At 44.5% G+C, this 144,179-nt stretch overlaps 4 protein-coding genes and 1 pseudogene across 4 annotated transcripts; 2 read left to right on the top strand and 3 right to left on the bottom strand.

Moving 5' to 3' along the window:
• Positions 1-59,437: 59,437 nt before the first annotated feature.
• Positions 59,438-61,869, top strand: LOC124703360. The gene is made up of 9 exons (XM_047235574.1): positions 59,438-59,718; positions 59,804-59,902; positions 60,090-60,249; positions 60,338-60,517; positions 60,614-60,748; positions 61,031-61,113; positions 61,210-61,303; positions 61,401-61,508; positions 61,598-61,869. The coding sequence occupies exons 1-8, from the start codon at positions 59,438-59,440 to the stop codon at positions 61,482-61,484; spliced, it is 1,116 nt and encodes a 371-aa protein (XP_047091530.1). The 3' UTR covers positions 61,485-61,508; positions 61,598-61,869.
• A 1,121-nt stretch (positions 61,870-62,990) lies between these two features.
• On the bottom strand, positions 62,991-68,983 carry LOC124696434. Its single transcript, XM_047229167.1, has 3 exons — positions 68,611-68,983; positions 66,074-67,856; positions 62,991-63,957 (listed from the first exon to the last, which is right to left on the bottom strand). The coding sequence occupies exons 1-3, from the start codon at positions 68,981-68,983 to the stop codon at positions 63,069-63,071; spliced, it is 3,045 nt and encodes a 1,014-aa protein (XP_047085123.1). The 3' UTR covers positions 62,991-63,068.
• Positions 68,984-69,354: 371 nt separating this feature from the next.
• LOC124699387 (protein FAM135B-like) lies at positions 69,355-74,496 on the top strand. Its single transcript, XM_047231700.1, has 14 exons — positions 69,355-69,422; positions 69,777-69,862; positions 70,969-71,123; positions 71,200-71,264; positions 71,384-71,570; positions 71,847-72,110; positions 72,205-72,338; positions 72,612-72,801; positions 72,883-72,942; positions 73,025-73,273; positions 73,356-73,614; positions 73,686-73,891; positions 74,048-74,098; positions 74,206-74,496. The coding sequence occupies exons 1-14, from the start codon at positions 69,355-69,357 to the stop codon at positions 74,494-74,496; spliced, it is 2,265 nt and encodes a 754-aa protein (XP_047087656.1).
• Positions 74,497-75,429: 933 nt separating this feature from the next.
• Positions 75,430-102,546, bottom strand: LOC124696433. The gene is made up of 2 exons (XM_047229166.1): positions 102,463-102,546; positions 75,430-76,098 (listed from the first exon to the last, which is right to left on the bottom strand). The coding sequence occupies exons 1-2, from the start codon at positions 102,544-102,546 to the stop codon at positions 75,430-75,432; spliced, it is 753 nt and encodes a 250-aa protein (XP_047085122.1).
• A 5,449-nt stretch (positions 102,547-107,995) lies between these two features.
• LOC124699386 lies at positions 107,996-110,799 on the bottom strand (annotated as a pseudogene).
• Positions 110,800-144,179: the final 33,380 nt, after the last annotated feature.

Raw genomic sequence — 144,179 nt, 5'->3', positions numbered from 1 at the left:
ACTCCGTAGTAACATTCTTGATTCTTTCTGTGGCCAAACGTATTTTCTATGTGCGATGTTGCATGCATGTCTCGAGAATCCTACAGGCTCCTTGTCTGGAGTATAAAACTGCGATTTTGATGCGATCGTGGAGGACTGCCACACTGACCGCTGCATATGGAGCTCACGTTGTTCTGTGCTGTATTTGGTTGACTTCCTCCTTAATGTTCATTTTCGTCATATATCATAGAAATGGTTGTGCCAACCTGACGGTGCGTGGCATCCCTCAAAAAAAAAAAAACCTGATGGTGCGTGCAAGTAAATGGTTGCGCAAACAAACGTTACAAACCTAATGTTACATGAGAAACGTTGGAAATTAGCATCTCAAATCATGATCTTAAAATACACAGCGAAATAAGATACTAGCTGATTGATCGTTGCCCAGTCACGAAAGAAAACATATGCATCAAATATATATAGAGACAAATTATCCCAACCGAGAACAAGTCATGCTTAGCTCGTGCAAGTACGTACTAGCTGATTCATCTAGGTGCATCAACAACCAAACTAGCACATAGACGCGTACCAATCCATTTTACATAAATAAACCTCTCAAATTGAGAAAAAATCATGGGCTAAAGTCACCCCAGATCTTCTTCTATTATTATTAAATGTGAATACAATGTTTCCTTCTCTGGAGAGTACTAGAGGATCCCATACATCAAGATACATGTGGATCTTGGATGCCAACACAAAATCTAGGGCACAAGAGTTGGGGATTGGAGCAATCTCATAAAAGATGGTGAAACCACACCTTGAGATAGACAAGGTAGTACATCTAGTCTTCACAACCTTGTGGACAGCCAGGGGCGAAGCTGGAGCTCAACTTACCCTGATGGACAACTTATTGTAGCCGAAATTCTCGGGTAACTTGCCCATGCTCCACTGAGATGTCATGAACTTCCAAGAAATTACCTTTATTGTGTGAGTTCTCCGACTCGTCATGGCCTCGAAAAGGCAACCCTTACTTGAGCAACAATCTAGAAATGTGTGAATTGAGGCATTTTAGTTGAGAAAAATAAACCTTCTTAGCAACATCACTTTGAATGTTAATAGCAACATCAATGTGCTAGTCTATTTTTAGCAAATCAACACATTTTTCAATTACATGACAATGGATACTATTGACATCACCAACATGATCATTTAGCATCACCGATTGTTCCAGCCATCCCAACCATTTACAACAAATGCCTCGTACCCAGCTTCCTTCTTATTGCCACGGTCCTTAAACAAGAAACAACAAATACAATAGGTTTTGTCCTTCAATTCATTGTATTCAAGCCAATTTTCATCTTCATCAAAACAATTAGGACCGAACCTTCTCCCTTCTTCCCTAAACATTGGGTATGGAAAAGCACTTTCTCTTGGATGCAAGTACCATTAACCAAGTACTTGCTTCTCGACATTTCTTTCAAATTAGGATGATAATGTTCTATCAACTTCGTTTTGCTAGGATCATACCGAATATCCTCTTACCAGTTTATATCTCCCAGAACATCTTGTTACGATGGTTTTCTTTGATAAGATACATGTCCATAATGTACCTATTTGATAACAAATACTTCAGAATTCATCTAAGACAAATATATGTACAACGTAATAACGCTAGACATAATTATCATTAGATATCATCTACTAGCAGCATTTCGCAACAAAATATATGAGAAATTATGGATTTACTAGCGGGAGAAATTAAATTTGAAGATTTATGAATTGTCGATTGCTGATGTAATTTTCGATTCACGGATAAGGCAGGAGATAGGACGAATGAACTGCTATACCTAATTTTTACTAACACCATCCACATCTAGCACCTTGCCCATTGCGAGAGCTGGCCTACTTTGGCATGTATTGTCACTCTACGTGATAACACACTGTACATCCTACATCTCAATGGAATTTGATGTATGCTATTTATTCAGACGTCTTCGATTGGAAGATCCCTGTTACAAGAACAAGATATAGTGTGTTACTTTGTTGTCTCGAGAACCATGTATAGTTTGGTTCAAAGATTATTTTGTGATGCCATCGCATTTTATTAATGCCTATTATGCTACATGCATGAATTTAAATTTTCCCAATTCCACCTTTAGTATGACATATTATGGTGTTTCACCTATTTCTTGGTAACTAAATATCTTCATGGAGTTAAAATTTTGCCACTTGGACAAAATCCAATAGTTGCCACATCCAATATAGTGTAACTAAGAACCACTATACTGTGACATGATTCAGACCTAAGTCATATTTCTTCCTTTACTTCATTTGCTACCGGCATGAATAAATTCACTTTACTCTACACCATACATGCCCTCTTTGGTTTTGTTGATTTCGTTAATTTGGTTTTTCTTCTACCGTCAATGCCCATTGTATCAAATGAATGGGTCGATGCATTCCTATGGCTCCAATTCGATAAGAACTCAAACACCAGCTACCTTGTTTTAATACACATCCACATAAATTAACCTAGGGATTTTGTTGTGATTTCCTATATTCTATGCAATGCCATTTTCTAAATAAGATATGGATACTATAAGTATGGTTTTGTGTAGTCAAAGGTTATCAGTATACTAAGTGTACATAATAAAAATATGAAAAGTGTGATTTATATTGGAGAAAAGGAATAATGTGAACAAAACATCACAAATCATAGTTAAACATTGTTTTATGGATAAATGTTTAAATATTATACACGCCAGTTTGCATGTATTGTTTAAGCTGACTTATTGTATGAAAAACTAGATCATGATGGCTGTTTGACACGAGAAATAATAAAAGGTGGACTAAATATTATCTCTCTACGCGCCAGGGGAAAACGAATGTGCGGGCGTGCCAGTGTACATAAGTACACAAATAAAATATAGGGAAACATGTATTTTTATTAATCTCTCAATGGAGAAACGAAATTACAAGATCCCTTTACATATGCGCTCCGTGGCCTGCTAGCGCGGCCGATATGACTTGGGCGATTGTGTGTTCTGGTTCACGGGGCCTCGGAAGGCTCCCGATTAATTACGTCCGCGAGTCAACGCCGCGGACCACCTCCGATTAAGCTGCTGCAATGGTCGTCGTCTTCAAGTCTCGTCTTCTCCATGCACTTGGCGTAGACGATGATGACGTGATGGTGAAGTGGAAAGCGGGACGGTACGTCCGTCGCCCTGGCGATGCTTAGCCATACTCTGCGGCTTGTCGATGTCCGATGATGAAGATGTCTGGCCTCGTCAGCTCAGACGGATGGGCGGCCTTCGCCTCGTCGGTGCCAGGCCTGGTGGTGTCCGCCTTGTCGGTGTCGGACTTGATGTCTTGCCTTCGCCTCGTCGGTGCCCGGCAAGAAATGGTTTGATTCATCGAAGAAAAGACATGTCGGTGGAGCGGCGTCGCCTCGTCGGTGCTAGGCCGATGTTGGGGAAGAGGGTTGATGTAGGAGCCGAAGTAGACTTGGACGATGCCGCATGATGGTGTGGTGGTGCGGCTTGACGACGATGATGTATGAACTTGGCGATGTAGATCTTATGATGCCGGAGGGTGTGCATGGGTCCATGGAGGCTTGATGTGTCGTGGTCATGTGACTCGACTAGAGTAGTCGGTTGACGTAGACGAATAGCATCATGCCGATGTAGTTGGCATTCTCGCTGGAAGAAGTCGACGAAGAGTATGCCGATTTGTTGATGCAGTTATAGGCTGATGCTGGTTGATGAGCCGCATAATGATGTCTCGTCACTGCATGGATGTGTATGCTACGAGAACCCAGCTGCGGGCGCGACGAAGCTGGCTCCAGGACGTCCTTGGCGATCGAGGCAATCCATTCATACCTGATATACCAAAACACATGTAGTTAAATAATCAATTTGTATTTACGTACCTTGGTTGGATGAATCAAAGCACCGTCGGCTGGTACTCCTTCAAACGTGTTGGGCATTTCTAGCTAAGTGGAATGCCTTGCTTCTCTTCCTTTAGCGCTCAACGTGTGTAAGGTAAGGTGCCGACCAACATGGAATGTCACATGGTGGTCAGCTGCCCTCGGCGCTGGTCCGGTTTCATGTTGACGGCGTGGCTCCGGCATCGTGCTGGTGATGCTCGCGTAGCTCCTGGCGCGGTGTGTCGCTGCCGTTGGCGTCGGCGCTGTATCGGCCGACAATATAATGACGACACGGAGCCTTTGAGTGGCCGTCTCGACGGCAACCCTGACGAGGCTGCATGCTCCGATCTCGAATTGGTAGTGCCGGCGAGGTCGTAGTAGACGTGCTTGGCGATGAACATGTTCACCGGCAGGGTGCTAAGCGCATAGATCTTGGTCTTCTTGTGCTTAGCGGGAGGCAGCGTACGTACACACACGCATGGGGTACGTGTGCATGGCCCTTGGAGCACACCGGAATATGTTGAGCGGTGTACGCCGACGGGCTACATATATGCAGCTCCGGCGGGGCCGTTCTATCCTTGTCGAAGGCGCGTGCTCTGTGTCACGACTCGATGGCGCGCATCCTCATCGATGGAGGCGATCTTGTCGCCACAAACTCTGGTGGCGTGGAGGAGCAGGGCCTCCACGGCCATGGTCCGCGTCGGCGGCGGGATGGTTTGCTTCGTCAGCGTCGCGGGGAGCTCCATCGACTGCCCTTCCCACTTGGCGTGCATCATGGCGTGGCGTCGAGCAGCAGCCGGACACGCCGTATCGCCGACATCCTCAATCGCCGACGTCCTCAATCGCTGACGTCCTTGTTCGCCGGTAATCGGCAAACTCCGTACGTCTTCATGTTGCGGGACGCGTCCGCTGCTCCGGCTCTGGCCGCGGCAGCCGCTGCCTTCATTTCTTTTCCTGGTGGATTGCGCCTTGTACGTACCTGCGGCTCAGCACAGCTAAAATGGTTATTAGGAAAGAGAAAATGTATCTCATTCAGGTGGCGCGGCCTCCATTTCTGCGGCCGCCGGCATCACCAGTGCGCGCCGATGGGCTGCATATAAGAAGCTCCAGCTGCGACATCCTCGTCGACAGAGTCGATCTTGTTCGCCGCGGACTGTGGTGGCGTGAAGGAGCAGGGCGTCCACGGCCATGGTTGACGTGATGGCTTGCCTTGTCAGTGTTGTTGACGGCTACCCTTGACGCTTGATGTGCATCATGGCGCGGCGTCGTGTCGCTGCCGGACACGCCGTGTTGCGGACGTCTCTGGCTGTTGCTGCGTCCCTTTTATAGACGAGCGCCCAGGCCGAACCGAATGGGGCGCACTGCGCGCGCGGGCGTCGTTCTCAAGTTGTTGTGCCGTTGCTCCATTTGCGGCTCGGCTGAGAGCATCCTTATCAGCTAACTGGGTGCCGATCGTTGCGGAGACGCGGATGCGATTGACTCGAACCTGGCGCAAGGACGTGCTGCACCGGGCGATCAAAACCCGTCCGTTTCTTCAGCCTAGCCAGGATACATAAGCTGTACCCGTTCATGTACATGTACGTGCATACCTGACCCATGCGAAGCCCTGCATGCATAGAGAGCTAGCAAGGGATTGATCGATGTGAATGTATAGCCAACACATTTAAATAAGAGAGCAGCATAAGCAGCCATAGGTAGTTTGTACGGCCGCACCCTGTCATGTGTATTTATACGTGTATTGCATACCCAAAATACCACGTCATTTTCATTTGCTAGGTACAAAATCACGTCGAACAAATGCCCCCTCACCAAGTTGAGTTCGAGCGCGAAGCAGATCAAACTCGACTTGGTGAGAAAACAATATTAAGTGGCGCATTTTCTTTGCAGCCTCCCGATCTTTGCTGTTTGTTTAGAGAATATCTCACTTTTTTTTTTACCCTGGGGACCTCAACCGGTGCCTTACATAGGCAACCTTCCAGCTAGCAGGTTTGTTAATTCCTTGGGCGAATCCAGATCAAGCGTGAAACTCCCTGGATCTTTATCTCAATCTTGTTCAGATTTTATTTCCAACGAGGTCTATATATACAGACAGCCCGCCAACAGCTTCTCTACACCAGCCCCTGCCGAAGTCATACCACCACGGAACAGCTGAGACGCCATATCACGTACAGCCGCCTCCGCGATCCGTTGACAGGAGGTATATGAACTTCATGTTTCCTTTCTACACTGCATAAACCGTCGCCAGGATGCATAGGGAAATACAGGTTGATTGGCAGCATAGATCGATCTGTTTCTTCTCATAGCTTGAGTAGTACTAGCAGCAAGCTTGCATGCATGCCTGCAATATTCATGAATTCGTAGTAGCAATTTTACATGTCTGCATACTAACTTGTATTTTCTTGTATAGATCAGCAACGGAGCCATGAAGCGTGACGGTGGTGACGCTACCAAGAAGTCAGGCTCCGAAGACAGGAGCAAAGCCAAGATCGTGATGCGTCTTCCACCAGCCAAGCCAAGGCCCGACGTGCTATCGGTTGATCGGCATGTCCGACGCAACGATCGCGACGACCGGCGTGGCCACGGGTCGTCTAGGGATTCATCGCCGGTTTCATCGAGGAGGACGAAGTCCAGGACGGTGACTTATATTCCATCACCAACGCCATCACCACCTCCACCGCCGAGACGCACCAGGCAGTTCGAGCGGCGCCGTACACCAGCTGCCGCAGTTGCTCCGTCCAAGGCGGTAGAAGCAAAGGGAAGCCACCATGATAATGTGGCCGAGATCGATGCACCACTCGCCATCCCTATGGTATGATTAGTGTATATTTTTTAAAGTGTTGCATGTACGCCTTTTATAACATTTGCATGTCTCTCTGCAGGACAACCTGGATGAGATCTCCCATCTCATAGCGAAGGAAGGGACACAGGTGATCGACCGGGCTCTTGACTTGGTTCACCGTCAAGACATTGACAACGAAATGAACAAGCCGGCCATAGTCCTTGCTTTGCCCACTGCGGGTGATAAGGGAGCCATCGCTACTTCCTCCACCGCTCAAGAGAAAAAGCGCCAAGCTTCATCTGTAGCTGGAAAGGAGGATGCTGGAGGGAGTCAGAAGAAACCCCGCTCACCTTCGAAAGGTTATCGCCATTTATTATTTTGTGAAACACACTTATAATATTTTTTTTATAGAAGGGAGCATTGTGTTAACGCATCATATTCCCGCAGATGAGGCGGTGGAAGACGAGGATGCCGCCCAGCATCTCGCTGAGCGGGCTAAAGAAGTGCATGCTAATGCAGAAAAGTACTTCCAGGGGATGGTCATTTATGGGCCAAAGTTCCCGGTCGAGGTGATCCCTCCTGTTGCTGACGACAAGCCAGGCGAGAAGCCAAAACTCCATCTTCCCATGACGGACTTCATCTCGGAGCGAAACGCTGGGATTGTGCGCATGGACTTGAAAGCCATCCAGCGCCAGCTGAGGAAGAAACCCTTCAACAAAGCTAACGTCATCAACGCGATCTGGCTGGCCACGACTTCGTGGGAGAGGGAGTATGGAGCGTTGTACCCCGATGATTTGTGTAAGCTAGACTCGGTGCTGAAATCTTTGGCCCATCGCTTAGAAGGCACGATCAATCCAGAGGATTACGACGAACATGATGTGGCCCTTGCAGAAAAGGAGGCCCGTCCGCTCCTGAAAAAGCTGGAGGCTGCCTACTCTGATGTGCTCGGCCAGCTTGAGGCTATCAAAGGTGATCGCCTAACACTGGAGAAGCAGCGCGCCGACGTAGAAGCCATGCAGGTGCGTCTTCAAGAGGAGACAGAGAAGTACATGAAGTTGGCCGACAAGGCCAAGGAGCGTGAGGCTGCAGCTCGCCTCGATGGAGAGAAAGTCGGCATGGCACTTGAAGCTTATGATCATGCAGTCAAGCGTTCGACTGAAAGAGTTGAGGCGCTGAGGAAACGCAGGGAAGAGACGGCAGCCTTCTTGATCTGCTGTGGTGTTTGACATTATTTTGTACTTCCTGCTACTCATTTCAGCGTCAAAGGCGAGAAACGGCCGATAAATACGATTCAATCTGAACACGGTCGACAAGATTAGAAATCGCCCGCCCAGCGATACCATCAATATAAATACATGGCCTTCTTTTAATCCTTCACGCTGCATGCTTGAGCACCAAGTGCAAAAGATTAAGAGAAGCAGGCGTGCATATGCTGCACTGCCGGCCATAGAGGGCATTTCTATACATGCGCCTATTCATTTTTATCCATTTGCTCAGAAGCATTTTTATATGAAGATAAGAATGCCACACGTCCAGTTGATTAAGGCTGTGGGCGCAACATCGCAAGCCAAAACATCGCGAGGAAATTTTAGGGTCGTGCCGCGGGTGATCTACCGGCTGACCGACGCGGGCTCCGTAGCCGCAGCAACGTGGTCACGGCCGCAGGCCTCCATGCGCAGCCGCATAAACATCTTGTACAGAACAACATCAATAGGTACGTCGATAGTGTGAATTTTCCTTGAGAAGAGATCGTTATAGTCTAGTGCAGGTAAGTTCATCCGCACTTGCATTGGGCGTGAGGAGGCTTGTTGTGACCATGAAACAGTCACGGTGCCAGGCAATAAGACAACCTCACATTGCCTTCATTCGACGGCGAAATACCATGCCATGTCTTGAAGAATTTTTATCAATCTAGTCGCGACCGCTTAGCAGTTGCAGTGCCAGCCGACTAGGTCGAAGGGTTTCACAGATTCACGCTGGCCGCACTGGCGCGCTACACTGCTCCCATAAACTTGGTAAAGACGCACGGACAAAGCGGTAGAAGCCCTCCGCCTTGTCGTGGTCCTATGCAAATAAGAAGCGTCGGAAAGCCATCGACCACTCACATTTAAGTGAACAGTAGTATGCCGGGGGAGCCATCGGCTATGTTGATGACCGAGGGGCGGTGTTGCCCCTGGCGTTATTGTAATTGTAGACTAGACGCTGGGGCGCCATCAGCGTCATAGAAACACAGGTGTTGCCAGCCCATGTGCTCATGATATCATTGATGTAGATTACAAAGGTGCCGTGAAGTCGTCGGAGATGTCACGGCGCATGGGTATTGCTGCCCCAGTGCCGATACGTAGATTGGTGTTGATGATCGAGCGCCGAGAAGTCGTCGGCGATGTCATGGCGTATGGGCGTTACTGCCCCAGTGTCGTGATGTAGGTCGATGTAGAAGATCAAGCGCCGACAAGTCGTTGGCGATGTCATGGTGCGTGGGCGTTATTGCCCCCAGCGCCATGATGTAGGTCGATGCAGAAGGTCTGGCGCCAAGAAGAAGACGGTGATGTCATGACGCATGGGCGTTACTGCCCCAGTACCATGACGTAGGTCGATGTAGAAGATGGAGCGCCGAGAAGCCGTCGGCGATGTCACGGCGCATGGAAGTTGCTGCCCAGCACCATGACGTAGGTCGACGTAGAAGATCGAGCGCCGAGAAGTCGTCGGCGATGCCACGGCGCATGGAAGTTACTGCCCCAGCACCATGACGTAGGTCGACGTAGAAGATCGAGCGCCGAGAAGTCGTCGACGATGCCACGGCGCATGGAAGTTGCTGCCCCAGCACCATGACATAGGTTGATGTAGATATACGGGTGACAGGGTGCCATCGGGCCACCTTCTGAGCATGGATGCCGCCTGCCCTAGCCGCCAATGTTTATTCGCTGTTGGCGTAAGCCACTAGACGCCGTGAGGTCATGGGCGGTATCATGGACACACTGATATGATGGTCCAGTAGCCATCTTCTTAGCGCAGGTTCAACGTGTGCGCCATGATGATTATAGCTGCACCAAGTGTGAATGCAAAGAATATGCAAGGAAGTATATTTTGTAACATGTTTTTTTTTAAAAAAAAAATTCTTTAAACCATGAAGCATAGTGGTGTAATCGGAAAAGGCTACCAAAGGACTCGTCATCGGGAAACGGACCATGACCGTCGCAACTCAATACTGAGTTTCCTTTAGAGAGAGAGAGTGTGTGTGTGGGGACAACATGCTTCATGGATGCTTCCGAGAGGCAGCAGAAGATCATATTCTAGCCCATCATCGTACCGAGTGGAACCCCACAAATCAAACATGCCCCCGGACCGAGCCTCAAGAACACAAAGACTTAGGTGAGGTCAATTGGGGCAAATGGTTTTAGGACAAATGGCCGAAAATAATCCATGCCTTGGCTGAGGGGTGGTGAATGACTGCTCCCGCCTTCTTTCAAGTGGTTCCCTTACCGCCCATGATTGCTTGACTTGCTTCTTTGAACTCTTGGAGATATTTACTCTTGTGAGAATTACTTCGCACGAGCTATTTGTACAGCCGTGAACTTTATAAGATCACTTGAACTTTTGGAGATTTTCTTTGTTCTTCTCATGATTGCTTGAACTTCTTCGGGAATATTCTTCCATTTTGGACAGGGACCCACCTTCAGAACTTGGAAAACAGTCATTCACCTTGGTGGACTAAGAAAACCCTCTGGCACTTTATCTGGAGCTTATGGTGGCACGCCCCGGGGTTGCCAAGGGGCTACGCACCGAACCTCAACTTGTGTTGGGCCGGGCAGCATTTTCTTGATCTTTTCCTATAGTCTTCCCCGGGACGCGAGCCTCCGTGAACCTGAGAAACGCCAGGAAGAATGATGAGCATGGAGTCTCAGTGTCAGAAGTGCCCAAATATTCTTCTTCACCGCCTCCAGAAGCATGCAATTGACATGTGTCGTGCATTACGAATGTGAGAGAAGCTCCACTGCAGCACGGCATGTTCTGACGTCCTCTGACAAGTCCCAAGATAGCCAATTCTTCAAGCAGTAGTTTATATTTGTAGGAAAAACCATTATTTATACTTAGTAATTGCCTCAGATCATGGAAAAAGGTGGAATAATGTGATGCATGTGGTGCAAAACCAAAGTGCAACATGTGAAGGCTAAAGATTCCATAGCTCTTCCGGTAGAACCTGCGCTTGGTGAAGATATCCGCTCAGCACATCGCCCTCGCATCCGAGCCCAATAGGTCGGAGAAGACGGGCCAGAGCCCAGCAGGTCAGAGAAGACGGGCCATTCGCTTCTTCATCAAAGGAGTATGCCACCCTTCCATCAATTAGAGCCGTCGTCTTCATGGGGCGACCTAGGATAGGTTCAGTATCCGGTGTACGAGGCTTCTAGTCAAGATTGGTTTTTGCCATAAAAGGTGGACGATGACATGGTCCACCAAAGAAAGTCTTGGGGCGAGTAAAACACCTTAGACCCCTTATATAAAACACGGCGCCTTATTAACTGACCGTCGTAATTTGGACAGAACCCATGTATCAAGGCATATTGGAGATGCACCCATGGATTCCTGCTAGAAAAAGTGATCACAGCTTGATCTTGCGAGGGAGTTATCTGGGCCATCTTGCAAGATAGGGCACCGGCTAGAATATCCCAAGATAATATAACATCAGGCACCATCTTGTATTATGGAGAAGATCATGAAGACGAATTCGACGACCATTTGCGCAGCAAAGATGGGAGGAGAACCAGGTCCCACCGGGCGTGCCATTTTGTTTGACACGAGAAATAATAAAAGGTGGACTAAATATTATCTCTCTACGCGCCAGGGGAAAACGAATGTGCGGGCGTGCCAGTGTACATAAGTACACAAATAAAATATAGGGAAACATGTATTTTTATTAATCTCTCAATGGAGAAACGAAATTACAAGATCCCTTTACATATGCGCTCCGTGGCCTGCTAGCGCGGCCGATATGACTTGGGCGATTGTGTGTTCTGGTTCACGGGGCCTCGGAAGGCTCCCGATTAATTACGTCCGCGAGTCAACGCCGCGGACCACCTCCGATTAAGCTGCTGCAATGGTCGTCGTCTTCAAGTCTCGTCTTCTCCATGCACTTGGCGTAGACGATGATGACGTGATGGTGAAGTGGAAAGCGGGACGGTACGTCCGTCGCCCTGGCGATGCTTAGCCATACTCTGCGGCTTGTCGATGTCCGATGATGAAGATGTCTGGCCTCGTCAGCTCAGACGGATGGGCGGCCTTCGCCTCGTCGGTGCCAGGCCTGGTGGTGTCCGCCTTGTCGGTGTCGGACTTGATGTCTTGCCTTCGCCTCGTCGGTGCCCGGCAAGAAATGGTTTGATTCATCGAAGAAAAGACATGTCGGTGGAGCGGCGTCGCCTCGTCGGTGCTAGGCCGATGTTGGGGAAGAGGGTTGATGTAGGAGCCGAAGTAGACTTGGACGATGCCGCATGATGGTGTGGTGGTGCGGCTTGACGACGATGATGTATGAACTTGGCGATGTAGATCTTATGATGCCGGAGGGTGTGCATGGGTCCATGGAGGCTTGATGTGTCGTGGTCATGTGACTCGACTAGAGTAGTCGGTTGACGTAGACGAATAGCATCATGCCGATGTAGTTGGCATTCTCGCTGGAAGAAGTCGACGAAGAGTATGCCGATTTGTTGATGCAGTTATAGGCTGATGCTGGTTGATGAGCCGCATAATGATGTCTCGTCACTGCATGGATGTGTATGCTACGAGAACCCAGCTGCGGGCGCGACGAAGCTGGCTCCAGGACGTCCTTGGCGATCGAGGCAATCCATTCATACCTGATATACCAAAACACATGTAGTTAAATAATCAATTTGTATTTACGTACCTTGGTTGGATGAATCAAAGCACCGTCGGCTGGTACTCCTTCAAACGTGTTGGGCATTTCTAGCTAAGTGGAATGCCTTGCTTCTCTTCCTTTAGCGCTCAACGTGTGTAAGGTAAGGTGCCGACCAACATGGAATGTCACATGGTGGTCAGCTGCCCTCGGCGCTGGTCCGGTTTCATGTTGACGGCGTGGCTCCGGCATCGTGCTGGTGATGCTCGCGTAGCTCCTGGCGCGGTGTGTCGCTGCCGTTGGCGTCGGCGCTGTATCGGCCGACAATATAATGACGACACGGAGCCTTTGAGTGGCCGTCTCGACGGCAACCCTGACGAGGCTGCATGCTCCGATCTCGAATTGGTAGTGCCGGCGAGGTCGTAGTAGACGTGCTTGGCGATGAACATGTTCACCGGCAGGGTGCTAAGCGCATAGATCTTGGTCTTCTTGTGCTTAGCGGGAGGCAGCGTACGTACACACACGCATGGGGTACGCGTGCATGGCCCTTGGAGCACACCGGAATATGTTGAGCGGTGTACGCCGATGGGCTACATATATGCAGCTCCGGCGGGGCCGTTCTATCCTTGTCGAAGGCGCGTGCTCTGTGTCACGACTCGATGGCGCGCATCCTCATCGATGGAGGCGATCTTGTCGCCACAAACTCTGGTGGCGTGGAGGAGCAGGGCCTCCATGGCCATGGTCCGCGTCGGCGGCGGGATGGTTTGCTTCGTCAGCGTCGCGGGGAGCTCCATCGACTGCCCTTCCCACTTGGCGTGCATCATGGCGTGGCGTCGAGCAGCAGCCGGACACGCCGTATCGCCGACATCCTCAATCGCCGACGTCCTCAATCGCTGACGTCCTTGTTCGCCGGTAATCGGCAAACTCCGTACGTCTTCATGTTGCGGGACGCGTCCGCTGCTCCGGCTCTGGCCGCGGCAGCCGCTGCCTTCATTTCTTTTCCTGGTGGATTGCGCCTTGTACGTACCTGCGGCTCAGCACAGCTAAAATGGTTATTAGGAAAGAGAAAATGTATCTCATTCAGGTGGCGCGGCCTCCATTTCTGCGGCCGCCGGCATCACCAGTGCGCGCCGATGGGCTGCATATAAGAAGCTCCAGCTGCGACATCCTCGTCGACAGAGTCGATCTTGTTCGCCGCGGACTGTGGTGGCGTGAAGGAGCAGGGCGTCCACGGCCATGGTTGACGTGATGGCTTGCCTTGTCAGTGTTGTTGACGGCTACCCTTGACGCTTGATGTGCATCATGGCGCGGCGTCGTGTCGCTGCCGGACACGCCGTGTTGCGGACGTCTCTGGCTGTTGCTGCGTCCCTTTTATAGACGAGCGCCCAGGCCGAACCGAATGGGGCGCACTGCGCGCGCGGGCGTCGTTCTCAAGTTGTTGTGCCGTTGCTCCATTTGCGGCTCGGCTGAGAGCATCCTTATCAGCTAACTGGGTGCCGATCGTTGCGGAGACGCGGATGCGATTGACTCGAACCTGGCGCAAGGACGTGCTGCACCGGGCGATCAAAACCCGTCCGTTTCTTCAGCCTAGCCAGGATACATAAGCTGTACCTGTTCATGTACATGTACGTGCATACCTGACCCATGCGAAGCCCTGCATGCATAGAGAGCTAGCAAGGGATTGATCGATGTGAATGTATAGCCAACACATTTAAATAAGAGAGCAGCATAAGCAGCCATAGGTAGTTTGTACGGCCGCACCCTGTCATGTGTATTTATACGTGTATTGCATACCCAAAATACCACGTCATTTTCATTTGCTAGGTACAAAATCACGTCGAACAATGGCGCGCGTTGCCGCGCCCGTGTATTTTTACAATGTAAATAAATAAATTGATATTCAACATAGTAAAGTCTAAGATGATTAAGAATCTCGTATGAACCCCATCTTCCAAAGTAGCTAGTTCGGATATTGCTTTAGCTATGCGGAATCTCGTCGGATCTCGATCGAACAAATTGACCACATAATGAACGTTTGGCATAAACAAGAGGATAGTGATGTAGAAATTCTTGCATCCAGGGAACAATTTTAAGACTGAGGAGTACGCAATACTTTCTAAGTGATTTGATCAGATGGCATGATTTACAATGTTACTAAAAAAAACTTCTTGAACAACATCCTGTGGTGGGTATAGTATATAATTCTGCAACTAGAGTTTGGGAAAAAGTAGCAATATATTTTCTTAACAAATGGATTGTTCTATTCAAGACACTTCCCAAAACATAAAAATTCCAATTCAAGGTCGTTGACAAGAAATAAAATACTAACTACTTTGACTCCAGATGCAACTGATTGGCATAAGGAAAAAAATAACTTCTACTGGAATAGTTTAAGAACACTAAACTAAACTTGTTTGAACCACTTCTCTGAACATTCAAACCCCGAACTTTGGAAAAATTGGAAGCGCCAGTCCTGACACATGTGGGCATCTGCAGTTAGATTATTTCTCCTCAAGTTGAACTCAAACCAAGAGGAAGGAAGAGAAGTGAATTGTACCTGAATAATAATGTTTGATAGGTGGTGAAGTCTCTTTTGTTTTCGCCTTGATCAGTTAGGATCTGAACCCTAGCTGACATCTCTGTTACTCTGGCTTTTGCGTGACAGGAGAACAAGAACAACGTCGATGCTCTAGACGGTGATAGGAGCTATTCATGTAAGTTAAAATAGATATATAGCGACCTTGTAAGAAACATGAAATTTGAGAAAAGGTATATCTAGCAACCTGGCATTAATCTTTGCAGTACTGACATCTGACACTATCATTTTTTGATGCCACATGGAACTGTGAAACTCACTGCAAACTTTGTACCCCCACAACCTACATGCTACAAAGGATAATTAGTTGAATCATGATCAATTATACAAGATCTGAGATCTGGATAGCATTAACACTATCTAATAGTATGATAATATCCCAGTAGGCTATTTCATTTTGAACTCTCCAAGCATGAATGCAGTATTACTGAAAGTCATTATGTTTGGGTTAGCTCTTAAAACTTTCAGCCAGAGCTAATCTCTTCAAAACTGTTAGAAAACACCATATATATTTACATTACCAGAAAGTTACGTTGGCATGAGTTAAGTAAGGGGCAGGGTCACAACAGAACTATGACATGTTAACTAATAACATGACGACTGCTACACAAAATATGTATAAATCTCCGTTTCTTCAACCAGAATTACCATATTTGAACTGCAAATTTTATCTGTTTTCAATACAACAATAATTTAACAGACTACTGCCAAGGCGGAAGTAAATAGCTTACCGCCGGTGCACCAAACTGGTACCCTAGCGGTAACATCATATATCGCCGGAGCAGCTCTGTGGTACGCTGGCGGTATTCTTTTCCAGAAAACAAGAAAGGGCTTGTAAAAGAACCCTGAGAAGAAAAGGAAAACGCAATTGAGCCTTCTAGGTCTTTCTCCACCGATGTAAATCTAGATGGAGACCTCGACGGCTATGAGGTCGCTGCCCCTGCAGCACGCCACGGCCTCCTCCTCCTAGTGGTGTTGACAAGAAGCTCCAGAACAGGGTTGTTGAAACGGCGGTGGGCTCGAGTGATAGGAGAGGGTTTGAACCTCTGCAAGGGCATAGAGAGGCAGAGTAACATCAAGACGGTTGCAAACCGCAATGTCCAAATCATGTGCCCACACTCTTGGGTGGGAGCAGGGATGAGCAGAAACGGTGGCGCCATGGGGGTGAGAGAGAACATGAGGGAACACCACATCACTCAAATTCACCCAAGAATCTAAGCCAAATAACAGATGTTGCACAAAGCATACAACCTTTATAGGTCGCCCCAAGTCCCCAACAAGTGATGGAAATATGAAGAAAAACTTGAAAGGAAATAAGGAACGGAGAGATTAATTGAAAGATGAAGTAGGGAACATCCATTGGAGAAACCCTAGCCTCTCGGTCGCTCCCGCGAGCGACGCGAGGGCTCCCCCGGCGGCGCCCCTCCTCGAACCCCCTCCTCTCCTCCCCCTCCCCTCGCCGCCGCCAGAGGGCATCGCCGGGCAAAGCCCGCGCGGCGCCGGCGCCGGCGGGGCTCTCTACCTCCTCGCGCGGCGGCCGGGGCGCGGGACCGGGCGGCTGGTGAGGGCGGCGCGCTGGGCGGCGGGCGCGGCGGCGTGGAGCTTCGGCCTCGGCGTGGTGACGACGCGACCTCGGCGCGCTCGTGGCGGCGGCGGCTCCCTGGAGCGGCTCCGGCGGCGGGCGGCGCGGGCTCTACCCTGACGGACATAGGAAGAAGGTGGCGGCGCGTGTGGCGTCCGACGCGGCGAGCAGCTCGGCCAGCGGCGGCGGCGCCCGTCCGGCCCGGTTCGGTGGAGCCTGGCAAGGTGGTGTTGGTGCCAGATCTGGCCGCATCGAGTTCGGGCCGGGGCAGGGGCCCCGGGAACCTCTCGAGCCCATCCTCGCCCCAGATCTGCGGGCGCCAGGGCCATGGGGGCTGCTGGTTGCCATTCTGGAAGGGGCTTCCCCCCGGCGGTGCAAGGGTGCGGTGGCCGGCCGGCTCCTTGGTCGGCGCCCGGTGTCCTCACTGCAAAGTTACCGTCTTTCTTTTTTTTGACGTGAAAGTTACCGTCTTTCCTCAGTGCGGCAGTGTGCAGAGTTGGGAGCCGGGCCGGCGGCCCTGGAAGGTGGGAACCTTGTGGGTGCTGGAATTTGGGGCATTTGGCCTTTGGCCCATGGCCCATTATCAAATTCTGAAACTCACATGGCCCATTCCAATAATCAGTGGCAGCACTAGTGGGAGCTAAAGTTTAGTCCCACATTGCTAGTTGGGAGAGAGTTGGAGTGGTATATAAGGTGGGCTGTTCTAGTCCTAGTAAGTGAGTGAGAAGAGAGAGAGCCCTCGCGCACTCCTCCTCCTCCGCCGCCCGCCTCGCCTCGTCACGACACGTCACGACGCGCCGCGGGTTGCGGGAATCTCACCGAGCTTATCTTTTTGCTGTTTGGGAAATTAATTGTGTAATCAATTTCGAGTCATTAACGGACGCGTTACTCAGCCGTTTTGCCTTCCGGTTTTCTGGATCGTGGTTGTGCCGACTCGGACGTGACTCCAACCCTAGTCTGTACCAGACGCATACGCTACTACCTGTTTCCAGTTCATTGCGCCGCCGCCTTCATCTTCCTCATCCCGTCCGTCGGCGTGCACCGACTGCCGGGACAGTAGGCCTCCGGAACCCTGCCTCTCGTGAACCTGTACGGGTGAGGGGCAATCAGGTTTTTGGGGAGCGCTCCGGCGCGACTACTGGCATCACGACGTCGTCATCGGACGACGAGTTCCTCCACACCGACAACTTCTTCCCGGACCTCAGCGACTTCTTCGGCAACCTCAACATGGGCGACAACGACGCTGCTGCAAAGTATGTGATCTTGTCGTCTCTCTTTCAGTTTCTGTTAGAGTTTCTTCTTCTAGTTTTTGTGGTAGATGCGATCAGTTTATCTTGTTTAGATGTGACCTGTTCATCTACCTTACTAGTCAGCATGATTAGTTTATTTGTTATTTTCGTAGTCATGATTTATCATTTATTTGTACGGATTACTTCATATGGATATTTGCTTATATTTCCAACAATCCAAAAACCTGATTATAGGCAAATCAATTCAAGCAGCGTTGCTGCCGCTACTCGACCTCCCCTCTTTGATGGTATGCATTACAAGAGGTGGCGCACAAAGGCAGTCCTATGGTTTACAAACCTAGGCTGTTTTAGCGCCACAAATGCTAGACCTGAGGGGCCTCTTTCTGCAGAGGAGCAGGAAAAGTTTGAGAAGGTCGATGCCATGTTTAAGGCGGCCTTGTTTAGCATTCTTGGGGACAACATTGTTGACCCGTACATGGCTTTCGACCATGGTAAAGATGCGTGGGATGCGCTCGAGGCCAAATTTGGGGTCTCGGACGCTGGCACTGAACTGTATGTCATGGAGCAATACTATGACTACAGGATGACTGATGAGCGCTCCGTCGTTGAGCAGGCTCATGAGATTCAGTCACTTGCGAAAGAACTCAAGCAGTTTAAGTGTACCTTACCGGACAAATTTGTGGCCGGTGGCATTATTGCCAAGCTTCCTCCTTCATGGAGGAACTTTGCTACTTCTCTGAAACATAAGAGACAAGAGTTTTCCGTTTCGGATCTCATTGGCTCGCTTCATGTGGAAGAGAAGGCGAGAGCAAAGGACACACGCGGTCGTAGTTTTGAGGGAGGTTCTAGTGCCAATGTGGTACAGAAAAAAAACTTCCAATCTCACAAGTCTAAGAATAAGAATAATGGAAAAGGCAAGTTTGACGAGAAGAACAAAGCCTCTAACTCAACCAACTTCAAGAGGAAGGCTCCTTATAAGAAGAAAGGGAATTGCCATGTTTGTGGCGCTCCTGGACATTGGGCTCCTGATTGCCCAGAACGCCATGATCGGCGTGGGAACAGTGGCAAGTCCGCAAATGTTGTCATTGGCGTTGATACTGAGATGAAGGACGTTGGGTACGGTATTTCTCCTACTGTCCTTTCGGCATGTAATTCTCCCGATTGGTGGATAGACATCGGAGCCAATACACATGTATGTTCTGATGTCTCTATGTTTTCTTCTTATCAGGTCGCAAGGACTTGCTCCGTGCTGATGGGAAACGGCTCACGTGCTTCTGTTCGTGGTGTTGGTACGGTGGATCTGAAGTTTACTTCAGGAAAGACCATCCAGCTGAAGAATGTGCAGCACGTTGATGTCTACTGGAGCTTCTATTCTTGTAGACAGTGTTGGGCCTCCAAGAGCAGAGGTTTGTAGAACAGCAGCAAGTTTCCCTTAAGTGGATCACCCAAGGTTTATCGATCTCAGGGAGGAAGAGGTCAAAGATATCCCTCTCATGCAACCCTGCATACACAAAGCAAGAAGTCTCTTGTGTCCCCAACACACCTAATAGGTGCACTAGTTCGGCGAAGAGATAGTGAAATACAGGTGGTATGAATAAATGCGAGCAGTAGCAACGGCACCAGAAAAGTGCTTTGCTGTCCAGGACTGGTGTGTGGTTGATGGTGGTAATATTGCAGGAAGTATAGATGCAGTAAAACAGTAAACAAACAGCGATAGCAGTATTTAGGAACAAGGCCTAGGGATCATACTTTCACTAGTGGACACTCTCAACATTGATCACATAACAGAATAAATAGATAGATGCTAGACTCTACACCCTCTTGTTGGATGATGAACACCACTAACTGTGTAGGATTACACGAACCCTCAATGCCGGAGTTAACAAGCTCCACAATATTCAATGTTCATATTTAAATAACCTTACGAATGCATAACGGATCAACATAACCAAACCAAGTACTAACATAGCATGCACACTGTCACCTTCACACTACGAAAGGAGGAATAGATCACATCAATACTATCATAGCAATAGTTAACTTCATAATCTACAAGAGATCACAATCATAGCCTACGCCAAGTACTACACGATGCACACACTGTCACCATTACACCGTGCGGGAGGAATAAACTACTTTAATAACATCACTAGAGTAGCACACAGATATATTGTGATACAAAACACATTGCAATCATAAAGAGATGTAAATAAGCACTTCACTATGCCATTCATAACAATGAATAAGTATTCTGTAGAAATATAGCCTAAGAGACCCACACGGTGCACACACTCGTCACCTTTACACACGTGGGACAAGGAGTCTCCGGAGATCACATAAGTAAAACCCACTTGACTAGCATAATGACATCTAGATTACAAGCATCATCATATGAATCTCAATCATGTAAGGCAGCTCATGAGATTATTGTATTGAAGTACATAGGAGAGAGATGAACCACATAGCTACCGGTACAGCCCTCGAGCCTCGATGGAGAACTACTCCCTCCTCATGGGAGACAAGCAGCTGTTGATGAAGATGGCGGTGGTGTCGATGGAGGAGCCTTCCGGGGCACTTCCCCGTCCCGGCGGCGTGCCGGAACAGAGACTCCTGTCCCCCAGATTTTGGCTTCGCGATGGCGGCGGCTCTGGAAGGTTTTCTCTGGTTTCGTCGAACGTGATAGAGTTTTCGCGACGGAGACCTTAAGTATGCGGAAGGGCAGCCTCGGAGGGTCGACGAGGCGACGACACACTAGGGGGGCGCGGCCAAGGCCTGGGCCGCGCCACCCTGTCGTCCGGGGTCCACAGTGGCCCTCCTCTCGGCGCTCTCGGGTGTTCCGGAAGCTTCGTGGAAAAATAGGATGCCGGGCGTTGATTTCGTCCAATTCGAGAATATTTCCTTACTAGGATTTCTGAAACCAAAAACAGCAGAAAACAACGAACTAGCCCTTCGGCATCTCGTCAATAGGTTAGTTCCGGAAAACGCATAAATATGACATAAAGTATGCATAAAACATGTAGATATCATCAATAATGTGGCATGGAACATAAGAAATTATCGATACGTCGGAGACGTATCAGCATCCCCAAGCTTAGTTCTCGCTCGTCCCGAGCAGGTAAACGATAACAAAGATAATTTCTGAAGTGACATGCCATCATAACCTTGATCATACTATTGTAAGCATATGTAATGAATGCAGCGATCAAAACAATGGTAATGACATGAGTAAACAAATGAATCATAAAGCAAAGACTTTTCATGAATAGTACTTTCAAGACAAGCATCAATAAGTCTTGCATAAGAGTTAGCTCATAAAGCAATAAATTCATAGTAAAGGTATTGAAGCAACACAAAGGAAGATATAAGTTTCAGCGGTTGCTTTCAACTTCAACATGTATATCTCATGGATAATTGTCAATGTAAAGTAATATAACAAGTGCAATATGCAAGTATGTATGAATCAATGCACAGTTCACACAAGTGTTTGCTTCTTGAGGTGGAGAGAGATAGGTGAACTAACTTAACATAAAAGGTAAAAGAATGGCCCTTCGCAGAGGGAAGCATTGATTGCTATATTTGTGCTAGAGCTTTGGTTTTGAAAACATAAAGAGAGCATAAAAGTAAAATTTTGAGAGGTGTTTGTTGTTGTCAACGAATGGTAGTGGGCACTCTAACCCCCTTGCCAGACAAACCTTCAAAGAGCGGCTCCCATGAATTATTTTTATTTTGGGTGGCACCCCTCCAACCTTTCTTTCACAAACCATGGCTAACCGAATCCTCGGGTGCCTGCCAACAATCTCATACCATGAAGGAGTGCCTTTTTATTTTAGTTTTATTATGATGACACTCCTCCCCACCTTTGCTTTCTCAAGCCATGGCTAACCGAATCCTTCGGGTGCCGTCCAACAATCACATACCATGGAGGAGTGTCTATTTTGGTTAATTAATTTGGGACTGGGAATCCCATTGCCAGCTCTTTTTGCAAAATTATTGGATAAGCGGATGAAGCCACTAGTCCATTGGTGAAAGTTGCCCAACAAGATTGAAAGATAAACACCACATACTTCCTCATGAGCTATAAAACATTGACACAAATCAGCGGTGATAAATTTTGAATTATTTAAAGGTAGCACTCAATCAATTTACTTTGGAATGGCGGAGAAATACCATGTAGTAGGTAGGTATGGTGGACACAAATGGCATAGTGGTTGGCTCAAGGATTTTGGATGCATGAGAAGTATTCCCTCTCGATACAAGGTTTAGGCTAGCAAGGTTATTTGAAACAAACACAAGGATGAACCGGTGCAGCAAAACTCACATAAAAGACATATTGTAAACATTATAAGACTCTACACCGTCTTCCTTGTTGTTCAAAACTCAATACTAGAAATTATCTAGACTTTAGAGAGACCAATTATGCAAACCAAATTTTAGCAAGCTCTATGTATTTCTTCATTAATAGGTGCAAAGTATATGATGCAAGAGCTTAAACATGAGCACAACAATTGCCAAGTATCACATTATCCAAGACATTTTACCAATTACTACATGTAGCATTTTCCGTTTCCAACCATATAACAATGAACGAAGCAGTTTCAACCTTCGCCATGAACATTAAAAGCTAAGAACACATGTGTTCATACGAACCAGCGGAGCGTGTCTCTCTCTCACACAAGCATTTATTCAAACAAAAACACAAACAAAAACAAACAGACGCTCCAAGTAAAGTACATGAGATGTGGCCGAATAAAAATATAGTTTCAAGGGAGGAACCTGATAATGTTGTCGATGAAGAAGGGGATGCCTTGGGCATCCCCAAGCTTAGATGCTTGAGTCTTCTTGAAATATGCAGGGATGAACCACCGGGGCATCCCCAAGCTTAGAGCTTTCACTCTTCTTGATCATAGTATATCATCCTCCTCTCTTGACCCTTGAAAACTTCCTCCACACCAAACTCGAAACAAACTCATTAGAGGGTTAGTGCATAATCAAAAATTCACATGTTCAGAGGTGACACAATCATTCTTAACACTTATGGACATTGCACAAAGCTACTGGAAGGTAATGGAACAAAGAAATCCATCCAACACAGCGAAAGAGGCAATGCGAAATAAAAGGCAGAATCTGTCAAAACAGAACAGTCCGTAAAGACGAATTTTATAGAGGCACCAGACTTGCTCAAATGAAAATGCTCAAATTGAATGAAAGTTGCGTACATATCTGAGGATCACTCACGTAAATTCGCAAAATTTTCTGAGTTACCTACAGAGAATTAGGCCCAGATTCGTGACAGCAAGAAATCTGTTTCTGCGCAGTAATCCAAATCTAGTATCAACATTTATATCAAAGACTTTACTTGGCACAACAATGCAATAAAATAAGATAAGGAGAGGTTGCTACAGTAGTAACAACTTCCAAGACACAAATATAAAATAAAAGTACTGTATCAAAATAAACACATGGGTTATCTCCCAAGAAGTTCTTTCTTTATAGCCATTAAGATGGGCTCAACAGTTTTAATGATGCGCTCGCAAGAAATAGTATTTGAAGCAAAAGAGAGCATCAAGAGGAAAATTCAAAACAAATTTAGGTCTAACATGCTTCCTATGAAAAGGAATCTTGTACACAAATGAATTCATGAAGAACAAAGTGACAAGCATAAGAGGATAAAACACGAGTAACTTCAAGATTCTCAACATAAAGAGGGGAAACTTAATATTATTAAGATGCATATAACCATGTTTCCCTCTCTCATAATAACTTTCAGTAGCATCATTGATGAAATCCACAATATACCCATCACTTAAAACATTCTTATCATAGCTCATATGTATAGAAGTATCATTAATTTTGGCATAAGAAGAGTTCTTCTCATTACACTAGTAGGAAAACCCTTATAGGCGAAGCTTAGTTCTGTGGCGCACCATTTTTGGTGCGCCACAGAAACTTATTTTGTGGCGCACGAAGCTCGGTGCGCCACAGAAATAGCTTAATTTTGTGGCGCACTGCTAAACCGTGCGCCACAAAAACATGGTGGGCCCCACACCCCGTCACCCCCAATCATTGGTTTTACAATTTCTATGGCGCACAAACCTCGGTGCGCCACGTAAATTACTTCTTCGTGGCGCACGGCGACAGTGCGCCACAAAAATAAGGTATTCTCGTGGCGCACCGTATTCGTGCGCCACAGAAATAAGTTATTCTCGTGGCGCACTGCGGTCGGTGCGCCCACGAAATAAGCTATTCTCGTGGCGCACCGTGGTTGGTGCGCCACGGAATTAGCGAACCAGATCTACAAAAGTGAGCAACCTCCCACCTACCACACTACACAAGCCATTCTTCTTCCTCCATCTAGCTCGTCCCCCCTTCTCTCTCATACCATTTTGACTCCACTTTTCACTTGCTTGGGTATTTATTACACTTACTTTGGTTGATACTTAATTGGAGTTGAGGAGAAGGCTCTCCATACTCTCTCCTCCTCTCGAAGTCATCGATCGCGGTCTCGTCTCGGTATCGAATCTAGAAGGTGAGTAGTTGGAGGAGACATACATATGCTTGGAGGAGACATGCATATGCTTGTAGATCTTGTGTGGCCGTCGTGTGTATGGATGCTTGTTGCAGGTGAAGCGCTTGTGTGTGTGCCGGTGTGGTGCATGGATGTTTGCCGAAATGTTGATTCATTTCCGTTTCGGCAAGTTTTGCACTACCCATATGTCCTACTTTGAGGAGAGGTCATGCCGAATTTTTCCACTCCATGTAATACCTTGAGGAGAGGTACGGCCCATGCATGTGTGTGCATTTGGTGCGGTTCTAATTTCCTGTTCTATGTATACCATTTGCGGTGCAAGCATGGTCCTCTCGATGAGTTCCGCTCGAATCTCTAGATACAAGATAGACGCGAAGGAGGACATGATTCGAACAATAGGCGCCGGATAAGATGTCCGTGTCGATCATGCAAACTCGAGCGCCGGATCAACCCTGATTCCGGACAACCGGAGGAGCACCTCGCCGAGGCGCGGTTTCATGCAAGACAACCAGGCGCGGCCGGCCCCATCAAATGGTGCGCATGAAGACCATGTCGAGCGAGACGACTATCATCATGAAGAAGACTATCATCATGCCGACGGGGACTATCATCATGAAGAAGAAGTCGACGGAGAAGATCATCATGAAGAAGAAGATGCCGGCGGAGAACATCATCATGATGAAGAAGAAGATTCCGGCGCGACCACGCTAATTTCGGCCTTGCGGGACTCTCATGTTCAAGATCTGCTCCTCCAGGAGACGAGCAACGATAGAGTTGCAGCCTAGAGAGAGAGCCAAGCTGTCGCAAATGGAGAAAGACGGGATGACTCCGATCTTTCCCGGGTGTCGTCCGCAGGATACGCGCTTGCATGTAACGCTTGATTACCCGCAGATGAAGACGCAGAACAAGTGGACCGATTCCAGCTTCAAGCAAGAGCTTAAAATTCTGGCACGATCGTCTCCCGGAGGGGAACACATTGCCAAGTAGTACCGAGGAGGCCAAGAAAGTCGTGTGTCCCCTTGACCTACCGCACGAAAAATACCACGCCCGCATTAATGATTGTGTGATTTATAGGTGCGAGTACAAGGACAGAACCACATGTCCGGTGTGTGGCCACGGACGGTACAAGGTTGGGAACAAGAAGGTACCTCGAAAGGTGGTATGGTACTTTCCTATCACTCCCCGTCTGCAGCGGTATTTCGTGGACCCTAAGGAAGCAAAGCTCATGCAATGGCACGAGGAAAGGCGAAGCCCGAAGAAGATCCGGAGATGGGCTATATGCCGACACACCCTTCGTACGCTGGACAATGGCAAACATTGGACATCGCCTTCCCTAGGTTCGGGGCGACGCAAGGAACATCAGGCCGGGTATGAGCACCGATGGACTCAATCCGTTCGGCAACCAGAGTAGCACGCATAGCACCCGGCCTCGTGTTTGTATGGCCTTACAACCTACCCCCGTGGCCGTGCACCAAGCAAAGGTACATACACCTGAGTATTCTCATTCAGGGGCCGAAACAACCAGGTGTCGACATGCATTTGTATCTCGGGCTGCTGAAAGAGGAGTTAGACACGTTGTGGAAGACGCCACCCCGTACGTGGGACGCCTACACTAGAACTTATTTCGATATGAGAGCCGCGTTGATCACGACGGTCACGGACTATCCTGGTTACGCATATGTATCCGCCTGTGTGGGCCACGGATTCAAATGGCTGTGTGAAGTGCATGGACGATACCCCGCATCTACAACTACCAAGGGATCCCGGGTCCTCGAAAACCGTCTACCCAGGTGCTCGAAGGTGGCTTCGCTTGGATCACCCGTGGAGAAAACGCGGTGATCTGTTCAATGGTAAAGATGAGCCCGATGGACCCCCACGCCCGAGGAGCGGCGCAGAAATCGATGATCTTCTGAAAAATTGGAAGGAGTGCCCAGCGCCGGGAAAGAAGCGACCGAAGCCGTAGCCGCTGCTCGGTGTATGGAAAGCGAGGTCTGTTTTCCACGACTTGGAGTACCGGAAGGTCCTCCACACGCCCCACAGCCTCGATGTCATGCACATTACGAAGAACGTTACCGAGAGTCCGCTTGGCACTCTTTGCAACTCGAGAAGTCCAAGGATGGACCGAAAGCAAGATACGATCTTAAACATTTTGGCATCAGGAAAGATCTTCAAGCCCCGATACCGACGATGATGATGATGATGATGATGATGATCGACGGAAGGGACTCAACGTCTCCGTAAAAGGGCTAAGAAGAACGCGGTGCAGCTTCCCGCTGCTCGCTTCACAACGAGTCCGGAGGAGCTCGAGCAGCTTTTCAGGTGCCTCCTAGGAGTGAAAGTTCCTCACGGTTACTCGGGGAATATAAGCGGATACCCGGACGTAGCGAAGAAGAGGTTCACCGGGATGAAGTCTCACGATTGCCACGTGCTAATGACGCAGATACTTCCCGTTGCGATCCGAGGCATAATGGACGAGCACGTCCGTGATACGCTGTTTGGCCTATGCAACTTTTTTGACGTTATCACCAGGAAGTCGATCGGCGTGAGGCAGCTCAAGATGCTACAGGATGAGATCGTGGTGATACTATGTGAGCTCGAGATTTACTTCCCGCCCGCATTCTGTGATATATGCGTCCATCTCCTTCTCCATGTCGTTGAAGACATCAAGCAGCTCGGCCCAACGTTCCTCCACAACATGATGCCTTTCGAAAGGCAGAACGGTGTCATGAAAGGATACGTTCGCAATAGGGCCCGTCCGGACGCAAGCATGGCCAAGGGGTTTCTAACCTACGAGTGCATCTCCTTCGCCGCGAATTATCTAAGCACCGAGGACGACGAGGATCATGTTGGTCTACCACCCGAGACGCACCTCGGGAGGCTCGGCCGGAGTCGGTCACCGCGAGGGCTACCGCTCAGTCCATGTCGGCATTGAAAATCGACGCGACGACTTTGACAGTGGCTCACCGGGTCGCGCTACAACACTTAAAACTGACCGAACCTTTCGTGCAAGAGCACAAAAGCATGGTCGAGCAGAATTACATCGATATGGGCCGGCCGAGGAAGATGGGAGACGTAACCAAAAAGCACAACTCCAGCTTCACGCGTTGGTTCAAGCAAACTCAACTGGTTGAAGCACAGAGAAATACGCCTTCTACCGAAGATGAAAAACTCATATACACCTTATCACAGGGACCCGCGCATAACGTAAGGACCTATCAGGGGTACGACATCAACGGTTACAGATTCTACACCGAGGAAAAGGACAGAAATAGTGAAAATCAAAACTCAGGAGTAACTATGCCGTCATACGCCGATGACGAGACTAATGTCAAGGAAAGATTTTTTGGAAGGATCGAGGAGATATGGGAGCTCAATTACCGTGGAGAGACGGTGCCAATGTTTCGTGTGAGATGGGCCAAGAAGGTCGAAAAGAAGGCCGATATTTCACAACCATGGTTATACCCGATGCAAAATCGAAGAACGCATCCGCGAAAAATGAGCCATGGGTACTCGGTAGCCAAGTTGACCAATGCTTCTTCATCACCGATCCGTCGAGGCCTAGCCGTGTTGTCGTGAGGAGGGGCAAGAGGAGCATCATAGGAATGCAAGGAGACGCCAACGAGGAAGACTTGGACAAGAACGGTGACCCGAAGATGGAGGAGGAATTCGACAGTGCACTTCGACATGCCTACTACTAGTAAAGTAAGAAGGAAGACCTCCCTACCCTCTAAAGGTTGTCCATTCACGCGAAGAAATCTCAAGGTGGCCGGTATAAAGTATTCAACCGCCAACAACCGAAAGGGCAAGAAGATTGCGAAGAGACGCTAGAGCTCGAGCCGGGACGAAGAAGATCTTTTTTTGGTGTATGTGTGTGTGACAAGTACATGCATGTGTGTGTGAGAGAGACAAGAACATGTGTGTGTGAGACAAGTAATTTGTAATTGAAAATCTCTAGTAATTATTATTAAATGTTGTGTTGTTTCTTGAAAATGTAACAAAAACATTTTTAAAAAGGGAAAAAAGTAGGGGCAACCAGGGTTCGAACCTGGGTTACCCAAGCCTACCAGTGGGCTTAACCACTGGGCTAATGCTGTGTTTCTGACAGAACACAGCATTAGCCCAGTTTGTTTACCAAGTCAGTAAATTCTGTGGCGCACCTAGTACTGCATGCGCCATAGAATTCCTTAATTCTGTGGCGCATGTCCCGCTTGGTGCGCCACAGAATTAAGGAATTCTATGGCGCATGCACAACTAGGTGCGCCACAGAATTTACTGACTTGGTGAAATGAGCGGTTCGCTCTTCCCCCCATCTCTCTCTTCCCCATTCGTATCCGCGTGACGAACCCTAGCTTCCACCGCCGCCTAGCACTCGCCACCGCCGCCGAGCAGGAGGAAGAGGAGGAGGAGGAGGAGGACCGCCCCGCCCACGCTGCGAGCAGGAGGAGGAGGACCACCCCCCGCACACGCCGCGAGCAGGAGGAGGAGGACCACCCCGCCCGCGCCGCGAGCAGCAGGAGGAGGAGGAGGAGGACCATCGCCTGCGCTCGCCATCACCGCCTAGCGCCGCCGTCGGTGAGATCCCTCCCTCTCCCCTGTGCCTCCCTCCCTCTCCCTTGTGCCTCCCTCCCTCTCCCCTGTGCCCCGGCCCCTCCCCCTCCCCCGTGCCCCGGCCCCCCCCCGCCCCCCCATTTTGTTCTCCATTTGCTTAATTTCTTGCTGGTGATGTAGTTAATTTTGATTGAGCAATTGACAATGTTGCATATACATATAGTCAAATAGAATTTTGATGGTCAGTATGAATTTTGATGTAGTGCTGCTATAGCTTATGTGGACATTCAATTTATGAATTTTGATGTGTTAGTCAAATAGAAATTTGATGGTCAGTATGAATTTTGATTTAGACAGATGATAAGAATTTTGAAAATGTTTAAAAGAGGGTTAACAGATATATTGGCAGTAGCTACTGGTCACATGTCAAATGTTTAAACCTATGAATGCCTATGATCCTATAGCACCCCAATTTTGCTTCCCCCAAATAATGCATTGGATGATGCTTTCATGAATATATTGGCAGTAGCTACTGGTCACATGTCATGATATACCGTTACTGCTTGGGGTTTCAAGATAATAATGCTACTAGTACATGAAATGCTGCTGTTTGAATTTAGAGATAAAAAAGCTACTGCCTACTATTTGAATGAACAAGCTACAACCTACTATTTGGGAATAAAAATAAAAATGAACAAGCTAATGTTGTTGTTGTTTCTCTGTCTGTAAATGATGCTCATGCTCACATGTTGGCAGTAGCTACTGGTTGGCTTGCTCTTGGTTATGAAGAAGCATATACTGCCTTTTTAAATTTAAGCTTGTATTCTTGGTTATGAAGAAGCATATACTGCCTTTTTAAATTTAAGTAATTATCTACCAAAAATTTAAGTAATTATGAGTAATAGCATTTTCATTTGAAGACACTAGCATTTCCATATGATGCTCAAGCTTCTGCTATTTAATTATCTCTGGAATTTTATATGTTGATGTTCTTTATTGCTACTGCTAGCTAGGATTTGTTAGGTTTTTTAATACAAATGAAAAAATGAACAAGCTAATCATGAAATGATACTGCCTAGTTGATTTTGAATGAAATGCTACTGCCTACTATTGAAGTCATTTTTCTAAGTCATTAGCTACCGCCTTGGCTGCACTAAATATGCTAACAGCTTGGTTAAAAAGATGCTCCAGTGTTTGTTGTAGTGCTCCAGGTGATTGCTCCAGGTTTTGTTTGATGTATTGTAGATTCTCCAGGTTAATTTGTTGTAGATGCTCCAGGTTAATAATATTTGTTGTATTGATGCTCTAGGTTAATAATGCCAGCTGTATTGATGCACCAGGTTTTGTTTGATGTATTGTAGATGCTTCAGGTTAATTTGTTGTAGTGCTCCAGGTTAAAAAAATAGGAACTATATATGTCCAGCAATATATGTCCAGGTTTTCTCGGTTTATGGTGGATATGGTGGATATATGGTGTATATGGTGGATATTTTTGCAGGGATTTCATTGAGTTGCCCATTTCTCCCGAAGCGTTGATTAACTTCCGTTTCGGTTGAGAAATGGGCACTCCTACGTAGAAAAATTAGCAAAAGTCATGCCGAATTTTCTCGGTTGACTTTTGTACTAACTTGTTGCCTCTTTTTAATGAAGTGCAAATAAACATGTCGGGCAACACTTCTAAGCCCAGGAGCCAGAACGATGAAGCGAGAGAGGCCAACAAGGACTTCTGGGAGGGCTACGAGCAGCCCCGGAAGGCCGCCGCCGAGTCGCCCGACGATGAGGAAGAGGGCCGGGACGCCGCCTCCGAGGGAGAGGGCCGGGACACTGCCTCCGAGGGAGAGGGCCGGGGGGCCGCCGCCGACACCGGCGACGATGACGATACCTGGGACGACGCCGCCCAGACCGGTGAAGAGACGGCCGGTGAAGAGAACGCGGCCAACCGCACGGAAGGTGATAGCGGCGGCAACCCTCAGGAGGGTAAGAAGAAGAGGACGGCGAGGAGGGCAAGGAGGGATCGGAGGCCGCAAGTGCTCGCCAACGTCACCGATCATTTCACGGTAGTCTCCGAAAGTGGCCTACCCTTGGAGCCTTCGTGGGTTGCCAAAGGGTACGGCATGCAACTAGGGTGCATCGTCCGTGAAACCGTGCCGATCCTAACTCGGGACCTCGAAGCAAGGAGAACGAGGCTATCGTCCAATCCCTCCTCCGAAGCTTCACCAACGATACACGTTCCCGGAGCCGTTAAATAAGAAGGTGGACTCTTTAGCTCTCACGAAGATGAGCACCGCCTTGAGCAGCTGGAAGAACCGGCTGAAGGGAAAGATCGAGGCCGGTGAAAGCTGGGAGAGGATAAGTAGCAAAGACCCGTCGCTCTCCTTAGAAGACTTTAATGCATTCAAGTCTTACTTACAGAGTGACGCTGTTAAAAAATGGACCGCCTGGGGGAAGAAAATGCGGGATTTGAACTTAGGGACCCACCATTGCGGAAGCGGCGGTTACCGAGGAAAACAGCCCACTTGGGACAAGGAGGATGCCGAGATGGTACGTCTGGGGAAAGAAAACCCCTGGCACAAAATCTAGGATGAACAGGCTAAGAACTTTGTCCGGTCCCGCTACTACTTAGACTGGAAGACGGGGGAATTTATTACGGATCACGAAGACGTGAAGGGTTTCGAGAAGTACCTGGTAAGGATAGTTCTATATTATTTCGCTCATCTTATTAGGCAATGAAGCCAAATGGGCTAACCTTAAGTTCCTTTGTCTAAAGGATGAAGAGTTGACGAAGGCTGGCCCGTCGTCCCAGGGGTCGACGGAACCGTGGGACACGCCTTTCAACAGGGCGATGAACAAGTACAAGGAGAGGGAGCCAGACAAGCCACCGACGTCGGCTGGCCGTGTGTCCGGCTTTGGCACAAGTATGAAGCTATCCGAGTACTACGGATCGGATGCCAAGACGAGAAAGTTGGAGAGGAGGTCATCGGCTAAGGATAAATCCGAGGTTCAGGAGCTGAAGAAGAAGGTGGAGTCACTAGAGAAGCTGGTGGCCGAAAAGCCCGTGGAGAACACGGAGATGATGAACAAGTTATTGGACGAGAAGATCCGGCAGATCATCCCCTGGGTTGATTGAGGGGTTAGCTGCTTGGAATGCGGGAGGTCAAGTGGGGCCGATACATGTGCCCAGCCTTAGCGGCAGCAACTCAAGCTTCCACGTGTCGCCGACGGTGCCGCTCCACCCGACGCCGGCGTCGGGGCTCCACCAGACGCCGCCGCAGCTCCAACCGCCGCCGCAGCTCCAACTGGTCGCATCGACGCCCCCAACCGCCGCCCTTGTATCGACAGGTAGCCGAGATCGACGCCATCAAGGAGGTAAACTCATTAGTTACTCCTTCGCGTCATCTTCTTTAACTATATATGCCTTTCGTGACTGCCATCTCACGATGCCCAACATGGCGCCCCGACTCAGGATGAACAATGCATACTTCGCAAACGGTGGAGCCCGGCGGCAAGTTGGTGGAAGTTGCTAGCGGCTTTGTCATGGCTTCCCGCGTTATGCACGGCGCTACATTGACGGAAGACGTGGCGAAGGTCAAGTTGGTAATGGTAGTGCCGGAGTACCGCTACGCCATCCCCCCTTTCAACCTCCGGGCACGGAAGAAGGCGAGGTTTTGTCCCTTGGGGATTGCACCTCATGGCTTATGAAATGGCCGAAGAACCGATTCGTGCCGGGGGGGTCTTCCGAGTTGTAAGAGAAGCACCGGCGCCACCTCCCCTATCATCCGGCCCAAGATCGCCAACGCCGACGACACCCTTAAGGAAACGGCGGTCGCCGCCCCCACTACCCTGAAGGAACCGACGGTCGCCGCCGCCACCCGGAAGGAACCGACGATCGCCGTCACCACCAGACGCCACAAACAGTTGTTGGGAGCGCTACCGCAACGACCGCCTACTAGACGCACGGTACGCCAAGCGGCGGCATCGCAACCGCCACCACCTAAGGTCCAGGACATGGCGCCACTTGATGGCAATGATGTAGATGATGATGATGACATCGATGCCTACATCAACACTGGCGCCTGCAGCCAAGATATGTACATGCCTCCTATGGATGAACAAGCCTTCCGCACACACGGCGATCAACTTAGTCGTCCCCCTACGGTCACGAAGCGGCGCTCGGTCTTCACGGGTCTTTCTCAAGACACTCCTCCGGAGGCCGGCAATCCAGCTCAAGTCAAGCCTCGCTACCGTTTTCAGCCCTAACACGCTGCGTAAGACGATCATCGGGGATCCACCCAAATCAACCCCGAGCAACCTCGAAGCACCACCAGCACCCGAAGCACCACCATCGGCACCACAAGCACCCCCAGTAGGTCAAGTGAAGAAGGGAAGGAAGAGAGGAGCCAAGAAGGGCGCATCTTCGAGCCAGCCTGCTCCTAAGAGGATCCGGGCCGACGACATGGTACCACCTACACCGGATGGCTTGCCCCGGTGTCATGAAGCCGGTAAACCTATACCGCCTCCGGACATGGAACACCTCGCAAGTGGACAAATGCTCCCTTTGCAGCACTCTATTCATTATCAAGAGAGCGTCCTTCTTAAAGAAAAGGATCCAAATTACCCGGTGTTCTCGGTCAAGGTGCCGTCCAACCAGAACTTCGTCAATGAAGACCCCGTGGATATCTTCTTCATAGCGTTCGAGGACGTCTTCAATCTATTTCACTCGAAACGGCTCGACTATAACTTGGTCCGCCTATACGCGATTAATCTTCAGATGAAGATCAACAGAGAGAGACCCCGCCACATCGCGGTAGCGGATCCCTACTACATGCGCGATAGCCAGCTCCAGGACGGCTCAAGGACACGGACCAAGGCGGTGCGGTACCTCCGTAACTTCATGCTCATGCACAAAGAGAGCAACACCATTCTTCCGCCTGTCTTTCCCGAGTAAGTACACATCCGCTCACGGCCGTCGTAACTTATGCTTTCTTATATATTTCTTCCATTGCCGATCATTTCCAACATTCCATTTCAATTGCATGTGTTGAGCAGGGACAAATACGCACACTCATCATCCTAGATCCAAAGTGGTCACTAGCCCGAGTATTTCGACTCGTCGAGTACGACGACGAAGAAAGACTACACGAGAATAAGGGGTGTTCTCGATGAGGCTATCCTTGGCTACTCCAAAAGTGGAGGCACCTTCGACAAGAATGGGCAACATATCAGGCCGGACACTAAAAAGATCGGGTTCAAGCACGTGATCAACTTCCCTTGTATCAAGCAGCCAGCTGGCAGCATTAAGGAGGCCTTCTATGTCCTCCATCACCTTAAAGGGTTTGTCGAGGATGCAGAGATGATGTCTCGCCACCTAGTAAGCGAGACCCCATTAAAATGTCGAGGGAAATCGGTGATGATGATCTTAGAGAAGACTTCCATCGCATCCAAGTAAAGCTCTCGGAAATTATCTTACAAGATGTATCCAACGGATCGGGCCTCTTACACGTAGCCGTAGCGTTGCCTAAGAGGGATATCGAAGAACGCCTACATAAGCAGTGGTGATGGAAGGACGTGGACGACGAAGGACTTGTACAAGCCGTTCCCGGAGCCGCTCAAGAAGACGTCTCGTTGACCGAGGCCGAGTGTGCCTAGCATTACTTTGAATCGATAGACAATTTGCACCGTGTTGTAAACTAAACTTGCTTAATTTGCTCGAAACGGTGGTTGTCGTTGTTGGACTTCAGTTACTATTGTAGTCGTTATCGTTGAACCATATTACTTATGTGATACCGATGCTATATTTCTTTTAGGTTTATTATTATTTCCTTGCTTTAATTCTTGTGAATATGTATGCATGTGAACCCTCTAACTCTTTCCATTGCGTTATATACTAATATGCCTTGTGTCCATAGAGATGACGTACTACGTCGTGTTCGAGGGGAGGGTTCCGGGAGTGTACGAGGAGTGGGAGGAGTGCAAGAAACAGTGCACAAGTTCAGCGGCAACTCGCTACAAAGGGTACCCGACTAGACACGAGGCGGTTGCCAAGTGGAGGGCGCACCAAGCTAACAAGAGCAAGATGAAGACCTTCCTTGTGCTCTCGCTCTTGCTCACCATCGTCGCGGCGGTACTCTATTTCATCCTAGTGTAGGCGGCGGCCGGTGTCACTTCGTTTGTATCTAGAGATGATGAGAACTTTCTTAATTTGCATGGATTATGAGTTGTATGGAGCTATATGTATAACTCGATCGGGCTCTAAGTAATGTGATGATGATGTGATGATTATATATGTCCATATTATATCTGTCTATATTATATCAGTATATAACCTGTATACGGTGTATAAAACCAGTATAAAACCTGTATAATACACCAGGGAGCACAAAATCGAGTATACCTGTACATAGTTCTGTGGCGCACCAAAAAATAATTCTGTGGCGCACCTGTTTCTATGGCGCAGCTACACCACATGCGCCACAGAACTACTTATTTATGTGGCGCACCTGGCCCGGTGCGCCACAGAAACCTTATTTCTGTGGCGCACGACCAGGTGCGCCACAGAAAGCTTATTTTTGTGGCGACGTTTCTGTGGCGCACCTCCCATGCGCCACAGAAGCCATTTTTGGTGCGCCACTGATGAGGCTTTTCCTACTAGTGTTAATAGTAATTGGAGCAAGATTATTATCAAGAATTTGAACATGGTAAACAAGTTGCATATTAAGGGAATTGTTTTTGGCAATCCAATCATAACTATGACAAATTTCATAAGGATAGTTATAACCTATATCATAGCATTCTTTATAATAATCATTAAAGGTCAGAGGCACAGTGTCATCATAAGAAATAGAATAGTTATCTTTCACAGTTGGTTTATCTGTGACCATACCATCATTGTTATTAGAAGGAGATGTATCAAACACATAATGATCAGTAGCAAAAGGATTTTCAAACACCTCTTCCCCAAGATTAGAGCTTTCTATATCATTTTGGGAGGAAGCATGGATAGCACTGACACTATGGCAATTATTATCATCATCATTTTCAGAATTAGTTTCCCAGAGATTTGCAATATCAAAAGTAGTGTGCTCATTCAAATCATGATCACTAATGTATGTAAAGGGCATAGGAAGATCATTGTATTCAGATTCATTATCATAATAATCATTAGGAGCAACATACTTACGGTTACCTAGCGTTATCTCATTCACGCGGGGATATGCCGTTACCTCTTTCTCTTTATTCTCCTTCTTCTTCTTCTTCTTCTTCTTCTTCTTCTTCTTCTTCTTCTTCTTCTTCTTCTTCTTCTTCTTCTTCTTTGTTCCCTTCTTCTTCTTCTTCTCCTCCTTCTCCTCGTTCCCTTCTTTAGGAGGAAGAGGCTTGAAGGGTGGCTTGTCCGCATAACCTGATTTACTTTCAGAAACAAAATAGAAGAAACTTGGGAGGATTCCTCCTTTTCATTAATTAGTTCAAAACACACAGCGGTCCTATCATATTTTGGCAAGGTGTCATCTTATAAAATATTTTGTATGTAAGTATTTGTATGGCTATTATCAATGCAATAAGAAAAACACCCATGCAGGACATCATCAATATCAAGATCATTAATATCTAACAAAGAAATTTTCCTTGATAACTCCCCACACCACAAAAATAAAGTGAGTTCATCATGCTGATTAGGAGTAATTTCATCATCACAATACAAATTTGCAGCACTCATTGGGTTCAAATTATCATTGGTGGAGCATTGAAAATTAAAATGACCCACTTCATGGCAAACTTCACAAATAAAAGGATAGAGGTCACAAACTTTTTTACCAAGATCATCTAGAGCCCTAACCCACTTTCTAGTTTTTTCATTAATATGATGGATACAATATTCATCTTTGATTTGATTAATTCCACAAGGTATATGCATTCCACAAAAAATAACATGCTTATAGGAAATAGCATTCTTAGGAGTTTGAGCATGCTTATTGCAATCATTAACAACAATTTCATCCTTCATGCAAGCCTCTTTAAAAGGTTCATGATACTTATCAAAATTCTTTTTAGGCAATTCAAAATGAGAAGCAAAGGCTTTATAAAGATTTGCAGCAACTTGAGAGTAAAGACCATAAGTAGCACTCATATCTCGAAATTTATCAGTATCCATAAAAGCTTCAATGCATTCATAATCATAATTTATACCTGACTCTTCACCTTTGTTGTTCTCCCATCTTTCAGCATTCTCCTCAATCCGATCAAGAAGATCCCACCTAGCTTCAACCTCCTTGCTTGTGAAAGATCCCTCTGAACGAGGCATCCGGATAGTCCTTGTGTTGTCCTGAAAGCCTCGCATAAAAATTGTTAACAATAACATTACGGTGGAGCTCATGAATGGGACATTTGAGCATTAGTGACTTCAATCTCCCCACGCTTGAGAAATACTCTCTCCATCACGAGGATAAAAGTTATAAATGTAATTCCTATCAATATGCACTTCATGAGGAGGATAAAATTTAGAATAAAAGAGAGGTACAATTTCCTCCCAACCAAGAGAATGACTATTCTTCAACAATTTATACCAATGCGCCGCTTTACCAGACAGCGAAAAAGAGAATAGCTTCTTCCTCACTTCATCCATAGAGATACCTGCACACTTGAATAACCCGCATAATTCATGCAAAAACAGTAAATGATCTCCAGGATGGACAGTTCCATCCCCTTCATAGCGATTATCAATAACACGTTCAATAATTTTCATGGGTATCTTGAAAGCAGTACCTGCAATAGGTGGATTTAAAATATCACAAGCATCATTAGAGTTATCGCATATGGGAGATAAAGCATTATCAGAACAAATTTTCTCCCCTAAGGATGAGAAGCTAAAAAGATCACAAAAACTAGCTTCCCCAAGCTTAGACTTATCCATAGCATTAGCAGTGACTGCGTTCATACTAATAATATTGCTACTAGCATGCAATTGAGGCTCCATAGGTTCTTTAATTTTCGCATCACACAATTCATGTCTTAACTTAGGAAATAAATTAAAAAGCTCATAGTTGTATTCCATTATGCCTTACTAGTGTAAAACAAGAAACAAAAAGATGCAATTGCAGGATCTAAAGGAAATAGCTTCGAGCACACACACAATGGCGCCAGAAAAGTACTTTACCTGGGACCGGAGTATGAGAGCCTTTTACCTTTCCTCCCGGAAACGGCGCCGGAAAAGTGCTTGATGTCTATCGGAGCTTCTATTCTTGTAGACAGTGTTGGGCCTCCAAGAGCGAGATGTTTGTAGAACAGCGACAAGTTTCCCTTAAGTGGATCACCCAAGGTTTATCGATCTTAGGGAGGAAGAGGTCAAAGATATCCCTCTCATGAAACCCTGCAACCACAAAGCAAGAAGTCTCTTGTGTCCCCAACACACCTAATAGGTGCACTAGTTCGGCGAAGAGATAGTGAAATACAGGTGGTATGAATAAATGCGAGCAGGTAGCAACGGCACCGGAAAAGTGCTTTGCTGTCCGGGACTGGTGTGTGGTTGATGGTGGTAATATTGCAGGAAGTATAGATGCGGTAAAACGAGTAAACAAACAGCGATAGCGATATTTAGGAACAAGGCCTAGGGATCATACTTTCACTAGTGGACACTCTCAACATTGATCACATAACGAGAATAAATAGATAGATGCTAGACTCTACACCCTCTTGTTGGATGATGAACACCACTAAGCGTGTAGGATTACACGAACCCTCAATGCCGGAGTTAACAAGCTCCACAATATTCAATGTTCATATTTAAATAACCTTAGAGTGCATAACAGATCAACATAACCAAACCAAGTACTAACATAGCATGCACACTTGTCACCTTCACACTACGAAAGGAGGAATAGATCGCATCAATACTATCATAGCAATAGTTAACTTCATAATCTACAAGAGATCACAATCATAGCCTACGCCAAGTACTACACGATGCACACACTTGTCACCATTACACCGTGCAGGAGGAATAAACTACTTTAATAACATCACTAGAGTAGCACACAGATATATTGTGATACAAAACACATTGCAATCATAAAGAGATATAAATAAGCACTTCACTATGCCATTCATAACAGTGAATAAGTATTCTATGAAATATAGCCTAAGAGACCCACACGGTGCACACACTGTCACCTTTACACACGTGGGACAAGGAGTCTCCGGAGATCACATAAGTAAAACCCACTTGGCTAGCATAATGACATCTAGATTACAAGCATCATCATATGAATCTCAATCATGTAAGGCAGCTCATGAGATTATTGTATTGAAGTACATAGGAGAGAGATGAACCACATAGCTACCGGTACAGCCCCGAGCCTCGATGGAGAACTACTCCCTCCTCATGGGAGACAGCAGCGTTGATGAAGATGGCGGTGGTGTCGATGGAGGAGCCTTCCGGGGGCACTTCTCCGTCCCGGCGGCGTGCCGGAACAGAGACTCCTGTCCCCCAGATTTTGGCTTCGCGATGGCGGCGGCTCTGGAAGGTTTTCTCTGGTTTCGTCGAACGTGATAGGGTTTTCGCGACGGAGACCTTAAGTAGGCGGAAGGGCAGCCTCGGAGGGTCGACGAGGCGACGACACACTAGGGGGGTGCGGCCAAGGCCTGGGCCGCGCCACCCTGTCGTCTGGGGTCCACAGGGCCCTCCTCTGGCGGCTCTCGGGTGTTCTGGAAGCTTCGTGGAAAAATAGGATGCTGGGCGTCGATTTCGTCCGATTCCGAGAATATTTCCTTACTAGGATTTCTGAAACCAAAAACAGCGAGAAAACAACAAGCTGGCCCTTCGGCATCTCGTCAATAGGTTAGTTCCGGAAAACGCATAAATATGACATAAAGTATGCATAAAACATGTAGATATCATCAATAATGTGGCATGGAACATAAGAAATTATCGATACGTCGGAGACGTATCACACGTTCCATCAATTAATAAGAATCTCGTTAGCGGATCGCTTTTATGTCGAGATGGTTTTAAGTTGGTTTTTGAGTCCAATAAAGTTGTAATTTCCAAGTGTGGACAATTTGTTGGAAAGGGTTATGTGTGCGGAGGCTTGTTCCGCTTATCTCTGTCAGACTTATGTACTCAAATTATTAATCATGTTTGCAATGATAGTGAGTCTGCTATTTGGCATTCACGACTTTTTCATATTAATTTTGGGTGCATGACGCGGCTAGCGAATATGAATATAATTCCGAAATTTGCTATTGTCAAGAAATCCAAGTGCCAAGTATGTGTGCAAGCTAAGCAACCACGTAAGTCTCACAAGACTGCGGAGGCAAGAGACTTTGCACCACTGGAGCTTATACATTCAGATCTTTGTGAAATGAATGGTGAATTGACAAAAGGAGGAAAAAGATACTTCATGACTTTAATTGATGACTCTACTCGATATTGTTATGTGTACCTCCTGAAATCTAAAGATGAAGCTCTTAATCACTTCAAAATCTTTGAAGCTGAAGCAGAAAACCAACTTGATCGAAAGATCAAGCGGCTAAGGTCTGATCGTGGTGGAGAGTATTTCTCCAACGAGTTTGATTATTTATGTGCGGAACATGGTATTATCCATGAGAGGACGCCTCCCTACTCACCTCAGTCAAATGGGGTGGCCGAAAGAAAGAACCGTACTCTAACTGATTTGGTTAACGCCATGTTAGATACATCGGGTCTATCCAAGGCATGGTGGGGGGATGCGATATTGACTACGTGTCATGTCCTAAACCGTGTCCCCACAAAGAACAAAACCATTACCCCTTTTGAGGAATGGGAAAGGAAAAGGTTGAAACTCTCTTACCTACGAACTTGGGGTTGTATGGCGAAAGTAAATGTGCCAATACCCAAGAAGCGCAAGCTTGGACCAAAAACCGTGGATTGTGTTCTTCTGGGATATGCATTTCATAGCATTGGCTACAGATTTTTGATAGTACAATCTGAGGTATCCGACATGCATGTTGGTACAATTATGGAGTCGAATGATGCGACTTTCTTTGAGGACATCTTTCCTATGAAAGAAACGTCTAGCTCATCAATTCAGGAGATACCTAGTTCATCTACTCAGGAATTATTTCCTGAACCTACCATGGCTATAGAACACTTTGACTATCCTGTAGAGGATGACAATGAAGCTCCCAAAAGGAGCAAGAGACAGAGGACTGCAAAGTCATTTGGTCACGATTTCATTGTGTACCTCGTGGATGATACTCCCACTTCTATTTCAGAAGCCCATGCATCTCAGGATGCTGACTACTGGAAGGAAGATGTCCGTAGCGAGATGGATTCCATCTTAGCTAATGGAACTTGGGAGGTTACTGATCGTCCTTATGGGTGCAAACCTGTAGGATGCAAGTGGGTGTTCAAGAAAAAGCTTAGGCCCGATGGTACTATTGAAAAGTACAAGGCACGTCTTGTGGCCAAGGGTTATACCTAGAAAGAAGGTGAAGATTTCTTTGATACATACTCACCTGTTGCCAGATTGACCACCATTCGAGTGCTACTATCCTTGGCTGCCTCACATGGTCTTCTCGTTCATCAAATGGATGTTAAGACTGCTTTCCTAAATGGAGAGCTTGAAGAGGAAATTTATATGGAGCAGCTGATGAATTTGTAGTAGATGGTCAAGAAGGAAAGGTGTGTAAATTACTGAAATCTTTATATGGGCTTAAGCAAGCGCCTAAGCAGTGGCATGAGAAGTTTGAAAGAACTTTAACCGCTGAAGGCTTTGTTGTAAACGAAGCTGACAAGTGTGTATACTATCGCCATGGTGGGGGCGAGGGAGTTATTCTTTGTCTCTATGTCGATGACATATTGATATTTGGGACCAACCTTACTGTGATTAAGGAGATCAAGGAGTTCCTATCTCGTTGTTTTGAGATGAAGGACTTGAGAGTAGCTGATGTGATCTTAAACATCAAGCTGCTGAAGGATGACGATGGTGGGATTACATTGCTTCGGTCCCACTATGTGGAAAAGATCCTAAGTCGCTTCGGGTATAGCGACCGTAAATCTTCTCCAACGCCTTATGATCCTAGTGTGATAATTCGTAAGAATAAAAGAATTGCTAGAGATCAATTGCGATACTCGCGAGATCATTGGCTCGCTTATGTATTAGCCAGCGCCACGAGGCCGACATCTCCTTTGCGGTAAGTAAACTCAGCCGTTTTGTGTCTAGACACTGGAGATGTTCATTGGCATGCTCTTGAGAGAGTTTTGCGCTATTTGAAAGGCATCTGCGAGTTATGGCATTCACTATACTTGGGTATCCAAGGGTACTTGAGGGTTATAGTGATGCAAATTGGATATCGACGCCGATGAGACTAAGGCCACAAGTGGTTATTTGTTTACACTTGGAGGTGGCGCTGTTTCTGGAAGTCTTGCAAGCGAGACCATCATTACGAGGTCAACTATGGAAGCAGAACTCACGAGCATTAGACACGACCACCTGTTGAAGCGAGTGGCTTCGTGAGCTCTTGATGGACTTACCTGTGGTTGAGAAACCAATACCCGCTATTCCTATGAGCTGTGATAATTAAACTGTGCTCGTCAAAGTAAACGAGTTCTAAGGATAATATGAAGTCATCAAGGCATGTGAAGAGGAGGCGAAAACTGTCGGGAAAATGAGAAACTCCGGAGTTATAGCGTTGGATTATATCCATACGTCTAGAAACTTAGCGAGACCCCTTCACAAAGGGACTATCACGAAATGTGATAGAAAATGCATCGAGGGAGATGGATATGAGACCCACGGTATGAGCTGCCCACGGTGGTAACCCACTCTATGTGATCGGAGATCCGTGAATTAGAGTCGGGAGACAAGCTGTTGGTCGGTGAGAGGAGAGTATATATCCCTATAGCAATTTTACCACTCCGTAAGATGCAATACTCTCCTAATCTGCATGGCAGGTTGATAATTATCTTAATGTGTTTTAAGTGGCTTATTTTAGCAAAGATGTTGTCCTGCAGAACATCTTTTGAAGAACACACCTATATGAGTCCGATTGTTAAACGTCGCAATCTATGAGAGTTGGGTGCTCTCTAGTAAACTCATGAAAGGCCCTGGAGTATGACGTATAAGCTCCAAACCGCGAGGAAGCATCGCGGCAGCCTAGTATCGGTCTAGGCTTTGTATGAAGCTAGTGCGCAGAAAACTTGTAGTTCAAGGCATAGTCCACTATCCAAGTTGCAATCTAGTGTAATATGAAGCTTTAAGTGGAAGTTCAACTTTACAGTCTCCACGACATATCGGTATATAAAACAATGTTCTGGAAACTTATTGATGAGATGTGCCAATGAGAGTTTGTGGGGGATTGCTTGGAATTTGGGGCATTTGGCCTTTGGCCCATGGCCCATTATCAAATTCCGAAACTCACATGGCCCATTCCAATAATCGGTGGCAGCACTAGTGGGAGCTAAAGTTTAGTCCCACATTGCTAGTTGGGAGAGAGTTGGAGTGGTATATAAGGTGGGCTGTTCTAGTCCTAGTAAGTGAGTGAGAAGAGAGAGAGCCCTCGCGCACTCCTCCTCCTCCGCCGCCCGCCTCGCCTCGTCACGACACGTCACGACACGACGCGCCGCGGGTTGCGGGAATCTCGCCGAGCCGAGCTTATCTTTTTGCTGTTTGGGAAATTAATTGTGTAATCAATTTCGAGTCATTAACGGACGCGTTACTGATACGTCTCCAACGTATCCATAATTTCTGATGTTCCATGCTTGTTTTATGACAATACTTACATGTTTTGCTTGCACTTTATAATGTTTTTATGCGTTTTCCGGAACTAACCTATTAACAAGATGCCACAGTGCCAGTTCCTGTTTTCTGTTGTTTTTGGTTCCAGAAAGGCTGTTCGGGAAATATTCTCGGAATTGGACGAAATCAACGCCAAACATCCTATTTTTCCCGGAAGCATCCAAAACACCGAAGGAGAGTCGGAGGAGAGCCAGGGGGCCACCACACAGGTGGGCCGCGCGGCCTACACCCTGGCCGCGCCGGCCTGGTGTGGGGCCACCCTGTCGCCCCTCCTGCGCCGCCTCTTCGCCTATTTAAGCCCTTTCGACCTAAAAACGCGGTACCTTTTGACGAAACTCCAGAAAGACTCCAGGGGCGCCGCCACCATCGCGAAACTCCGTTTCGGGGGACGAAAGTCTCGTTCCGGCACCTGCCGGGACGGGGAAGTGCCCCGGAAGCCATCTCCATCAACGCCACCGCCTCCATCATGCTCCGTGAGTAGTTCCCCCATGGACTACGGGTTCTAGCTGTAGCTAGTTGGTATCATCTCTCCCATGTACTTCAATACAATGATCTCATGAGCTGCCTTACATGATTGAGATTCATCTGATGTAATCGGTGTTGTGTTTGTCGGGATCCGATGGATTGTTACGTTATGATTGTCTATCTACAAAGTTTATGAAGTTATTGTTGCTTGCAATCTTGTTATGCTTAATGCTTGTCACTAGGGCCCGAGTGGCATGATCTTAGATTTGAGCTCTATACTTATTGCTTAGATTGTATCTACAAGTTGTATGCACATGTCTATGTCCGGAACCAAAGGCCCCAAAGTGACGAAATTGGGACAATTGGAGGGAAAGGCTTAGATATGAGGATCACATGTTTTCACCGAGTGTTAATGCTTTGCTCCGGTGCTCTATTAAAAGGAGTACCTTAATTTCCAGTAGATTCCCTAGAGGCCCGGCTGCCACCGGCTGGTAGGACAAAAGATGTTGTACAAGTTTCTCATTGCGAGCACGTATGACTATATATGGAAAACATGCCTACATGATTAATGATCTTGATGTTTTGTCTTAATGCTATTTCAATCCTATCAATTGCCCGACTGTAATTTGTTCACCCAACACTTGTTATTGGAGAGTTGCCACTAGTGTAGATCGCTGGGAACCCCAGTCCATCTCTCATCATTATATACTCATTCTACATGTCATTGGAAGTAGTATCAACTATTTTCCGGTGCCATTGCTCCTGTGTTATTGCTACTGCTGCTGCTGTGTTACTGTTACTATTGCTCTCATACTACTGCTGCTTTCACATCACCCCTGTTATTAGTGCTTTTCCAGGTGCAGCTGAATTGACAACTCGGTTGTTAAGGCTTATAAGTATTATTTACCTCCCCTTGTGTCGAATCAATAAATTTGGGTTTTACTTCCCTCGAAGACTGCCGCGATCCCCTATACTTGTGGGTTATCAAGACTGTTTTACGGCGCCTTTGCTCGGGGAGGCATAGCTCTACTCATAAGTTCACCTGGGGAGTACACTCTACCTCTCTCTCTGTTTTATTTTATTTTGTTTTGCTTAGTTTACTTTTGTCTAGTTTATTTGTGCTTAGTTTATTTCTGTCTAGTATTATTTTGTTTAGTTTACTTTTGTCTAGTTTCTTTTTGTCTTGTTTTACTTTTCTCATATACCCAAAAATCCATAAAAATTTGAAAAACCTAAAAATTAAAAACTGCAGTTATGGGAGAACCCATAACCTACTTGGAGCTTATAGAATATTATAATAATTATAGAGAATCAAGAGCGGGAAAAGTGATGAGTGCTTTGTGATAGAAAAATTGAATACAATTGCTAAAATCTTGCTTAAACGCCATGATATAAACTGTTGCTCTCAACGGGACACTAAACATCTTAAATTTCAATGTGGCTTTAGTGAGGAATTTTTAATTAAGAACTATAATCGGAATAGCTATATTCATTTTGGGTTTGAAGAGGTAGAACAATTTGTCATATTTATGGGAGCCTCCGAGATAGAATCCTTCATGGTTAAAAATTATGAAACTTGTGTTGTTTGTAAGGACCTTAAAGATTATGTCTCTTCTATCCTTAATTTTTGCAATGAAAGTTACACTGATAATCCTTATATCATTGATTATAAAGAGAGACTCATTAATGCGGAAGAATGCACTCACAATTTGCGGGGACCTGTGGAAGAAGAAATTGATGAACCTGAAAGCTCATTGGATGAAAAAGAGGAGGAAATTGATGAACCTGAAAGCTCATTGGATGAAAAAGAAGAGGAGAGTGATGAACAAAAGGAGGAAGAATGGATTAGCTACCCATGCCAACCTTCTAATGAGAGTAACTCTTTATCTCTTACACTATTTGATTGTCCTCCATGCTTACCGAAAGAGGTTGAATGTTATGTTCCTGTGGATTCTCTTGAAATATTCCCTATGAGTAAAACTTCGAGAATAATTATGCTACTGTTATTTATGATAATCCATGCTACTTTGATAAATCTTATGATAATGCTTTGTTTGTGCACGATGTCGAAATGCATGGTACTAAAGAATTTTGCGTAGCAAATGTTTATGATAAAGCTCTTGATGATGGTCCTATGTTACTTGATAATATTAATTGTACTACTGATGAAAATGGGATTGGAGAGGTCTTGACATTATCTATGAGTCCCATATCTCTTGAGATTGATCAACCATCTTGTTATATTATTGATAAAAGTGTGTTTGAAAGTTTTAATCGCACTATTTTTGAGCTTGATAAAAATTATGTGTCTGTGAATCATGAAAAGCATGCTGTATGTGATAGTTATGTTGTTGAGTTTGTTCATGAAGCTACTGAGAATTATTATGAGAGAGGAAAATATGGTTGTAGAAATTTGCATGGTACAAAAACACCTCTCTATATGCTTAAAATTTTGAAGTTACTCTTGTTTTATCTTCTTATGCTTGTCACTTTGTTCTTCATGAATTTATTTGTGTACAAGATTCCTATGCATAGGAAGAGGGTTAGACTTAAATGTGTTTTGAATTTGCTTCTTGATTCTCTCTTTTTCTTCAACTCTTATTTCTTGCGAGTGCATCATTAAAACTGCTGAGCCCATATTAATGGCTATAAAGAAAGAACTTCTTTGGAGATAACCCATGTGTTTATGTTGCTACTGTTTTGTTGTGTCTTGGAAGTTGTTACTACTGTAACAACCTCTCCTTATCTTTATTTTATTTCAATGTTGTGCCAAGTGAAGCCTCTAATCGAAGGTTGATACTAGATTTGGATTTCTGCGCAGAAACAGATTTCTATCTGTCACGAATCTGGGCTGTTTTCTCTGTAGGTAACTCAGAAAATTATGCCAATTTACGTGCGTGTTCCTCAGATATGTACGCAACTTTCGTTAGTTTTGAGTTTTCTGATTTGAGCAACGGAAGTACCTCTTTAAAATTTGTCTTTACTTGGCTGTTCTGTTTTGGCAGATTCTGTCTCTGTTTTTGCATTGTCTCTTGTGGACTTTAAGCAAGGCTTTCTACACGTGGAGAGCTGTAGCTAATGTTTTATTGAGTTCTTGCAATGTGTCACTACAGGACCAAGGTGGATTCAAGTTTTTTAAGTACTAACCCCTCTAATGAAGTTTATGAGAAGTTTGGTGTGAAGGAAGTTTTCAAGGGTCAAGAGAGGAGGATGATATATGATCAAGAAGAGTGAAAAGTCTAAGCTTGGGGATGCCCCCGTGGTTCATCCCTGCATATTTCAAGAAGACTCAAGCGTCTAAGCTTGGGGATGCCCAAGGCATCCCCTTCTTCATCAACTTATCGGGTTTCTTCTATTGAAACTATATTTTTATTCGGTCACATCATATGTGCTTTACTTGGAGCGTCTATGTGCTTTTATTTTTGTTTTTGTTTGAATAAGATCGGATCCTAGCAATCCTTGTTTGGGAGAGAGACACGCTCCGCTTTTTCATATGAACACTTGTTCTTCGTTTTACTTTTAATGTTCAATGATAAAAGTTGGAAGCTACATCACTTATGGTTATTTGGTTGGAAACGAGAAAATGCCTCATATTGTTTTGAATAATTTGACACTTGGCAATTGTTTTGAGCTCTCAAGTAGATCATGATTAAGTTTTTTCATGTAGTTTAAACCTATTAGTGGAGAACTACTGTAGAGCTTGTTGAAATTGGTTTGCATGATTGGTCTCTCTTAAGGTCTAGATATTTACTGGTAAAAGTGTTTGAGCAACAAGGAAGACAGTGTAGAGTATTATAATGCTTGCAATATGTTCTTATGTAAGTTTTGCTGTACCGGTTCATACTTGTGTTTGCTTCAAACAACCTTGCTAGCCCAAAGCCTTGTACTGAGAGGGAATGCTTCTCTTGCATCCAAAACCTTGAGCCAACCACTATGTCATTTGTGTCCACCATACCTACCTACTACATGGTATTTCTCCGCCATTCCAAAGTAAATTGCTTGAGTGCTACCTTTAAACAATTCAAAATTTATCACCTCTGATTTGTGTCAATGTTTAATAGCTCATGAGGAAGTATGTGGTGTTTATATTTCAACCTTGTCATTTACTCTTGACAGACTCTCACCAATGGACTAGTGGCTTCATCCGCTTATCCAATAATTTTGCAAAAAGAGCTGGCAATGGGGTTCCCAGCCCCAATTAATTAACTTGCATTAATAATTATCTTCACGTGTTTTGCCCTGATCTATCACTAAGCAACTTAATTTTGCAAATAGACACTCCTCCATGGTATGTGAATGTTGGAAGGCACCCGAGGATTCGGTTAGCCATGGCTTGTGAAAGCAAAAGGCTGGGAGGAGTGTCATCCATAAATAATGAAACTAAAATACATGTGTAAACAAAAGAGAAGAGGGATGATCTACCTTGCTGGTAGAGATAACGTCCTTCATGGGAGCCGCTCTTTGAAAGTCTGGTTGATGAGGTAGTTAGAGTGCCCACTACCATTCGTTGACAACAACAAACACCTCTCAAAACTTTACTTTTATGCTCTCTATATGATTTCAAAACTTAAAAAGCTCTAGCACATGATTTAATCCCTGCTTCCCTCTGCGAAGGGCCTTTCTTTTACTTTATGTTAAGTCAGTTTACCTACTTCCTTCCATCTTAGAAGCAAACACTTGTGTCAACTGTGCATTGATTCTTACATATTTGCTTATATGCATTCATCATATTACTTTGTGTTGACCATTATCCATGAGATATGTATGTTGAAAGTTGAAAGCAATTGCTGAAACTTAAATCTTCCTCTGTGTTGCTTCGATGCCTTTACTTTGGATCTATTGCTTTATGAGTTAACTCTTGTGCAAGGCTTTTGATGCTTGTCTTGAAAGTACTCTTCATGAAAAGTTTTGCTATATGTTATCTATTTGTTAGCAACTATAGATTATTGCCTTGAGTCACTTCATTCATCTCATGTGCTTTGTAATAGTATGATCAAGGTTATGTAAGTAGCATGTCACTACAGAAATTATTCTTTTTATCGTTTACCTACTCGAGGACGAGTAGGAACTAAGCTTAGGGATGCTGATACGTCTCCAACGTATCCATAATTTCTGATGTTCCATGCTTGTTTTATGACAATACTTACATGTTTTGCTTGCACTTTATAATGTTTTTATGCGTTTTCCGGAACTAACCTATTAACAAGATGCCACAGTGCCAGTTCCTGTTTTCTGTTGTTTTTGGTTCCAGAAAGGCTGTTCGGGCAATATTCTCGGAATTGGACGAAATCAACGCCAAACATCCTATTTTTCCCGGAAGCATCCAGAACACCGAAGGAGAGTCGGAGGAGAGCCAGGGGGCCACCACACAGGTGGGCCGCGCGGCCTACACCCTGGCCGTGCCGGCCTGGTGTGGGGCCACCCTGTCGCCCCTCCTGCGCCGCCTCTTCGCCTATTTAAGCCCTTTCGACCTAAAAACGCAGTACCTTTTGACGAAACTCCAGAAAGACTCCAGGGGCGCCGCCACCATTGCGAAACTCCGTTTCGGGGGACAGAAGTCTCTGTTCCGGCACCCTGCCGGGACGGGGAAGTGCCCCCGGAAGCCATCTCCATCAACGCCACCGCCTCCATCATGCTCCGTGAGTAGTTCCCCCATGGACTACGGGTTCTAGCTGTAGCTAGTTGGTATCATCTCTCCCATGTACTTCAATACAATGATCTCATGAGCTGCCTTACATGATCGAGATTCATCTGATGTAATCGGTGTTGTGTTTGTCGGGATCCGATGGATTGTTACGTTATGATTGTCTATCTACAAAGTTTATGAAGTTATTGTTGCTGCAATCTTGTTATGCTTAATGCTTGTCACTAGGGTCCGAGTGGCATGATCTTAGATTTGAGCTCTATACTTATTGCTTAGATTGTATCTATAAGTTGTATGCACATGTCTATGTCCGGAACCAAAGGCCCCAAAGTGACAGAAATTGGGACAAGCTCGGAGGGAAAGGCTTAGATATGAGGATCACATGTTTTCACCGAGTGTTAATGCTTTGCTCCGGTGCTCTATTAAAAGGAGTACCTTAATTTCCGAGTAGATTCCCTAGAGGCCCGGCTGCCACCGGCTGGTAGGACAAAAGATGTTGTACAAGTTTCTCATTGCGAGCACGTATGACTATATATGGAAAACATGCCTACATGATTAATGATCTTGATGTTCTGTCTTAATGCTATTTCAATCCTATCAATTGCCCGACTGTAATTTGTTCACCCAACACTTGTTATTGGAGAGTTGCCACTAGTGTAGATCTCTGGGAACCCCGGTCCATCTCTCATCATTATATACTCGTTCTACATGTCATTGGAAGTAGTATCAACTATTTTCCGGTGCCATTGCTCCTGTGTTATTGCTACTGCTTGCCGTGTTACTCGGTACTATTGCTCTCATACTACTCGTTGCTTTCACATCACCCCTGTTATTAGTGCTTTTCCAGGTGCAGCTGAATTGACAACTCAGTTGTTAAGGCTTATAAGTATTCTTTACCTCTCCTTGTGTCGAATCAATAAATTTGGGTTTTACTTCCCTCGAAGACTGCCGCGATCCCCTATACTTGTGGGTTATCAGTTACTCAGCCGTTTTGCCTTCCGGTTTTCTGGATCGTGGTTGTGCCGACTCGGACGTGGGCTGCGCCCCACGACCTTCCCGAACCGCACTATATAAGCGCAGACTCCAACCCTAGTCTGTACCAGACACATACGCTACTACCTGTTTCCAGTTCATTGCGCCGCCGCCTTCGTCTTCCTCATCCCGTCCGTCGGCGTGCACCGACTCGCCGGGACGATGAGGCCTCCGGAACCCTGCCTCTCGTGAACCCGTACGGGTGAGGGGCAATCGGGTTTTTGGGGAGCGCTCCGGCGCGACTACGGCATCACGACGTCGTCATCGGACGACGAGTTCCTCCACACCGACAACTTCTTCCCGGACCTCGGCGACTTCTTCGGCAACCTCAACATGGGCGACAACGACGCTGCTGCAAAGTATGTGATCTTGTCGTCTCTCTTTCAGTTTCTGTTAGAGTTTCTTCTTCTAGTTTGTGTGGTAGATGCGATCAGTTTATCTTGTTTAGATGTGATATGTTCATCTACCTTACTAGTCAGCATGATTAGTTTATTTGTTATTTTCGTAGTCATGATTTATCATTTACTTGTACGGATTACTTCATATGGATATTTGCTTATATTTCCAATAGTGGGTTGGCGGGCGAGCCCGAGGTTCTGGTGCTGGCTGGGGCCATGGACATGGGGATGTCATGGTTCTTAGCGAGTTGCGTTCTGTGGGGGCGTGGTGGCTGTCACCTCGGTGGTGGCCCTCGCCATGTCTGGGTGGTGGAGAGGTGATGCCGAGAGGAAACTCTCGCCCTGGCTCTTCCAGGGCCACAACGGCGGCGTCCACGGACGTCGTCTCCTTCTTGAAGGCGTCGTTGTGGCTTCTCCCTGCCCCCTTTCGTGCTCCGGGTGAAAACCCAAGATCTCCGGTTCGGGCGGTGGCGGCACTCCAGTGTCGTGCTCTTCTTGAAGACACCGTCTTGGAGCCCACATCACAAGGCTCTCCGCCGGTCGTGTCAGAGGTGACTCTTCGGCGATCTTCGGCAAGGCTTGCTCCGTGCCCTCCCCTTGTCGAGCTTCCTTGGCGCTGCGGTTCGGTTTGTGAGCATCTTGGCTCGGCCCCCGGTGGTGGTCGGCTTCCGGCGGTGTTTTCTGCGACGGAGGAGGTCTGTTGAGGCGCGCGTGAAAATGGCTCGCTCTCGAGTGAGCTCCGGTCTGACACTGTAGACTCCACCTCTCCTCCGAGTCCTCGCAGGCGCGTTGGCTGAGCTTGTTGGTTGCGCTTCCGACTGTAGCTTTTTCGGTAGTTCGTGTGGGTGGGTGGTGTCGTTCTGTAAGCTGGGTTCAGCACTTTGTATCAATCTCGCCGTTCGTGGCTTTGTTAATTCAAAGTTGAGCACTTGAGTGCCTTTTATCTAAAAAAAAGATAGTGATTTCCCCTCGAGAAAGGTAGGCTCGTTGCCACAGCGTTAGAGTTTGAGACATTGCCATCGCCTTCTCGGCGGCCTGGCCGCTGTTCTCGCTGCAGGTCGCAGCTAGCCAGCCAGTGCAGCGGCAAACTGATGAGGGCTGAAGCAGTGTCGATCGATGTCGACCGAGCGTCAGCAGCTAGCGGCAATCGACATAGAAGCAAGGGGATATGCCTATGGTGTGGCCTTTACTGCTCCTGCCGGCGTGGAGTTATAGGATTGGCCCTCTACGCTCCTGAATTCTAATTTCCCCCGATCAACATCTGGCACCATCTCACCGATATTAGCAGAATGACCAGACGCTCGCTAGGATTTTCGCAGAATATATAAAGGCACATGAAGTGATGGCCAGCAGAAGAGAAACGTACCTCCGTACCGGTGAGTGCCGCACCTCTGCTGCCATTAACGGCTTCCAGGAACCGGTTCGGCTAGGTTTCTGTGTCCACATATTTATATCGAAGAGAAGGTAGAGCTGAAAGTAACGGTAGGATTAAACGTAATAATCACAGAACGTGGCATAATTAGAAGAATGATAATGAATGTGTCCAAATTACCACCACGAATCCATCATTAAGTCACCAAGAAATACAGTTAAGTCGTCCAGAAGGAGAAGCGTTTGTTCTGCTCTGATCTGCGAACGTGAAGGAGGGCCGTTGTTCGCATTCAGTACATGGGCCTCCGATTTCGATCGACCGCGTTTAAGGAGTCCAGCTGACGGCCTGCAACGATCACAAATTTTGCCGCCGGCGGAGCACGAAAAGAGAGGAGACTGGTAAACTGTGCTGTACTAATACGCTAATCTGTAAACAGAGTGATCTCCTAATAAAATCAGTTCAAATTGAGATACAGTACAAAAATAATCCGTCAAATTATTATGCTCACCTCGCTGTCCAGCCGTGGGTGGGATTTTCCGGCGCTGGCGGACGAAGCCGCTGTACATCCGTGGGCGGGAGTTGCCGATGCTGGCGGACGAAACATGGCGCTCCTCTCCGCCATGGGGAAGAGCAAGAAGGGGCGCATTGCAGGCCATGGGGGAGAAGGTTTTGATGTGCCAGGGAGGGAAATAATGGGGCCGCGGGAGACCAGAAACAGAGGCGGACGGGGAATGCTGGAGCCGAGCGGAGGTCGCTCCGTCGGCGGCGCAGGTGCTCCAACGAGGAGGACGAAGGAGACTGCGGGCAAATGGTTGGAAGCCCAGAACAGGTTGGCCCGTTCAGTGTCTCCTGGGGCCAATCAACGTGGTGACGCCCAGAACAACCCTGGGAGTAGAAGCCCTACTACGAAGATGGGCCTTTAGAAGACGTGAATTGGGTAGTCTGTACCGATTCGGGAAGGAAACTGATGCGGACCATTCAATCGTTCGATCCAACGGCTCAGGGCGTCCGAGCGCTGTGATGAGCTCCTGGTGGTTCCATTATACTGTTAACTAATAATAATTTAGTTGTTTGCAATAATTATGGATAGGTTAAGCTATTCATCCAAATAAACATGGAAGTCAAGTTTACATAAGAAAATCAAGTCAACAATTTGAAATGGCTAAAATTATATTTACTAGAAATTGTTACGAACCATCATATTCTAGTGTATAAAAAAATGAAACCGTGTCTAGGAGGAACTAGACACTTTTTGATATAGTAGAAGTGGAACTTGGCGTGACAATTTCAAAATTCGTCCCTGCCAGGAATCGAACTCCGGTCGTTGGGGTGCGCCACTACGACCCCAACCACTGGGCTAAGCCCACATCGTCATATTCTAGTGTATAACAACATAACACTCTAAGGCCCAATAAAATCAACCATCACGGAGAACGATTGTGTTACCATCAAACCTAACAAGATACCTAGGCGGTCTAAAGTGGCTTCCTTAGAAACAACAAACAATAACTTTGAATTTCCATGTACTACAACCAATAATTGATATTGTCTCTTTCATTATTATTCTTGCAACCAATAACTCATCAACAGATGTCACGAATAACTCTGATTTCTTCGTTTACCTCTGACCAAGTTGAATGTGTAGAAGACCATGAAATAAATAGCACCAAGTGGACAGTAAGGGAGCATTAGTACACATTGTTTGAAAATGTGAGTTTTTTAGTTTTTAAAAAGGTGCAGTAACGTGGTACGATGACCTCTGACTGGGTTTATGAAACTTACTCTTATGAAAGACCCAACCTATGACATCAACAAAAATACATATACATGATGATAGTGTCCGAGTTGTCCATGGCTCTGCTCTTCCCACTCTATCCTGTGGAAGTAAATCAATCATCATACAATGGTGGAGAGTGAGGAACATAAATAATTTTTGCTAATCCTGATAAAAAAAATTATGGCATATGGGGAAGAGAAAACAGTCAAAATGTATTATACCATAAATAATCAAAATAAAAGAATGACTAAGTTTATTTGCTAAGCCCTAAAACCCTGCTCCTCAACTCTCGTCCCATTTCAACCAAACAACATGCAGAATAGTACAGTTGTTGTTATGGTTGCAAAGCAGCCCCTGATTCGCCCGGCCTCATAGAAAAAATTAGTGTGCTTAATTAGTTGTAACTTTTTGGGACAAATTAGTTTAGTTTGTACTACTAGTATTTTTTTATTTCACGGGCTTATGTGGATGCCCACTTGCAACCGTACGGTTCTTGTACATTATTATATTGTTTAATGAATACGGAATTGCTTTACACACGATAATTTTCGTACGATCTCTGTCCGATACTTCCCACACAGCGCTACTTGTTCAATCTTCTGCCGAGTGCCCCATCCCCCGTCGGCCGTCGCAAGACCCAGCCCAACTTTTCTTTAAACCAGACAAAAACTTCGATTGATTAAGAAAAAAAAACCTGTAACATGTACAAACACGTTCAAGCCCCACAAGCCAATCTATGGTTCGCGCTTGTCTGTTTCGGTCGAGGTCTGCGCAGCGATCCAACATATTTTTTTCTCAATAATATTTTTTATTAATAGAAAATTAATTTATATAGCGCCAAAAAATACTAGAAAATAAGACACTACCTAGGGTTCGCGCCATGGACACCTACTCCTCGTCGTCGGTGTCAACGAATATCGGAGGCGCCCAAGACCACGACCAGTATAGAGCCAGATGTAGTGTCGGCGGTGGCGGTGTTTGTGTGTGAGGAGGTGGTGGTGGCAGCGTAGCCACGGGAGGAGCTGGCGGTGTGCATGCTTGACTGCGACCAGGGTGACCAGAGGGGTCACTGGCCTGCCCTAAGCTAATGCGGAGTCCATTAGCTGGATGGCGAGGTCGTGCCACTAGGCGAGCTCGTCCAAATGGTTTTGCGCGATGGCTAGCTCGATCACCTCCTCCTTCGTGAGGTTTGGTGGATGGACCCCCGGGTTCATGCCGACGGCGGAGCGAGCGTCCCGCCGTTGTTGAAGAGGTCATTGTCGTGGTCCTCGGTCTTCGTCCTCCTCCTCATCATCGTCCAGACCGACACCTCACTCCCGGTTGCCGAAGCTCACGTCGCCAAGGTAGCCCGTTCGCCGCCCTCCGCGTGTCCATTATGACCGGCGAGAGGAAGAAGCGGCGGCGGCTGATCTCGTCGCGCCGCTCGCGGCCCTTCGTATGTCCATTTTGACACAAACGGACATGTTTTCTCCGCCTCCCCAATATTCAAGAACAACCTCGAGGCCGCCGCCTCGACATTCACTGCTGACTCGTCGGTCGCTGCGCAGCCTCCACGCGTCGCCGGCGTTCGCACGCCACCGCGCGTTCCCGCGCTTTCTTCCCGCCTCTTCTCGCCTCTTCCCGCGCTTTCTTCCCGACGCCGGTGTCTATAAAAGGCCCTCCCAGCTCAATGGCAGCCACCACAGCCGCCGGCACCCCTTTCTCCACCACAAGCACAGCCCTCGTCGCTCCACCGACGTCTCCTCCACCACCAGTGTGCAATGATGAACCGCCCCGGCGATGGCCAGTTCCCTCCACCGTCGTCTCCTCCGGCACCACCTCCACGGCAGAAGAGGCGCGTCAGCGCCGGACGGAGGAGATGAGCCAGCGGTGGGCTGATGAGCGTCGGCGCCAGCGCGAGGAGCGGGAGACGCGGTACCGTGAACGGCGGGAGGCGATCGAGCGCCGGCGCCCTACGCATGGAGAGGCGGCGCGCGCAGCAGGAGCTGCAGCGGAGGGGAGGCGACGATGGTGCAGGGCCGTCGAACGCACCGTCGGGCGGTCAATAGGACATCATTCAAATTTTGTAATATATAATCAAATTTGAATGAAAACCTTTATTTTCGTGCACTAATATTTATTTGGGGATTTTGTTTGGGGGACGCGATTAGGGAGCGACGTCTCCCAAACGCGGCACAAACAAAACACTTTCCCAAACGCTCAATCCAGCGCCGTTTGTGGGACGGTTTGGGGTACGCGACTGGAGATGCTCTAAATACAACCCAAAATCAGATTAAAACATTAATAGACTATTTTCTAAGCGTGCTCTGGGCTTGAGTTCTTCAACATTTCTTTTAGCGGATAGAAGGATGATAGCACAAGAGAAAATTTGGCTGGGCTTGGATTGGTAAGAGAAAAGGCAGACTCCAACCGTTGCCCACGTGAAGGACTGAAGGAAGCTGGCGCTACAAAGGATCGTACGGGTATCGGACATAAATTGTCGTGTGTATAGCAGCACTCTAATGAATATATGGATTGTTTTTTTTTTGAAACGGAATGAATATATGGATTGTTGTGCCACTACGGGTGTAGTTCCGGTCATATAGAGTCTGTTTGGTTGATGCCCCACCGTCCACTTCCAACTTGCGGGCACAGCCAAGTTTTTGCCGACGGAATTGTCCGCCCACGGATTGCCCAAGATTTGGCTAAGATTGAACTGTACCACACCATCTAGGCTGAGGCTAACCAAAATATCGGCACCAAACCAAACGACAGCCGAGGGTCTTGGGCTTGCCAAATATTTGGTTTGGCTAGCTTTGGCTCAAAACCAAACGCACCCTTTTTTTTTAACAGGTTGTGTATTATTTAGATAAGAGCATTCAGATTACCATCACTCAAAGCCGAGCTCAACGTGCAGGTTGGCACCGAAGTTTGTAACACAACCCCGCACTCATCTCTACGAGCCATCTGGCACAAGTTATGAGCCACACAATTATAGTACCTACTGACACAAGACGGCCAGTAGGAATCTTAAGCTGGAATTCTTTAATTTGCGATCATGCACACTTTAGATCTGTCAAGCGATCTTCCCCTGAACACCTATCACAATAGTTTGACAGTGGTTGATAGTGTTCCAGGCCGAGTCAAGAATATAAACGTGGTGGTCTCTAACCAATGCTCCCCAGGAGCCACTCTTCTCATTTGTCATAAAGCTAGCGTCAACATTGCATTTTACCCAGCCAATCTCATGTCTTCTCCATCCATCAAAGTTACCCGAGTTTTGTATAGTAGAAGTAGCCTTCTTCGCCACCCAAAAGTCTGCTGGGGCTTTCCCATTCCCGTCCTTATCGACAGTACCAAGCGTCGATCCATGTATAGTGCAAAGATAGTTTTGCAAGTACCTATAAAAATAGAATCTTCACCTTCACCAAAAATAATGTCATTTCTGTGATGCCAAGATTTCCATCAAATAAACATCAGCTTGTCTCTCATTTCTGGAGTGACTCTATCAAGTAACGCCCTTGCATTCTGGCCTGATGCGGGCAGTCTCCGCCTCACCGGTGTTGGGCTGCCTATCGACAATTCATGCCTTGGTAAGCTGGATATTTTGGTCCAGGTAACCGGCTGAGAGCCCAAACTGATATTTCGGCCCAGTTAGGGAAGGTTGTTTAAGATACCACTACCTAGAGACCAACCTTCGTAAAGGGAACCGAACTCAGGAACGAGCGACACGTGTAAACGCTGGAGAACCTCCCACGCGTGCGGTACGACGCCCCGCCCGCGCGTACGCTGCAACTCAACCCGCGGCTAAATCGCATGCGCGTACAGCGAACCTCCCGCGCGAGTACGCACCGGTCTGCCCCGCGGCTGAAATTCATTAGCTCGTACCTAGGCTAGGTATGCCGTGTTGGCTCGTACCTAGGCTGCCTGCAGGCCGCTAAATCGTATGGCGTTGAAGTACAATCACGACTAGAAATTACATGCACGTATACGTATACAAATCTAACTACAGGGGAGGACGAGTACAACACAGCGTACACCCGAGTACAATAGCTCATAAAGCACGAGTACATTTACATACAGAGCACGAGTACAGGTACACACACGAGCGAGTACAAGTACACTCACGCACACGAGCAGATACAGTGGAACACACGAGCAGGTATAGTCGTGCACACGAGCAGGTACAGTCACGCACAACACATGAGTACAGTTGAACACACGAGCGAGTACAAGTACAGTCACGCACACGAGCAGGTACAAACGCGCATACGAGCGAGTACGGTCGTGAACACGAGCAAGTACATGTACAAAAGTACGAGTGGCGCACACGAGCGAGTACGGTCACGCGTAAGTACAGTACGAGTCCGCACACGGGAGTTAGCGAGTAAAGGGAAAAATTGCACCAAATACACTAAAAACAGAAGTACTTATCAGTTGAAACACGAGTACAGTTAGGTACACACCACATGTATAATCATAATATTATTGGAAGTACGAAATAAATATATCTCCAAACCTATCAACATGGGATCTAGTTTTGAAGATCTCGACGCGAGGATCTCAAAAGTGAAAACGGTTTCAATTTGGACTTACGGTTCTCAAGATATTTCATTTTGAAAAAACGAATTTAGAAGAAAAAGGGAAAAACTGACACAACCCAGTCTTCTCTCTCCTCCCCATCCCCACCTTGCTTCCCCTTGCGACACGTGGCGAGCAGGGAGACCACTTCCCAGGGATTTTCTGGCACCACAGCGCGCCACTTGTCGCGTGCGGAGCGAGTTGTCTTCCCTTCGCGAAGGTCGGCCTTTTTTTAACGATTTCGTAGGGTTTGCCTATGAGAAGCAAAAGAAAGTGTTTGACGCCATGCCTGTGGGCTAATACATGTCCAGCCCATATATGCATAAGAAAGAAGCAAGTTCACTTTGAAGCATATGAAAGCCCAGATCTCGGTCCACCAAGCCCATCCACTATAATGCTCCGCCGCACTCCCCTCCTCCGTGGAGCCCCCTCGCCGGCGGCGTCCTCGCTCCGGCGAGCTTTCCGCTCGGTAGCCTCCATCGAGGCCATCCTCTCATACTCTCACCCATCCAAGACCTCCTCCTCCTCCGAGGACCAGGCGGGCCCCGCCCACCTCGCGCTCTACAACTACCCCACCTTCGCCGGCGCCTACTCCGCACTCGCCGCCGACCTCTTCCATCGCCGCCTCGGAAGCCGCCTCCTCCTCCTCCCCTTCTCTTCCATCGATCCCTTAAGGTACCATTCTCACTTGGAGTCTCACCATTCCCTCACTCGCTTTGGCTTCTTCTTCCTGACTGTGTTCTTTGAACAATGGAGCCAGAGCGGAGGACTTGAAGGCTGCAGGGTTCCGTTCTTGCTATCTTTTGGATTTTATCGGCCCAAAGAAGTTCGCGTTGGAGCTCTGTCGATTCATCCCCAGGTGCGTACAACAAAGCTACAGAAATCTCAGGATTTCCTTTTTGGTCAGTTCATCACACTACAAATCTGCAACTGATTTTCTTTTCTTAATCATGGACAAAAGCCAGAGTTTCTGATGATCACGAATATTTATTACCGTGCGTATATGATGAAAAACCTCGTATGACATGCCATTTCCAATGATGCAGTGTGGTAGCATTTGATCACCGGCAAAGCACACTAGCAAGGATTCCCCAGTTGGGTCGGTGTCCAACTAATCTTGAGCTCCGCATCGACACAACAAAGAGTAGTGCCCGAGCTGCATTCGACTATTTCTCCGAGAAGCTTGCAGGGACAAACCCCGATTCTGTGAGCCGGATAATCATTTCATGTTTGGGGTTCATCGTATCGGGCTACTTGGGAAGCAAGACCATGATGCTCTTCTCTTTTCATGCAGAAGAAGTGTGAGAACCTGTTGGACCAAGAAGACGAGGAGCGGGTTCTTAATGTTGTCAAATACATAGAGGATGCTGATCTGCGACTATGGGAGCAGCCAAACACTAGGGAATTTCATACGGCTCTGAGAGAAGAACGTGCAAAGTTAAACTGTGTGACTAATCCTCATGTTTTTGAGCAGGTGAAGGTCTATCCTTTGCAATCATGCTTGTAAGCTTCTTTTGTGTACCCCTAGCGATGACATGGTCAATGACTGATTTGTTGGTACTCCAAACAGCTAGTGCAACTTGATGTTTGCGATCTGCTTGCTAGGGGAAATTCACTTGTGCAGAATCGTCTAGAGGCTGCAAGGAAGCTAATATACAATCCTTTCAAGTTTCATCTCGGAAGAGGGTTATATGGTGAATGCCTAGTAAGTGAAGGCATGCTCTTACATTATTATAGTTATCATTGGTCCCTTTTGATATGCGATATCTGTATAGTTCCTTTCTCAATCCATCATTAAACCATATTTCGAAGTGACCATTTGATTCAGATTACATATGTTGCCCAATCAATTATGCTCCTTCAGTATTGCTGGAGTACTAGATATTGGTCAATAAAGCAAAATCAAGAGTTCTTAGCTCTTAGGTGGTCTGTGTGTAGCTCTGGAAGAAATCTTATGTATGGCATTACATGCTTTTTTTTTTTGTAGGCAATCAGAGCTGATGGGAATGCAAAACTGAGCCACGAAATTGGTTTGGAGCTGAGCCAGATGAGTAGTGCTGCCGGATTAAGGTATAAACCCCATGCAAGATCCAAAGCACATGAGCACAGAAATCGTGTGTACGGTTGCTTCAGTGATTTTTCATGAATGCGTTGTTTACTTGGTAGACCAATTGGAGCAGTGGTCTTTTTGCAACGTGGTATGCTTAAGGTCTGCTTGAGGACTGCAGACAATGCAACCAATACATCAGAGGTGGCTAAGGTGCATCGTTTTTTCTGTTTGTTTCTGTAGACCCGCATGGTTTTAGACGTATTTTAGTATTTAGCTGTTTGCACGTTGACACTGTGTTAAAACTTAGGCATATGGTGGAGGTGGAAAGCCAAGCTCAAGTTCTTTCGCGCTAACAATGGACGAGTTCAATGCCTGGACTAGAGAGAACTGATGAACCCACGTAGAATGCTACTCCCTCCGGACAGATTAAATTGCCGCGAGCTGAGCACAGGAAAACAACTACCTACGTACGAACATCGCGTCGATTAAACAAGACCAGAGGGAGTAGAAGGCAACCTGTGATACTATCGTATGATGGCAGAGCTGTTGGGACAACGATACAGAGCTGTCGGGAGAACGGTACAGGGACAAGACAGTTAAGCGTGAAGATGCTTAAGCCTGAAGCTGTTTAGGATGATAATATATTGATGCGAAGAGTATCGCAGCACCCTTGTCAGGAACTAGTATGGGTATGATGAAATAGTGGGTTATTATCTATAAAGGTAATATCGGTATTTCACCTATGTTGTTATGTTGTAGTTGGTAGGTATATATAAGCTTACCCTTATCCTAAATTTATCTTTTATTTCCAGCAATTTACCTTTTATTTAGTTCTTGCAATTTTTATCAATTTTCCACCAAATTCCTCTCAAATATATGTTCTTAGTGATCCTCTTCCGTCAGCGATCCATCGGGTCGCGAGTTCCATCCATCGGGGTCGCGAGTTCCATCCATCGGATTGCTCCCTCCCTTCCCTCCCTCGTCGCACCAGCGGCTTCTCCATCTTCCTACTCGTCTCTGTGAGCCGATTCACAAATCCCCACACTCCCTACCCCAAAACCGAACACCTTCTGCTCCGATTCGCGTTCATCGCTACCACGCTTAACACCTTTTTCACTGCTATCGTGGTTCCCTCGCCCCTGTGTGGTTGCGAAGCACCAGGGTACGCCCCCTACAGCTTTACTCCTGTCGTCGCCTATCCACCTCCTCCTTTTCCTGGTGGCTACTACACCACCCCCTTCCCCTGCTTCTACGGCAGCCCAACCTACGCTGGCACCTACCCCTACCCACCTCTCGCCTCGGCATACACGCCCACGTACGGCTTCTCCCCAAATTGGTCAACTTGGCCACTGCCTGCTCCAGACGTGACTCCTTCCACCGCCCCATCCACCTTCTCCTCCGCCACCACAACCTCCACCGCATGCGCCTGTAAGCCTGATTTTCCCCCACCGCCACCACTCCAAATCAAGAGCACCCCCCAGCCCCAGAGCCTCCGAACCTCCTCTCCTCATCCAAGGCCGCCTTCTACAACTCCACATCAAGGATGCAGTCACACCACGCGTCGTTGCCCCAACTCCTCGACAGAGGACAACCCTGGGTGAAGTGAAGAAGCACGGGTGATCCTATGCAGCACTACACGTGTTCCTGATTGTGTAATCAGATATGCTTCACCAAACCCTATACATACACATGAGTGGGTTTAGTCCTCCAAGGCCTGTCAGAGCTCTCTTCAATCTACTCATGGCTAGATCGATCGGTTTCGGCTTTCGGGTCAAATAGGAAGAAACTAAATCTTTCACCTCTGGAAACCAAATTATAGAGATTATTATCAAAGAGTTCTACAGCTATTTATACTTTTAGCAACGGATAATTACACAAGGCAACCACCTGATGTATACCAGAAACGTGTTAAAAATGAAAAATAAATGAGAGAACATGGAATCACAAAGATCAACTTCGGCAGCATTTTATACTTTCAAAGCACCACTTCAGAGTTGACATGCTTGGACGTAGGGCGCCAACACTGACGATAACCTCTGTCATTTCGAGAGCAATCCACGGTGGTATTTCTTGGTGGTTTCCTACCGAGCCTGTCAATGTCACGATCTCTCCTCCTAGAGCCATCGTCCTTGCTGGTGTTCCACGAAGCAAGAATTTCGAAGAGTGAACTCCGGGATGGATCTTTTCCTGCTTGTTGGCTTTCCGTATGATTTTCATCCTCAGAAGAATCAGCATCCGAATATTTCCCCACTTGTTCCTTTGCCAAATGGTTTTCATCATCGGAAAATTCGGCATCCGAATCCTGTCCTGCTTGTTGGCTTGCTGTATGATTTTCTTCCGCGTAAAATTTGGCATCCGGATATTTTCCAGCTTTTTGACCTGACAAGTGATTTTCATCATCTGAAAATTCATCGACTGAAGGTGTAGGAGGTTGATAGCGCACCACTTTATCAATTCCTGGATGAGGTTCAACAACGCTGGATATAGGGCCAAGTTCTTCCCAGTCAAAGTTATTACCTTGGTTTTCATTGTCCTTGTAGCTTGCCTGGCCCTTCCCGTTTCTTGCAGCTAACAACTGGGACAACTTGCCTGATATGGCTGTGCTTCTGTCACGTACAGAGTTACACTGCTCCAATGGTCTTCCATTTGTAATAGGAGGACTTGTCCCTTCCATTGTGCCGGAATGAAATGGAGCACATTTTCCTCTCGGAGGTAGTGTAAGTTGGAAATGAAAAGTTTCTGAACTACATTCTTTGATCCATTTCTTTTCAGAGATTAACAGATGTACTAACTGATGTATATTTTTCTCATCAAGGCCTTTGAGAAGCCAACAACCGTTCTGTAGTCCATGTGCCAACTCCTCCCTACAAAAAAGAAGCAAATGGTCAACCGATGATTTAACATTACATTTCAGACGAGTACTAGTCCAACATAGGATGAGAATTGCATGAAATGAAATAATGGTAATGCAGCTCGATGAATAGAATACGTTTTGGTTTAGGACTGCATGTGTTTCACAAGCATATGTATATATCATACCCAGTTTAGGAAATATCATCCATATTTGATTTGTGTCAATAAAGAACGACATGAAATCATGAACACAGGTGATAAGTTTCTGCAAGTGCTTATGGGCAAAACATTTGCTTGCAATATACTATGATGGATCACCCACTCAAAATCACACTGCAATGTTTGTCCCCCTAGATGTGACAACGACAATGCAGCTTATTGGTTACTAGTAATCAGGATATTCGGACTAATGCACATCGATCTCCTAAGAAGTTGAAGAATTTTGGAAGGGGGGTGTAGATGGCACTTGAGGAAGTGAAATTTGGACACATGTGGAAGGTAGGAAATGGTAAATCTATTAGGTTTTAGGAGGACATCTGGTTTGGCAATGCACCCCAATTTTTGGACATTTATTTTATAGTCAACCAACAAACAAAAACCATTGCCGATCTCTTGGATGGCTCTCAGCTTCGATGCACTTTTAGGAGAACTTTTACAGAAGATTTGATGAAATAATGGTATGAGATTTTAGCTATAGCTAGCTCTATTACTTTTATTGTCCAAGAAGATCTTATGATTTGCCCTTATGAATCCAATGGGGTCTATTCATCCAAATCTTTATATGCTATCATTAACTTTAGAGGAGTGAAGCCAATTTATTTACCTGCAGTTTGGAGTTTGAAAATCCCTCCTATAGTTCAAATTTTCCTTTGGCTTCTCTCTCAGAATAAGGTTATGACTAGAGATAACTTGAGGAAGAGAGGAATTCCTAAACCTCTAGAATGTAGCTTGTGTAGAGAAATAGAATCTGTTTCACATGTTCTTTGATTGCATTGTATCTGAACTGCTCTGGAAGGATGTGTTCAAAATCTTTTATGTGATGATCTCTGATTCCTTGCCTTAGCTTCCAAATGGTTGTGTAATACTAGATACTTGCAACTTAATATTGTTTCTTCTGCTGTTTTTTTGGAGCATTTGGAACAATAGGAGCTCGATTTTGTTTAACAGAAAAACCTGGATTAATATAAACAGGTGTGGCAGCTTACCCTAGGTTATCTGAGGGACTGGAAGGTGCCATTCAAGGACCAGGAGTGGGCTCTGGTGGATCAATTCAGAAGCTTGCTCCTGAGAAAATTCAGGTCGCCACTGGAGCTGGAGCCAGACTGAGCTGTCCATCTTTCGGCTGGATCACCTCCTGGAAGCCTTCAGCGAGCCTGGCGCCACATGAAGGGAGAGCTTCTCTAGCTTACTTCCAAGAGCATCCTGATGATGATTCTGTGCACGTGGTGATGGGATGAAGCCTGTTTGCTATGTTTTGCTGTTGGCTGTCGAGGTGTTAAGCATGTGCTTTAAAAACTACGTAGTCTTGTTTTGGTCTAGGCTGGGCTTGGGATGGTTTCGCCTGCGGCGCATCCCTTTCCCTCCCTTTCGGCTTGCAGTTACTTCTAGCGTGAAAAGAAAACTCTAGGTCTTTGTGTTTCCTGCTTTATCTGTAAGATACAAAACGCTATGGTTTGCCTTTTCAATGAAAAAGGGAGCCGGGGAGCGGGCCCTGTTCATCTAAAAAAATGTTGGAGAATGAAAAAAGGGATTAGCTCAGGTTTTTGAAAAAGAATCTACTCACTATGATGAAAACACTACTACCATGCACCCTATGCATGGTACCATGAGTGTAAGATAAAGTGTCAGCATTTTCTTGAAAATTGCACAATATCCCAAGAGGTACCATGGGATCAGCTTAAGAACAAAATCGTGGCCTTATAGGTTTCAGAACATCAAGCTACTGTTCTCATCTTAGTTATACATTTACAACTGGTTCTTTACCAAAGAGCTATTGCAAGTTTGTAACTCCAGGTTAAATTATCTGAGATCTCGTAATATTTACTACTTGTAGAATTTGAGGCCAATGTTCCCAACATATGCTGGAAGATATAAGAAATAAAGGAAGAAGCCTGAAAGATAGATTACCTTGCCTTTGCTTCTGAAACAAGTTCTGATCCATGAGGGGTTAACAAATATTCTTCTAGTGCATCCCAGAAGTAAGATTTTTCAAACATTTCAACTCCTACTTGCGCCCCCCTTGCACAGTCAGCTATCTTAACAGATGCAGATCCTTTCTCCGAGTCTATCCTTGTTCCATCAGTGGCATCTGTATGATTTCTACTATCTTGTTTATCAGATTTTCCAGATGACCACCAGCTTGCTGCCCAGCTAAATATTCCTTTGTTGCTTTCTCCAAAACCTTGTATCTTTCCAGCTTCGCTGATGTCGACTGTTTTGTTAGAGTAATTCTTTGTATTCACAAAATTCCCCTTGGCATCTAATTCAGAACAGTTATTAGAAGGGTCATTTGACAAACTAGTGCTAACTGCGGAATTGTTAGCAAGACCTTTCCCATCAGGAGTTGTTGCATCATTGAACCCTTTAGAAAAAGTAGCATCATTACACGGATAGACCTGGGGCTTAGTGGGCTTAGGACCATTCCATAGAATCTGAATCCTTTCAAATAGCCCCTTTTTACTAATAGTACCTTGCAGCCCTGAAGAGGGAGTTCCAGCAGCGATCACCGTATCAGCTTCCATATGGCAGGCAGGTGATTCTGCGGGCTTAATAAAATCTATGGGTGGAGATTTCCTTTGATCTCTACTAGAAAACGGATCAAACGGGGAAGATGGAGCATCAATTACCAGACTTTTCTGTTGTTTTGGAGGTAATATATCTGATGGAGAACTTGGGGCATTAGATAATGGTGACTTGCCATTCTTCATCTCAATGAAGCGCTTTCCATTATCATTACTTTGAGCAGAACTCATTCTTTTGAAGTTCTTCCCATTAACTACAGCAGGTCGACTATCACCCGGTAGAGGATCTATAAATTTGACATAACAAGGAATAGATTGGAGCAGATCAGAGAAGTTTTTGAAGCCTAATAATCGATTATCCACAACCCCCTTCCTTTTAAGTTCTGATAGAAGATCTTCAAGATTGACCCCTTCAGGATAATAGTTCAGTACTATCCTAATCATGTTGGCCACATATCCAGGGACTGTAGGTGGCTTCTCTGGCTCCTTGGTCTGCAATGGTACATTCATGGAGTGCTTTGATTCTGCTTGCAGGAAGGGGTCATCACCCACAGGAATCTTCTTTAGTTCTGCAGATAATATATCTGATGTAGAAGGCGGAACATTAGATGGCTTCTCATTCTTAGTCTCAATGAAGCGTTTTCCCTCACCATTACTTTGTCCAGAATTCAGCCTTGTAAAACTTTTTTCACCAACTACAGCAGGTTGACTATCACCTGGTACAGAATCTATAACCTTGAAATAATCAGGCCCGCTGACCTCAGATTTGGGGACTATAGGTGGCTTCTCCGGCTTCTTTGTATGCAATGGTACATTCATGGATTGCTCTGGTTCTGCATTCAGGAAGGGGTCATCAAGAGCTCCCCTGTAGTGACCATACCAAGAGCCAGACAAACCATCAGGTGGGTGGTTAAAATGTTTCCGGGAAAACCCAACCCCTTCAATTAAAGCATCCCACGGCCACATAATTGTTGCTGCACTGCACATAACACTGGGCTCAGTATTAGGGCAGGCTAGCAGCACATTATAGTTGCTCATCCGAAGGCGATGCAGAATATTTGCGAAGTGCTTATCTCCAGATATAAGGAAGAAATGGGCTGGTGGAGGGTTCTGAGCAATCCAATAGACAAGATCAGCCATGAGTGATCTGTCAGAACCAGGCTTTCCACCTAGACAAGGTCAATTGCATCATTAGTACTATGAGGCAAAACAGCAGCAGAAGATAACTATCTAAGTGAAACATATGCATTAAGAGTAATTCATAAGTGAGTTCTATTTAACTTGAAGTGACAAAAGTAGAGTTGTAGATTAGACGTACTCAGAGACTAGATGTGAGTTTGAGTCCAGTAATTTGCACTTCCCGAATAGTGCTAGCATCACAATGGTAAACAAGCGAGTAGGCACCCCTACACTGTCCATCCACTTATTTACCAGTGGTGTTGGGTTACAAAAAATCTCCTGACAAAAACTTATTTAAAAAGCCATTTCGTTACATGCCGCACACATGCGTTATTGCCTACATTTTGTCTTTCCTTTTTTAGTGATCTCAAGTCCTCAACTTATAGAAACTTGAAGAAGGGGGGGAAATCTAAGGTCAATTGAAATGATCCCTTCACAATGATATGTTGGTAACAATTGAGGTGCACTTAGGGCATATGCAGTACCAATATCCGGTAAATACGGAACAAAGAGTCAACTAGAATTTGCTTCCATTTTCAGCATTCATGCACAAAACATTGCAACTTCTTGCAAAAAATCCAATCCATAATACCCCGCCCTGCCAAACTACATGCAATCTAGACAACCAGAAGCATATTGACAAACGAACATTTCTGCAGTGCATTCAGAGGCATGAAGTGATAGATATCGTTCCCCAATTCGTGCGATACAAAAACAAAAAAAGTAAATGGTGGAGGACGCAACTGGGGGGGACGTGCGAGAACGCGACGCCGGTAGCCGCGAGGACCTCCTGGACGCTGCGGCGGAGCGTGAAGACATCGCCGAAGGCGGTGATCTCGACGGGCCCTCGGATGCCGGCGGCGCGCAGCGCGGCCGTGATGCGCGGGGCCACGCGGCAGGGGTTAGCGCCGGGCGGAAGCTGGCACATCTGGAAGTCCCACCACACCGACACCTTCACCGCCTTGCTCTCCTCCTGCTGCTGCGGATGCCCCCTCCACCGCTCGCCGCCGCCGCCATAGGGCGCGCCCCCGCCGGCGGCGTGCGAGCAGAGACTGCGAACAGCCTGTACACGTACGAGAAGGAAGGGGTAGCCGCGGCGCGCGAGCGCTTGGGACATGGTCGCGAACGGCAGCGTCGCTCGCCGTGTCGACGACCGACGGCGAGCAGGGCGAGGCAGCGGTGGCGCTGGCGCTGGGGTTTCTGCAGGGCTTATGGCAGATGGCAAGTTCTCGGTGGGCTTTCTATTGCTTAGGCCTAAACATGGGCCGGGCTTATGGTCTCATTTTGGCCTGCTCAACGAGGAGTTGAAGGCCCATTATGACGAAGGCCCAGGAACGAGAGCGTAAAGAGGCTGGCTCCGGACAGGGCGCGGTCCGCAGAGAGCGGCGGGGCGATTGATTTCACCGGCGTTGGTATTGGTAGCGGGTGCTCGACGCCGCCAGCCGCGACCCCGATCCTTCTCCGGCGGTCCGGCCGCCGCCTGGCGCGATGGAGACGGCGCACGAGGTGGCCATCTACATTGACCGCTTCCACAACCTCGACTTGTTCCACCAAGGGTAACGATCGACAAGGACCCTGTACATTTTCCTTCCTTCCAATTGGTGTTCGTTCTTTTGTTGATTCTCGAATAGCCGCATGAATTTCGCTGGGTATCTCTCGGGTAGTTGGCATGCGATCTTTCGTCAGATCAAGGTTAAATTCCCGTGGCCATTTCTATGCGGAATTTGACTGCTTGGTTGTTTTATTTTACTTTTGTTTCTTTGCGGGGAACCTGCTTGGTAATTTTACACTACAATTTTGTTCCTCTGTCCATTTTTCTGTGAAATATTTGTGCAAAACTCCGTCCATTTCTTCTATCATGTGGACGCTGTGAAATTTGATTCTTTCTTACGGCTTGTGTGTGCGTGCAGATGGTACCGGATGAAGATTAGTGCAGCGTGGGAGCAGGACGACGGCAGGGCACCCGTGACGCCGGCCAGGGTTGCTCAATACGAAGGTTCTTACATCTCATCACCCGGAAAACGGAAATTATGTCTCCATTTACATTTCCTGCACGATCATTTTTTTAATGATCTGGAGCTGCGTGTGTGGGTGGAAGTTAATATCTAATTGTTTGCCTTAATGATATATCTGCCAAATCTGTAATGAGCTTGCGAATCGCGCCGAGCCCAATGAAGCTCTTCGATGATTTCCAAATGCCAGTATTTGATGCGATCTATTGTGTGTGTTGATAAAGAGCAAAACGACTTACTTTGTGGGAGATTTTGGTTTGGCATTGTTAATATCCAATATTTAGCCTGACTATCATAGGAAGTATGTTCTGTAAATTGGGGGGATTCCGAACGCATGTTGTGCATGATTATTCTGCAATCCTGTGCTTTTATTGGTAACCAGTCTCAGATTATTATATTACTACTACTCCCTCTGATCATAATTACCCTAGGTTTTTGGTTTCGTCAAAGTAAAACTTTGCAAAGTTTGACCAAATGTATAGGAAAAAGTATCAACATCTACACTATATAATCAGTATTATATTATTAGAATATAATAAAATATATTTTCATATTATATGAATTTGGTAGGATGGTGTTTTTTTTTTTTGTTACATATTTAGTCAAACTTCATAAATCTTTACTTTGAGTAAACCCAGAACGCATGGTAAAAACAGAGCGAGTATGACCAACATGCTAGACAACCAACAAAAGTAAAAGTGCTTGTGCATATCTGATTATTTGCCATATGAAAGCCATTCTCTATTCTTTTCTAGTATATCTTGAATAAAATTAATTCATAATTGGTTTATATCTTCATTTGCTTTGATTAGTTTAGGCAGTTTTGGTTTGTTCAGTTCTGGTCGATGCGACACTTGTGGTGTTGTAATCTCGTGTTATTGGTGTTTATCCTAGTACAATTGACACATTTTGATGCGGGCCCAAGAAAAAGAAAAATTTAGAATGCAAAAACATATCTTGTTGGCAAATAATTTAATACAGCATAGTGGTAGGTGGATTTTCCGTGCTGGTACATTTCTGTTGTTAAGTATCCTTTGAAATTGTCAACCTTTTGTCTAACAGATAATGACATGGTAGGTTGATTGTGCAGCTACTGATATTGGTGCAAAGCGTGCATTTGGCTCTTGGAAAATAGATGACGTTGACAACAGCTTCTATACACAGCCATTTAGAATTAAATACGCTAGACAAGATATTTATCTATCACTTATGGTTTCTTTCTACATACCGAACAGTGAAGATGAGGTTGGGTTTTACAAAGTTCTATTTTTCATGTCAATCATGTTTTGTATAGCGTCATCTGAACAGTTGTCTATTCTAGGGTCCAGCAACTTCTTCAGTTATATTGAAGTTTGAGCTACTATATGTTCCAACATTGGGGAACAGGTGAGTCTGTATTTTATTTCCATTTTTTTATCTTGTTTTGCATGCTCTCATATGTTCTTCATTGTAGAGTACATGGTTGACTTCGTCAATACTGAAACATGTTCTTTCCTGTATTACAGGATAGAAACTGAAGATCCAAGTGACAAATATGTGGCCCCTGTGCATGAGTTTAGGATCCCACATAGGGCACTCCTGGGTTTGCACACATATTGTCCTGTCCATTTTGACGCTTTCCACCCTGTGCTTGTTGAACTGAGCATACATATAGTGTACCTGAAAGCTGGTGTGACTAAATCGTCACTGAAGGTACACAGGTTTGTGATGCTTTAGCTTGAATATTATTCTTAAATACTTCTTATCTTCCAGAAAGCAAATATCTGCTTTCTCCTTTTTTTATTCTAAAATAATAAAGTACAGATCCGAATTTATATGCTAATTATAAATGCATTAAGAATAGGCTGCAGTACATAAGCTTATGCTTATGCCAGGCAGTAGGCATATCATGCCCCTGAATACAATTGTTTTTTCAATCACTTGTCCTCTCATTAAATTGGTGGGTAAAATGTATCAGTTATTTTGCAGTCATTCGAGCAAGGTTCAGCCTTGAAGTCATATGATATTGTAAAGGCATTATTAACTTCTAGAGAACTGTTGCTCGAGGAAGTGAAGACGATCAGTAATGCTATTGGTAAGAATCTTGAAGATGTGGATGGTACTGATTTGACTCTTGGTAAATACGAGTCAGTTAACGCAACAAAGTCAAGCTTTCCTAATTATACTAACGGGCTCCCTGTAACCCCAAAGTATATTGGCCGGCGGATTGGCATTTTACAAGATCTTCTAGAGGTACTTCATTTTCTCTGTTAACAAGTGAACTACTGCCAAAGTTACAATATGATAACTTTTCTGATTCGATACATTCTCTTCCAAGTTATTTCAGATATCTGATGATGTGGTTCAGAGCACTAGCGATGTTATGCTGTACACTCTTTCCAAGGAAGAATTGTTAGAATTATTTGAAACTGTGAGCAACCAACTTACTATCATATGGAATGGCTTTCTGAAATTTCATAGGTGAGGTTAATTATTTTCTTTGTGTTACTTCATAAGATGGGTATTTTCCATTTCTTTGATGTGTTAGCACTTAAAACGTGGTTACATGGGAGAGCTTCCTCCCTTAACTATACGTTGTTAGAAAGAAATGAAGCACCCTGTGGAGGCTGCCTCCCACATAGGTGGGTGAGCTCATGGGCGTATGCTCTAACCAACCAGCGCCACTATTTGCTAACATTTTGGAGTATTTCATGGAACATGGTATTCAGCCAAATTATGGTTGGTCTGCTGCAGGTCAAATAAAATGAAGATATTGGATTACTTGCATGATATTTGGGATGTTGATCGGAAATCAGAATGGTCAATATGGATTGTTCATTCCAAAATTGAGATTCCACATCGCTACATGCACAGTGTGTCTGACAGTTCATCTCCTCGCCATTCACTTCGGAGGGCTTCCAGTTCAAAGAAGCTCCACCATGATGTAATTGCCTTCTCTCAAATGTTTACAATGAAGTATGTGTGATTCTCTTGCCAGTGTTTTACAGTTCCATATATTTTGTAGCCTGTACAAAATGCCTCTTCACGAGCTGAACTCCACAGAAAAAGTATTGCACAAATGAAGGTCAGTATTTAAATAAGTATTGGAATAATTTATAAGTGCTATCTTGCTCGGTGAGAGGAGACTAATGCGAAGTCCACTGCAGATTAACGCACGGTCTGTTCAAGATATGCATATTTATGCTAATCCTTCGCGTGTTCCTGTTGTTCTTATAGAACAACATGTTATGATCGTTCCGCAACATGGTTGTAGCAAGGATTTGTTGGCAAATGCTCAAGATCCAAATAACATTTTGCCAACTAACCTACAAGAAGATTCTGTGACGGGGAATCCTAGTGGTGGTAAAAACAGTGGACACGTCTTACGAGCTGTCATTTTTGTGCATGGATTTCAAGTAAGTTTTTTTGGACTGGTGCATCGATTTGGATCTTCCTGGTACACATTTAATTGGAAATTTTGATTATGTCAAAAAACAGGGGCATCATCTGGATCTTTGTCTTATTCGAAATCAATGGCTTTTGCGTGATCCTGGAGCTGAGTGCCTATTGTCTGAGACAAATGAAGATAGAACGTATGGAGATTTTAAAGAAATGGGTAAAAGGCTTGCTAGTGAAGTACTCTCGTTCCTGAAAAATAAACTGGACAAGTATTCGAGACACGGAGGATGCAAAGAGTTGAAGCTTAGTTTTGTCGGTCACTCCATTGGGAACATCATCATCAGAAGTGCCCTATCAGGTATTTTCAACCTGACATTTCTTCCAACCAACCCATGTGCATGTGACTAATCAGTTACTTCCATTCAACAGATCACAAATTGCAGCCATTTTTGAAGAACCTCTACACATACATGTCGATATCAGGGCCTCACTTAGGTTATTGGTATAGCTCAAATTCTTTGTTCAACTCCGGCCTCTGGCTTATGAAAAGGCTCAAGGGACTGCAATGCATGCATCAGCTCACTTTCACTGATGAACAAGACCCCCAGAATACATTCTTTTATAGGCTTTGCAAGGTATATTCGTTAAATATATGTTCTTCATGGTGGAATCTTGCCAACCCGAATATTCAGCATGGGAAGGACTTGTATGAGATGTTTTCTACAGTTAGAAGTAGAACGAGGATCATATGCCATCCTCGTGTATGCACTTACTTTTGTGTATTTTTTCAGCTCAAGACACTGGAAAACTTCAAAAACATCATTTTGGTATCTTCACCACAGGTACTTAATATGAGCACCATGCTCTTTCTTTGGAATGCCCAACTAGCCATTCCGTTAAAGGACCAGCAAGTTTACTCGTAAATCTTATCACAATCGTGTTGTGCTAGGATGGTTACGTCCCGTATCATTCAGCGAGAATCGACCTCTGCCCGGCCTCGTCGACAGATAGCTCGAAGAAGGGCCAAGTGTTCACCGAAATGCTTAACAACTGCCTGGACCAGATCCGGGCGCCCACCTCGGAGGAGCGGGTGTTCATGCGCTGTGATGTGAGCTTTGACCAGTCCGCGCAACGACGGGACCTCAACTCCATGGTCGGTAGGGCTGCACACGTGGAGTTCCTGGAGAATGACATGTATGCCAGGTTCATCATGTGGTCCTTCCCGGAATTGTTCCAGTGATGAATGAGGAGGCATCGTAGACTGGAGCTGAGGATCACACACCCACCATGACCATGTGCGTGAATAGAGTGTGGCACTATAAGTTTCTTTGTCGGTGTTGACTCTGACAGTTTTTGACCGGAACTGGCAATAAGCAGCCTATTTCAAATAGCTGTCATGGTTGTGAACCGGTCGATGCATAGCCGGAGGGCGCCACCCCAATTTTGCAAAGAAAAAATCACATTCACATACGCAAAGAAGTAGAGTACGTAGTATTGACAGCTGATGGAAATGCAAGATGATATGTATTAGTGGGACGTGGGAGTACATATTCTTAAGGAAGTGGCTGATAGGCAAAAGCTGTCCGCGTAGAGGCAGTGGCGCCACAGCAAGCAGCCCAGATTGCAATCCAAATGGTCGTCACCCGATAGATTGCCTGGTTCCTAAGCGACGGATGTTGAGATGAATTCTGAGTTTCTGACTAGGGAGCAACTTTGAATAATCATTGAAGTTCAGCACTTACAAAAATTACTCATACTTACTCAATACAAATGATATTATCCAAGTAACTTCAACATTTAATAGATTATATATACAATAAAATCTGATTGTTTTTCTCATTTCCATTAGGGCATATTTCTAACGATCATAGTCCTATCCCATATTCTCATTCCCTAGTAATTACAATTTACATTATATAAAAATAGCAATGCAATCTTTCTAATTAATCACAACATGACTACCACATATATACAGAATATATATACATTCAGAACACCTAGGTATCCAGATCCCTAGTGGCTATGAGGAAATTGATTGGCCCAGATAATTTGGTGAAAATGTATTTAGCTATGAGTGGCGGTCGAGATCGAGTGGATTTCCTCCTCGACCCTCTTGGCTTGGAGCCAGATATCCAACTGATTCAGTCGGCGCCACTGCAAACCATATATAAACTCACCAACTAATGCTCCTGAGATCAATCGATCTGGGGAAGTGGTTCCCTCTCCCTGCACTCATTGGGTGACATCGACATGGATGCTGAGCTGGCCAATGGCGGTGTGGATTGGCAGCATATGCTCTTCCAAGTGGAAAATGAGATCGCCCGCCAATAGGAATGGCGGTATCTTCATGTACAGGAGCTATTGCTGGTGGTGTTGTTGTTGCATGGAGGCTTACCTTCATGATCACGAGAGGCGAGCCAATTGGCACCGCAACTACTGATCGCGCCAGCGGGATGACGGAGCCAGAAGAGGAGGGGGCGAGCTCCACCATCTCATCGGTTCCACGGTCGAAGAGAACCACGTTATCCTCGTCTCGGAACTGTGGGATGTGCGCGAAGATTTTGCCATAGACGTGGGTGGTGGTGGTAGCAGTAAGGTTGACATGAACGGTGGCCTCCACGGCGTTGCTTAACATCGCGCACGTCACAACGATGTTGCCACTGTCTGTGGTGATGCTAGATTCAACCATGGAATCGGTGTCATCGACGTCACACTCCCAGAGCGTGGTTCCGTCGACATCGTCAGATTCGTCGGAGCTGGGGAGATCGACTTTCACGGCGAAGCTCCCGCCATCGGCTGAGATGGCCCTGTGTGGTCCGGTGAGTACCAAATCTGTAAAATCCTGCATATAAATCATGCCGATAAGTGAGTGCAATTCTTTGCCTTTATGGCTTGCTAGTTTAAAACATACGTTCAAATGACCGGGATACTAATAGGAATACCCCTTGAGTGAACCCTTGAATATTTTTTCAAAACTTGTAAAGGTTGAATGTAATATACTAATATGCCAACATCCATATCCATAGCAGCAAGAAATAAAGCACACATGCATGGAACATACCTCAGGGTTGCTGATGCGAGCACGCCCTCGTCCTTGATCGTTTTCGTAGACGATCTGGCCGCATGTTCCGTCGAAGACGGCGATGGTGGAGAAACGGTTCGCACCCCCGCGTCGCCTCCTCCTGGCGACCGGGGGGACGAAACCCTAGCCCGCCGCCGCCGCCTCCCCCAGCCACACCTCTCCACCTCGTCGTCCCCGGAGACACCGTGTAATATCCCAGGTAATGGGGTTACAAAAATAGAGAAAACAGATGTGTGCATTGCATTCATGCATAGAAAATCTGGGGAATTTTCGCGCTTTAAAGTAAAACAGATCACGATGAATCGAAGTTTCACTTGACCTTGGTGGAATTGAAGTAGCTCATAGTCAAGCGCTATAAACCTCAATGTGACTTTGATAAAACCTTGTTTTGGGTAGAGATGATTTGATCTAAAGGGGTTAGATCAAATGGAACTAATAATCAACAAAACAACACTTTACTCACTGATCAATTGTTTGATCTTATAAAAGATCATAATATTGAATTCCTTGCCATAACATATGAACATCCATTTAATTGGAAATCAAGTAACAATAATTGAAGAAACTATTCTTCACTTATCTTTTCCATGTCTTAAACTAATCCATGATCTAACCATGAACCTCATAGTATTCATTTTACTTCATTCTTGGAAACATGACAAGGAGATCAACTCTAGAAATATATATTCTTCTCTATTCCAAATATTTAAGAATCAAACCTAGAGAGGTGAGAGTTCTATTATAATTATTAGACAAGCATTAACAAACCTTGAGTTAAACCCTGGATATACATCCAAGTATTCAAATCATCATCTTTAAGAGCAACCCTAGGATGTTAATCAAAACAATCCCTAGAGAGAGAAACCAATTATGTTAAACATAGATTTTGATGATCACATCAATCTCTATGGAGCCTAACCTCAGGTTAGTATTAAAGTCCTTCCCAAATGAGAGAGAACTATCCATATGTCCCGATGATTAAATCATCATTGTTTAAGAAGAACCCTAACGAATATCTCAGACATTCTCCTGGGATATAATCAATTGAGACAACCATGACCATGTCCACCTAAGGAATTATAAGAGAAGTACTATACCTTAGTTGATCAAGACAATACTTGATCATGGAAGTGAGAAACCTATTTAATGAGAGATACATTAGGAATCCAAACATTGATCATTATAAATTGAGTGATGATCATAAACCCTAAGAACTTTAGGTGAAGATGTTGACGTCAGAAACCCACTGGCGGGCAGAGACGGGCAACACCGTAGAGCCGGGAACAACTAGGGCTGCGGCTGGCCCTAGTCCCTCTGAGCGACGGCCCGCAAAGCCTCCTGGTCGCACGCACCGATGTTTATCACAAGGGCGTGCCACCTGACCTATACCGGTCGGGAAGGTGTGGATGATGCCTCGCTTAGTTTTCTGCAGGGCACACACGTAAACGTTAAATACGAGCCTCGATCGGCTCTCGGGTTATCTCGTGAATCGGCTCAAAGAGCCGATCCACCCATGATTCGGACGGGGTGTCCGAATATATGGTGGTCCCGCTTGATCAAGGTAAAGCTAATGAGATCTACGACGATGTGGGGTTTTCACCGCATAATCGGATCGTCCTACTCCAGGTTGGGCCTCGCGGCCACGCACGGTGATCGTAAGCCGATCCTAAACAAGGCCTAAAAACCAACACGAGGTTGATCCTCGGAACATCCTGCTTAGCGCCAACGAACGACACCCTACGTGCCGATGGATCCTCCCCTCCTTTGTAAGGCCTAACTATTGCAGATATTAAACTAATCCTTGTAGAACAAGGAGCAATCGTAACGGATCAGATCTACCAAACTATGACCAAGCGGGGTGCCGCCCCTACACCTAAGATAGGCGTAGGGGCGGCTAGACATGCAAGGGTTGCACTACGAAAGCATGTAACATGAAGAACAATGCTAACCCTAACATGTCTAAGATAACTACGTTGCTCGCCATCAAAAAGGCTTCGATACGAGCAACGCATGAACAACGTAGGCGAGCTTGTGCTTGCCTAGATCGCAAGATGCGATCTAGGCAGCATGACGCTTACCGGTAGAAACCCTCGAGACGAAGGAGTTGGCGATGCGCCGAGATTTGTTTGTGGTTGAACGTTGGTTGTTGTTTATTCCATAAACCCTAGATACATATTTATAGTCCAGGGGACTTTCTAATGTGGGCGTGCACCAAACCGTGCACGAGTAAGATTCTAACTTCTAAACTAAGATGCGATCTAATATGTTACAGATACATGGGCAATTAAGCCCAACTTGGTAAAAGGCCGATTCACGTATTTCTCCTATATATATATATTCTTCACGTCCATCTTGATCGCGGCCCACCTCTGACTCGGTCAAATTCTGGTGATAACACATGCCCCCTGGTTTTGGAAATGACATTTCCAAAAGCATGATATTCCTCTCCCATCGGGTCATGTCGTGGCAGAGCCGTTGCAGTATCCTTCATCATGATGCCCTGCTTTCTCAACTTCTCCGCGTGACCTGGCAGTTTTATTTTTTTAGGCACCACTTCCTCGGAAACTGCTGTGGCATTGAATTTCCACTATATCCCCTTTTATTTAACCGCTATGAACAGTTCTGCCCTGCATCTTCTTCGCATTAGCAGTCCAAAAGCCCTCCTGCGCCACCATGTCTTCTTCCTCCTCTGCTCCATCGGATCCTTCCAGCCAGTCCTCCACGTCCCGTGAGCCGACGCCGGAGTACAACCCGGCGGAGGTCCATGCGGCCAACACCCGTCGCGCCATTGCGGCCGGGGAGGAGTCGGACCATGACTTCTCCATCCGGTCCGAGGACGATCGGTCCTCGACGGACGGGGAGAGCGACCTCCGCTTCCTCGCCGACGGGGAATCGGAGGAGGAGAGCGATGACGATCGCTTCTCCCGGGATGACTTCACCTCCTCCGAGGGGGTGGAGGAGGAGGAAGAGGAGGAGGAGGAGGACGACGACGGCCCCTCCGACGAGCCGCCGGCCAAGCGGTTCCGCCCCCGGCCGGGCAACCTTAGCGACTTCGACGGCGATGAGGACGACGCCGATGAAGAAGACGAGGACAACGAGGGCCCGGTCGGCGGCCATTGGAGCGACGACGAGCCCGCCGGGAGCAGCGCCGACAGCGGCGACGACGGCGACGACGAGGGCAGTGACGGCCCGTAGATAGGACCTCTAGCATAGGGCCAGTAGTAGTAGATGGGGCAATGTATCCCCTAGTATTTCCTTCTGAGAGTAATCAGCTTTTTGATGTAAGAAATCCCGCCTATTAATGAAGAACTTTTCCCCAATTCGATTTTGCTGATTTCTTTGAGCTTAATTTAGCCGATTCGTCCCCTTTGCCAATGCGTAATGAGCCGATAGCAACGCATCGGTCCTTCGACATTTACCCTTCCATTCTTCAACTGATGATTCTCTTTCCGGTAGATACTGTGGGACTTCCAAGAGAGCCCCTAAATTTCTCCCACCAGTTTCAGCGATCCTTCTTAGCGAGCGCTCGTCATTTTGTGAAGAAGGTTGCAACGGATATCAGCCGATGGTACCCCAATCGGTTCCTCAATAGAGCATCTACCAGGCCTGTTGCCCCCCGAGTCTCAGCTAAAGCAAAACAGAGACAAGGATACGCAGATTAGCTGTATGGACCTGGGCTTGATCGTGTGTGAGGGAGCTTCTTATGCAGAGCCAGCCGATTTGAACATAAATCGGCTTCCCAAAGCAGAGAGCCTTCAAGGTGAGCTGCCCCCCGAGCCTTCTTCGGTTCTTGCCGGCCGGATCGGCTCCTTTCCTTTGGTGGATCTGATGCGATCCATCCTTGACCTGATCCGCACGTCCAGGCTGCTCCCGGCATTGTTCTTGAAGAGAGGATCTAAGCCCTTAGACTACTCCATTGAGGAGCTCTTTCATTAGTGCTCCATTGACCCTCTGATCGTAACAGTTATTCCTCTTGAGTCCTCTTGAGTCGATGGCCATGCATCGGCTTTTATATCCTTAAGTCGATGTCTGCTGCATCGGCTGTGCTCGAAATTTTTTCGATTTTTTGAATTTTCAGAATTTTACGGCCGACTAATGCATCGGCCCACATATTCCAATACCCATCACCAAAAGATGAGACGCTTCCATTACATATCCTCGTGTTCTATCTACTCAGGTGCCCCCGAGCCGATTCTGTCAAGAGAATTGATGGTATCGGCTCGTTGGATAACATGTTGAACCCGAGCGAGAATGGTGGGTGAGGATAATTTTGGCCGATTGCTGGAATCGGCCTCCACGTTGCTTGCTCGGTGAAGGTTTTGTAAGTTCCCTTCATAAATTTTTGGGGCCGATCACAAGGATCAGCCTCGCCATGTTTGCTCCTTGACGTGCTCTTGCTACTCGTTCAGGCCGGTAGACAGAACCAGCCCAATCTCTGATTTTATCATGTTGGTGCGCTCGCTGTCGTCCACCTTGGATGTATCGTGTAACCGTGGAGTACTGAGCTTCGCCGGAAGAACGAGTACCATGTTTGTGCCAGCCGATGTTTCACCATCGGCTTTCCTTTGTTTGGGGCGCCACTCCATTTTTCGTGGACGTCCCTCTTCATCCAGGGTTCGCTGAACCTTCGCAGCCAGATCAGGCCTTGCCTTCCTCAATGTATGCAAGTATAACCTCTCGGCTTCTTCCGGGCCGCGCAATCGTTGAACCCTGCGTTTCGGGAACGGCTGAGTCCGTCGGGCACCACCTTGGCCGGTGGTACCTGTCTTCTTCTTCTCCCTCGTCTTCGAATCTTCGAGATCTTCCAACCGAGGGGACTCAGCTCGTTTGCTCGTGGCGGGAGAGGTCCCAAGCGCTCGAACACGGACACGTTGGCTGCCTCCTTCTTTTTCGGTTGCATTCGGGCAATTGCCGATTGTTGGCAATCGGCTCATTCCCGAATCCCAGCAGGTGCTCGAAGAAGGGACAATCCCGGTGCTCGTCCTCGTCGTCTTTCTCCCTTGCCTTTCCCTTGGCGCAACGCTCGTGCTCCTCCTCATCGCGATTATGCCGACGATGTCTTCTAGCCGGACGATCTCTTTCATCATCATCGCCGGACCGTCGGCGTTGGTCGTACCGACTCACATACTTGTTGAGGAGGTGATCGGAGAGAGGTCGTTGATATCTTATGTTCTTCACTTCTCCCTCCGTTACGTAGCGCTTGCCGTCTTGGCGGAGCCGATCGCGTGGAGCGGCTCCTCTCGTATCTTTGCTATGAGAGCTGCTGCCCTCATCTCCATCCTTGCCGCCGTGGTGTCCAAGATCTACCATGTTGATATTGCACAGGAAACCCGGCTGGCACCCTGCATGGCAAGCATATTCCACCATGTTCACGGCGGGGAAGGGGTGTGTGTCGACCTTCATGGCGTACTGGTTGAAAATCAGACGCCCGTTCTCTATCGCCGCTTGGATGTGCTGACGCCACACCCTGCAGTCGTTGGTGGCATGGGAGAGCGAGTTATGCCATTTGCGGTATGGCTTTCCATTCAGCTCTTGCGCCGTGGGGAACTTGAGACCTTCAGGTATCTTCAACTGCTTTTCCTTGAGTAGGAGGTCGAAGATTTGCTCGGTCTTGGTCACGTCAAAATCAAATCCCCGGGCGGGCCCGGTGGCTTTACCCATTTGCGGGACACGGGGTTCCTCCCCGAGTCCACTCAGCCATCGCTACTTCTTGGTCTCCCGCAGGAACTTCGTCTTCCTCTCGCATCAACCAGGGCTATCGCACGCTTGAACTTGTCTTGGTACGAGTCCGGGTGGCGCTGTTCATATGCTGAAAGTTTCGAACCATGTGCGCCGGCGAGGGATAATCTCGCTTGGGAGGCCATGTCCTTGAGCTGTGTTGCAAGGCCTCGCTATCGCCAACTCGATCGCTTCCTTTTCAGTTATACGAACCGAAAAGCATCGGTTCCTAAGATTCCCGAAGCGCCGGATGTATTCTCGTCACGGTTCTCCGCGCTTCGACGTAGTTGTGCTAGATCGGCAATGCTAGACTCGGAAGCTTCGAATGGTACTGTTCATGGAACTCGCTCTTCCAACTCGCTTCCAAGTTTGGATGGAGTTCGGTGGTAGCGATGTGTACCACCCGAAAGCCGATCCCGTGAGGGACTCGTGAGAAGAACCTCACGCGCAACTCATCCGACGCTGAGATCGTGCCCAGCTGTGCCAAATATCGGCTCACATGCTCGATGGAGCTGGACCCGTCTGATCCACTGAACTTTGTGAAGTCCGGGAGCCGATATTTGGGTGGCAGCGGGATCAGTTCGTAGCTGTTGGGGTACGGCTTGGTGTAGCCGAACGCTTTCCTTTTCGGCATCATACCGAACTGATCTTTCGGAATTGTACAAATCTGATCCGCCGTGATGGCCGAAGGTGTCGAACCCCGAAGATTCGCCGGGGTGGCATACTTAACCAGCCATGCTTGCTTTTCCGGTTCTAAGCCAACCTGCAGGAGCCGGGCTTTGGAGGTTCGTCGGGGTGGCGTACTTAGCCAGCCACGATTGCTTCTCGAGATCGGCTCCCGACGTTCCTCCCGCCGTTCCGCAGGCCGCTGATATTGCAGCCTCGGTTCGAGAGTGCCCGGGCGTTGCGGTCCTGGTACGTATGCGCACGCGTATCCGTGCGGGACCTCCTTAGGTGGCTCGTGCAGGAATTGGTAGTCACTAGGATCACCACCGACCTTGTAGACGACGTATGCCGATGAATTCGGCAGTTCCGGTGCTACCCATGCGAACGGCCGGGGCCGGAGCGGCATCTCTCCTTTGAAAGTCCCCGAGCCGGTCCCGACGGGGAGTACCGGTGACTCATGATTTCCTGGACGACGCGCGCAGCGACACGCTCCAAGGTGTTCACCAGGCTCTCGGAGTGGCGGTGCAGCGAATGAGCCACCATGTAGTTGATCTCCTCGCCGCAGCCGACTCGGTGCGTTCTTCTCGACGGGGCGGACAGGTCCACTCCATCGAGCGCGCCTTCGGGTGTGAAACCCTTCCACCCGACGCCATGGGAGCGGGTTCGGTGGAAGGAGCCGATGAGTTCGGCTTCGAGGGTTGCCTTGATCTCGTCATGCTTCTTCTTGAGCTCATCAGGCAGATCCGCATATGTGACCGGAGTATCTTCCGCCATCTCGGATGTAGATGGCGATGTCGTGGATGTCGTCGGCAGTCCCACCGGGCGTGCCAGAATGTGTTGACGTCAGAAACCCACTGGCGGGCAGAGACGGGCAACACCGTAGAGCCGGGAACAACTAGGGCTGCGGCTGGCCCTAGTCCCTCTGAGCGACGGCCCGCAAAGCCTCCTGGTCGCACGCACCGATGTTTATCACAGGGCGTGCCACTCGACCTATACCTGGTCGAGAAGGTGTGGATGATGCCTCGCTTAGTTTCCTGCAGGGCACACACGTAAACGTTAAATACGAGCCTCGATCGGCTCTCGGGTTATCCCGTGAATCGGCTCAAAGAGCCGATCCACCCATGATTCGGACGGGGTGTCCGAATATATGGTGGTCCTGCTGATCAAGGTAAAGCTAATGAGATCTACGACGATGTGGGGTTTTCACCGCATAATCGGATCGTCCTACTCCAGGTTGGGCCTCGCGGCCACGCACGGTGATCGTAAGCCGATCCTAAACAAGGCCTAAAAACCAACACGAGGTTGATCCTCGAACATCCCGCTTAGGGCCAACGAACGACACCCTACGTGCCGCTGGATCCTCCCCCTTTGTAAGGCCTAACTATTGCGAGATATTAAACTAATCCTTGTAGAACAAGGAGCAATCGTAACGGATCAGATCTACCAAACTATGACCAAGCGGGTGCCGCCCCTACACCTAAGATAGGCGTAGGGCGGCTAGACATGCAAGGGTTGCACTACGAAAGCATGTAACATGAAGAACAATGCTAACCCTAACATGTCTAAGATAACTACGTTGCTCGCCATCAAAAAGGCTTCAGCACGAGCAACGCATGAACAACGTAGGCAAGCTTGTGCTGCCTAGATCGCAAGATGCGATCTAGGCAGCATGACGCTTACCGGTAGAAACCCTCGAGACGAAGGAGTTGGCGATGCGCCGAGATTTGTTTGTGGTTGAACGTTGGTTGTTGTTTATTCCATAAACCCTAGATACATATTTATAGTCCAGGGACTTTCTAATGTGGGCGTGCACCAAACCGTGCACGAGTAAGATTCTAACTTCTAAACTAAGATGCGATCTAATATGTTACGTATACACGGGCAATTAAGCCCAACTTGGTAAAAGGCCGATTCACGTATTTCTCCTATATATATATATTCTTCACGTCCATCTTGATCGCGGCCCACCTCTGACTCGGTCAAATTCTGGTGATAACAGAAGATATTAAGAACAAGATGCTCATGCTTAATCCCTGATCATGCTCTTGAGATATGTGAGGATAAGTTAAAACCTAATAGTATAAGTAGATATCATTCACCACATGAGATTATAGGGAGATCACTAGTAAGCAATCCTAGGCTTATATCTTATCTTTAACTTGTGAACCACATGGTGATAATAAGTAGACTCCTACCATATCTATATTTCATAAATTAAAGAACTCAAGAAAACCTTAGAGTTAAACCCTATACTTCATATGTGAGAAACCATACATCCATATGACCAAAGTTAACTATAAAAAAGAACTATAACCACTATAGTTACTTTAATGATTAATTGAGGATAGAATAGAAATCTACTGGTATAAGATAAAACCAATTCTCAAGTCCTTAGTAATCAAAAGGAGAACAGAAAGAATTAAGCAAGTAATCAAAAGGAGATGTCTCGTCCAGTTGATCAGAACCTATAATAGAATCCATTTTTAGATATCAAATAGCCATAGTTGGTATAATAACCACAGCTGGTATCAGTTGATATTACAAATAGTCCATGATTTAATTAGTTGTAACAAAAGTTTGTGAACAAATAAAAATCTTGTCAGCCAAATAGCTAGATCTATAAACATTTAGTCAAAGAATTCACATTGGATGTCCACAATTGGGTGGATACACCACAAACATTCTTCGCGAGACCTTAGAATAAGTACAAACCATAAGCTAGACCCAGACCAATATTCTAATCATAAGCTCAATAGTTGGAAGAAAAGGAGTCGAAGAACATAAGTAAACTCTAAGGGGTAGAGTAAAGATTGAGCTCGGATGTACAATGACTCAATACTTTAAGCTAGATAGAAACGAAGGTCCGAACCGAGAGGAAGTTCGATCTTATTTTCAAAAGATTATCAAACACTACTCGTCGAAGGATGTCGGACCGTAAGCCGAGGTTCATACCTCGAGGAAGTAAGAAGTGGACTGTAACTTGAGAAAGTGAGTAATATTTACTCAGAAGTATGATAGCCCAAGTAAATTAAGGCTAAGGAAGTTGGATGAAGGATTGTAGGAGACCAAATACAGCTCAAGAAGGCCAAAGACTGAAGTAGATTGACCATACCGGAACTAAAGTCTAATTGAAATATTCCTTTCATGTAACCTAAAGAATCCAAAATAGTTATAAGCGAGCAACTATAAATCATGATTGGATGAACTAAATGAGTCTAATCCATTCTTAGGGAAATAAATCATCATGATCATTTCCATGTTAAGTACCTTACTTAGTACCATTATTGCAGTTTTGGTGGTAAGGGAAAACAAAGACCTATTTTTACAAATAGGAGAATGTTATCCAAATAGTCCCCAATTAAGACTGCCAGGACAAGAAGAAGTCCCAATCATTGAATCTTCAATGAGAAAGGAAACAAGCTTATAGAGTTGAAAGAAATCAAATAATTAAAGTTAGAAGCCATGGTTCAGAGACAAGTATTATTAGATCCCAGGAAGAACATCATAGAACTGGAGTAAGAACTAATGTTCAGAGACAAACCATAATGGATTCCAGGAAGAATCTGGACAAGGGATATATTCAATTATATCCAGTGAGATCACCACGGAGTTCGACAAAAGAAGTAGTCTGCACCAGTCAAATCCACACTCCGAAACGTTAGAGAGATCAAACTTCGAGGACGAAGTTTAGTTTAAGGGGTAGAGACTGTAATATCCCGTGTAATGGGGTTACAAAAATAGAGCAAACAGATGTGTGCATTGCATTCATGCATAGAAAATCTGGGAATTTTCGCGCTTTAAAGTAAAACAGATCACGAAGAATCGAAGTTTCACTTGACCTTGGTGGAATTGAAGTAGCTCATCAAGTCAAGCGCTATAAACCTCAATGTGACTTTGATAAAACCTTGTTTTGGGTAGAGATGATTTGATCTAAAGGGGTTAGATCAAATGGATCTAATAATCAACAAAACAACACTTTACTCACTGGATCAATTGTTTGATCTTATAAAAGATCATAATATTGAATTCCTTGCCATAACATATGAACATCCATTTAATTGGAAATCAAGTAACAATAATTGGAGAAACTATTCTTCACTTATCTTTTCCATGTCTTAAACTAATCCATGATCTAACCATGAACCTCATAGTATTCATTTTACTTCATTCTTGGAAACATGACAAGGAGATCAACTCTAGAAATATATATTCTTCTCTATTCCAAATATTTAAGAATCAAACCTAGAGAGGTGAGAGTTCTATTATAATTATTAGACAAGCATTAACAAACCTTGAGTTAAACCCTGGATATACATCCAAGTATTCAAATCATCATCTTTAAGAGCAACCCTAGGATGTTAATCAAAACAATCCCTAGAGAGAGAAACCAATTATGTTAAACATAGATTTTGATGATCACATCAATCTCTATGGAGCCTAACCTCAGGTTAGTATTAAAGTCCTTCCCAAATGAGAGAGAACTATCCATATGTCCTGATGATTAAATCATCATTGTTTAAGAAGAACCCTAACGGAATATCTCAGACATTCTCCTGGGATATAATCCATTGAGACAACCATGACCATGTCCACCTAAGGAATTATAAGAGAAGTACTATACCTTAGTTGATCAAGACAATACTTGATCATGGAAGTGAGAAACCTATTTAACGAGAGATACATTAGGAATCCAAACATTGATCATTATAAATTGAGTGATGATCATAAACCCTAAGAACTTTAGGTGAAGATATTAAGAACAAGATGCTCATGCTTAATCCCTGATCATGCTCTTGAGATATGTGAGGATAAGTTAAAACCTAATAGTATAAGTAGATATCATTCACCACATGAGATTATAGGGAGATCACTAGTAAGCAATCCTAGGCTTATATCTTATCTTTAACTTGTGAACCACATGGTGATAATAAGTAGACTCCTACCATATCTATATTTCATAAATTAAAGAACTCAAGAAAACCTTAGAGTTAAACCCTATACTTCATATGTGAGAAACCATACATCCATATGACCAAAGTTAACTATAAAAAGAACTATAACCACTATAGTTACTTTAATGATTAATTGAGGATAGAATAGAAATCTACTGGTATAAGATAAAACCAATTCTCAAGTCCTTAGTAATCAAAAGGAGAACAGAAAGAATTAAGCAAGTAATCATATTACCTTGGTTAGGGGGAATTAAGCCCTAGCACATGCAATATGGTGTCATCTCATCTCACAACCTAGAATTAAACCTCAACCCTAGTTTATGTATCAATATGGTAATCATAATACAAACCAGGCCATAGATGAGATTCAAACCAATTTCAATTAGGTGAATCCCATTAGAACCTTAGAAATTGCTCACAAACTATATCTTAGGTTTCAATTATGAACCTAAGATTAACCTTGTGCTATAATTTATAATTAAACCCATGTGTGGTTATCAACCACTTATCATTATAACCAAGACCAAACCATGATGAGAGTAATATCTACTTTAGGCATTTCAAGGTGTATTAAAATATAATACTAGTGTTAACCTTGAAATAGGGTTATAATGAATCTTACAAGACCCTAATAAAGTAGTGCTTACATAAACTTATGTGCAAGTGGACAACACTCCCAAATAAGAAACCAAGACCTCATAATAATCTTTAAAATGCTTTGGGAGGCAATTCTCCACTTTAAATGATTCAAAAAGGAGATATTGCAGGGAAGAAAAGGAATTGCAAAGAAACACACAAACTCATGACTAATTGAAAATTTCAATAAAGCTCACATATATTTAATAAATGTTCAGAATAACAAAACAATGTAGTGATTTTTGTTATTAAGTCCTAAATTGAAATATAAAGAAACATCTGCAAAGTAGGATTGAATTCAAATTTGAATTCAACAAATGGAATTGAAAATAGAAAATAAGAAAAAAGAAAAGAAAAAAATAAGAGAGAGGAGGCTTACCAGACTTGGCCGTATCAGCCCACCGAGTAGCTCAACAAGTCTCAACCCATCACAGCCCAACACCACGGCCCAAGGCCAGCCCAGTACCTCTTCGTTAAAAAAATCTCGAGGACGAGCTCGTCCTCATCCCCTTCTCCAGCATGGTCGACACGGCGAAGCCGTGCTCGGCTTCGATGCGATGCTGGCGGCCTCTCCTTCCTCGGCAGCGTGACGAGGAGAATTCTGCCGCCGTATAAAAGCCCAGAGAAGCACAGCAGCTCGGGATTTCTTCCTCCCCTCCATTTTTCCCCCCATACCGAAACCCTACCCGCTCCGGCACCGACCATCGCCGTCGATTGGGAAGGTCTCAAGCAACGCCGTGAAGCCCTGAAGCTCCGCCTCGTCTCCAGCAACCACCTCGTCGACGCGCGCATGCTGGGAAGTCTCGAGGTCGTCGAATCGCGACATCAAGTCCGCGCCGGTGACCACCGCACGTCGACGATCACCGTCGACATAGACCTCCCTCGCCTCGCCGACCTCACCAATGCGCTCTCCGGTGAGCTCACGAACCTCCCAGTACCCCCGCTTCACTTGGTTACGCCTTGCATCGCCGCCGCGTCGCACGTCAGCAAGCACCCCCGCTCGGCCTCGCCGGCGAACACGCTCCGGTGACCATACCGGAGCGGCGCCGCCACCAGTTGGCTCAACGTCGCATGCTGGATCGTATGAGCGTAGTCACCTGTCATCTCGCGCCTCAAAACGCCGGCGATCCTCGCCACTGCCCGCCGGCCACCGTGCCCGCTGCCACGCCATCAATTTTGACTTGGTCAAACACTCGTGGCAGCTGACGTGGACGTAGCCCCACCAGTCAGTGACTGTGTGGGTAAACTACCCGTGTAGCTTTAGTCATTTTCTGTTTTAATTTCAAAATTCATAATTGCCGCAACTTCAAATGAATTTAGAAAATTCAATTTAAGTCAGAAAAATATAAATGAGATATCAAAATTCTTAGAAAAGAAAACTCTATCCAATAAAAATACAATATGAAAATTTTATTTTTAATAAAAATTCAATTATTTAATACTTATTAAATGAGCCTTTTCTTTAATTTTAAATTAAATTAAAATTCAACAAATTGGAAAACCTTCTAAAATAAATAAAAACCAGTAAGAAAAATAAAGAATACATTAAAGTTATTTTTCTTTATTTGTTATTTTGTTAAATCTTTGTTAGTGGAAATTTAAACCCTAATAAATAATTACCTTAATTATTAATTGTTTAAAAATAATAAAATGCCAAATTCAATATTATTTTTATCTCCAAGTTATTAATAACTTCAACTTTAAAAATGAAGTTATTAATCATAGAATTAAATGGTTAATAACAAACCCTAAATTCCACATGGAATGATTTTATAACCCTATCATTTCATGTGACTCCTAAAACCCTAAATTAATTAGGAACCCTAGTTCCATTATTACATGTGAACCCTAATTTGCTTCTAACCTAAACCCAAGGTTAGAACTGGTGATCATAGTACTTTATTTCAAGTCATAGAGCCATCATCAGCAACTAAAGGACATACCTATGTTCTCATAAAATGTAGAAGACCTATCACTAATATATGGGCATCCCATGTGTTCACCTCATCAAACTTAGATGATCAAACATGAACACCTAAGTCTAAACCCTAGTTCCTATCATCAAAAATATCAACCTTACTCAAACCTATATGGAATCCCACCATTGTGATGAACTCCAAAAGCAACCATGCTAATATTGACATCACATCCCATACACACTAAACCCTATTAGTGTGAGATAATTATTGAACATCTTATTTAGGAACCAACCAATCTTTACTTAGGAAATTCAATAGCAAACCTAAAAAACCCCAACCTAATTATTATACTTCTTATTATTTTAGAAGTATGTTCTTCAAAAGTTATTCTTTTGAAGAAAATAGAGTGTAACCTCAACCCTAATTGCAATACTTCTTATTACCTAAGAAGTATGTTCTTCAAAAGTTATTCTTTTGAAGAAAATAAAGAATCATCATCAAACCTACTTAACGGACCTATAAACCCTAACTAGCTACCCCCAGCAAGGTATACCAACCTTAATAACACCCATATGTAATTAAATTCCTAAGATACTCATGCTTCACTAATACCATACAAGTCCTTGGTGTTGATGAATTCAACTAGGTTGTGATCCATCTCATATTTACTCCAGAAACTACTTGAAACCAGAATAAACTATAGCAACCCACAAACCCAATTTCCATACTTATTCTTTATTAAAGAGCATGTTCTTCAAAAGTTATTGTTTTGAAGAATATAACAAGTAATCAATAACCATGCCATATAGTCCTAAAACTGACCACTATTCTTTACTTGTTAACATTATGCCAATGATCATTCTTTGTGCGCTCAATTGATTATTATGCTTTATTATCTACCTGTTTCTAATACCAAGTAAATCACACCTGAATAAGAACCTTGTATGTGAATCACTCTAAAAGTGCAAGACACCCTAAACCGATCATTACAACTCACTGATCCTAAATCATCGGGGTTACGTCACGCTTAGAGCGATTGCATCTCATTCTTATGCATTATTGCATCCTTGCCAATCTTTTAAACATCATCCTTACCGGACGATGATGCTATTTCAGAATTTGGAGTTATTACGCATCGAAGACCTTGTCTGCATAATCTTGCAGCCAAGAAAGGCAAGTTCATCACTTGCTCATGCCATTTGAGTATTTCTATCAAATTACTTGCAAAGTATTATGGTTATCACTATTGCATAAAAATCAAAACCACTATTTTCATAACTATGAATATGACTATGTGGTGGGCAATGGAACCATGGATTGTGTTGATATGGTGGAGGTTCCATTGCACGGGTTTATATCCATCTAGGATTAAACAACAAATGTCGCCGATGATTCTTGTGCCGTAATACCCGTGTTAACCATAAGATCCGGAGTGGGACGGAGTAGTCAAAAGTGTTTCCACCTCTCGTTCATCAACGGATGCGCTTACCGTAGCGGCTTGTGTCCGGCGGAACAACCGGAGGGTGGGGATCCCATTCTAATTCCCCACGGTAAAGCATTGCTTGCCGTAGCGAGTTGTGTCTTGCGGAACAACCGGAGGGTGGGGATCCCATTCTAATTCCCCACGGTAATGCGGTCTATGATGGGTTGCAGCTACCGGCGTAGGAGTGTATGGTAGAGCCCAACACCGTCGTCGTGGTCGGGGTCCACCCCGAAATTACGGGAATAATGGGACCGGCGTGGACCCAGGGTCGGGGCATGCAACAACGGGTGGGTGTTCGAGGTAGCGGAGGAACATGATTGGCTAGACCTTATACCGGGCCTCACACCAAAGGAAGTGTGGACAGGAATGTACACCTGGTTGGCACCAAGGTTAAGATCTCTTATGGGTAAAGCAACACACCTCTCGCGAGTGTAAAGAACCGTGACTCCGTCACTCCTCGTTCCGGGATATGGAACTGCGAACGCGGCCGGAAAGGAGCTCCATGAAGTTCTAGTAAACCGGTGAAGGTCGACGGACATAGTTCTTCCGAATAAAAGCAACCTTTTGAAGAAATGGTTATGAAAACTTGCATTGGTATTAGACTTTCCGGTCTAATGCTGTAGCTAGTGCATTAAACACCTCTTTCCTATAATGAACTTGTTGAGTACGCTCGTACTCATCCCACTCTTAAATCCCCGCTTAGATATGGAGGCATCGAAGGAGGATCTATAGTGCAACTCGAAGACCGAGGAGTCAACAACTACTTCACGAGACGAGTACCTCGTCGGAGGAGTCGGATACCACATCCAACAAGAAGAAAACCTAGTTTAGCCATAGAAGGGAACTAGCTTCCTAAACCTAGCTCCTATTTAGCTAGAGTCTATTCTTAGCCTCTCGTAGTTAGTGAAATACTCTACAAATAGAGTTCGTGATAAGACTAGACTACGAGTCGTTCTTCCGGAGTTTATTTGCAGTTTCACCTCATTGTAAAATAGGAGGCTGTGATGATCTTATGTAACGAGTCGATGTTGTAATTCTATAGACATGCCTTGGACCCGCATATGTTTCGTTGTACCACTCGAGCGATATAATACCCGTGGAACTCGTGTTTCATTGGTGTTATATCAGACTTGCATACTACACCATGCGGTGGTATGCCGGGTCACCACAGTTGGTATCGTAGCAAATGCTTTGACCTTAGGATTAAAACCCTTTAAAGGAGACCTATAGGATTGGTAGTGTCTATAGGAAGTTGTCCTAGGTAAACCAAATCTTTTTATGACTTGAGATGGATATTCACTTGAGAATAATCCTGACACACTTAAGTCAACATTTTTTCCCTAAGTTAGTTAGCTAATCCTAAACATGTAGAACATCAATAAGTCTTTAAAATAATAGATGAGTTGATCGCAGTTGGTATACAATACATGGTAGTCCAAAGAGAGGATACAACCATAAGGAAGATGTCCTATTGGAAGATGTGTACCAACACATGTTATGATTAAGTAAGAGTTATCCAGACTGGTAATAGGAGTTATATCAATTGATGAAGATAATTAAGATATCCTAATAGAAGATGTAGACCAAGTTAAGAACTGAGTAAGTAAAACTATCTAGACATGTGAAACAATTGATAGTAAGTGATAACCATGAGTCATATGAGGTAGTATAGACCATGATGAGTCAATCATGTGAAATAAGGAAGAGTGATAGGAATAATATATGTCTACTTATATAGTAGAGATAGTAATCATATATGATTCACCTGAGAATCATTATATGATGAATTAGAACATCATAAATATTAGGAGGAGAATAATAAGAAACCAAATGTTAAAAGGTAATGCAAGAGTTATGATCCCAAACCATGGGAACTATGTCAAGCACATCATGACCATAATCTTATGATAAAACACTTGGAAGTATAGGAGTTATATCCTAATAAATATGTATTCAGAGTAGCCATGTTAGAATTAAATGTATCATAGGAAGTAGTCCTCAATAGCACGTATATATGGTATACTATGTTATTAGTACTTCCAAACAAATTTAGGTTAACCTTAACCCTCCCAGACCACTCTGTTTCAAGTTTATCTCATTGCAAATGTGCAATTAAGGCAAATGTTGAGACAAATAGTAGAATCCCATGTAATCGTGCTAAGTATCACGATATAAACCTATCTATGTGGTGTTATATACTACACATCAGAGCCTGATGTTTAGGGATGTATTACTCAACTAGTATATTCAGGCTTATGATGATGTGTATTATAAGCACAAAGCTGAATCTTCTTGGATTTTATTGAATTTTCATTGTTTGACTAGATCCATACATGAAGTTTGACTTTGATATGCAAATGCATGTTGCAATATCAAGTCCTTACTTGATGCTATAGATCTAGAGGGTAATGGTATTCGTGTGAGGAAGTGACGAATTCTGTATATTTTGAAGACAAGATGAAGGTTCATCAGATAAAGGAAACAAAGTTGTGGGAAGCAACCACAATATTTTGACGCAAGTACTCATCTAAAATCATGCTTAACCTCAACCGAGGAGTACTTTAGTACATGAGAAGCATGAAGGTAAGAAATATGGTGATTATGGTGAAGCTGAAGCAGATCCATAGCCAACATAGAAGAGCGAATGCATGGGAAATCACTTAGGATACTATAATCATAGTGTCAGCTAGTGGTTTTCTTGCAAAATAAACCCTGAATGAAGGAAGATGATATATGAAACCATAGCAGATATAAGAAGACCATAGTTGATATCAGAAGACCACAATTGGTATAGGATCAACACTACGAGATAGAGTGGAAGATGTCTCGTCCAGTTGATCAGAACCTATAATAGAATCCATTTTTAGATATCAAATAGCCATAGTTGGTATAATAACCACAGCTGGTATCAGTTGATATTACAAATAGTCCATGATTTAATTAGTTGTAACAAAAGTTTGTGAACAAATAAAAATCTTGTCAGCCAAATAGCTAGATCTATAAACATTTAGTCAAAGAATTCACATTGGATGTCCACAATTGGGTGGATACACCACAAACATTCTTCGCGAGACCTTAGAATAAGTACAAACCATAAGCTAGACCCAGACCAATATTCTAATCATAAGCTCAATAGTTGGAAGAAAAGGAGTCGAAGAACATAAGTAAACTCTAAGGGGTAGAGTAAAGATTGAGCTGGATGTACAATGACTCAATACTTTAAGCTAGATAGAAACAGAAGGTCTGAACTGAGAGGAAGTTCGATCTTATTTTCAAAAGATTATCAAACACTACTGTCAGAAGGATGTCAGACCAGAAGCCGAGGTTCATACCTCGAGGAAGTAAGAAGTGGACTGTAACTTGAGAAAGTGAGTAATATTTACTCAGAAGTATGATAGCCCAAGTAAATTAAGGCTAAGGAAGTTGGATGAAGGATTGTAGGAGACCAAATACAGCTCAAGAAGGCCAAAGACTGAAGTAGATTGACCATACCAGAACTAAAGTCTAATTGAAATATTCCTTTCATGTAACCTAAAGAATCCAAAATAGTTATAAGCAGCAACTATAAATCATGATTGGATGAACTAAATGAGTCTAATCCATTCTTAGGGAAATAAATCATCATGATCATTTCCATGTTAAGTACCTTACTTAGTACCATTATTGCAGTTTTGGTGGTAAGGGAAAACAAAGACCTATTTTTACAAATAGGAGAATGTTATCCAAATAGTCCCCAATTAAGACTCGCCAGGACAAGAAGAAGTCCCAATCATTGAATCTTCAATGAGAAAGGAAACAAGCTTATAGAGTTGAAAGAAATCAAATAATTAAAGTTAGAAGCCATGGTTCAGAGACAAGTATTATTAGATCCCAGGAAGAACATCATAGAACTGGAGTAAGAACTAATGTTCAGAGACAAACCATAATGGATTCCAGGAAGAATCTGGACAAGGGATATATTCAATTATATCCAGTGAGATCACCACGGAGTTCGACAAAAGAAGTAGTCTGCACCAGTCAAATCCACACTCCGAAACGTTAGAGAGATCAAACTTCGAGGACGAAGTTTAGTTTAAGGGGTAGAGACTGTAATATCCCAGGTAATGGGGTTACAAAAATAGAGCAAACAGATGTGTGCATTGCATTCATGCATAGAAAATCTGGGGAATTTTCGCGCTTTAAAGTAAAACAATCACAATGAATCGAAGTTTCACTTGACCTTGGTGGAATTGAAGTAGCTCATCAAGTCAAGCGCTATAAACCTCAATGTGACTTTGATAAAACCTTGTTTTGGGTAGAGATGATTTGATCTAAAGGGGTTAGATCAAATGGATCTAATAATCAACAAAACAACACTTTACTCACTGATCAATTGTTTGATCTTATAAAAGATCATAATATTGAATTCCTTGCCATAACATATGAACATCCATTTAATTGGAAATCAAGTAACAATAATTGGAGAAACTATTCTTCACTTATCTTTTCCATGTCTTAAACTAATCCATGATCTAACCATGAACCTCATAGTATTCATTTTACTTCATTCTTGGAAACATGACAAGGAGATCAACTCTAGAAATATATATTCTTCTCTATTCCAAATATTTAAGAATCAAACCTAGAGAGGTGAGAGTTCTATTATAATTATTAGACAAGCATTAACAAACCTTGAGTTAAACCCTGGATATACATCCAAGTATTCAAATCATCATCTTTAAGAGCAACCCTAGGATGTTAATCAAAACAATCCCTAGAGAGAGAAACCAATTATGTTAAACATAGATTTTGATGATCACATCAATCTCTATGGAGCCTAACCTCAGGTTAGTATTAAAGTCCTTCCCAAATGAGAGAGAACTATCCATGTGTCCTGATGATTAAATCATCATTGTTTAAGAAGAACCCTAACAGAATATCTCAGACATTCTCCTGGGATATAATCCATTGAGACAACCATGACCATGTCCACCTAAGGAATTATAAGAGAAGTACTATACCTTAGTTGATCAAGACAATACTTGATCATGGAAGTGAGAAACCTATTTAACGAGAGATACATTAGGAATCCAAACATTGATCATTATAAATTGAGTGATGATCATAAACCCTAAGAACTTTAGGTGAAGATATTAAGAACAAGATGCTCATGCTTAATCCCTGATCATGCTCTTGAGATATGTGAGGATAAGTTAAAACCTAATAGTATAAGTAGATATCATTCACCACATGAGATTATAGGGAGATCACTAGTAAGCAATCCTAGGCTTATATCTTATCTTTAACTTGTGAACCACATGGTGATAATAAGTAGACTCCTACCATATCTATATTTCATAAATTAAAGAACTCAAGAAAACCTTAGAGTTAAACCCTATACTTCATATGTGAGAAACCATACATCCATATGACCAAAGTTAACTATAAAAAAGAACTATAACCACTATAGTTACTTTAATGATTAATTGAGGATAGAATAGAAATCTACTGGTATAAGATAAAACCAATTCTCAAGTCCTTAGTAATCAAAAGGAGAACAGAAAGAATTAAGCAAGTAATCATATTACCTTGGTTAGGGGGAATTAAGCCCTAGCACATGCAATATGGTGTCATCTCATCTCACAACCTAGAATTAAACCTCAACCCTAGTTTATGTATCAATATGGTAATCATAATACAAACCAGGCCATAGATGAGATTCAAACCAATTTCAATTAGGTGAATCCCATTAGAACCTTAGAAATTGCTCACAAACTATATCTTAGGTTTCAATTATGAACCTAAGATTAACCTTGTGCTATAATTTATAATTAAACCCATGTGTGGTTATCAACCACTTATCATTATAACCAAGACCAAACCATGATGAGAGTAATATCTACTTTAGGCATTTCAAGGTGTATTAAAATATAATACTAGTGTTAACCTTGAAATAGGGTTATAATGAATCTTACAAGACCCTAATAAAGTAGTGCTTACATAAACTTATGTGCAAGTGGACAACACTCCCAAATAAGAAACCAAGACCTCATAATAATCTTTAAAATGCTTTGGGAGGCAATTCTCCACTTTAAATGATTCAAAAAGGAGATATTGCAGGGAAGAAAAGGAATTGCAAAGAAACACACAAACTCATGACTAATTGAAAATTTCAATAAAGCTCACATATATTTAATAAATGTTCAGAATAACAAAACAATGTAGTGATTTTTGTTATTAAGTCCTAAATTGAAATATAAAGAAACATCTGCAAAGTAGGATTGAATTCAAATTTGAATTCAACAAATGGAATTGAAAATAGAAAATAAGAAAAAAGAAAAGAAAAAAATAAGAGAGAGGAGGCTTACCAGACTTGGCCGTATCAGCCCACCAGTAGCCCAGCAAGTCTCAACCCATCACAGCCCAACACCACGGCCCAAGGCCAGCCCAGTACCTCTTCGTTAAAAAAATCTCGAGGACGAGCTCGTCCTCATCCCCTTCTCCAGCATGGTCGACACGGCGAAGCCGTGCTCGGCTTCGATGCGATGCTGGCGGCCTCTCCTTCCTCGGCAGCGTGACGAGGAGAATTCTGCCGCCGTATAAAGGCCCAGAGAAGCACAGCAGCTCGGGATTTCTTCCTCCCCTCCATTTTTTCCCCCATACCGAAACCCTACCCTCTCCGGCACCGACCATCGCCGTCGATTGGGAAGGTCTCAAGCAACGCCGTGAAGCCCTGAAGCTCCGCCTCGTCTCCAGCAACCACCTCGTCGACGCGCGCATGCTGGGAAGTCTCGAGGTCGTCGAATCGCGACATCAAGTCCGCGCCGGTGACCACCAGACGTCGACGATCACCGTCGACATAGACCTCCCCTCGCCTCGCCGACCTCACCAATGCGCTCCTGGTGAGCTCACGAACCTCCCAGTACCCCCGCTTCACTTGGTTACGCCTTGCATCGCATCCGCGTCGCACGTCAGCAAGCACCCCCGCTCGGCCTCGCCGGCGAACACGCTCCGGTGACCATACCGGAGCGGCGCCGCCACCAGTTGGCTCAATGTCGCATGCTGGATCGTATGAGCGTAGTCACCTGTCATCTCGCGCCTCAAAACGCCGGCGATCCTCGCCACTGCCCGTCGGCCACCGTGCCCGCTGCCACGCCATCAATTTTGACTTGGTCAAACACTCGTGGCATCTGACGTGGACGTAGCCCCACCAGTCAGTGACTGTGTGGGTAAACTACCCGTGTAGCTTTAGTCATTTTCTGTTTTAATTTCAAAATTCATAATTGCGGCAACTTCAAATGAATTTAGAAAATTCAATTTAAGTCAGAAAAATATAAATGAGATATCAAAATTCTTAGAAAAGAAAACTCTATCCAATAAAAATACAATATGAAATTTTTATTTTTAATAAAAATTCAATTATTTAATACTTATTAAATGAGCCTTTTCTTTAATTCTAAATTAAATTAAAATTCAATAAATTGGAAAACCTTCTAAAATAAATAAAAACCAGTAAGAAAAATAAAGAAAACATTAAAGTTATTTTTCTTTATTTGTTATTTTGTTAAATCTTTATTAGTGGAAATTTAAACCCTAATAAATAATTACCTTAATTATTAATTGTTTAAAAATAATAAAATGCCAAATTCAATATTATTTTTATCTCCAAGTTATTAACAACTTCAACTTTAAAAATGAAGTTATTAATCATAGAATTAAATGGTTAATAACAAACCCTAAATTCCACATGGAATGATTTTATAACCCTATCATTTCATGTGACTCCTAAAACCCTAAATTAATTAGGAACCCTAGTTCCATTATTACATGTGAACCCTAATTTGCTTCTAACCTAAACCCAAGGTTAGAACTGGTGATCATAGTACTTTATTTCAAGTCATAGAGCCATCATCGGCAACTAAAGGACATACCTATGTTCTCATAAAATGTAGAAGACCTATCACTAATATATGGGCATCCCATGTGTTCACCTCATCAAACTTAGATGATCAAACATGAACACCTAAGTCTAAACCCTAGTTCCTATCATCAAATATATCAACCTTACTCAAACCTATATGGAATCCCACCATTGTGATGAACTCCAAAAGCAACCATGCTAATATTGACATCACATCCCATACACACTAAACCCTATTAGTGTGAGATAATTATTGAACATCTTATTTAGGAACCAACCAATCTTTACTTAGGAAATTCAATAGCAAACCTAAACAACCCCAACCTAATTATTATACTTCTTATTATTTTAGAAGTATGTTCTTCAAAAGTTATTCTTTTGAAGAAAATAGAGTGTAACCTCAACCCTAATTGCAATACTTCTTATTACCTAAGAAGTATGTTCTTCAAAAGTTATTCTTTTGAAGAAAATAAAGAATCATCATCAAACCTACTTAACAGGACCTATAAACCCTAACTAGCTACCCCCAGCAAGGTATACCAACCTTAATAGCACCCATATGTAATTAAATTCCTAAGATACTCATGCTTCACTAATACCATACAAGTCCTTGGTGTTGATGAATTCAACTAGGTTGTGATCCATCTCATATTTACTCCGAAACTACTTGAAACCAGAATAAACTATAGCAACCCACAAACCCAATTTCCATACTTATTCTTTATTAAAGAGCATGTTCTTCAAAAGTTATTCTTTTGAAGAATATAACAAGTAATCAATAACCATGCCATATAGTCCTAAAACTGACCACTATTCTTTACTTGTTAACATTATGCCAATGATCATTCTTTGTGCGCTCAATTGATTATTATGCTTTATTATCTACCTGTTTCTAATACCAAGTAAATCACACCTGAATAAGAACCTTGTATGTGAATCACTCTAAAAGTGCAACACACCCTAAACCGATCATTACAACTCACTGATCCTAAATCATCGGGGTTAGGTCACGCTTAGAGCGATTGCATCTCATTCTTATGCATTTTTGCATCCTTGCCAATCTTTTAAACATCATCCTTACCGGACGATGATGCTATTTCAGAATTTGGAGTTATTACGCATCGAAGACCTTGTCTGCATAATCTTGCAGCCAAGAAAGGCAAGTTCATCACTTGCTCATGCCATTTGAGTATTTCTATCAAATTACTTGCAAAGTATTATGGTTATCACTATTGCATAAAAATCAAAACCACTATTTTCATAACTATGAATATGACTATGTGGTGGGCAATGGAACCATGGATTGTGTTGATATGGTGGAGGTTCCATTGCACGGGTTTATATCCATCTAGGATTAAACAACAAATGTCGCCGATGATTCTTGTGCCGTAATACCCGTGTTAACCATAAGATCCGGAGTGGGACGGAGTAGTCAAAAGTGTTTCCACCTCTCGTTCATCAACGGATGCGCTTACCGTAGCAGTTGTGTCTGGCGGAACAAACGGAGGGTGGGGATCCCATTCTAATTCCCCACGGTAAAGCATTGCTTGCCGTAGCAGTTGTGTCTTGCGGAACAACCGGAGGGTGGGGATCCCATTCTAATTCCCCACGGTAATGCGGTCTATGATGGGTTGCAGCTACCGGCGTAGGAGTGTATGGTAGAGCCCGAGCACCGTCGTCGTGGTCGGGGTCCACCCCGAAATTACGGGAATAATGGGACCGGCGTGGACCCGGGGTCGGGGCATGCAACAACGGGTGGGTGTTCGAGGTAGCGGAGGAACATGATTGGCTAGACCTTATACCGGGCCTCACACCAAAGGAAGTGTGGACGGGAATGTACACCTGGTTGGCACCAAGGTTAAGATCTCTTATGGGTAAAGCAACACACCTCTGCAGAGTGTAAAGAACCGTGACCTGTCACTCCTCGTTCGGGATATGGAGCTGCGAACGCGGCCGGAAAGGAGCTCCATGAAGTTCTAGTAAACCGGTGAAGGTCGACGGACATAGTTCTTCCGAATAAAAGCAACCTTTTGAAGAAATGGTTATGAAAACTTGCATTGGTATTAGACTTTCCGGTCTAATGTTGTAGCTAGTGCATTAAACACCTCTTTCCTATAATGAACTTGTTGAGTACGCTCGTACTCATCCCACTCTTAAATCCCCGCTTAGATATGGAGGCATCGAAGGAGGATCTATAGTGCAACTCGAAGACCGAGGAGTCAACAACTACTTCACGAGACAAGTACCTCGTCGGAGGAGTCGGATACCACATCCAACAAGAAGAAAACCTAGTTTAGCCATAGAAGGGAACTAGCTTCCTAAACCTAGCTCCTATTTAGCTAGAGTCTATTCTTAGCCTCCGTAGTTAGTGAAATACTCTACAAATAGAGTTCGTGATAAGACTAGACTACGAGTCGTTCTTCCGGAGTTTATTTGCGGTTTCACCTCATTGTAAAATAGGAGGCCGTGATGATCTTATGTAACGTAGTCGATGTTGTAATTCTATAGACATGCCTTGGACCCGCATATGTTTCTGTTGTACCACTCTGAGCGATATAATACCCGTGGAACTGTGTTTCATTGGTGTTATATCATACTTGCATACTACACCATGCAGTGGTATGCCGGGTCACCACACGCCGCCGGTCAAAGGCCGCGACGCCGGTGAAGGGGGCGGCGGGGATTTAAGCTCTCGGCTCCTGGCGCGGCGATCGGAGGAGGAACGCCGTGCGAGGCTTGCTGGTGCCGGCGCGGCCGGGCGGGAGACGACCCTGCTCCGATCTGCTCCTCCGGAGCGGCTGGGGCCAGGGTGTGGTTGACCGACGTCCGCTCTGGTGGGGGCTTGGGCACCTGAGGCGGCGGCCTCTGCGAGGGGAGGGCGGCGCGGGCCCTGGCGGCGGGGGGCGCCGGGCCGGTGCCGGAGACCGCCTCCATGGTCGCGTGGGTGGCGTGGAGGTGGCGGAGGGAGCTCACGGCGCGGTGGTCGCCCGTCGACCCCGCGTCGAATCTCGAAGTCGGCGGCCGGCGGCTGCGCAGTTCCCACCCCAAGGCCTTGGAGTCTGGCGTCCTCGCCGGATCCGCGGGCTTTGTTGGGGTGGCAGGTTCGGGGGCTCTGGCCGGGAGAAATCCTTGGCCGGCGGGGCGGCCACAGCGTCGGCGACGTCTCGAACGCCGTCATCCTTCTTGGAGGCGATGCTGAGGTACATCCTCCTTCCCCCACCCTCCCCTTGTGCCCGGGTGAAAACCTTAGATCTACGGATTGGGCGGCGACGGCGCTCCGGCGTCGTTCTTCTCCTTGGAGACGTCGCCTTGGGACGGCGGGAGGTGGGCGTTCTGCGTGTGTTGTTTGGTCTGCCGGTGGCGGCGTCTCGCCGTGTCTTCTTCGGCGAGCTCGTCGCGGAAGGCCGAAGTCTTTTGGGGTGCCGGTGAGGTGGCCGGTGGCGATGCTCGTTGTTCTTTGCGTGCGGTGATCTTGTCCGGCGATGGTCCTTGGCACCCCGCCCGGGTGCTCATGCGTGCTCTAGGGTGAGCTGCTCCGCCTGGCGATGGTTCGACGCCCTGCGATCCGGGGTGAGAAGGTTGGGGCCTTCTTCGGAGGTGGAGGCGGATGGCAGGCTGGCTGAGTTGCGCCAAGACTTGATGTCGGCAGGGCTCTCCGGTGGCGAGCTGCACGGCATTGCTTCTCCTATGCTTTGCCTCCCCCTTTAGATGATGACATCAAGATCAAGTTGCGTGTTATCTTTAGTGTGTTTGGTCATTGATGTTTGTAAGCTGTTTTCAGCACTTTTGTAACTCTGCCGTTGTAGCTTTATTAATTTAAAGCTGGACCTTTGGCCTTATGTTTAAAAAAGACGGCGATGGTTCCGATTACGGGGAAGTTAGTCCTCATGCCAAACACCTCCACCAGGGGTCGACCAGAGACACCGGGTGGCAGATGCTGCCACCGGCCATGGTTCGCAGGCGGCGGTGGCTGCTGCTGGGGTCGGCCAGCAGGGCCAGCAGTTTCGGCATTCAGCTGGCCAGCGACGGCTTTGCCCATGATCCTGATGTTCCTCCGTTCGTGTTTGGGACGAGATCTTGTCTAGCCCATCAGCAAGCGCCAAATATTTATTCGACAGCTCCGTAGGTAGCCCAAGCTAGTCCAAATGTATCTTGCCGGCCGGCCTCACGCTCTAGCAAACTGAATAGGGTCTTGTTCTCTTGGACCACCCGTCCGCTCATCTTCACATTGTTCTTGCCGGGTGTCGTTTTGCCATTGTAATTGTCATTCATGCAGTTCCACACAGGCTACATGACCGATAGACATTTGTTGCTTGAATGCTTCACAAGTTCACAACCTAAAACGTGCGGCGTCACTAGATTTGTCAATAACAGGGAACATGGAAACATTCATAAATTCTGAGAAGAGTTTGAGAAATATGTAGGTGAAGAACGGAAATGAGAATCTTCATATGAATATGTTAGCACTTTCTTTAATTAAAGAATAATCGCAGTTCTGCCGGATAGGAGGACTCGGAGAATATCTACGGGGCACAATATAATTACATTTTTTAAAAAAAAACAAAGCAAGACTGCTATTTTCATTAGTAGTTTGGCCGGTTAATTAGCGGGAAACCGGCCTAAGACCGTAACACTCCCTTGTCGATCGTCATGGAGCACGGCCGTCCCAAGGGTGCACAACCACAATGGCAACCCACACAAGCTACACAGAGAGTTAAGGTGAACATCTTCGCGGGAGGTTGTCTCCTAGGATCATCGTCATCGCGTAGCGGTGACTCCGACATCCTTGAAAGACTTCGCAAACAACACCGTGAAGCCCACATTGGCCTATTCCAAGAAGATGACCCATAGCGAAGGGACATGCGGTTCCAATTCTACCGACGATATCCAGATGAAAAGCATAAGACCCGCATCGTGGAAGCTCAGACACGCCGAGATAGAGGCCAACTAACAAGGTATTTCCGAGACCAACCATCACTCTTCAACGCCGTCGTCGCCACACAGGCCACCACGTGGAACTCCGGCATCAACGGTTAGCCATTGGCCGACCAGGATATCGTGTGCATCCAACCCACCAAGAGCCACGAAAGGCAGCACAATCTTCAAACCGAAGATCTTGTTTGGAGGTTGCAGAGGTCGAGGAAGAATCCACAAGTACGCCTACAATGAGAAAGCGATGGCCGCAGGAGCCATCACCAATGGTTGTATAAATCCAGCCAAACTTCCCCTCATAGCTTCCAGACCACCACCTCATGCAAGCGGAACTAGACGGTTGATACGTCTCCAACGTATCTATAATTTCTGATGTTTCATGCTAGTTTTATGACAATACCTACATGTTTTGCTCACACTTGATAATGTTTTCATGCATTTTCCGGAACTAACCTATTAACAAGATGCTGAAGTGTCAGTTCCTATTTTCTGTTGTTTTTGGTTCCAGCTGTTCGGGCAATATTCTCGGAATTCGACGAAACGAAGACCCAATATCATAATTCACCGAGACGGACCAGGACACCGAAGGAGAGTCGGAGGGGAGGCCTGGGGCCCCCAGACCATAGGCCGGCGCGGCCTGGAGGGGGGGCGCGCCGCCCTATGGGGTGGGACCCCCAGGCACCCCCTTGCGCCGCCTCTTCGCCTATAAGACCCCTCGCGACCTAAAACCTCGATACCAATTGACGAAACTCCAGAAAGACTCCAGGGGCGCCGCCGCCATCGCGAAACTCCAATTCGGGAGACAGAATCTCTGTTCCAGCACGCCGCCGGGACGGGGAAGTGCCCCCGGAAGCCATCTCCATCGACGCCACCGCCTCCATCATGCTCCGTTACTAGTTCCCCCATGGACTACGGGTTCTAGCTGTAGCTAGTTGGTACTCTCTCCCCCATGTACTTCAATACAATGATCTCATGAGCTGCCTTACATGATTGAGATTCATCTGATGTAATCGGTGTTGTGTTTGTTGGGATCCGATGGATTGTTACATTATGATTAGTCTATCTATATAAGTTTGTGAAGTTATTGTTGCTGCAATCTTGTTGTGTTTAATGCTTGTCACTAGGGCCCGAGTGGCATGATCTTAGATTTAAGTTCTATACTTATTGCTTAGATTGTATCTACAAGTTGTTTGCACATGTCTATGTCCGTAACCCGAGGCCCCAGAGTGACAGCAACTGGGATAACTGGAGGGGGAGGCTTAGATATGAGGATCACATGTTTTCACGGAGTGTTAATGCTTTGCTTCGGTGCTCTATTAAAAGGAGTACCTTAATTTCCAGTAGATTCCCTAGAGGCCCGGCTGCCACCGGCTGGTAGGACAAAAGATGTTATGCAAGTTTCTCATTGCGAGCACGTATGACTATATATGGAAAACATGTCTACATGATTAATAATCTTGATGTTCTGTCTTAATGCTATTTCAATCCTATCAATTGCCCAACTGTAATTTGTTCACCCAACACTTGTTACTTGTTATCTGAGAGTTACCACTAGTGTAGATAGCTGGGAACCCCGGTCCATCTTTCATCATCATATACTCGTTCCTACATGTCATTGGAAGTAGTATCAACTATTTTACGGTGCCATTGCCTCCGTGTTACTATTACAGCTGTTGTGTTACTCGTTACTACTTGCTCTCATATTACTCGTTGCTTTCACATCACCCCTGTTACTAGTGATTTTCCGAGTGCGAGCTTGAATTGACAACTCGGTTGTTAAGGCTTATAAGTATTCTTTACCTCCCCTTGTGTCGAATCAATAAATTTGGGTTTTACTTTCCTCGAAGACTGTTGCGATCCCCTATACTTGTGGGTTATCAAGACTATTTTCTGGCGCCGTTGCCGGGGAGGCATAGCTCTACTCATAAGTTCACCTGGGGAGTACACTCTACCTCTCTCTCTGTTTTATTTTATTTTATTTTATTTTGCTTAGTTTACTTTTGTCTAGTTTATTTGTGCTTAGTTTATTTCTGTCTAGTATTATTTTGCTTAGTTTACTTTTGTTTAGTTTGTTTTTGTTTTGTTTTATTTTCCCTATATACCCGAAAATCCATAAAAATTTGAAAAACCTAAAAATTAAAAACTGTTGTTATGGGAGAACCCACAACCTATTTGTAGCTTATTGAATTATATAATAATTATAGAGAATCAAGAACGGGTAAAGTTATGAGTGCCGTGATAGAAAAATTGAATACAATTGCTAAAATCTTGCTTAAACGCCATGATATAAACTGTTGCTCTAAACAGGATACTAAACATCTTAAATTTCAATGTGGCTTTAGTGAGGAAGTTTTAATTAAGAACTATAATTGGAATAACTATATTCATTTTGGGTTCGAAGAGGTAGAACAATTTATCTTATTTATGGGAGCTTCTGAGATCGAATCCTTCATGTCTAAAAATTATGAAACTTGTGTTGTTTGTAAGGACCTTAAGTGGTTGTTTGGATGCCGTGGATTAGCCCTACGTTTTAGCAAAACAGGTTTTACGTATATTTTCTGGAAAATCGGGTTTACTAAAAATTCTGTTAGGAATAGGCCCATGGAAAAACACGTTTGGCCTAAGAAAACCTTAAACTGGTTTAAGACGTGCTCTGTTTGGCCTACCCGTTGAGGAGCTAGCTTTATCTTCTTGTCTTCCTCCAGCTACAGAACTTCATCCCCTTCCCTGGTTCTCTCCACTTCGCACCTCCAATCCAGCACAGCCGAGCTTCGCGAGCTCGCAAGGTGCCTAACGCCGACCGCTCCGAAGCCCGTAGCAGTGGTACCCAGAAAAAGCTCGAGAGCCTGGACAACGCCACCGGCCGCGACCCCGTCCCCTGTGGCATCGTCCCCCACACAGGAGAGCTCGGATGCGATGCCGACGGCATCGACGCCCATGGTAGTCGCCAGCACACAGCCAAGTATCTACGCCGTCCGCCGCGAGGGCCGTGGCAATGCCCTCACCTCCACACAACAGAGCTCAGATTCGCGAGTGTTCTCAACATGCGACGAGGGCCGTGGCACTTCACCACTTCCGGCAGCATGATCTTGAGCTTCGTTGCTCTGACAGGATGCTCTGTGAGACTGGTGTCGTCTCCTTCTGAAAATTTCAGGTGAACTTATCCTCTATATCTCTGTAAAATTTATCTAGACTGAAGGTGTATGTAAAGTTTGTTTCGAGAGTACATTATTCTCATGTTATCACGGTTGATTGTACTCCATGCTTCTCCACATACAGCATTATTAGCTAGCTCGAATCAGTGACCCAATCAGTCATGGATTTCAGTATTGCTATCATCATCAACACATAAAAGAATAGAAAATTATAAAGGAATGAAATGAAAAAGTCGAATGGCAATTATCCAATGTATATGTAAAAAAGAAGAATGGGAAAATAAATAGTGTAGTGCTTAATCATCTTCTTGATATTGATTGGTACGCTGTTGATGATCAGTCCACAACTGCCGAGCGATCCCTCCACGAATTCGCTCACCAGCAACTCGGTCATCTTCTCGTACATTTGCCTGGCCTCTAACTTCTTGATCACCATTGTCCACAGTAGTTGGTGTTTCACCATGCTCATATAGCTCGAACAACTCATCAGGCTGATTAACCTTCCTTATGAAGTTATGAATAATGCAACAAGCCATGACAATTTTGACTTGAGTTTTATATGGATACGGAATTCCTCCTTTTCTGCTTAAAATTGGAAAACGAGCTTTCAAAACACCAAAAGTTCGTTCAACAACATTCCGTAGTTGTGCATGCAGATGATTGAACAAATCTTTCGCACTATTATATCGTCGATTACTTCCACGAAAAGAACCAATATGATAGCGATCACCACGATAAGGGGCGATAAATTTTGGAGTATTTCCGTAGCCCGAGTCGACGAGATAAAATTTACCTACATGCAAAGTTTAATAGCACACTCATTTTCTCTAGTATATGTTTGACACAATGAATATATACTATACTTGCATGCCTAAAAAATTCATGTATTTCAATAATGTTACCTTCTGGAACAACAAACCCACCACTAGTAACAGCCCACCGTAGAACAGCTTGATCTGATGCAGAACCTTCCCATCCAGCAGCCACATATGAAAATGTCATGTCAAATGACACTACTGCCATTACATTCTGAGAGGGATAACCATGCCTATTTCTGTAAGGAGTTTGTCTATCCAGCTTGATTTTTGCATCAATATGTGTCCCGTCAATTGCTCCTAGACAGTTCTATTCCAAACCAAAAGTTGACAAAAACGAAGTAAGGATTACAGTTGTTACAAGTCATATGGAAAATAAACTTGTGCTTGAGAGAGAAATATACCTTGAAATATGGGTAGTATCTTGAGTCTCCCAATATTTTTGATGGAACTGCATCGGGTGGATCTTTTATGCAAACATCACGCAAACCATTTATAGCTTTTAAGACTTTATTGAAGTGTCGACTTATTGTTTCTCCAGAATGTTGGAATTTATCCTGGAGAACACGATTCCTAAGATTGTGACCAATTGTATGCAAAAAGATCACTAGTTGTTCATTGACATCCATCCGTTCAGTATCCTGAAGTAAATTTCTATCACACAATGCATCGCGTAGTAAGAAGAATGTGTGCTTTTCAACACGAAGTAGTTCATAAAATCGAACTGGATGTCCTTCCAACCACTCTCTAGTTTTTTGAGCACCGAGTCAATTTAGAGGTGTTACGGCATGTTTTGAATAGTCTAGTGAACAACACATCTCGAAACACCGACACTGCAGAAATGTTATTGATTACGATTTGCTCGGAATCAGAAAATTCTTCATCGGCCTTATTTTCCATGTTTCGCAAAATTTCAAACAGTAACCTTGATTAACTATAGTATATACGACTGTCCCATTCCATTAAGTAATATATGACAACACGCCACAAGGAATACCATTAGCTTCTGCCAGTTTATTAACTAGCATGGGAATCTGTAATTCGGATTATATACTCAACAAATAGAACCAAGCAAACCAATAAAAAAATATTAAGTGATATTGATCGTTCAAACACAAACTGGAAGAACAAAATGATCTAATCTGAAAATTTGAGTGAAACAATAAAGAAAAAAACTAAACATCTTGAATCCAAAGAGACCGAGTCTCTTCATCCATCTCAATGAAAACTGCCCTTTGGTTGCAATCTGTAAATGCTTGTGCAGCTTTAAGTTTTTTCTTCGCCTCAAGGTGGGGCATGCCATTTAATATCTGCATACATGACTTCACGGAGTATGCTTCTGTCTGCTGTGCTGCATTTTTCTTTGACTCAACAATGCTGAGTGATGCATCAGCAAGGCGATCTAATGCGGTTATAGCATCATCAGCTGTGCGTTTTCGACCTTTTGAAGTATCTTGTGATACACTTGCATTGCACTTCTTATTTTTATCTGGCTTTGTTGTATCGGATTTCTTAGGACAACCAACAGGTGAGTCATCTGCTTCATTTGATTCAAGATCTACTACCTCATTCAGATCAATTTCTACTTTGCTCGTTTCACCGTTTCCTTTGCTAGATATAGCAGCATCTCCAGATGCGGTAGAGCTAGCACATATCTCTTCAAGGTCTGTCCAACTAGGCCACACTTTATCCCGATATTCTTGAAGATTCTTATCCTTCTGCAATTTATTAGTATATTGTTAGTCTATTGGTTAAACATATGTTGAAAATTAGTTAAAAATTGTATGTACTTAAACTCACCGAAATGAGATCCTCCCAAGTTTCATCAGAAGCTTTGATCATTTTGTCTTCATCATCCCAGCCAAACCCAGTGAGTTTTAGAAGTCTATCCATGGTAGCATAACAACTCCTGTAGTACTTGTGACGATTTTTTATTTGTTGCAACTCAAGTTTTTCTACCTTTGAGTCATTGAACTGTTCTTGAATTTCACGCCATGCTTTCTTTGTGTAACTTGTCCCTTCTTTTCACCCATTTAAGGTTTGATCTTTGAGTATATTGAGCAATATTTTGTCCTCTGAGGATTTCCATATGTGACGCTTTATGGCCTGCCTATCAGGGTTCTCCTTCTTAATTTTTTTAACCTTATCACCCATATAAGCTCTGTAAACAAAGACATAGAGAGCAAGTCTTCTGGTTTAACTATTATAGAATATATGAAAACATCAGATTGCATATTCTACAACTCTGTTTTTAATGTGTATGTAGAAATGCAGGGAGGGGACAATCTAAGATATCAACTGCTAGTGTTAGTTTGTTTTACGCAACAGGACTCATCTAAAAAAACAAGAACTAGCTTTGTATACTTTCAAATCAATTTCTTACACAGTTCATGCCTGAGACCTAGCCAAAACTCACGATGTTCTTATCTAACTGAGATTTCATACACTGCATTACAATTATTTCTCCTACGTAGCCGAAGATCTGACTGTGGATATTACCTGTAGGATGATGAACTCGTGGTCTGATTGTTGGCGATGAAAAGAAGTGGAAGAAGAGCGGCCTTGTCTTCCCAGCCGGTGTCCGCAGGCAGCGAATTGTTGATCTGACGCAGCTTCAGCCGCCAGCCATGGATTGACTACAGATTCGTTTGTAGATCTGGTGTTATTTTGTTTCCACGTCTTGTACAAGCATCACGTATATATAGAAGAGATAAAAAAAAGGGCGCGTGGGGAGTGGCGGGAATGACAGACTTGGCGCAAAAAAGTTTGTTGAGGAAGGAGCGGCCAAAAAAAGTTTGTTGAGATTGAGTTTTCTTTGATCGTGTTTCTACAAAAACGACTATTAGTCGTTTTGGCCAAAACGCATATTCCTGGCTTTGTGGAAACCGATTTTTAGTAATCCCCGTTTTTGTTGCCGCAGCCAAACACGGATTTAGTTTGTTAGACAGTTACGCAGGGTTACGGAAAACTAGTTCTCCCAATACGGTGTATCCAAACAAGGCCTAAAGATTATGTCTCTTCTATCCTTAATTTTTGCACAGAAAGTTACAGTGATAATCCTTATATCATTGATTATAAAGAGAGACTCATTAATGCACAAGAATGCACTCACAATTTGCAGGAACCTGTGAAAGAGGAAATTGATGAACCTGAAAACTCATTGGATGAAAAAGAGGAGGAGAGTGATGAACAAAAGGAGGAAGAATGGATTAGCTACCCATGCTAACCTTCTAATGAGAGTAACTCTTTATCTCTTACACTATTTGATTGTCCTCCATGCTTACCAAAGGATGATGAATGTTATGTTCCTGTGGATTCTCTTGAAATATTCCTTATGAGTAAAACTTGTGAGAATAATCATGCTACTGTTATCTATGATAATTCATGATACTTTGATAAATCTTATGATAATGCTTTGTTTGTGCCTGATATCGAAATGCATGGTACTAAAGAGTTTTGCGTAGCAAATGTTTATGATAAAGCTCTAGATGATGGTCCTATGTTACTTGATAATATTAGTTGTACTACTAATGAAAAAGGGATTGGAGAAGTCTTGAATTTATCTAGGAGTCCCATATCTCTTGAGAATGATCAATCATCTTGTTATATTATTGATAAAAGTGGATTCAAAAATTTTGATCCCACTATTTTTGAGCTTGATAAAAATTATGTGTTTATGGATCATGAAAGACATGCTTTATGTGATAGTTATATTGTTGAGTTTATCCATGAAGCTACTGAAAATTATTATGAGAGAGGAAAATATGGTTGTAGAAATTTGCATGGTACTAAAACACCTCTCTATATGCTGAAACTTTTGAGGTTACTCTTGTTTTATCTTTCTATGCTTGTCACTTTGTTCTTCATGAATTTATTTATGTACAAGATTCCTATGCATAGGAAGTGGGTTAGACTTAAATGTGTTTTGAATTTGCTTCTTGATGCTCCTTTTGCTTCAACTCTTATTTCCATGTGAGCATCATTAAAATTGCTGAGCCCATCTTAATGGCTATAAAGAAAGCACTTCTTGGGAGATAACCCATGTCTTTATTTTGCTACTGTTTTGTTGAGTCTTGGAAGTTGTTACTACTGTAGCAACCTCTCCTTATCTTTATTTTATTGCATTGTTGTGCCAAGTAAAGTCTCTAATAGGAAGTTGATACTAGATTTGGATTTCTGCGCAGAAACAGATTTCTATCTGTTACGAATTTGAGTAGGTCTCTCTGTAGGAAACTCAGAAGAACCTGCCAATTTACATGTGTGTTCCTCAGATATGTACGCCACTTTCATTAGTTTTGAGTTTTCTGATTTGAGCAACGGAAGTACCTCTTAAAAGTTCGTTTTTACTGGCTGTTCTGTTTTGACAGATTCTGTCTCTGTTTTTTGCATTGTCTCTTGTGGACTTTAAGCAAGGCTTTCTAGACGTGGAGAGCTGTAGCTAATGTTTTATTGAGTTCTTGCAATGTGTCACTACATGACTAAAGTGGATTAAAGTTTTTTGAGTACTAACCCCTCTAATGAAGTTTATGAGAAGTTTGGTGTGGCAGAAGTTGTGACGCCCCAAAACCGGTACCATGAGGATCCCAGCGAATCCGCTGAAATCCGCACGATATCGATTCTAGGAGACGCACCACCAAGCGCCTCGTACACGCCGAAGCATGCACGCGATGCGGGTGGAATCAATCACGAGCGGTAACATTACAACAGATTTACAATAGAGCCCACAAGATACATATATTACAACAACTCCAACGAGTCAAGATACAAATATACAATACAAAGATCCAAATCATACAGAAGATCAAATACGTCCGAGTACGGACAAGATACAAATTGGACTAAGAGTCCTGAAGATAACCAATGGCGTCCATAACCCTGCCCAGGCCAAGCCGAAAGGGTAACCTTGCTAACGTCGTCATCTTGTACCTGTCGAAGTCGGGTCATCGGTTGCCGACAAAAGGGAGGGAACAGGAGAGAAAAAGAAAAGGCGAGAGTAAGTACCAAGGAACGAACTCCGGCACGTACTTAGCGAGACTAGAAATGGCTATGCTCGCCGGGCGAGTATAGATATATATCGCCTGGGGCTATATGGTAGGTTTAGCGGCAGCAAAACTATAACCAATAGAGACACGCTACAACATCCGTCTAATCGGAGAAGATAAGAGAGCGCACAAGGTAACATATAAATACTACACAAACATAACCCAGCCGATTACACATATCCCCTTCAACAATTGCGAAGAGGCAATGTAAAAGGTACTCAACGGTGGGCAAGTTTTATTAGGTATCGGTTGTAGTAATGCTATATTATTACGCAAGTTATTATCAGTTTATTACCAACAAGTAAAAAGGTGTAAGTTGTCTATGATCGAGTCATACAGCTCCAAGTCGTCCATAACCGCGGACACGGCTTATCGATAAGATGTAACCCTGCAGGGGTGCCCAAATGTGCCCACACGCACGATCAACCCACTTACGACAGGTGGATATAACGACTCGCACTCTCCTTCACGACAACAATGTCCAGGAAGCCACCTAACTAAGTTGAACCCGTATCGAAGTCCGGCCGAATCTCCGAAGCGGACCTAGCTATTGCGTGCACGGCTTCCGAGGGTCAAAACACACACAGGGGCGAATGACCCGCTTCCGCATGCGATAAACGCTCAGGCCGCAAACCTATACGTGCATACCAGAAACAAGGGATACAAGACACCCAGGGGCTTCCCAAAGTAAATAAGTAACAAGTTGGCATGCACGCAAACAACAAATGGTAAAACATTGCAAACTAGTTGTGGCCACTGGACAAAGCTGTAGATTCCGACAGTGGTCGAGGGGAGACCCAGAAACATACCCACGTGTGGTTAGAGCGCTCAGTCTCAGAACAGATAATAAGAACTCGGGTCCTAGGGGACATTAGTGAGTCAAAGTTCCGATGCTTTCGCAAAGGGGCTCACAGATGCCTCTGCTTACCATTTTAGTTGTTAATAATTAAGTAAAACATGTGTATCTCCAACAAACTAATATAGCATGTGATAACCTCCCAACAACCCAACATATCCCGATAACAGATTGAGATAAACAACAGATCCTAAACACGCCTACGACTCGCAAGGCTCAAACATCAAGCAACAGCTATGGATAAGGAATGGTGCATATAGGATTAATATGGTAAACAAGTGGAATAGGACACGTGACTCGATAAAGAATCGCAACATAAGGATAGCAGTGCGAGGGAGAGAGTAAAATAGGTGAAGAGAGAGGGCTCGCCTGTGAAAAGCTGCAGAAGAACTTGTCGTATCTCACAACACCACTTCGTGATCCTACCCGTGAAGAAGCAAATGCTGAAACACACAACGTATGCAAGTTTTACTTCTACGGATAAAGAAGATCCAGCATGATCAAGATGATATGCATGACATGGCATGTATGATGCGATGCGATGCACTTATCCAATTTAAGCGGAATCGGAATCCGACAAACAATTATTAGGTTCGAGTTATTATCTACCCCGCATATTAAATGTTGGTTAGCATGGCAAAGACATGGCATGGGTGCGCTACTTCAAAATTAAACGGAGCGGGGAACCATAGCCGGTAATTCCCAAATACTCCGCACTTAATTATTAGGTGTAATGCAACTACAACGGCAAGATATGATGCGAGATGCAAACAACATAAATATGTCATATTCATGTACATTTGCATTTGCATTTTTCTAATGTACTTTCATATACAAAACATTTTCATTTGAACTTGTATTCAAAAAGTATAGACATATTTTATATGGGAGTGGCGTTTTGGCACCCGGGAGCATATGCTCCTGGTTTTTAAACTTCATTTTAAATGCACTTTTGTAATGTTGAAAAAATTGAACACAAAATTTAGTGGATAGATTTCAAAATTCTACACGTTCACAAAGTGGTTCCACAGAAAACCGACATTTTGAGTGTCATATGTAAAAAAGACAAATTTTTCTGTAAAAAAAGGTTGTGTACGAGACGTTTTGTTTATCTTTTTCGCACAAGCCACAAAAAATGTCGTTTTTCCGCAAGACTTGATGTGCGCACGTAAAATATTGATACGTAAGCGAGAAATTTTTTGTTAGATTTTTTTGAACATTTCAAAATGTTTTTCCGGTGGCATGAGCATATGCTCCCATGTGCCGAATTGAATTTCCGCATATTTTATATAACAGAATAAAGAATATAATAGGCAGAGGGGATCTGGGCTGGAATCAGAGAACAACGACCAGACCACTGAACTGTAACTTCGGATCTGATAGGATCAGGATCGGATGATCTTGGACGTATATGTTGGAGGGGTTGTGCTTTGTCTAACGAAACTGAAATAAGAAGAGAGCTAGCAGATAAGCACACAGGCAGGCAGCTAGATCAAATGAAGTGGTGCAAAACTAGCTTGCTAAGCAGCCAAGCTAGCAGGTGGATCGATGGGATTGCACGATGTGCTAGCTGAACTTGGAAAAACAAGGCACTACAACTGTTTGATCGAAAGCTTGGTGTAAGAAGAAAAGGAGGATCAGTGGTGGTTTTGCCTCGCTGAACTGATCTGCTGTTATGTTTTGATCCCGAGTGTCCAAGAATGAAAAGAAGAGATCCATCCAACTTTTCTACTGCCTGTATCGTGATAGGAAAAGGGAACGCGTCAGTTTTGAATCGGACCTGAACTGGACCAACAGATGCACAAGCGACAGCGAACTGATGAAACTGACGGAAAACAAACAGAGACAGTGGCGCGGGGACGGTGGATGAATACGATGAGGGCGACCAGTGCTGAGCGTGGATGAGATGCAGAGAAGTGTGCAAGGACGCAGAGCGTCCGTGTATAGCATGTACGTGCTCATGTGCTCGTACGACCATTCAGAACAAAGATGTGTGTGTGACGGCGACCGCGTCGACCAACAGCAACCGGGACGAACTCGTATGTGACAAAGACAGAGCTCAGGGGTCGAGCGAAACGATGGCGACGGGAACAACAAAGACGAAGTATAGGCGGAAAAGGCTGGTTAGCTCACCGGGAGGGCAGAGAAGTGCTCGGGGACGATCCACGACGCCGGGAGACGAAGGAGGGCACGGGCGGATGAGGAGGAGCTCGGTCTTGGACGGAGGCGACGGGCATGGTGGCGACCTCGGACAGAAAAGAAGCCGTCAGAAATAGGCGTCGCCGAACAGCGAGCAATCAGGACGGGGAAGAGGGGGAAAAGGGGCGCCGTCTCACCAGGAAGCTGATGAACACCTCGGGTGGGGCGGACGAGGTCGGAGGCGGCCGGAAACTTCGCCGGAGCGCGGCAGCCGGAGATGGGAATCCGCGAATTCGACGGCGGTTCGGAGCGAACGGGAGCAATTTCTTGCACCATGATGTAGAGCTCGACGAGGTGCACCTCCTCGTGGCTTCAGTTCGATGAGGGGCGTCCTGGAACGGCGGGGCGCCGGCGATGCTGCGGCGGATGTGTGCGGTGTTTTTGTCTGAAACTTTTGTCCCTTTCTTCTGCGTTGTCAAGGGAAAAGAAGGGGCGGCGGCACAAGGATGGAGAGGGAGCGGGCTAGGGTTTGCTGAGGTTTAGGAGGGGACGCGGTGGTTGGCTTTGTCCAGCTAGGGAAGGATCAGGTGAGCCGCTGCTCACCTTTTCTGCCTGGAAGAAGAAGGCTCACATTTTGTGCCTGGAAGAAGACAAACATTGGAGCTGGCTCCAGGAAAGGAACGAGCCTGAAGATGTGCTCGGCCTCTTGCAATTTTTCTACGAGAGTTGCAAATTAATTTGCAGAAAGGCAAGAGAGAAACTTCTGAAATTTAGAGAGTCTAAGATGAGGAAAAAAAGAAGAAGAAGATAGGATGCAAAACACACTTTGAAAAGATTTATTAATGACCAACACAATTGCAAGAATTTAATATTTGGTTTTGGGGTTTTGTTAAATGAAAAGGAAAAAGAAGATGGTTTATTATGAAAACCATATGAGAGGGGAAAAGAAAATAATTAGGGATTATAAAATAATTTTATCTGATAAAAACATGGATGATGTGATGCATGATGCATGATGATGCATAAAAGAAAAGAACAAACAAAAATCTAATAGGAGTATTTTCTGGGTCGCTACAAAAATTTTCAAGGGTCAAGAGAGGAGGATGATATATGATCAAGAAGAGTGAAAAGTCTAAACTTGGGATGCCCCCGTGGTTCATCCCTGCATATTTCAAGAAGACTCAAGCGTCTAAGCTTGGGGATGCCCAAGACATCCCCTTCTTCATCAATAACTTATCAGGTCACCTCTAGTGAAACTATATTTTTATTCTTCCACATCTTATATGCTTTACTTGGAGCGTCTGTGTGTTTTTATTTTTGTTTGTGTTTGAATAAATTCGGATCCTAGCAATCCTTGTGTGGGAGAGAGACACGCTCCGCTTTTTCATATGAACACTGATGTTCTTAGCTTTATTTTAATGTTCATGACAGAGTTGAAAACCGCTGCACTTATCAACTTTCAGGAAAATCCCCGGAATTTATGTCGAAGGTCTTATTTTTCCAGAAGAATTACGGAGCCAGAAGGGCAAGCCAGGTGGAGGCCCGAGGCCCCCACACACCAGGCCGGCGCGGCCTAGGAGGGGGGCGCGCCGCCCTACTGTGTGGTCGCCTCGGCTGGCCTCTGACGCCCCTCTCTGGATTACTTAAGGGTTTCGATCTAAAAACGCGAGAGGGGAAGTCGAAGTCGCCAGAAACCATCCAGTACGCCGCCACCGTCGCGAAACTCCGTCTCGGGACCAGAAACTCCGTTCTGGCACTCCGTCGGGACGGGGAATTGGAGGAGATCATCGTCATCATCACCACCGACGCCTCTCCATCGACCAGCCATGTTTCCCCCATCCATGTGTGAGTAATTCCCCCGCTGTAGGCTGAAGGGGATGGTAGGGATTGGATGAGATTGGTCATGTAATAGCATAAGATTGTTAGGGCATAGTGGCTAGTATCCGTAATTGGTACTTTTATGATATTGTTGCAACTTGTTATGCTTAATGCTTGTCACTAGGGCCCGAGTGCCATGATCTCAGATCTGAACATGTTATTGTTTCATGATGATATGCATTGTTTTATGATCTTACCTGCAAGTTGTATACACGTATTGTTGTCCGGAACCCGAGGCCCCAAAGTGACAGAAATTGGGACAACCGAAGGGAAGGCGGTGATATGAGGATCACATGTGTTCACGGAGTGTTAATGCTTTGCTCCGGTGCTCTATTAAAAGGAGTACCTTAATTTCCAGTAGATTCCCTAGAGGCCCGGCTGCCACCGGCTGGTAGGACAAAAGATGTTGTGCAAGTTTCTCATTGCGAGCACGTACGACTATATATGAAACACATGCCTATTGATTGATTAGTACTTGGATAGCGTTTTATTATTATCTGCAAATGCCCTGCTTTGATTGTTACATGAGTTTCTCTCATCCATGCAACGCCCATTCATCCATCCCTGTGCCTACAGTATTTTAATCCTGCTATTACTATAATCACTACTGCTGTCTTTGTTACTCTGCTGCTGTTATTTCACTACTTGCTACTTGCTATAAAACTGTTACTACTTGATAAACTCTTGCGAGCAAGTCTGTTTCCGGTGCAGCTGAATTGACAACTCCGCTGTTAAGGCTTTCAAGTATTCTATGTCTCCCCTTGTGTCGAATCAATAAATTGGGTTTTACTTCCCGCGAAGACTGTTGCGATCCCCTATACTTGTGGGTCATCAAGACTATTTTCTGGCGCCGTTGTCGGGGAGCATAGCTTTATTTGTAAGTTCACTTGGATTGATATTGTTCGCTGCAAATTCTCCATCATGGGTAAATCTCGCGATACTAAAGTCACCATATTATCATCCACTACAAGAAAAGGTACAACTCTGAGTACCTCTGCTGCTCTTGATTCACCATCTGTGATAGATAAACTTGTTTCGCCACCACAAGCTTCACATGCTGGTACTTCTGCTAGATCTGAAAATTCCTCTTATAATTTTGATGATTCTTCTGCTGTGCTTGATAATGATGGTTCGTTAGGATATTTTCTAGATGCTACAATTGCTAGGTCTAGACAAATTGAAAATGCTGAAACTCCTAATGAAAATGCTGCTACACCTGTTAATTCACCTGAGTCTGTTGAATACTCTAGTGATGATCCTGATGAGGATTATGTGGAACTTGATGATGATTTCATTGATAAGTGCAATGCTACTACTGATGCAAGAAAAATTAAAAAGTTGCTTGCACAACATACTGTTAGATATAAACTGTCTCCTGATCCTAAATTTGCCACATCTCCTATAAACATTAAGGATAAGGATTATGATTTTTCTCTTGATCTATCTCATATATCTATTGTTGAGAAAGCACCTTTTTGTGGTACTGAAAAAGAAAGTGCTGTAGAACACATGATTGAGCTATCTACTCTGAGTAGCTTGTTTTCTGATGATGTTAACAAGCGTACTTATTTTGTTGCTAATTTTTTTCCATTCTCATTAAAGGATGATGCTAAAACTTGGTATAATAGTTTGCCACCTGATTCTATTAATAGTCCAAAAGAATTGCTTGATGTTTTCTTCCGGAAATACTTTCCTGCTAGTGCATAACATATTGCTTTGCAGAGAATTTACAATTTTGATCAGGAAGATGGAGAGAAATTGCCTGAGGCTTGGGCTAGATTTTGCTCTCTTATTAGAACTCGGCCTAAACATGATTTGGAAAAGCATGATTTACTTGATATATTTTATAGTGGACTAACCATTGAGTCTAGGGCATACCTGGATAGTTGTGCTGGTTGTGTTTTCAGGAAAAGAACTCCAGACGATCTTTGAAGAATTATTGGCTAGAATAGGACGGAATCATGATGATTGGTCTACACCTGAACCAACCCCGACACCAATATTGAAGAAGAGGGGTTTAATTAAATTAAATGATGAAGATATGAGGGAAGCCAAGAAATCTCTTAAAGAGAAAGGTATTAAATCCGAAGATGTGAAGAATTTACCTCCCATAGAAGATTTATGCAAGATAACTCCCCCTTCATCCATGATTGAGGTATACTCTCTTGAACGCTTTACTAGGGAAGATATTCCGTATTCAAAACCTCCTGCTCAATGCTTAGATGAGTTTGATAATTATATTGTTAAGCAAAATAATTTCAATATGAGAGTAGAGAATCATTTAATGGAAAATTCTCGAGCTATTAGTGAATTGCATGGTATTGTGGAGAGAACCTCCAATGATGTTAAGATGCTTGTTAAACACTTTCATATGGTTCAAACTCAAATTGATCAACTCACTAAAGTGCAAAATGACTTGTTAAAAAATAATCCTAAAGAAAAACATGCTTATGAAGTAACAACTAGAGGCGGTGCTTCTACCCAGGATCCTCTATATCCTGAAGGGCATCCCAAAAGAGTTGAACAAGATTCTCAACGAACTGAAACTAGTGCTCCATCTAAGAAAAAGAAAAAGAAACATAAAACTGTTGTAGAATCCTCTGAGCCTGTTAATGATCCTAATAGTATTTCTATTTCTGATGCTGAAACTGAGAGTGGTAATGAACATGATTAAGATAATGATAAGAATGATAAAAAGCATGCTAAAAATAAAAAGTATACCAAAGAAGATTTTATTGCTAAGAAACATGGTAGTGAAAGAGAACCTTGGGTTCAAAAGCAAATGCCTTTTCCTGCTAAGAAACTAAAATCAAAGGAAGAAGAACACTATAATAAATTTTGTGATTGGATGAAACCTTTATTCCTGCAAATACCTTTGACTGATGCTATTAAATTGCCCCATTATTCAAAGTATATGAAAGATATTGTCACTAACAAAAGGAAAATTTCTAATGAGGAGATTTCCACTATGCTTGCTAACTACTCTTTCAATGGTAATGTTCCAACAATTAAGAATAATTATGTTAGAACTGCTCTATGTGATTTGGGAGCGGGTGTTAGTGTTATGCCTTTTTCTCTTTATAAGAGACTTTATTTAGATAAGTTGATACCGACTGATATATCTTTGCAAATGGCTGATAAATCTACTTCTATTCCTGTTGGTATATGTGAGGATGTTCCTGTTCAAGTTACTAATAACTGCTTGATATTAACTGATTTTGTTGTGTTGGAAATGCCTGAAGATGATAATTTGTCTATTATTCTTGGGAGACCTTTTCTTAACACCGCAGGGGCTGTTATTGATTGCAATAAAGGAAAAGTTACTTTCAATGTCGATGATAAGGAGCATACCGTTTATTTTCCCAAGAGGATTGATAAAGTATGTGGAGTTAATACCATTTCTAATGTGGGAACTATCAAAGTGGGAACCATTGATTGTCCTATATATGAGCCTAAAGAAGAATATAAAACTCTTGTGATTGGATCCATATCAATACAATACAAGGTAACATGATTGATTTGAGGTTTATTTCTTCTTATGCTATGTAAAGTTTATTTGGTGGCAAGACTTGATCAACCTTGTTAACAAATTCATTTTATATGCATAGAGGAACTAAACAACATTTCTTTCTTCCTCCACTTGCTCTACTTGCTTTAGCATTTTTGTTTTGCAAAGTTCTTTAGTTGATTAGAGATTTGAAAAATCTTTTTCTGCCCAGTAATAATAAATTTGACACCCAGAAATGTGCATTTTTCAAAGTTTTCATAAATTCACAAAAATTATACCGTTGGTCTTATTTTTCGAAGAGGCACCTGGGAACACCTGGGGATGACCAGTGGGGCACCCCAGGGTGGCACCCCACAGGCCGGCGCTGAAAGTGCATGGAGCCCCCATGTGTGGTTTTGGTAATTAATGACAATCCCTATGGACTAATGTTTCCATTGAGTTATATTTGTAGGAGTTGTCCATAGGCAATTCTTGAACCATATGTTGGCTTCAAGGTTGCAATAAGAAGAAATTGATGAAGGATATCAAGTGTCAAGTATGTCTTGAAGATGAAGATGAAGTGAGCCCTCAAGTTATCTCAAGACATTAACATGATGAAGAATGAAGAAATGAAGTGCAAGTTCAAGATGAGCCAACTCGAAGAGATCATATGCTTGAATCTTGCCATCCATATGGTGTTCATGGATATGTGAAGATGCACCGAAGAAGTAGCTCTCCCATAGTGGAGTATGGGGGAGCATTTCACATGACTTCATCAAGCAAGCACAATCAAGAAAGGCGTTCCATATTGTTGCGGTCAAGACCGTCATCATCAAGCTCAAGTGGAATGCGCAAGGTTAAGGTTTGCTCTTGATAGGGTTTCTTTCTCACCGGTCTCATGGTGTAGTTGGAGACCGGTTTATAGTTTAGTTGCCGTACTATCAAGGGGGCTCTCGAGTGAGTAACTTGATCGTATCCTTCGGAGAGCTCAAACCTTTGCATCCTTGCATCATCTTTCTTGGTTGTTATTTGGATCTTATCCATGTGATGTTTTAGAGCTTGTGATTATTCTCATGACAAGCTCTAGTTCATCAAGAATGGTTTTTGTTTGGGCAACTTGTTGCATTTTCGAGGTTGGAGGTTTTACCGGTATGTCTTTCTTAGATAGGTCAAACCTTTCATCATTTGTTTATATACTCCTTTTCTGGACTATGATGGTTCCTTGCATGATCTTGTAGAGCTTGTTACTAGCTTCGAAACGAGTCCAAGATCATCAAAATCGGAGTCCGGATACTCAAGTTATGCTTTCTCTAAGTTTGCCCAAAAAGAGGAGTTTGGGTTGAGCGGTAGTACCGCCCGAGCACGAGCGGTAGTACCGCCCGTGCACGAGCGGTAGTACCGCCCGAGGTACCGCCCGTGGTACCGGAAATAGGCCATGCCTCACGGTATGTTTCCAGGGTATTGGGACATGCGGCCGGTACCGCGGCCGGTGGTACCGCTCCAGCCCGGCCGGAGGTAACGCTCAGCCACGGCCGGAGGTACCGCTCCCCCTCCGCGCGCTCAGCACACACGGGCGGTAGTACCGCCCCTTGCTGGCCGGTACTACCGGCCCCAAGTCGACTGGCCAGCCCCAACGGGCAGATTTTGGGGTCTCCTTATTTAAGCCTTATTTCCTCTCTCTCTCTCTCTCTCACTTGGCACTTCTTCTTCAACCTTTGGCTCTCCACCATTGTTGCATCTTGAGAGCTCCTCCTCTCCCCCAATCCCTCCATGATTCTTGCTCAAATTTGAGGAAAAGAGAGAGGTGGTCTAGATCTATATTTGCACCAATCAAATTCCCTCTTTGTGAGGGAATCTCTAGATCTAGATCTTGGAGAGAAATTTTGTGTTCCTCTTCTTAGATTGTTCTTCCTCTCTTATTCCCCCAATAGCTTTAGTAGCTTTGTTGGAATTTGAGAGTGGAGGATTTGGACATCTTTGTGGTGTTCTTGCCATTGCATTTGGTGCATCGGTTTGAGTTCTCCACGGTGATTCGTGGAGGTGAAAGCAAGAAAGTTGTTACTCTTGGGTTCTTGGAACCCTAGACGGATTGGAGGCCTTTGTGGCGATTTCTTGGGAGCCTCCAATTAAGTTGTGGATGTGTGCCCCAAGCTTTGTGTAAGGCCCGGTTTCCGCCTCGAAGGAAATCCCTTAGTGGAACCGTGACCTAGGCCTTTGTGGCGAGGGTCACCGGAGATTTAGGTGAGGCGCCTTCGTGGCGTTCGGTGTGTGGTGTGAGTACCACATCTTGAGGTGAGGCCTTTGTGGCGTTGGTGTGCATCGAGCAACCACACCTCAAGGTGAGCCTCTTGTGGCGTTCGGGAGCACTAAGCAACCGCACCTCTCCACCGGAGATTAGCACTCGCAAGAGTGTGAACTCCGGGATAAATCATCGTCTCCCGCGTGCCTCGGTTATCTCTATACCCGAGCTCTTTACTTATGCACTTTACCTTGTGATAGCCATCGTGCTTGAAGTTATATATATCTTGCTATCACATACTTGCTTGTATTGCTTAGCATAAGTTGTTGGTGCACATAGGTGAACCATTGCTTAGAATAAGTTGTTGGTGCACATAGGTGAACAATAGTATATAGGCTTTGGGTTTGACAAAGTAAACGCTAGTTTTATTCCGCATTTGTTAAGCCCATCTCGTAAAAGTTTTTAAATCGCCTATTCACCCCCTCTAGGCGACATCCGTGTCCTTTCAATTGGTATCAGAGCAAGGTCTCTCATTCTTAGGCTTCACCGCCTTGAGAGTAAAGATGTCGGTTAGGGGATTAGATCACAATAACTTGTTTATATTTGATGGCACAAACTATGATCTATGGAAATTTTATGTGCTTAATATTTTGCGGGGTATTTCCCCGAACATGGAGCGATTTCTTGACATGGGTTTTTCTTCTCCTAAGGATCCCCAAAATTTATCTTATGAGGAGAAGAAAAACTCTTGTCTCGATGCTCTTGCTTCTCATGTGTTTTCCATTGTTGTGAGCAATGTAGTTACTTCTTCAATCATGCCTTTTGGGAGCGCTCATGAGTTATGGACAAAAATTCAAGATAAATATGATGTGTCCAATATTATTAAGGATGATTGCATTGCTTCCACTTCCGGCCGTGATGAGTTCTCATCTTCATCCACTTCACCAAAGTGTGTCAAGACACAAGGTAATGATATGGTGAGTGGTGATGAAAATTGCAATGTTGATATTGAGCTTTCTATTAATGATTCTTCATCTCTATCTCATTGCAATATTTCATCTACGGACTCAAACACATCTAGCACTAGAAATGATTTACATGCTTGTGTTGATAGTCCTTGCATATCATGTGTAAGTTGCTTGAAAAAATCTAATGATGATATGCTTGCATTGTCTTGTGGCCATGATAAAAATGATTCTTTTTCCTCTAGTTGTTGTGTGTCTAACAATGTAGAGGAAACCAAATATTCTATTGGTCAAGACAAGATCTTGAAAGGAGCCTCAAGTAACTGCTCATCTTTATCTCACGGTCCTCATATATGCCTTATGGCCAAGGGTTCCACGGTACCTCCTACCATGGAACCTAATATGTCTCGTGGTGATAAGGATGAGGATGAATATGAAAAAGAGGATTGGGTTGTCTCTCTACGCGATAAAGGTGAGAGTGTATTCAAGGTTCTTTACAAAGATAAAATTGCTAGCTCTCACTTCTTTGAAATCTTGACTACCGCTATTGAGAGCCAAAAACTTATTTGGATGCATGAGAACACCATTGATAAAAGGGTGCTCTTGAACGAGAGTATGCCGATGATGTAGCATCTTTAAAGAATGATCTTGAAGAAGAACAAGAGACTGTAGCCTCTCTTGAGGAGCAAATTCAAACCCTTGAGGTGTCTCAAAATGAAATATTTGCTAAACTCACTAAAGAAAGAGACCATGCTAAAGCTAAATTAAAATTGCTTAAAAATGAAAATTTCAAAGTTGGTGTTGGTCATGATAAACTTGTTAAGGATCTAGATGATCTAGACAAGGCCCACAAGGCCTTGGAGAGCGAACACTCTATCCTCACCAAGTCATATGAGCAACTACAAGCTTCATATTTAAAAGAGCATGCTATGTTACCCTCTCTTCTTGATATGTCTTGTGATGATGCTTGTGCTACTAACTCTACTTCTTGTGAAGCATCTATCTTGAAGGAGAATGTTGAGCTAAGGGCTCAACTTGATTTGCTAACTTGCAATTATGGGAAATTGGAAGAAAATCATGGAAAGCTTTCTAGCTCCCATGAGGATCTTCTAGCCTCTCATGATAGGCTAAAGTTAGCTCATGAGGCTATCATATCTAAGGCAACACCTTGTGAGCCTCATGTGGATACTAGCACTACTACTCAAAATGCTATATTGCCATGTGCTAGTCCTTGTAATTCATCCACTCATAGTATTGCTAAATCTTGTGATGAATTATCTTCCTTGCCTTGTTGCTCTAACAATGAAGGTTCTACTTCCTCTAGTACTTGTGTCGTTACTGACCATGTAGAGGAAATCAAAGAGCTCAAGGCCCAAGTCACTTCTTTGAAGAACGACTTGGTAAAGAGTCATGAAGGGAAATGCAAACTTGACACGATGTTAAGTGTGCAACAATCCCCCAAGGACAAGAGTGGACTTGGATTCAAATACAACAACAAGAAGGGCCAAGTTCAAGTCAAAGACCCGGCCAAGATTGTTTGCTTCAAGTGCAAAATTGAAGGGCACCATGTTAGATCTTGCCCTTTGAAGAAGAAGCAAAAAGGGAAGCGGCCTCAAGCTCAAACTCATATTCAACCTCAAGTTGAAGAAATTCCACTTCCCAAGAATAATCAAGCCAATGCTCCCATTGTGGAGAAATCTAGTGAGAAGAAGGAGAAGAAAATAACTTGCTACATATGCCGTGAGAAGGGCCACATCTCCTCTTTTTGCACTATTGGTACCTCATCCAACTCTATCTCCATTGATGATGTTTATTCCCTTCGTAAGGATGAGGGTGGCAATGTGTTTGCCAAATATGTTGGTGCTCAAAGTGGTGTCAAGAAAAGAACCATTTGGGTTGCCAAGCCTATTGTGACTAACCTCTTAGGACCCAACTTAGTTGGGGACCAACAATCCAAAACTTGATCAATAGGTTCTTGTTGGAGGGCATTGGAGACTTGGCTACATCATGAATAATTAAGGGATCTTCATCATTATATTATATCAAGCCAAGTCTTTTGATTATCTTGCTACTATCATATATCCAATGTTCCTCCTTGCGGTAACATGTTCTCAACTCATTTATATTGAAAGTTACTCGCCCCTTTGCATGTGTTAGTTTTGTTCCTAACATGTGTTTGTATATGTTGTGCTTCCTAATAGTTTTGCTTTAGAAATCAAGTCTATGCATGTTGGGTTGCACACCATGTTTTGTGTTTGTGTTGGAGCCTCTTTGCATCTTGTTGTATCTTATATGGCTCTTATGAGCGATTAATGGACAATCCCATTTTGGGGGAGTGATATTCCTTTGGGAATTTCATGATCCTAAACAATGTGTGTACATGAGGAATATCACTTAGAATTGATATTGCGAGATTATCTAGTCGCTATGTGGTATGTCATCTTCATGAGAAATTCAAATTCTAATGTCCATTAATATCTCTACTTGGATCTTATTTGCCTCTTGTGAAAATAAATTCCTTATCACATTATGGGGGAGTAATAAGCTTTGTGCATATTACAAGCCTAGAAAATGTGAACATTTGAGGTTGTGTCACATAGAATTGATATCGTAAATTATCTCTCTCCTATGTGGCATGTTTGCTCAAACAAGCTCCAGTTTGCTTAAATGGCTTCATTGCTAATATCTTTGTGGATCTTATTTGTGAAAGTTTTTCTTGGCATGGTTTTTCACAATGTATCCCTCAATACATTTTTGGAAAACCATGTGCTTCAAGTCATACTATTAATTGCTTTGCATGTTGGTATGAATACTATTAATTGCTTTGCATGTTGGTATGAATACTATTAATTGCCTTGCATGTTGGTATGACTAAATGAAGCTATCAAGAAACTATCTTTGCATGATGGTTAACTCTTATCTTTTACCATATGCTTTGTTCGTTCTAAATATGATCTTATGTATACTTACAAACTACCACCGGAAATATTTCCTAATACCTCTTGTCCTCGGACAATTGGTAATCATTATGAGGTAGATATTTATTGATCATATCTACATTGGCTCTTGTGTTTAAATTGCCTTATTTATTGCCATGAATTTGTTGTGCCTTGACTCCCATGTGTCTTCCCTGCAACTTATGGATCTAAGTTGTCTATTCAAACTTTCTAGCATTTTTAGAAGATATAGGTAGCGTGATGATCCTAGTTTTGTGCATTTTGTATTCATATGAATCCTAGATAATGCACCAATCTTGGGGGAGCTCTTCTATATTTATTAGAATGCTTAACATCTCTTGATCTTTATCAAAAAAATTGGTTTTGGGAGACATAAAATTTTCTTTTTGGTACTTTGTGCCATCATAAAAAGTTTCGAGGGTTTGGTTTATTTGTTTGAACCTTGCTCTCTTGGGAGTTGGTTATCTCATTCCTTTGTGTTTAGGTTTAATTAGCTTCTTATAATAAGATAAGTCTTTGGAGTCAATCTTGTGTTGATTTGATTCTTTGATATAATTTGGGCAACCATTGTCTCTTGGTTTATTTGGTGTTTTGTCCAAATTGTATCTTCCTTTGGTTCTTGAAAGTATTGTGCATGCATATTTAATATATGTATATCTTATGGCATGTGTCACTTTCTTTGATCCAATATATAGGGTAAACTCCATCAAATCCTAATTTGGCTAAGATGTGCATGAAATTCAATTTCATATCTATATGCACATAGAATTGTGGAGTTTGTCCTATATGTTGTAGTGTGTCTAACTACTTCGGACCCAATTAGTTTGGGGACCATTTTGTACATACCTTTGTGTTAGGTACAATGGATATGCATTGAATGCTTGTCTCACTCTTGGAAAGAAGTGGTGACTCAATGGTAACGTGAGGCAAGCTAGGATGATCAACGAACACATATCTACTACATCCACACCAATGCTATCTTGGTAACAAGTATCTTCTCATGCATACTTTTCTTGTATCCAACCTTATGGTTGCATCTTGGCATGAATCTCTTGATTTGCAAATGTTGTGCTTCTTGCAGAAGTCTTAATGAAACCTCTTTATTGTGAATGTGAGTAATTTGAGATGAGTGCATTTGTTGGGAAGTATTTTAAATCATGCTCATGATTCATCCATCCCAACTATGCCTATCTAGCAATTTTGTTGCATATCAATTCCTCAAGGCTCTCACATGTGCAATATAGATGAAAGTGCAAATTTAGTTACTTCTTTTGGTATCCCCGTTTGTGATACTTGTTGCCTTTCTCAAATGCATCCCAACTATCTTCTATCCCTTGTTGATATTTGTGATGTATTTTAGTTGTTTGTGGTTGAAGTTCATGAATGTACAATAAGATAAAATTGAGCCTTTGGCCATGCTATTAAGCAAAAATTCTTATTGGTATATTGCATGACTTCGTCTTGGATATCATACTATTTTTCTTGCGTATCTATTTTATGTGTGCATGTTTCTTTGTGGATAAATATCTTTGTGATATTGCCCACTTAGAGAAACTTATACACATAAGAGATGATACATCTCCTTTTGATATCTTATTTATTATTGCGTGTTGATTGGTCATGCTAAGCAATATAATTCTTTGAAGACTATGATGATGCTTTTTGCTCATCCTTGTAATAGTCTTATAATATGCTTTATGATGCCTTTCACATATCCTCTTGGTTGAGCCTTTTTATTATGGTGCCTCTTACTTGTTGCTCAACTATCTGTTTGTTGCAAGTGTTTAGCTTACTTTTCTATCTATGATCTATTACAAATGTTTGTGTTTTAAATGAGGGAGTGAGGATTCCATGTTATGCATATTGTATTCAAATGCAACATTTTATTTTATGCATGTACCTTGGGGAGCTTCCTCATTTGATTTAGAACACTATCTTGTGGTGATCATTAGAGTTTGATTCACTTGGTATCTTGTGTTTTTGAATGATATTATGGGAGTGATGATTCCATGTTTGTGCACTTTATACTCCAATGCAAATTGTCTAGTTTTGTGCACAAACCTTGGGGAGCTTCCTCATATTATTTAGAGCAATCTTATTGATCTTATCATAATATCTATCTTCTTTTGGTATCCTCTTTGTGGTTCATTTGGTTGCTTGCTTCATTTGTTGAAGCTTCTAGACTTTGTTATCTTTTTGCAATCTTTGATCCTATCTATAATGTGATTCCTTCCGAATATTCGTCATTGGATATGTGCATTTGATTCCACTCAAATTATGAGAAATGCACACGCTATGGAGGAACTCTCACTATATTGGCATTCTAAATTTTTCACCCATTTCGGCAATTGGTGCCAATGGGGGGGAAGTTTGGAGGGTTTAAGGGAATTTGGTTATGTCTTTGCTTTGTGCTTAAGCATGTGCCTTTATTGCATTGCATCTTGTTGCTTTGCATAGTTGAATATTTAGAGGAAACTCCACTAGGCTTTGAATGCCAATATATGCAATGAAAGTCAAGATCATTCACACATGCATATATTATGGGGGAGTTTGCTCTATATATTCAACTTATTTGTTACTTAAATTCCTTATATAAACCCTCTCAAAGAGATTGTCATCAATTACCAAAATGGGGAGATTGAAAGTGCATGGAGCCCCCATGTGTGGTTTTGGTAATTAATGACAATCCCTATGGACTAATGTTTGCATTGAGTTATATTTCTAGGAGTTGTCCATAGGCAATTCTTGAACCATATGTTGGCTTCAAGGTTGCAATAAGAAGAAATTGATGAAGGATATCAAGTGTCAAGTATGTCTTGAAGATGAAGATGAAGTGAGCCCTCAAGTTATCTCAAGACATCAACATGATGAAGAATGAAGAAATGAAGTGCAAGTTCAAGATGAGCCAACTCGAAGAGATCATATGCTTGAAGCTTGCCATCCATATGGTGTTCATGGATATGTGAAGATGCACCGAAGAAGTAGCTCTCCCATAGTGGAGTATGGGGGAGCATTTCGCATGACTTCATCAAGCAAGCACAATCAAGAAAGGCGTTCCATCTTGTTGCGGTCAAGACCGTCATCATCAAGCTCAAGTGGAATGCGCAAGGTTAAGGTTTGCTCTTGATAGGGTTTCTTTCTCACCGGTCTCATGGTGTAGTTGGAGACCGGTTTATAGTTTAGTTGCCGTACTATCAAGGGGGCTCTCGAGTGAGTAACTTGATCGTATCCTTCGGAGAGCTCAAACCTTTGCATCCTTGCATCATCTTTCTTGGTTGTTATTTGGATCTTATCCATGTGATGTTTTAGAGCTTGTGATTATTCTCATGACAAGCTCTAGTTCATCAAGAATGGTTTTTGTTTGGGCAACTTGTTGCATTTTCGAGGTTGGAGGTTTTACCGGTATGTCTTTCTTAGATAGGTCAAACCTTTCATCATTTGTTTATATACTCCTTTGCTGGACTATGATGGTTCCTTGCATGATCTTGTAGAGCTTGTTACTAGCTTCGAAACGAGTCCAAGATCATCAAAATCGGAGTCCGGATACTCAAGTTATGCTTTCTCTAAGTTTGCCCAAAAAGAGGAGTTTGGGCTGAGCGGTAGTAGCCGCCCGAGCACGAGCGGTAGTACCGCCCGTGCACGAGCGGTAGTACCGCCCGAGGTACCGCCCGTGGTACCGGAAATAGGCCATGCCTCACAGTATGTTTCCAGGGTATTGGGACATACGGCCGGTACCGCGGCCGGTGGTACCGCTCCGGCCCGGCCGGAGGTAACGCTCAGCCACGGCCGGAGGTACCGCTCCCCTCCGCGCGCTCAGCACACACGGGCGGTAGTACCGCCCCTTGCTGGCCGGTACTACCGGCCCCAAGTCGACTGGCCAGCCCCAACGGGCAGATTTTGGGGTCTCCTTATTTAAGCCTTATTTCCTCTCTCTCTCTCTCTCTCTCTCTCTCTCTCTCTCACTTGGCACTTCTTCTTCAACCTTTGGCTCTCCACCATTGTTGCATCTTGAGAGCTCCTCCTCTCCCCCAATCCCTCCATGATTCTTGCTCAAATTTGAGGAAAAGAGAGAGGTGTTCTAGATCTATATTTGCACCAATCAAATTCCCCTCTTTGTGAGGGAATCTCTAGATCTAGATCTTGGAGAGAAATTTTGTGTTCCTCTTCTTATATTGTTCTTCCTCTCTTATTCCCCCAATAGCTTTAGTAGCTTTGTTGGAATTTGAGAGTGGAGGATTTGGACATCTTTGTGGTGTTCTTGCCATTGCATTTGGTGCATCGGTTTGAGTTCTCCACGGTGATTCGTGGAGGTGAAAGCAAGAAAGTTGTTACTCTTGGGTTCTTGGAACCCTAGACGGATTGGAGGCCTTTGTGGCGATTTCTTGGGAGCCTCCAATTAAGTTGTGGATGTGTGCCCCAAGCTTTGTGTAAGGCCCGGTTTCCGCCTCGAAGGAAATCCCTTAGTGGAACCGTGACCTAGGCCTTTGTGGCGAGGGTCACCGGAGATTTAGGTGAGGCGCCTTCGTGGCGTTCGGTGTGTGGTGTGAGTACCGCATCTTGAGGTGAGGCCTTTGTGGCGTTGGTGTGCATCGAGCAACCACACCTCAAGGTGAGCCTCTTGTGGCGTTCGGGAGCACTAAGCAACCGCACCTCTCCACCGGAGATTAGCATTCGCAAGAGTGTGAACTCCGGGATAAATCATCGTCTCCCGCGTGCCTCGGTTATCTCTATACCCGAGCTCTTTACTTATGCACTTCACCTTGTGATAGCCATCGTCCTTGAAGTTATATATATCTTGCTATCACATACTTGCTTGTATTGCTTAGCATAAGTTGTTGGTGCACATAGGTGAACCATTGCTTAGAATAAGTTGTTGGTGCACATAGGTGAACAATAGTATATAGGCTTTGGGTTTGACAAAGTAAACGCTAGTTTTATTCCGCATTTGTTAAGCCCATCTCGTAAAAGTTTTTAAATCGCCTATTCACCCCCCCCTCTAGGCGACATCCGTGTCCTTTCAGGCGCGACCTGGAAGGGGGGCGCGCCACCCTGGTGTGTGGGCCCCTCCTTGCCCCACTACATCATCTTTTCCACTCATTGCACTCCCTCTCCCGAAAAAACTCGTACTCATTTACTCTCACTCGCGTTTCTGCTCAAGAGCTCAAGATTTCTCGATCTCTTTGCTCAGCCCAGATTTCTGTCTGAAATTTGGCACATTTGCTCTCCGGTATGTGACTCCTCCGATTATCCAAGTAGAATTTTGTTTGGTTGAGTATATCTTGAATATTTTGCTGCTGTAGGTAACATGTTTAGTGAGCTTGCATGCTTGTTCTAAGTGGTAAAAACTAGTTTTAATGCATGATTAGTACTCTAGCAAGTTCCTATAGTAGTTTCCCTCAAATATATGTCACCAAATCAAATTTTATAATGTTTGTTGAAAAATTTCAGAAAAGGAAGATGGATAACCATAACTTTGGAGAAGTGTTTGAAAGAGAGATGACAAGCACGGGGAGGCCCTCAAGGTCATCCACTCGGATTAGGCGTTCTTATAATGAGGATGTCATTGCACCGAGCTTCGATGCCGAAGAGGACAATGGAGTCCCTAACGCTTCATCTTTCCCATGTTATGACTTTTTGAGTAATGCAGGGTTGCTGGATGATTTCTTGGTCCTCATCAATAATGTGGGCTTAACCGCCTACATGGAGGATGAGAGGGATCAATACTACATGCTTACTAAAACCTTTGTTGAGAGCTTTCAGTTCAACAACAAACACTTCCAACCATCGGTTTCATTCAGGATTTATGATGATCCTATAACTATGAAGTTGAAAGATTTGTGTACTGCATTGGATATTGCCCCTGTAGGTACATCAAAGAAGATCCAGAGCAATCCCAAGGAATTGCTGGAGCTCTATCAAGGAATCACCAATGATGATTGTCGCACCATTCAGCGCGGCAAGATAAGAAACATTCAACTCCCTGCTATTAAGTATTTTGCTTATTACCTTGCTAGTAGCATTCTTGGTAGGGAGAACACTAGCAATATTTCTAGTTACCATCTTGCTTTCTTAATTGCTGCACTCACTGGAGAGACACCTTATCATCTTGGTGCTCTTGTTACCCGCCGCTTGTCTAACAAGGGACCTATTTATGGAGGAATTATTGCATCGCGCATTTTAGCACATCTAGAGCTCCCTCTTGACCCTACTGATGTGAAAATAACTCCTATAAGGCTTGATATTGCTGCTATGAAGAGTCATCAATTTGTTACAGCTGACTCTAGTTTAGATAATATTGTCTATAGAATGTTGTTTGCTGACGGGGGGCAGCCAGATTTGTTCAGTATTCACAGGGAACCAAGGTCGCGCTCTAAGGAGGAGGTGGATGAGCAACTGAAGATACATGGCTTCCACCAGCAGCATGACTCCGAGGACGCCGAGCCCTCCTACGACTACACCGTCACGTATCCGGGTGCTTCTTCCAGCACATACCCGGATCCATCTTCGTCGTACTACGGAGGTGCTACTTCATGGGCACCATGGGATTGATCTCCACTTAGGCCAAAAGCCTAAGCTTGGGGGGAGGTATACCGGCATCACTCATTCTTTGCATATTATAGTTGCTGGATACTTGTACATACTTTTTTAGCTTCTTAAAGTGGTTTTCTAATAAGAGGAAGATGATATTTGGGGAAGTGCTGATTAAAAACAGATTCTGGGATGATACCAAAAAAATTCCTGTGCGCAGCCAGAACGTCATTTTGAGCTGCCAATTTTGTGCATGTTCCTCAGGTTGTTATCTAACTTTCATTAGTTGAACACTTTTCGAGCTGAGCAGCGGAAGAATTTCTTAAAAATCGATCATCGTATCTGTTGTCAAGTTTTGGCAGACTTCTGCCATCTCGCTTTTCTGTGTTTCTTTTAGTTTTCATTTTCTTGTTTTTGCTTTGTTTCTTTCCTAAAACACAAAAAGACCAAAAATATTTTTGTTGTTTCTCTTTACCATTTGGTTATTTTGGTTTCTTGCTTTTATTTTGCTTTGTTTGCTATCGTTGGTTTGCTATAAGAAAATCCAAAAAGATTTTGCTTTGTTTGCTTGTTTCCTTTTGTTCTTGTTTCCAATTCGAAAACACCAAAAATATTTGCTGTTCTTCTTTGGTTTTGTAAAGTTCATTATGAGTTCAATGGTCCTCGGTGGCTGGAGCGTGGTTTTCATTCCATATTATTCAAGCTACACAAGTGAAAAGGCAATAATGACGATCTACGACAATCCGATTGTGGTGAGAGGCTGGTATGAACTCTATTTGTTTTCATTTTTGTACATATACTCATCCATGTGAGCATGCTTAGTTGGTTCATGTAAGGTATATGTCATTTAAGAAAGTCTAGTAGTTCATGATCTCTCATGTTTAGCTCCAATTTATTAATATGAGTAGCATGTCATAAATATTTGCTTGCATTGCTTTATTCATGGATAGATATGACATTGTGGTATCCTCCTCTGAATAATTCACTTGAATCAACTTGGCACATGCTCACTCATGCATATGACTGAACAAATGTCAATTAAGCCTCGATGATTTACTTTACCTCAGAGTTCTTGTATCACTCTTATGCCTCCGTTAATTTATTTTGTCGCAAGCATGATTATGACAATGCATCGCTCTCTTGATTGTCGCTTCCCAGTCTGTTGCTAGCCTTCACTTGTACTGAGCGGGAACGCTGCTCGTGCTTCCAAACCCCTGAAAACCAAGTTATTCTAAAGTGTCCACCATAAATACCTATGCATGGCATTTCAAACCATTCCAAGTAATTCTCATGTGCTACCTTTAAAACCTTCAAAATGCTTCTCAATTTGTGTTTATGTTTTATAGCTCATGAGGAAGTATGTGGTGTTTATCTTTCAATCTTGTCATTTACTCCTGACAGACTTTCATAATGGACTAGTGGCACATCCGCTTATCCAATAATTTTGCAAAAAGAGCTGGCAACGGGGTTCCCAGCCCCAATTAATTAACTTTCATCAATAATTCTCTTCACATGCTTTGCCCTGATTTATCAGTAAGCAACTTAATTTGCAAATAGACACTCCTCCATGGTATGAGAATGTTGAAAGGCACCCGAGGATTCGGTTAGCCATGGCTTGTGTAAGCAAAGGTTGGGGGGAGTGTCATCCATAATGAAACTAAAAATACATGTGTAAACAAAAGAGAAGAGGGATGATCTACCTTGCTGGTAGAGATAACGTCCTTCATGGGAGCCGCTCTTGGAAGTCTGGTTGATGAGGTAGTTGGAGTACCCATTACCATTCGTTGACAACAACAAACACCTCTCAAAACCATTTCACTTCTGTCTTTAGAAAAATGAAAAGCTCTAGCACATGTTAATCCCTGCTTCCCTCTGCGAAGGGTCAATCTTTTACTTTTACATTGAGTCTCCATCCTTTCTTTGAGCACTTTCTTGAGAGCACAACTGTCATTCTTAGTATAATATGCTTGTCCCGAAATGTGATTAACTGTGGTATAACTTTGATGCTTTTATCTTTGATAATCTCTACTTCCAGTCTTTCCACAAACTTCAAAGGTGCCCGAGCACTTATGTTTTGCTGTACAAATACGGGCAAGCGAGATACCACTTTATTGTATCCTTTTATGAACATTGCAATCCTGCTGATAGACATGATTCATGATGCTTATTGTTAATTTGTTGGTACCTTTTCCATGATTGACATAGCTATTGGATGATTTTATTTGCATGTATCTTACTATGAATTGCTTAAGTACTTGCCATATCATGAGAATATTTACATCATATGAACAAATGTGTTCGTGAAAGTTCTTTTATCGCACTCAGTTGTTAACTGAATTGCTTGAGGACAAGCAATAAGCTAAGCTTGGGGGAGTTGATACGTCCAAAACGTATCTACTTTCCTGAACACTTTTGCTATTGTTTTGCCTCTAATTTGTGTATTTTGGATACATCTAACACGGACTAACGCTGTTTTCAGCAGAATTGCTCTGGTGTCTCGTTTTTGTGCAGAAATCCAATTTTCAGGAAAATCCCCGAAATTTATGTCGAAGGTCTTATTTTTCCAGAAGAATTACGGAGCCAGAAGGGCAAGCCAGGTGGAGGCCCGAGGCCCCCACACACCAGGCCGACGCGGCCCAGGAGGGGGGCGGGCCGCCCTACTGTGTGGCCGCCTCGGCTGGCCTCTCGACGCCCTCTCTCGGACTACTTAAGGGTTTCGATCTAAAAACGCGAGAGGGGAAGTCGAAGTCGCCGTAAACCATCCAAGCACGCCGTCACCGTCGCGAAACTCCGTCTCGGGACCAGAAACTCCGTTCTGGCACTCCGCCGGGACGTGGAATTGGAGGAGATCATCGCCATCATCACCACCGACGCCTCTCCATCGACCAGCCATGTTTCCCCCATCCATGTGTGAGTAATTCCCCCGCTGTAGGCCGAAGGGGATGGTAGGGATTGGATGAGATTGGTCATGTAATAGCATAAGATTGTTAGGGCATAGTGCCTAGTATCCGTAATTGGTACTTTTATGATATTGTTGCAACTTGTTATGCTTAATGCTTGTCACTAGGGCCCGAGTGCCATGATCTCAGATTTGAACATGTTATTGTTTCATGATGATATGCATTGTTTTATGATCTTACCTGCAAGTTGTATACACGTATTGTTGTCCGGAACCCGAGGCCCCAAAGTGACAGAAATTGGGACAACCGAAGGGGAAGGCGGTGATATGAGGATCACATGTGTTCACGGAGTGTTAATGCTTTGCTCCGGTGCTCTATTAAAAGGAGTACCTTAATTTCCAGTAGATTCCCTAGAGACCCGGCTGCCACCGGCTGGTAGGACAAAAGATGTTGTGCAAGTTTCTCATTGCGAGCACGTACGACTATATATGGAACACATGCCTATTGATTGATTAGTACTTGGATACCGTTTTATTATTATCTGCAAATGCCCTGCTTTGATTGTTACATGAGTTTCTCTCATCCATGCAACGCCCATTCATCCATCCCTGTGCCTACAGTATTTTAATACTGCTGTTTACTATAATCACTACTGCTGTCTTTGTTACTCTGCTGCTGTTATTTCACTACTGCTGCTATAACACTGTTACTACTCATAAACTCTTGCGAGAAAGTCTGTTTCCAGGTGCAGCTGAATTGACAACTCCGCTGTTAAGGCTTCCAAGTATTCTTTGTCTCCCCTTGTGTCGAATCAATAAATTGGGTTTTACTTCCCGCGAAGACTGTTGCGATCCCCTATACTTGTGGGTCATCAGTCTCTCTAAGGTCTAGATATTTTCTGGTAAAAGTGTTTGAGCAACAAGGGAGACAGTGTAGAGTCTTATAATGCTTGCAATATGTTCTTATGTAAGTTTTGCTGTACCGGTTCATACTTGTGTTTGCTTCAAACAACCTAGCTAGCCAAAGCCTTGTACTGAGAGGGAATGCTTCTCGTGCATCCAAAACCTTGAGCCAAAACCTATGCCATTTGTGTCCACCATACCTACCTACTATGTGGTATTTTTCTGCCATTCCAAGTAAATACTTCATGTGCTACCTTTAAACAATTCAAAACTTTATTACTCCTTATTTGTGTCAATGTTTTATAGCTCATGAGGAAGTATGTGGTGTTTTATCTTTCGATCTTGTCATTTACTTCTGACAGACTTTCACCAATGGACTAGTGGCTCATCCGCTTATCCAATAATTTTGCAAAAAGAGCTGGCAACGGGGTTCCCAGCCCCAATTAATTAACTTTCACTAATAATTCTCTTCATATGTTTTGCCCTGATCTATCAGTAAGCAACTTAATTTTGCAAACAGACACTCCTTCATGGTATGTGAAATGTTGGAAGGCACCCGAGGATTCGGTTAGCCATGGCTTGTGAAAGAAAAAGGTTGGGAGGAGTGTCATCAATAATGAAACTAAAATACATGTGTAAACAAAAGAGAAGAGGGATGATCTACCTTGCTGGTAGAGATAACGTCCTTCATGGGAGCCGCTCTTGAAAGTCTGGTTGATAAGGTAGTTAGAGTACCCATTACCATTCATTGACAACAACAAACACCTCTCAAAACTTTACTTTTATGCTCTCTATATGATTTCAAAACTTGAAAAGCTCTAGCACATGATTTAATCCCTGGTTCCCTCCGCGAAGGGCCTTTCTTTTACTTTATGTTGAGTCAGTTTACCTACTTCCTTCCATCTTAGAAGCAAACACTTGTGTCAACTGTGTATTGATTCTTACATACTTGCTTATTTGTATTCATCATATTACTTTGTGTTGACAATTATCCATGAGATATGCATGTTGAAAGTTGAAAGCAATTGCTGAAACTTAAATCTTCCTTTGTGTTACTTCAATGCCTTTTACTTTGAATTTATTGCTTTATGAGTTAACTCTTATGCAAGACCTTTTGATGCTTGTCTTGAAAGTACCATTCATGAAAAGTTTCGCTACATGTTCTCTATTTGTTAGCAAACTATAGATCATTGCCTTGAGTCACTGCATTCATCTCATATGCTTTACAATAGTATGATCAAGATTATGTAAGTAGCATGTCACTTCAGAAATTATTCTTTTTATCGTTTACCTACTCAAGGACGAGTAGGAACTAAGCTTGGGGATGCTTGATACGTCTCCAACGTATCTATAATTTCTGATGTTCCATGCTAGTTTTATAACAATACCTACATGTTTTGCTCACACTTTATAATGTTTTCATGCATTTTCCGGAACTAACCTATTAACAAGATGCCGAAGTGCCGGCTCTCGTTTTCTCGTTGTTTTTGGTTCCAGAAAGGATGTTCGGGCAATATTCTCGGAATTCGACGAAACGAAGACCCAATATCATAATTCACCGAGACGGACCAGGACACCGAAGGAGAGTCGGAGGGGAGGCCTGGGGCCCCCAGACCATAGGCCGGCGCGGCCTGGAGGGGGCGCGCCGCCCTATGGGGTGGGACCCCCAGGCGCTCCCTTGCGCCGCCTCTTCGCCTATAAGACCCCTCTCGACCTAAAACCTCGATACCAATTGACGAAACTCCAGAAAGACTCCAGGGGCGCCACCGCCATCGCGAAACTCCAATTCGGGGGACATAATCTCTGTTCCGGCACGCCGCCGGGACGGGGAAGTGCCCCCGGAAGCCATCTCCATCGACGCCACCGCCTCCATCATGCTCCGTGAGTAGTTCCCCCATGGACTACGGGTTCTAGCTGTAGCTAGTTGGTACTCTCTCCCCCATGTACTTCAATACAATGATCTCATGAGCTGCCTTACATGATTGAGATTCATCTGATGTAATCGGTGTTGTGTTTGTTGGGATCCGATGGATTGTTACATTATGATTAGTCTATCTATATAAGTTTGTGAAGTTATTGTTGCTGCAATCTTGTTGTGTTTAATGCTTGTCACTAGGGCCCGAGTGGCATGATCTTAGATTTAAGCTCTATACTTATTGCTTAGATTGTATCTACAAGTTGTTTGCACATGTCTATGTCCGTAACCCGAGCCCCAGAGTGACAACAACTGGGATAACTGGAGGGGAAGGCTTAGATATGAGGATCACATGTTTTCACGGAGTGTTAATGCTTTGCTCCAGTGCTCTATTAAAAGGAGTACCTTAATTTCCAGTAGATTCCCTAGAGGCCCGGCTGCCACCGGCTGGTAGGACAAAAGATTTTATGCAAGTTTCTCATTGCGAGCACGTATGACTATATATGGAAAACATGCCTACATGATTAATAATCTTGATGTTCTGTCTTAATGCTATTTCAATCCTATCAATTGCCCAACTGTAATTTGTTCACCCAACACTTGTTACTTGTTATTGGAGAGTTACCACTAGTGTAGATAGCTGGGAACCCCGGTCCATCTTTCATCATCATATACTCGTTCCTACATGTCATTGGAAGTAGTATCAACTATTTTCTGGTGCCATTGCCTCTGTGTTACTATTACTGCTGTTGTGTTACTGTTACTACTGCTCTCATATTACTGCTGCTTTCACATCACCCCTGTTACTAGTGCTTTTCCAGGTGCAGCTGAATTGACAACTCAGTTGTTAAGGCTTATAAGTATTATTTACCTCCCCTTGTGTCGAATCAATAAATTTGGGTTTTACTTCCCTTGAAGACTGTTGCGATCCCCTATACTTGTGGGTTATCAACGGTCTGCACCTTCACTACCCCGCACACCCCCGAGGTGGCGACCACACCATATCCACACAGAGGCCACCAACCGTCTGGTCATCGGCAAGCACCAGCAAACCAGATCCGGCCGCAAGATCTGGTGACCACCCCATGCCGCACAACCCACTACTAGAAAAAACCTATTATTGGCGCACCAACAAGGCTACTAGTGGCGCACCATGGTGCACCACTACTAGCACACCACTTCTAAGTTTAGCAATGGCGCATGGTAACCCATGTACTAGTGACGGCTATTACCCCTAGGTGCACCACTCGTAATAGAATTAGTGCGCCACAACTATTTTTGAAATTTGGATCTAGATCTAGCACCATTTTTTGCAATTTTTTTACTCGTTTTTGTTTTCCGAATTATTTGTCCCCTTCTTCTATCACCATTTTTGCTAGTTTTTGTTCTCCTATTAGATGGACCGTGGGAGAGGTTTGAGGATACTAGTCTGGAGAGGAGAGAAGAGGAGAGGAGAGGAGGGATATGATGTAGGAGAGGACCGACGGAGAGGAGGGAGTGACACCATAGTGGTTGGATGAGAGGTGGCCGAAGACGAGGAAGAGGGAAAACGGAATGGTTGGAGGAGTGGTGCCCGAGAGGAGTATGGAGGAGAGGAGGACAAGAGGAATATGTGGAGGAGAGAAGAGGGAGGTGTGGATAAGAAGAGTGTGGGTAGGTGGTGGTTGGCCTGTTTCGAATTTTGAACTCGGGAAGGTTAGTAGTGGCACATCAAGACATGGTGTGCCACTGTTATTTTTTTAAAAAATCATTGAAATCTAAAAGCTGAAAGAAAACTCCTTTTCCCTTTTTTATTTTCAGGAATCTAAAAAGTGGTAAACGGTCATAGACAATTGAATCGGATGTAACTTTTCTCGTAGATACATTTTTATATAAAAAACTTTTTCAACGGAGGTCGTATGCAACCAGAAAAGCCGTTTTACTAAAACATGACGCCATTTTGCATAATATATCAAAATTCATGTTTATTAATTTTCCTAAATTTAGTCACATAACACATGGTCATCTCAAAGGATTTTATTTTTTAAAATTTTCTCTCATTTTTTTTCAAATCCAAAAAGGCGATATATGGGAGCGGCTGAGAATTTTGGGCAGCACTTAGGTGTGGTACACCCCAGCCCCCTCCCCCTCGACATACTAGTGGCGCATCACACCTAGGTGAGCCACTATTATGGGTGTGGTGTGCCACTAGTATGTCTGGAAAAGGGGGTCCACTATTTTCAAGAATAGCAGTGGTGCACCTCTAACCCTAGTGTGCCATTGGTAATGGGCTAGTAGTGGCGCACATTGCTAGTGGTGCGCCACGGTTATATTGGCGTTAGCTATTTCCTAGTAGTGGCCAAGGCCGGGGCCAGTGCTCAGTACGCAACCAGAGAGGCCACTAACGAAGCTAGGAGGTCGGGCCGCTGCCCTGCCACATCAAGCCAGACGAGCAACAAAGTTCGTCGCCAATGCACTAAGGAAGCTCGATGACGAGGATGGAGGTCCTAGAGCCGCGCCGCAAGAAGAAAATGCCAGACAGCGGCGTGAGATCTGCCGCCCCGGGGAGGAGGGCCAAGCCCACCGTGCGTGGGGGAGGGGGCATCACATTACACCACCATCAGTTTATGGTAAGTTAGTTGTTACATGTCCGGAAATGCAAACTCCACGAAGAAAACTCTTTTTGAAACACCATATCAGTTGTTTATCATTCAAGTGGAACTTTCTGATGCAACTATAATTTAATAACTATTGAAATATTAGTGGTTTGTAATAATTTACAATTCTAATTATTGTGATATGCATTAACATTTCATACTCAGTTTCCGGCTGTTATTTTGTGTGCGAAATAATTTCCTATTGCCCTACCTTTGTGGGACATTATATATTTTTTACCTCTTGATAGGCCTCTTCGATATATTATATAGATCTTTCGGCAAATTAAACTTAATTGGGACGTGTTGGCTAAATTACTATTGGGCTAGTACAGTTGAATCTCTGAATAGGCGTGAACAATACTAGACCCTGTTGTGAGTCTCTGATGGTTTCATTTCTGTGCGTTCGTCGGGCCCTCTCAATCGTGCACTACGTTGCTACCGATGTCTGTGTACAATGCTACTGACTGTGAGAGAAGCGGAGCGGGGGAGTCAACGAGGGAGTGGATGTGGGGCCAGAGAACTAGGAGTTTGAGGTAGGGTCAGAGGCGCCGCGATTGGGCAACGTCAGCGAGCCAATCAGGTGGGGCTGAGAGGCTCCACATGCGGGAACGTGGTGGCGGAGTGGCCTGGTGGCGCTGGTGCTGGCCGGCGACCGAGTAACCATAGGAGAGGACGGAGCGTGTGCCCGAGCGATAGGGTAGATGGGAGGTCATGGAGGAGCCAATCGGTTGGGAGGCGCTGGAGCCGGAGGTGGCACGTAGCTCCGGATGAGCTGGGCGTGGAGGCTCCTGGGCACACGTCGAGCAAGAGGGGATCGGGGATGCAACGAGATCGGAGGGAGAGGACCCAAAGTCGCGCGACCACGACCCGCGTCTCCGCCAGCGCAATGGCCCATGGCTACGTACATAACAAACACCTCTGCAGTTGTACCCTCTGACTTGGAGAGGCCACTAATACTTGATTTTCCTTGTGTTGTCACTCGGGCTCCGAATATTTCCTGCCACCCTACATTGTCCTTGTGGAATCCCGTGGACATACTCGAGACATCACTTCACTCTTACACATGCAAACATCGGTTTAGATCAAAGCCATTGTGGTGTGGTGGCGGCGGATCTTCCTCGGCCGCAATCTGGGGCACGACACCGGCATCTGTCCGCTCCAACCTCGATGGCGGTGATGCGGGCTTGTGGCTGCCGGTCTTCGGCGTACTGACGATGGTGG

This window comes from Lolium rigidum, chromosome 3 (genome assembly GCF_022539505.1).
Source record: "Lolium rigidum isolate FL_2022 chromosome 3, APGP_CSIRO_Lrig_0.1, whole genome shotgun sequence".
Taxonomy (NCBI): domain Eukaryota; kingdom Viridiplantae; phylum Streptophyta; class Magnoliopsida; order Poales; family Poaceae; genus Lolium; species Lolium rigidum.
The sequence above is the reverse complement of the archived record's forward strand: the minus strand, read 5'-3'. Positions and strand labels throughout refer to the sequence as shown.

Coding starts and splice junctions, on each gene's coding strand:
- LOC124699387 (XM_047231700.1), top strand. CDS start 69,355: ATGGAGACGGCGCACGAGGTGGCCATCTACATTGACCGCTTCCACAAC. Junction 71,571..71,846: donor TGACTAAATCGTCACTGAAG/GTACACAGGTTT, acceptor GTTATTTTGCAG/TCATTCGAGCAAGGTTCAGC. Junction 72,943..73,024: donor AAAGTATTGCACAAATGAAG/GTCAGTATTTAA, acceptor AGTCCACTGCAG/ATTAACGCACGGTCTGTTCA.
- LOC124696433 (XM_047229166.1), bottom strand. CDS start 102,546: ATGGAGGCGGTCTCCGGCACCGGCCCGGCGCCCCCCGCCGCCAGGGCC. Junction 76,099..102,462: donor CGCAGAGGCCGCCGCCTCAG/GTGCCCAAGCCC, acceptor ATTTATATGCAG/GATTTTACAGATTTGGTACT.
- LOC124696434 (XM_047229167.1), bottom strand. CDS start 68,983: ATGTCCCAAGCGCTCGCGCGCCGCGGCTACCCCTTCCTTCTCGTACGT. Junction 67,857..68,610: donor GTTCTCGCACGTCCCCCCCA/GTTGCGTCCTCC, acceptor GACCTTGTCTAG/GTGGAAAGCCTGGTTCTGAC. Junction 63,958..66,073: donor GTTTCAGAAGCAAAGGCAAG/GTAATCTATCTT, acceptor TCTTTTTTGTAG/GGAGGAGTTGGCACATGGAC.
- LOC124703360 (XM_047235574.1), top strand. CDS start 59,438: ATGCTCCGCCGCACTCCCCTCCTCCGTGGAGCCCCCTCGCCGGCGGCG. Junction 60,518..60,613: donor ATCCTCATGTTTTTGAGCAG/GTGAAGGTCTAT, acceptor TACTCCAAACAG/CTAGTGCAACTTGATGTTTG. Junction 61,114..61,209: donor AGTAGTGCTGCCGGATTAAG/GTATAAACCCCA, acceptor TTTACTTGGTAG/ACCAATTGGAGCAGTGGTCT.